General features: G+C 37.4%; 1 long non-coding RNA gene across 2 annotated transcripts; it reads left to right on the forward strand.

Moving 5' to 3' along the window:
- The first annotated feature begins 44,390 nt into the window (after window positions 1-44,390).
- On the forward strand, window positions 44,391-113,686 carry LOC148221757 (uncharacterized). Of its 2 annotated transcripts, none has more exons than XR_015807473.1 (4): window positions 44,391-44,480; window positions 108,020-108,126; window positions 110,544-110,789; window positions 112,742-113,686. It is a non-coding gene; the product is annotated as an uncharacterized LOC148221757 (long non-coding RNA). The 2 variants fall into 2 exon arrangements; XR_015807474.1 differs by lacking the exon at window positions 44,391-44,480 and adding an exon at window positions 69,114-69,193.
- Window positions 113,687-144,179: the final 30,493 nt, after the last annotated feature.

Below are 144,179 nucleotides of genomic sequence, written 5' to 3' on the forward strand. Positions count from 1 at the left end.
TGGAGGAAAACACCAAGAAAAGTAACAATGGAAGCAGAACCCAAACACCTGATGGATTATCATGAGCATTACCCATATTTAGTTTAGAGCCAGAGAATGGGATAAAAATGGTCTGACATAGATGTAACTAAATGTAGAACTGTGGCAATCACTGGCTGAGATTACAGCTTGTTGTGCAAGTTCAAAGTGACCTTTTCTGTGAGAGAAAACTGTTGCACTTAGAGGAATAAGAAGGGGTAGTAAAAAGTGCAAAGACATCACTTTTGTTGAATTTTAAGGCTCAATATTTTAGTGAATATTTAGAGGGAGATTTGTCCAGAAGATGTGACTGTCTCTTGAAGAAAATGGTACTTATTGCAGAGCTCAATATTGCCTAGCTGGCACAGTGGTTTAACTAATGCTCGTGGCCAGTTTCTGATGGCTCACTGGTTGGCAGACACTGAATTTGGATTGCAGTGATCCAACAGGCAATGACACAGACACCGAGCAGGAGGGGCTGCCAGAGAGAGGCTGGGTTATCCTCCAGTCTGTCCCTGCAGCCCACACACACCCAGCCACCCCTTGTCTGAGAGGACAAGTCAAGCTTAAACATAAAATGAGGGGTCAATATAGTCTGTAATAATGTGGTTAGGAATTGGTTAGGCGTGCCTTGTAACCAGCCTAAAATTTAAGGAAAAATTAAGTCTCTTAATTAGCTGTAGTTTGAAGGATTTTCACTTTTCTGTAAGTTCAACATATATTCTTTAAAAATACGATCCCTTAAGCTTGAACTCAAATAGGTAGACAAGGGAAAAAATGAAAGTTCACAAGGGAAATAAGTTCTAATGGGAAATTTGGTCACTACCTTTTCCAGTAATACAAATTACAGAATGTAGACGATATATGAACATAAATAGGGCAAATTAATTTGGAGAGGAAATTGAGAAGAATATAAATTAAGTCTATTTTGTATATGAGTGCTGAGATATTATGATTAAGCAATTAATTTTATTAGTAATATAATTTTGTCTGTGAGGGTAAAATGGCAAATCCATTTCAGATTTTCACTGAATTTGTAGTAGTAGACCATATTTGCACTAATGGTGAAACCTGTGGCCCAAGCATTGACCTGGGACACCGTGCAGTGACATTAAGACCAGAAATAAATCATATGAAAGGAGGTAAATATTTCAATATATACCATAGTAATTTTTCACTTTTACGTTTGACAAGACTGCTTAGATCTCTGACACTACTGTCAGCCACCATTACTGCTGTTGTCCAACAAAGAAGAAGAAGTTTGTCCAATACAAGTGGATTGGCTAAGATATATAATGGAAGGTCACACATAGAAAAAATAGTCAGTTAGGACTGAATATTTTAGTGTGATTGATGAGTTATTTTTTTCTTAATTCTGCTTTTTGTGCATAAAATTATTGTGTCCTGAAGAGCTCTTCAGATGTTTTGATACCACAGATTACCAACCCTGAGCTTGACTTTACAGCTGAAATGCTGAAAATATTGCTCACCTTTTCATTCTCCAACATTCATTGCTTCAACATTCTTTTTATATATAGCTATGTACAAGTCAAAGCATGACTAGACCTATAGGGTTTGATGCTCAAGTGAATGCTGATACAACTCTGTGCAGTGTTGGTGATAAGAATGTGATATCTAAATATTTTTCCCAGTATCCCAGATAGGTTTTGAAGCCCAGAGCAAGCATGATGCTGAACAGTTATGAATATTCACCAGCTGGTTAATTATATCTGGATATCATGCAGCCAAGGTTTGATGGAATACAGACAGAATTCTAGGATGAAAATGGCAATTATATCTCTAAATTCTTGTTTGCCAAGAGGTTGATGTGGCTGCCAGCTGAAGCCAATTTCATATGCTTACATCATTCAAATGCTCTCCATTGATGAAACTGTGGAATGAATTGCTGCCTATAAGGCAGAACTTTAGCTCCAGCTTTTGAATGTGTGGAGTAAACAGCTTCCACTGGCGTGAAACAACCCCTCCATTCTCTGCAATTCCAATGGGAATTTTGTGCAGACAAGGTGATCCTTCAATAGTGCTTCCCCTCCACTGCTACTGGCTGCTCCACTGCCAGGCCCTCCTGCATGCAAATACCAATGGTTCAGAGAGCTGGCAGAAGATTTTCAGATTTACATGCATTTGTCCCTTTTGATATTGTTGTATTCCTTTCCCCATGTCTTTCCTTGAAAGAATGTGCATGATGATCCTCTTGAAATTCCACCTTGATGTTTTCAGAGTCTAAGCTTTTTAGTATCAGAAAGTATTGTCTGACTTGTTCAGTGCATTGTGGGAATTGGGTGAGGGTTGGAATAATCTCTTCAGTTGCACTTAAAAAAAAAATCAGCATTTCATGTGAGTATTATGGACTGTTTGTTTTGAGAATTCTGAGGATTAAACTTAGTGCATAAGCCATGAATAGGCTAAATCAGTCCAGCAGAAGTGGCATGAAATAAAAAGATGCTCTGCTATTTTAGGACCAGGCTGTCCAGCAGGGATTACTATCTAACCTGTTGTAATCTTCTCAGTGATAAACACACTGCTTTTTTGCAACACAAGGGAGAAACAGTCTTAATATTGACTGAAAATTCAGCTAAAAATGGAATTAAATCATTAGCAGCAAGAAAAATAACTTACTTTCAGGAACAGACAATTTTCAGTGCCTGGAACAGGCACTAACAGCATATCCCCAAATTCTTAAAGTATTAGGGGCAGAGCATGTGCTTCATTTGTGTCATTCAACTGGTGGAAGGAAGGAGGGTTTAGTTGGATGTGCTTTGCTGTGCACCTCTTTGTCACACCACACAGTGCCTCTGAAAACCTATACTACATTAAATGAAGGTTAATAAATGCAAAAAATATCTTTGTCTCTTTTTGTATTGTATTTCCTACCTCATAGTCCTATATTCTGCCATATGAGCATCATGGAAATAACTTTTTTTTGTCCTCCTGAGTCAGTTTTCCATTGAAGTTATTGATTTGCAGTAGGTAGAATGATAATATATTATATATAGATATATATAAAATGCATATCTGCATAAAAGGTATTTTCAAGAAGGTAAAGATGTGGAATTATGTTCCTAAATGGGGCAGTAGCTCCTTTCATTATGGCAGTGCTTACTATAATAGAAAGCTTCCCAGCTTCCTGGGGAGGTCTTTCTCTGTGTTCTAATTGTGGCCACTGAGCTGCCCTGACAGCTTGCTTTTAGGTGATCTAAAATTTGCACACCGTCTGATTCAGTGGCTCCGTACTTTTGACAAATGGGTCAGAAATCCTTTCTGTGTATTTGTGTCATTTTCTCATTCTAAGTTTCAGGACACTACCTTGCTGCTTTAGAGAAATATTAAGATGTATTCATTATGGTTGGCAAAGTGTACCAAAGGCCTTCAGTGTAAAGTACAAAAGCTGCTGCTAAACTTACAAAGGTGACCAATAGGAGCATAAATGCCAGTACTTTCACAGAAAAAAAGTATCTTCACTTTCTTTTTTTATCCCTTTGGCTTCAGAGATTTCTTTTTTTTTCCCCCTTCTAAAGTTATAGAACTTGATCCAAAAATTGTTTAGAATTCTTACTGCCAAAGGCTAAGCTATAAATAATTCTTCCTTCATTAGCTATTTTAAAGTTTAATAGTTGGAATGGATCTGTGGAATGTATTTCAAAGGTTTAATAGTGGTAATGGGTCTATGGAATGTATTTAAAAGTTGCATTTGAAGTTCTTCAGTAAAGAGTGAAAAATGCACATGCAATTTAAAATTCCTAATGAGGCAATGAGTTCTTGAATTAAACTTTGAAACCTGGATAATATTATCATTTTAAAACATACTTTAGCATTTTAATCTACATTTTGAACCTATTATTGAAAGAAAGAGAAAAAATTATTGGGGAAAAATATTTTAAAAATGAGCTTTTGAAAGCAAAAGGTTCAATGTGTACAAAGGGACACTATGTTCCATCAATTATTACCCAAAATATTTGAAATGTCATATTTTCTGTCCCTTCAGAAAGAAAGAGAAGGAATGAATTTATGCTACCTCAGTAGCTGGGCTGCACTTTAAGACTGCACTTGTTCAATATAGCATCAAGGCCAGAAGATTTAGGCAGCAGCAGAACTTCTCTTACCCCTGAATCTTTAACTGACTTCATTTCTTACCAAAGCCTCTGTTCTGAATCATGGCAGATTATAAAAAATACCAATTGATATTTGCATCTGCATGGATGGTGTCCCCATAAAATTTTCAGGTTAACATCAAAACCATACGTGATCCTGATGCTAACTTTAGGGGTGGTCAATTTTTTTTCTTTTTAATATCAAGCAATATTATAAAACTTTATAAAACTTCTTTTGCTGTTTGTAGTAGACCTGTCATTTGAATGATGATCTTAAACCAGAAGTATTTCTGTCAAAAGATGATGCTGCATTGCCTGATGGAAGTTAAAATCTGAGATCAAGCACTTTCTGATTTCAACTCTTTCCTCTATAAATACAAACATTTAATCTCATTAAGTCTTTTAACTTACTGAGGAGAACATGAACTTGCAAGACACAAATTTCAACCTCCGTGGAAACCCAACAATTTTCTTCTTAAATTGGGACGGTCTTCCTATTTAATCTTGAAGGCATGCCTTTGAGAAATTTGAAATTGAAAAAGAGAAAGCATGAACACAAAAATTAGTGCCACTGGCTGGGAGAGAAGATGGACATATGCATGGCAGAGGAGGGGAAAGGACAGAAGCACTGGAAAGAGTGTTCGTAGCTTTGGGAATTTCTGGAGAGTGATTTATGCAGCCAGACTTTCAGACCTAGCATTCCAACAGATGTCGTGTTTATTTATAGATCAGGCACTGCAGACAAGGTAATTCATCAGGTGGAGTCAGAGGGAACAGTTGACTTTCAGTCCGTGCAAACAAATACCCTGAACCACTGCATTACCTGTTGGGAGGATAGGAGTTTGACAGGAAGGTGTCCCAGATATGGACGTGTAGCAGAAAGATCTTTGAATGTAGAATCTGAATAAGGAATAGAAATGAAAGCAAGTTTTGATATAGAAGAAAAGAATTGCTGAACCAGTCTTACTGGATAACTAAGAAGGCAAAGGGTTTGTTAGTATGTGAGTTGGAAGGGGTTTTTATGGCTCAGAGCAAAGGATAAATCCACCTCAAACAGAAGATGTTTTTACCAAGCAAAATGATTCTACAGGCAAACAAGATTGCTGATGTTGCAGGTAGAAAAAAATGTCTCAGAATTTTCCACTGCAAGAAAACTGAAAAACAACTTCTAGCTTAAACTGTAACACACTAACGTTTTGTGATTGGAAATAGTACCATGAATATGGCAATGCTAGTAGTTAGGACAGGCTATAGGTAACAGCATAGGTATTGATTGGTTGTCATGTATTAAAAGAAAAGTATAGAATGCATTTTAACCAGAACTAGAGATGGCTTCAGACAAACCCACAGCTGTGGCTGAAAAGGCTGCGGGCTGGGCTCGTCACCCATGACCCGTGAATTGCTGTATCACCTGGATACAATAAACAGCATTTTAAAGAGCCATCTGGACTCCCTCATCCCTCGGTTAGGCTCTTACATGTCGTGATAAGTGCAAAGCACGATCAGGAGAAAACCATGCATCCCTGCAGCCTGAGTGTGCAGGGAGAGAGGATGCTCATGTGTCTCCTCTCCTCTCTGTCTTTATGGCATTCAGCAAATACTCACTGTGTGCCCTTGCTGTGCCAGGTACAGGGGCAGAGAAGGTGGACACCTGTTAATTCCAGAAATGATTGGAGCACAGTCCTCCTGCTCTAACTCCCATTTACTTAACAAGAAATTCACAGCTGCTCTAGAAAAGGGGACACAAATGAAGTGTGTGGATAATATTTAAGTGGTGCTTCCAAGGTTGATGTTTGTGCCTTTTGCAACCTTCAGGCACCACACAAACCGTGTGGTTTGCCTACAGTCTTAGTTCCCCAGTCATTGCAGTCTTTCTGTTCTCTTGCTTAGATTTCTTTCATGGACTACAGAAAGGAGGGAAAGAAGGAGTTTCATACAGAACTTGAGATACAGAACTTGTCTTGTCTTGCCATGGTCTTGGAATGTGACTTCCAGGATTGGTGCTGTAGTGGCTGCTGTAGACATCACTACAGGGACTGAGCTACTGAGGAAGAGTGAAGACCAAATGGACAAATGTGATGCTGACTTAGAATGCTTCACCACTCTATTCTGCAATAAAAGCCCACAGAGTATTGGGTTTTATCTTTGAAAGCTTAAAATGCAAGATACTAGGCATAAGTCTTTCTGACATGTAGATGCCTTACCTCTCAATGCTCATTTAGGTTTTTTTATCATAATTTGTGTACAACATATCCAATTATCCTGTGTTAATGAACACTAAATTATATTAATTTATGCTACTTGCAGTTTTTGAAGAAGAAAGAATTTATGAATGCAAAGCAGAAGTTTGTCTCTCTTCCCTCTCCCCAGTCTCTCTGAGCCTCATATGTGTTAGCTTTGCTACCTTCAACAGGAAAAAGGCAGTGTGATAAGAGAAACTACTCTAAGATTGAAATATCTCCATTCTTCTCTGCCCACATCTGTAAGTTCTATGTACATCTGTTTATTCTATGTTAAAAGAAAAATCAGAATGTGAAATCCTCCTCTGTCTGTGACAGTGTTGACAAAGGTAGTCAGTACAAAGATAAGGAATATTTCTAATGTCTAAATGATGCCTTTATGATGCCAAATCACTATGATAGTGATGAACAAATAATTACTTAATCTCATCTTTAGATTTTTGTTTCTGAGTGTAATTTTTTGATCAATTATGTTAGATGGACAATGCTTCCTGGTCTGTTCACACAGAGTGCATTGAGTTTTCTCATCCATCTTTCCTAAAACAATAAGGAGGAGTCCAAAAATTGGCTGTAGCCATTTTGCTTCCCTTACCAGGTCATACTTTGATCTCTTTGCAGATACTTCTGAGAGAAGTCAGTAGGAGTAATACAAGTACTTTTTATGATAATTTCTCAAGAGGAATGTTCAACAATTGATCTGTCTTCAGTAATTATCAGCTAATAAAGACAGATAATATTTCCATCCATAACTTTTGTAATAAAAGATGCAATGCTCAATTTTAGAAATCAGTATTTTTCTTAATGTTTTACTTGAGGTTTTTTTCTCCTTAAATGAACTTTTTTTTTTTCCTAGCAGATTAACTGGAACTGACAGCAACCAAGTTTCTATTTTATGACTCATGAATACTAAGTTACCAACAATTTAAATGCTGTGAAATAACATTTATATGAAGTCTTTCATCCAAGGACTTCCAAATGCCTTGTACTGATCAAGGTTCTCTGCAAACATGGGAATTAAGTATGGCTGCATGAGGGAAATCCAAACCAGAACATAAAAAATGCAACTGTCTTCTCCAGGTTCAGTGCCAAATGCAGATAAAGATTTCTATCATTCTGCATCAGCTTTTTCTTATTAAAGCACATTTTCCTGTCTTGCTTTCTAAGCTGCTGAGTAAAGAAGTAAATACAGTGAGTGAACTTTGGGTTGTGTAGAAGCTGCCCCTTCCTGCCTGATGTATCATTAAACATAGATGTAATTGGCAGGAAGATATTAAATAACTATCCATGATTTAATGACTTAATCATAAGATGTTATAGCTGGATGGTTGCTGGGGTGTAAAGCACCCACCTTGAGGTTTGTATTCTCTCTATCCCTGTGGCAGCACACCTGTGCTCACACCATCGCTTCCTCTTTCAGGTGTATTACAGACATTGTGTACTTTCTGGCTGCTGGAAATGTTGTACATTCAGAAATGGATCTGTCATTTAAGAAAACATCCCCTTATTAGACAGTACTTCCTTTATCATCTTAGAACCCTCTAAAATGTGTCAGTTGTAGGTGAGCTGATAAATAGTGTGCTTACTTGCTGCTTGAAAAGGTGCACTGAGCACGTTTTATCTCTGTTGTACAAGAGAATAGAGCAGGAACAAACTCGTGCATTGAGTTTGACAGTCATCTTTTCTGACAAATAATTTGAAACTGCAGGCAATAATTTGTCATGGTAGGTTTTCTATGCATCGTATGTGCATGTGAAAGTATGAAAATAAAAATGTAATCATTAGTCAAAGGAACCTGATTTGAATAACCATCTAGGCACAAAAAATTATAATCCTTAAAAATTCTTTCTCATTTAATTTGTTTTCAGACTTTCAGTTTGTATTAGGCATCCAACTGTGAAAAAGGAATGTGCTTTCTTTTTATTTAACTGGAGTGCCTGGTTTTAATTTTCCTACAGTTTTCTGAAGGAGATTAACTAACTGCAGAATAAAAGGACTTTCTGTGGCTTCAGTTCCTATTTTAACAAAAACTGCTGAAAAGCAGTGTTTCCTGCATTTGGAAGAGCTCCTGAGTTCACTGGATTTGGGGTCAGTCCTGAGATAGCCACAGAAATGGTGACACATGGCAGCCACTACTACCTTGAGGAAACAGCAGTACCAAGGCTGAAGTGCACAGTTTCTTCTGGAGGTGATCATGAGACTCCACGGCTGTCAGACAGACACAGAGATCTTTGTGCTTCCACAGAGAGTGATCCATCACATCCCCCACTGCAATCTTCCTACTCAGCACCTGTAGGAACATTGTGTTGCCAGAATACTGCAGAAACTGCAGTGAGCTACCAGAATACTGCCTAATAGGAGTAACACAAGACCAAGATGCATTCCCTGTCAAAAGTAAATCAATTGGTGACATTAGCAGGTTATTAAAATGCTCAACCTCTCGTTCTTTTCTGGCTTATGAACATATCAGCACCATTCATATTGTTTCTTACCATGAAATACCTAGACTTCTGCAGTTGTCTTCAATAGAGTTCTTGCTCACTTTTGTAGGTAGAATATAGCTGTGATGCAAAAGTGATATCTTGATAATTTAATTTAATAATGAACTTTGAAATTGTATCTAAACTAGAAAATATTGAGAGCATTTGTATGGATAACACTTTATGATTAATTCATAGGATGGAAATGAAGGTACAAAGATAGAACATTACCTCATTAAGAAATGAAAGCCAAAAAGCCTAAATGAGTAATACTGCTTCTAAAAATGTAACTCATTAATCTTGACTCTGCCAGGAAACATATATGGTCTGGTACACATGCCTATTTCCTGTGGACCCATTCAAGTAAACAGTTACTGTAATTCAGAGAGTTGTGTTGGGTGCAGAACATTTGGGGCTGTTTAGGGAGAGAGAAGTAGAAGAATGTGCAGTAACCCAACTGACCCATCGAGCACTACATTTCCTGTCACACTGCAGGCAGAATGTTTGCATTGTGTGACACGAATGTAACTGTAAGCTCAGCTCAGCCTATGACTTTAAACCTCCTAAATGACACATTTCACTTTCATGGCTAAACAATAGAAGGTGTGTGCATTTGATTAGTGCAAATTGAGGGAGTAAATTAATTTATTTATAATAGCTACAAGTATAAAGTACAAATTTAAACTATCACAAGTCGACAAATTATAGCTCAATTCACAAATTTAGGCAGCATTTCTCCTCCCTGCTCTCTCATAATGTCATGCTCACTTCAGGACTGCTGCTGCCTAAACCATTGGTTGGAACTTTGCAGTAATTTCATTTCAGTGACTTCCTGGTTTCATAGTAGGAAAGCATCACAAAAAGGCCTGGGTTTAATTTTCCAGAACACAGCTTAAAGAAATGAAAGACTCTGTCTCCCACTATCAATCTCCATAAAATTCCTGGTTATGAAGTAAACCCTTGGTTTTCTTTACAGAGGAAGGAAACTGCATTTTAATTTTTACCTTTTTTTAGTAATTTCTTAAGCCCATTTGTGGAAAATTGTTGTGTCATCTGAGGGAAGGCAATAGTCTTAAAGTCATTCTTCCTTTGCTAGATCTTAATGCCAATAAACCCAAATATTTTGTCCTTACACTACACTGCTTTTCATGACTAGTTTTTTTGTGGATCTCTTCTTTAAATAGTCCATAGACCAGGAAAGAAGGGCTGCAAACTGAAATTCAGTAAATACAGTTTCTTAATATCAAATAGTTTCAAATGATTCTCTAAGATTATTCCATTCCAGGTTTTAATACAACAATACAAGTTTTCCTTGGCTTCATAGTATTATCTAAAATAATCTGATTTGTATTTCTATTCTAAAAAGCAAAACATATTACATAGTAATAACATATGTCCTTTGTCTCAGGAATCCAAACAAACATTGTTCTCATTTTAGGACTATGTGCATTATCAGCAGATTTATATTGAATAAAAAAATATTTGTAAGAGTGTTAAATATTCACATATGTTATTTATATACACAGAATAAAATTATAGAACTCTCTATTTGTAACCTAGAAGGACAGTTAAACATGACTCATTCTGTAATTAAACTGAAGGAATATCTGCTAAAATTTTTGATTTATTTAGTATTAACTGAGGTTTTGCCCTCTTTTTTTGTATGTTCTTCTTTCTATGACGCTTTAAGAATGACTCCCAGACATTCAGAGGAAAATGGTCATGTCCTATGTTAAGAGACTAATTTTAAAAAAAGGGGAAAATTCTCATGACTATAAATATAATAACCCTTTCATTTCATTGGAGGCAGTTCAATCTTTTTTGTCCCAACATTTTTTTGGAAGAATAGTGATAATCCAGTGGAGGGATGGAGGAGATTATCTTTTTCTTATGTAATCTAAGTTTCAGCTTTTCAATGATGAATGGATGCAGTGCTCTTGAGTGAACTGTGGAAGAAGCATTTATTCACAGAAATGACTCCTTTGGGATTCTTTGTGGTTCTAGAGGTCCAGTGCACATCCTGTTCCAAGAATAGAAAATGAAATGAGCAGAAATAAAGCAGGTGAAGCCAGCAAGCAGGAGTGAGTGGGCAGGAGAGCTGATTCAGCTTCTTCTCTGATCCACCTATGGCTGTGCTCAGGTGACTGAGAGTGGCACTGCTGCACCAGTATCAAAATAAATGTCCAATGGGTAACTTGTCAACAGAATTATATAGAACTATGCTTTGTGTCTTTTAAAATATACCTGTGTTCTGGAGTTAGCAATACCTGCTGTCAAAATGTAAGAAAAATTCTCACTTTCTCATTAAGACATTTTTGTGACTAGATCTTTATGGCTGCAGTTGATTCTAGTTAGATACAACATGTAGAATTACTGTTTTATTTTTCTCTTGGAGTAGCACACTGTAATCCCCTGGCAACCTCATTTTCAGGCTGAGGACTGCATATGCTAATGCTGAGCTTTATTTGAATGGAAATGCTCTAAATTTTCTTATATGAATAGTAGTGTTTGAAACTCTGAGACTGGAAAAATTGCAGAGAAATCTGGAAAAAATTCTGTCTGGGAAGGACTGCACAGCGTCTTAAATATGTTTAAGATATCAAAATATGTGTGCATTCTTCTAAAATAAGAATTTTCTCTTGCATCTTGCACAAAGTAACTATATTTATAGGTACTGCAAGGAATTTTTAGTTGACTTCAGTTAAGCAGTATTATTAACAGAGTGTAAAAGATGGAGAATTCTTAACCCAGAATTGAAAAACATTAAATATCTGTCAGCCTTGTTGAGCTGCAGGTATATTAGAAACCTTTTGTGTTGGGATCCTTGGATTATTTCAACCTGTGTAACAAAGCTCCTGTGATCACCAGCAGCTGCTGAAGCATCTGGTCTTCTCTGGAGTGTTTAAATTGAGACTTTGGGCTGCTGTACAAAAGGGTGCATCTTTCACCATCTGCTCTCTTTCCTCTGTGCTTTTGGTGTTGCACAAACTGTTTTGAAAGAGAAGGAGGTAGTAGGAAAAATGAATTGCTTCCCATTGAAGTATTGTGGCCCTTTATGTAATTAAGCACAATAAAATACAATAATTCATTCATGACTTTTGTCCAGACCCAGATCATGAAGGTAAACCTATTTGTATCACGTGCTTGCCAGCAAAATCATCTGTTTATAGATTTCTGGTCCTGATTTGAATGGTACAATGAATGCTTGGTCTGAATACTATGTAGGACAACTACCAGGTGAGGCTTCATCCATCTGCATGCATGCAGCCAATTATTCCTAATGGATTATGAGCTGAAGGCCTTATTGCAGTTCGTTTGCAGGAGCATTGGAGAATGGATTTATCTTTCTTTGCCTTCAAAGTGTTAGTAGCTCCCAGGGTTATATGGTGAACAGCTGTTTAAAAAAAAAAAAAAGCAAAGAGGAAAGCTGTGCTCTATGAAATCTGCCTTATTTTTAGCATTCCAGGAAATCATACAGTGATTTTGACTGAAAATAATCCTAATCCACATACGATATAGGGGATTGGTTCTGTTATTTACAAATGGCATTACATTTTACAAACACAAATTTGAAAACTAGTGCTTCATATCAAGAGTTGTACCATAGTGAAGAGGTTTTGCCCTGAGGTTGTTCTCTCTCCTTCAGCTAATTTCCACTCTTTGAGGTGACTGAGGTGTGTAGTGATACAGTTTTTAACCTGCTTTGTGCAAAATGGACAGCATCTGCAGCATGCTCTGTCTGCCTTAGAAACCTGCCACCTGAAGAAATGTCTTTGGTTACTTCTGTTTTCCACACAGTGTGCATGCTGAAGTAAAAATTCCAAAAATATGAATGCTTTATGTATAACATACTCCCTTGATTTTTTTTCTATGCAAGTGAATCTGAACTATTGCTAGAAATAGGATAAAAAAGTGGCAGGTGTGCTCTGGGGAGCAGGGGCTGAACACATGCTTTTATGCTTTTTAAAGTACAAAAAGGATATTTTTTCTGCTTAATTTTTTTCCTTTTTGCTATAATTGCTACACTGTCTAATGTAGATAATGGCATTCACTGGTCACTTTAGGGAACTGCTTTGTATTTTTGCACTTTCTGGTTCACAGCAGCAGCAGTTTAGGAATTTTTCCATAAAAACAGTGTGTCTGGATACACAAACACACACACGACACACACATACACACACATTTTTAAAAAAATTAATAATTATATATATATGTGCATAAATATATATATATGTATATGATGCCTGTCTCAGCTACTGCAGCTGCATACCACAGCACTGGTGAAAAGTGCAATTTCCATTAGAAGTATTAAATAAAATATAAATAGATACTAAACCAGCAGAAAAATTAAATGCTAGGGAAGACCCGAGGAAAGTTAATTCACTTGAAAGGGAATATTTTCTCTTCAGAATTCCAAAGAGCTTGAGGTGAGTTGTTTTCAGCAGTGAATTGGGTTGTTAACTGGTTTAATACAGCATAATCAACAGATTTGAAGCTTCTCTGGTTTATACTCTATTCAGTCTCTTCAGCCTTTAGAAATCACTCAGTAGTGAAATTGCAATTTTTATGCAATTTAGTGTCATTCTTGACTGACAAGGTAAATGCTTACTTTAGGAAGGGGCAGTCATTAAAACTCATTTCTCCTTGAGAGTATAAGTGGTTTTTTAAATGTACATTTGATGCATTTGACCCCTTCATAAGTCGATGCTAGCAGCTTTCTTTGACATAGATTTTTTGAAGGTTTCCATTTCAGTGACCATGAATTTCATTTTTTTTATTCCTCCTTTACATTTGCAAACCATTCTCATGTGGCAGTTCTTTCACAAATGAGAATAGAATCCATATGTGGCAGGATCTTAAAGTGCTTCACTGGTGGGAGGCCTTATACTTGTAGCTCAACATATTCTATAAAAGTTTCATTGGGAAGCACATGAACAGGTTTTGAATTGCAGAAATAAAGTTCCATTTGGCAGATATGAAAGAGGGCACTAATTCAAAACAAGGTAAACCTCTGCAACAACTACCTGTAAAACCATCACCATGTGGGATTTCTAAGAAACTAAACTAGAACTGCTTCTCTATTATTACCAATTTCTGTGAGTGTTTCTTGACTAGTTGAAATTGAAATTGAAAATAGAGGTGGCTTCTTTGCTTACTTTCCTCTACAAAAATTGCAATAGCGTAACAGTAATGATGTATTTTACCACATTTGGAAATCAGTAGGTAAAGAGAGATAGGACCCTATTGCAGGAGGCTGTGGGATGGAGCCCTTTGTGGTTATGAAATACCTGGGAAAACGGATCAGACTTTTAAAAGTATAAATCAGAGTCCTTGCCATGACTGTGTATGGAACTTCAACAACCCCAAGGCTTAGATGTTATAAATGGGCTATGGCTGTGCACTTCCTAGAAGAAAGAAACACTTTGTCTCTCTTTAAAACAAACCTAGACTAGGAAAAGTAATTTCACTTTTACTTCTTTTTTTTCCTTTTTTCTGAACACGTCATTCTTTTGACACCAACTGCACGCTACCTTCTGTTAACCCAGTTCTATTTTAGCAAGAAGTATCTGAACCAGGAATTCTGTCTGGTACTTGCAGAAAATGCGATACATTTAATATTCTAAAAATGAACTTAGAACCATTTGACATCCTGGATGCTGTGCCAGATCTTCCTAAATGTAACACTGGAATGAAGCATATGACCCTTAAGGTAATATACCAGTAATAGAAGAAATGTAACAAGCTGCTTGTTATGTATGGTAAGATATTTTGAAATACCCAGCAGGATGTAGATAAGAGAGATGTATTGAACTTGTAAGTCTGATCTCTATGGGAAAAAAAAAAAAAGAATTAATCCAGAAAAGCCATACTCTGAGGATTAAAAAAGTCCCCAAACCCCCAGTGTGTGACACATGAAAAATCAGCTTATTCTTTAAATGCTAATTAAGAATGCTGTCTGAGCACAGAACTGGCTGCTAGAGAACACTAGGAATGGCAGAGTTAATTTGTTTTTATACTTATTGCCATGCAGAAAATGTTGTTATGGAAACCAAATATATGTTATTTCTTAAATAAATATTCTCCCAAGGCCTCTGGAACAGAGGAAAGGAATTGAAGCTATTAGTGTTATTGTTGCTGTTGGCTCTCTGAAATCCCCAAACTGGGATTGTAATTGAAAATCCAAGGATTTTGGCTTCCTGGTTTTATAGAAAAATGTAGAAAGCCATTGTTATCTCCTTTTAAGCACTATGAAAAACTGAGAATGGCTCTCCAAGATGCCTCTGATGAAAGCATCTCAAGGTTTTTCCTGGTTTGGGAAGCCTGCAAGCCAAGAATAATTTCTGTAGAAATTCACCAAGTAAATTTTCCATTTAATTTTGATGTCTCTCAGATGTTTCCTAAATCCAGCTTGATATAGATTGATGCTGAATAGGTTTTCTGGATGGATCTGGACCCTTATGCTCATTGAAAGAATCCATGCTTGATTTGTAGGTTTTTTGCCTTTTATCCTATATAAACTCATCAATCTCCAGAATTCAGACCAAGCATGTAGGACATTTTCCAGAGAAAATTTGCTACTATAGAAATTTTTCATATGTATGTACATGAGTAATCAGTAATCATGATGGAAAGGGGAAACTTGGAGGACGTTTCTGATCTGATGTTGTAAGTAGTGGATGAGAAAGATACAGTGACAATCAAGGCTTGGCCTGGGACTTGTTTTCAGGCAGTGACACTGGTGAAGCATGAGGGATGATTGAACTTATCACAAAGACTGGACTTGTCACTTGAAATGGTCAAGGCCAAATTGGTTCTTTCAGAATTCTTTGGTTTATTCATTATGGAGATGGAGAGGCCAGTCAGGATGTATGACTTACATTAGTCCTTCATGGGAACAGATTTTATGGCCTTAAATCTGTTCCATTTTGCTTTTTTCATGAGCCATCAGCAGCAAAGAATTATTTATTTTGCTATTATGTGCTAGGAAAACTCATTTAGAGAGTGAATGCATTGGAATCTGAAGCCTTGTATGGGTATCTGTAACATCAGGAAAAAAAATCATAATATATTTTTTATGATGCATAATTTGGTTTTGGATATCCTGCATTCATGGAAACAAAACTCAGAATGAAACTGTCAGGAGCTGTCAATATGTTTTGCAGAGTTATATTAAAACCAGCAGCTGTAATCCTTAAATTATTAGAGGAATATCCTTTAGAAGCAGGGAGAAAACACTTCATCTGTATTATCCCTGCAGTGACAAAAATGTTATTGGAATTCCATCTCTAGTTCCAGATATCAAATATTAAAGCAAAGCATTACAAAGGATGCAAGAAAGAGATGTGAAAAACTCGAAAGCTGTGGAAAATATGGCTCCTAATAGATGAAATCTGTTCAGTGACTTTTGGGGGGAAAGATTAAGAGGTGAGTGGAGCTTCGTTAAAGTCTCCCTACTGAGAAGGGCTGAAATCTGTCGATGTCTGTGTATTTTATTTCATTTTTTTTTTAAATTTTACTTTTGAGCTCTAGCCTTAGCTGGGTACTTATAGCCTAGAACATTACAGCACATCACAGGAAGTAGTTGAGTCTTTTTAATCAACAATTGTCTGACTCCCATGCCAACAAAAACTCAGTGCCTTATATAAAGTTTGAGCAGTCTTTAGGTTCTTGGCAAAAAGGTAGAATATTAAGAATATTTTAAGCATAAGAAGCCTGTGTTACTTGCTTCTTTCATTAAAAGCATTTTTCTACCATATGGTAATATTTCAGAAGAATCAAAGTGCACATAGGCTGTCTCAGAATTCATTGCCAGATGTTTGGCATTATCCATGTAAACCTTTGTAGACGTTTCCTTGAAGTGCAATTGTGATGTTTGTTTGTATTAAACTTGTAGAGTAGTAGGCCAAAGCTGTACACAGAAGGGAAGTAATTTCTCTGCTTTTTTTTACACTGATCCAGTCAGTCATAACATCTTCTGCTTTAAAAGTCTCTTTGCATTTGTTCCAATTCCCTTTATATAAGTTTCTGCTGTAATTTTTAGGGACAATGAAAGTGTTGATTATAGGGATATTTTCAGGTTCAATAAACATTAATATTACTCCACATTTGAAAAGCTAATACAAAAATGAAATCCAGCAAACAAGAATGTAAGTATGAGAGTGAGTTCATGCTTCAAGAGTATATAAGCAAAACCATATCTCTGATTTGTCAAGCATAACTGAGTCCCTCAGGGTGATTATGCTTGGCCAGTCAATCTGGTGAATGTGCAGAAATACTGAGAAAAATATCTGAAATAACTGGTCTTGTTTTGGGAAGGTTTTGGGTATTTCTTTTTTCTTCGGTTTGTGCTGGTAACAATCTATCAAATCTGACTAATTTAAAGTTGTAGCTTGTATGAAAACAGCTTTCCCTTAGCTTTACATACCAGACTGCTTCTGTTCCTGCCTTAAATTTCTGCAATGATTTTTCTTTTAGGAAATTGTTTTGACTGTTACCCCATCAGCTTGCAATTTTGCAAAATGGGATGTCACATCTTCAAACAAGCTTCACTCTCTAAAATTGTTTCCAGATTCATGTTTTAGAACCTTTTATTCATCTTTAGCTCTTGAATGACCTCTGGCAGCTGCCACTGTCAACTAGGGATCATTGTTCTTGACAGTCACTGTCAGTTCTGAGGAGATGTAAATTCCTGTTCCATATTTCACAGCCTGAAAGACCCAACATGTCTTATCTGTGGAATAAATCAAGGAATAAAAACAACCACCCACATGCACAGTAAATACTATTTCTGCAGAAAATAACTTGCCCTACTTACTATCTAAAATAGTCACAAATATTTAATGTGCTGCAAGATTAAAATAGCTTGGAGTGACATTTGGATGGCATAATAAAAGGGGTGGTGAAAGGTCTCTGTAGTCTGGCCTGATGAGAGATCCTATGCACAGGAGAGGCACAAAAGCATGAGGAGATCATTGTTGAGCAGCTTTTTGAGAGGGGAGTACATTTTCAATGAACCCATCTGGTTTTTAAAAGTACTGGTGAGCAATAGAAGGGCTCCTAATACCTAAAGCCAGCCTATTGAACGAATGGTAAGATCAGGATTCATTTTAAGTTAAGAAGTAATACTAGAAAAAGCCATCTGGCTAAATAATGTATTCATATCCTAAATCATATTTTCTGATTTCTGCAGTGAAATATAACGAATAGTACTGTCTTTGTCCTATTTGCCAAGGATTTTTTCACAAATCTGTTGTAAATAAATAATTTGTAAATTTGGTATTGTAATACTAATTGGTGTTAATCGGTGGTTTTACATAGGTATCTATTGTAATGGTATTTGATCTGGAAGTTCAAAATTCAGTAAATCATCAGTGAACCAAATTATTTGAGCATAACTCTAAAATCTTCTCTAGGCTAACAAATTAAAGGACAGGACTGATTCAGAATTCCATCATTCTCAACTGTTTTTTTTTCCTCAACTGAAACTGAGGGAAAAATATTAGAATCCAAGACAATTCACTGGATTTAACATGGTCATAATTTTTGAAAACTTCTGAAACATAAGAACAGGTTGAATAAGTTAGACTGATACTTAACTGTAATAAAGGATTTGGGACCCAACTGTACATATTTATTGCTGGTCAGGAAACATCAACAACCAGATGAAATTGTTAACTCTCCTGAAGTGTGTCCATTTTTCTGTGTGCCTGCATGTCCAAGTATAAATATATATAAATATGTGGACAGAGAGAAAGAATTATATTCACATATGTTCAAGTGATTAATTTAATATATATATACCCACATATCAATATATCTATTGTTAAGGTTCCTAGGATCATTCAGCCTGTTTCAATGCTGTTAAATCCCTCTGTTGGGATGGTTTCTCAGGGATGCTGGAAGGCAGAGCAGAAACAGCTCACAGATTCTTTCTTCATCCTTTCTGTTTTACTTATCATGGAGGAGCAGAATAGGAGAGGGAATGATGACATGAGCTCTCAACACTTCTCTCTACCATTCTGATTTTCTTCTGGTTCTTTAATCTATAGGTTTACTGTGGAATCTTGGAGAATCAGGGATGCACATTGCCACTGAGAAAGTGATAAGCTTTCTTTTTCATTTACTATGTGCCTCTTGGTTTGTGTGTTTGCATAAGAATAAGGACTAATCTGGTAAAACCTCTTTTCCCATTTAGAGTCACACAAAAGAGGAAAATCAGCTATATCTGCAGCTTTTGAGGAATAAAATAAACATAAGAATTAATAAGGGAAACGTTGTTAAAATTTGATTCAAAACTGTCAGAATTTGTCAATTTGTCAAAATTTGATTTGGTTTATGAATGATACCTCCTGAAAGGAAAAAGGAGCTTAAAATTCATGACACCAGAACTGAGATGTGACAGCAGGTGGAACTACTGAGACTGGTAATGAGAAATGGCTGATACTAATAACCCAACAGGTGATAGGTGAGTGCCAACCTCTGCTTGCATTTTCATCTTCAACCATGTAGTTTCTACCCAAGATGTAATCCTAACGTCCTGACTTTCATCTCTTCAATTCTACAATATTTTAGAGATTTTTTTAAATTTACTTTTTTCACTAACTATTATCTAATTAGTAAATTAAGGTCTCTGTGTTGTATGTGGAGACAAGAGGGGCAGCCTGCTATCTGAGGGAACTACTTTTCATTTTCCTTAGAAATAAAAAACAAAACAATTTCAGTTCCAAACCTCAAGACACATGCTCTTCCTATGGAGACACAATAATTCAGTGACTGGAAGGCTTATTCTGTTTATAGAATCAGAAATACTGCAAGCTATGTACAAAACTGAAAATAAGGAGAATACTCTTTTCCTTGCATGGGATTGTTACCTGGAGGAAATTAGCCCTAAGATGTGTGGACTGAGGAAAATATTGACATTTCTTTTTCTGTTTGTTCATCATCACACTGAAATGACAATTCATTCAGCTTTTAAGGATGAAACTCTTACAGCCCTATAATCATAAAATCATTTCAGCTGGAAATCCTCCTGCCATGGTAAATAGTAAAACTTTAATAGGCTGGCATTACTGACTAATAAAATCTTATTTTACAGGCCAAGAACACTGAAATATAAGGCAGACTTAATCCCAAATGAGCAATCTTCATGCTAAAACTATTCTGCCATAAATTCACAGGTCTGTCTCTCATTGATGTCAGTGGAAATTCTCTGGCAAGCTAGAATAGTATCAGTCCCTAAAGAATTACATGATTTACATACCAAAGGACAACTAATAAAAGAAACGTGTAACAGTTGAAATAAAATAATCTTTTCACAAACATTAAGTACCTTTTGCACTGGTGAAATAGATGTAAATTGAAGATGATTCCGATTTTGAAGTAAAAATCCTGACAAGATTTGTTCTAAGAAACAATCTGAAGATATTTGTATAATTATATTAACTTAACTAGCAATTAAAGCATGGAAATTGAGCTGTGAAAGTGAAGCAAAGATTGCTAACAATATAAGATATACCCAAAAGGAAGGACACAGGCCTTTCTCTTCCCCCACTGATGTGTCTTTTCCCATTATCTATTTAAAACATCAATGACTGTGCATTACAAGCAATGTTCTATCTCCTCCTATCTTTTCCTGATCTATTTATTAGGGTGTTGGCAAATTTCCAGCCCTCTCCAGCAGTGATAATTCATTATCTGTGTATAGAGCAGAGCAATCTATCAAACTGTGAGATTAAATTGGTGATGAGAAAGTATTTTAGAATTTGTATCCAAATTTCAAATATATTTTTATTTAAAGTTCATTTTGAAATGAGATTTAGACTTAATTTTATCCATCTGCAGTTCAAAGTTGAAAGGGAAATTACCATAAGTGCATTCAAATGTCTTCTCTTTTATCAGCTCTCACAGAGAATGCTTGTTTGAATAGAACTACTTATCAATAGTGGTCAGAACAGAAAACTTTTTAATTTGTTTACAGTAAGTTTCCTATGTTTCTCAAATTTTTAAAAACAGAAAATCTAAGCAGATCTGTTAGAAAACTTTGGAATTAATAAGAAACATTCCTTTTCGATAAATTTTGACACTTTTCAAGCTTCCTGGATATATTTAGAAAAATCCAGACTAGATATTCTTGGAGATGAAAAAAAAGAGAAAAAAGGAAAAAACCTAATGTCTGAAGTGTTTTCTGGCCTTTCAACAATCTGAAAAAAAAGAAAACAAGTAGAAAATATATCAGGCTAGGAGCAATGATGCTACTTATAGCATAATTACTTTGGAAAATACTGAGCTGGAAAAGAATTTGTATTACTGGAAAATATCTGCAGTGCTGTGAAAGGCAAATAAGAAGCAAAGCTTGAAGAGGAACCCCTTATGACCTTGATTATAGTAGCAGTGTCGTAGTAGTAGTGTCACTAGAATCAGACTTCTACTACTACTTCTTGTTTGGAAGAAAAAAAAATCAGTCAGCATAAAAATCAAACCAAAAGCCCAGACAAACCAAAACAAACCAAAACAAACCAAAACATAAAAACTCCACAGCAAACTAAATGTATTTAGCAGAGTTTTATGAAAATTTCCAGATATCAAACCATGGAAAATTTTCAAGAAATCACAGGACCCATTCTTGCACAGCATTCTGAGTTACATATTTCTAAAACAAATATTTAAGTGTTTACATGCCACTTTGGAATTAACATCCTTTATTATTGTGAAAAATCCTTTTTCTACAAAAATATCAGAGAGTATTAGCAAAATTCAAGTGGCTTTTTAGTCAATGGCAATGTGGATATGATTGATTATCTCAATACCCAGTAAGTTAAGAAATACCTTTTGTAAGAGTAAAGAGCAGTTGATTTATACAAACCAGAAGAGTGGTCAGATGATACAAAGGTTAGGTCCTTGTCCCTGTTGGAGTAGAGTGTGTGAGCTCGTGGTTCCCTAGGGACTTCATAGCCTAGTTGAAGAGTCACTGACCTTTAATTTGTTTAAGTTTCCAAATATTAGCCTGAAATTTTCTAGTTGAACAGGAACTTTTTCTTGTATTTAATTTATTATATTTGTTCAGCTGTAATTGCTATCCTCAACTCTGCCACCTTCTCATGTGTAAGAGGTTAAAGCAAGCATAAAACCAAATGCTGGCTGCACAGACTCTTTTGAAACCCTCACTAATACAATATAAATCTCTTCAAGAAAAGGGTTCTGTTGAACAAAGCTTTTATTTTGTAACCTATAAAGTCCATTAGAAAAATTCCTACTGCCATCTGCAAAATTTGAGGATTTGTGGCTTAGAGTGAAAAGACAGAATGAATGTTGATACATTTCAAATTCTGTGATGAATGCCATGACATAAACCACGTGTAAATACTGTGGCACTGCCTGTTCTCTACCTTAGTACCCATATATATAATTTGAGCAATTTGAAATTACTGCAATTTCATATAGGCTCCTGTGGCTGGGAAGAAAATTCCAGTTTCAAAGAGTGATTTCTCAGCAGTGCTCTTCAGAGGTTAACACTGCCACAACTCTGTAGCAGTTCACTAAAGCAGCACTTTTTAGTGAATTACTCCAGGTGAAGATACCTCACTGTAAGAAGTGGCTCTGGAACTTGAGTAAAACAGTTGTGTCACTTGAATCAAAATCCTGGATGTGGTGATAACAGCAATGACTGAGTTTACCTGTTCAGGTTATTATCTTTGAGATAATAGCTTTCTTGAAAAGACATGCACGTTCACAGTTCCTCTCTGAACCAAGCAGCTGTGTGTGGCACAACAGGTTTTCTGCAAGGTCAACAACAGTTTCCAGCCCACTACTAAATTCAATGTACTTGAGTAGTGAAGGTGATAGTTCTAAAATTATTTGACAGTTTTGTGCAATAACACGGAAACTGAATTCTGATTCAGTCATTGAATTGCCCTTGTGTTTTCTTATATTGCATTAGATTTCTGTTGCAGAGCCTGAAGAAGCTGTCACACTTTGACAAAGCTACAAGTCTGTGGCAGATACTGATTAAAATAAATAGACCCTCATAACTAAAGCCTACACCATTTTTCATAGTAAGGGGTTCTCTGCTGATTTATTGCAGACTTAATCATGGTGTTTACAATGGCAGACTTAAGATGCTTGCAATAATGTGGTTAGTGAAAATCATCAACTGCATTAAATAACATTATTTAAAAATCAGTCTTTAGTAAGGTTGTGTATTCAAAGATCTCTTGTTCTGTTACTTACTGGAATAAATCGAGCAAACGTTTATAACAAGCTCTTATCCTTATGGCTATTTCTAAGAATGCTGGAAAGGTTCATAAAGCTTTTGAGGTAAACATTTCAGATGACTCTTTGGAGAGCTATTGTTGAATGTACATCACTTCTGCTGGTTAACCCAAGGCAACTGTCACTGTTTTTTCTTCCAGTTCAGTTGATCACAGGCTGAGGTGACTCATGTTTTTGTCCATCTTTAAAATGCTTTGAGAAAGACTTATGGAACACCAAATCACAAAAGAGAGAAATAGATTTTGAACTGTACCATTATATCTCAAAGATTTTCCTACTCTGAAATCTAAAGAGAAGGATCTAGTAATAGAAATTTATTCATGTGTAGTTTTTACCACCTGCTGAAGAAATGACAGCACATGATGAAACTAAAGAGCCACTTCTAATTTCCACGTCACCTTGTATGATGATGTGATTCCCTTGCAAAAGAAGTAATTTTTCTACAATAACTAAACTCTTCTATTTAAGTGTATTTGCTATATGCTCCAGTTATTTTATTAAACTTCAAACTGCATATTACAACTAAGTAGAATATTTGAAAATCTTATTTAGTACTTATGCAAAAACACAGTTCTATCAAATTTTTATCAGTCCTGTGGAATTACAAAAAATTCAAAAATATTTTATAGATTATATTATAGTGTATTAAGAAAAGATATCCCAACAGTTTTCTGCTTGTTGGTGGTATCTAGAACTAGATGCTTCAAATGAAGCTGACAGGTTGCTTCTGCAGGCAGATGGATAATGTGATCTACATTAGGTGACAGTGAATCCCCAATAAATTAAAATTACTTTGAGTCTAAATCTTAAAATGTGAATCTTAATTATTTACTGCAATGTTATCAAATTCATGGATGTTTACACAACTGTATAGTTTCAGCTTGATTTTTATCAAATTATTGATCTCTGCAACATCTAAATCAAAATCAGTCATTTTCAAGTTTTCTACCTTTTCTTTTTGTTCTGTCATTACAAAAAAACTCAGGCTTAAATTTTGCTTCCTCTACACCACTTATCCTTATCTGATTATTATATGTCTCCTTTGATAATTTTTATTGGTATTCTCCAAAAACATGGCAGATAATTAATGTTTTAGACCTGACTGAAAAAAATTCCTTTAGTCAGAAAATTCCTTCCAATCACAGCAGCTAAGTTTCTATTGATGTAATAAAAATATGATTATTTACTTCTCCTCTTGAAACTTGTCTTTAAAAAATATAATGCTTTACATTAACAATGAGAGGTTTTATTTCAAATTGCTTTCAGAAATTCAGCTATATCTTGATAAGGACGATAATTGACTTAGAGGTTTAGTTAAGACTTTGAATTGATGTAGATATTATTGACACGGAATTTGAGTTGTTAAAGGTCCTTCATCTGCAACTGGACTTGATCATTTATAGAAATAAGCAGTGCCTTCATTTAGTGATGTCTGTCAAAACATTCTCCTGTCCACTTGTGCCATTGATTTGTGCTTTTTCAGATAGGCCCCCTCTGAGAGAGGGGATGAGGAGCAGTTTCTTGCAGTTTGTAAAGAGCTGGCAGAATATTATTTAAAATTCAAGATATGGCTTTATACTGGATCATTGCTGGGATCATTTCAAGGTACAAAAGCAGAGTAAATCATTAGCAATGTGCACTCACAGCCCAGAAAGCCAGTGGTTTCCTGGGCTGCACCCAAAGCAGAATGAGCAGGAGAATGAGGGAGGGGACTCTGCCCCTCTGCTCTGCTCTGATCCCACCTGGAGCTCTGCATCCAGCTCTGGGCTCCCAGCACAGCAAGGACAGGGACCTGCTGGAGGGAGTGCAGAGGAATCCACCAAGATGATTACAGGGATGGAACACCTCGTGTACAAGGAAAGGCTGGGAGAATTTGGATTGCTCAGTATGGAAAAGAGAAGGCTTTGGGGTGACCTGATTTTGGCCTTCCAGTGCCTGAAGGGAGCCTGTGAGAGAGACGGAAAATAATTCTAATAGGGAGATGCAGTGACAAGACAAGGGGGAATGGCTTCACACGGAAAGACAGTAGGTTCACATTAGGTACTAGGAAGAAATTGTTCCCTGCGAGGGAGGTGAGGCACTGGCACAAAGTGCCCAGAGGAGCTGTGGCTGCCCCATCCTGGGGCCGGGCTGATGGGACTCTGAGCACCTGGTCTAATGGCAGGTGCTGCTGCTCATGGCAGAGGGCTGGAACTGGATGGTCCTTAAGGTCCTTTCCAACTGAAATGATTCTATGGTTATAGGACTGTAAGAGTTTCATCCTTAAAAGCTGAATGAATTGTCATTTCAGTGTGATGATGAACAAACAGAAAAAGAAATGTCAATATTTTCCTCAGTCCACACATCTTAGGGCTAATTTCCTCCAGGTAACAATCCCATGCAAGGAAAAGAGTATTCTCCTTATTTTCAGTTTTGTACATAGCTTGCAGTATTTCTGATTCTATAAACAGAATAAGCCTTCCAGTCACTAAATTATTGTGTCTCTATAGGAAGAGCATGTGTCTTGAGGTTTGGAACTGAAATTGTTTTGCTTTTTATTTCTAAGGAAAATGAAAAGTAGTTCCTTCAGATAGCAGGCTGCCCCTCTTGTCTCCACACACAACACAGAGACCTTAATTTACTAATTAGATAATAGTTAGTGAAAAAAGTAAATTAAAAAAATATTGTGGAATTGAAGAGATGAAATTCAGCACATTATGAAAAAGTCTTCTACAATTCGATGATTGGGAATGTTTTAACAAAATCTGAGAAATCTATGAATTAATGTCCCTCTGTTTATGAATTTGGAATATGTTGAGTGGTCTAATTTAGCAAGAATAATCTAAAACACAGAGTAGTTAATGGGTTTTGTGAGATTTGATTTCATTATGTGGTTCAGCCACAGATTTCAATGGAGTGTATTCTGTTTAAAATAAGTGCATTTCTACCTTAGAGTGTTGGAGGACTGAAGAGTGCAGAGGTATTCTCTTGATAGACACTAAAAATATCTAGTTTAGCATCCAACTCCATGTTGTCTCTGCAAAGTCACAGTTTGATTTAAATGAGATTAGTAGTGTGCATGAAGTTAAGCATGTCCATAAATGTCTGCAAGGCTTTAGTTATTCAGTGCACTCATTATCTCAATTTGTTGTTTCATGGAATTATTCCAAGTATCTCATCTAATCAGATTCTCCTGGAGGCACAACATATGCCCACAATAGTATGAGCTATATATATCTCCCTCTATATTTATGGAAGATCAATGGAACATTTTTATTGCCAGTGAATGTATGTATCTGTGAATTACCCTGCAGGAATTAAAATCCCTCAATGAGATCATGGTGTGAATTCCCATGGGTAGAAAGCTGAGGTAGAAGAGCCACTTTTTAGATTAAAGCACTCTGATGGCAATATATAAACAAAAGTATAGCAATGTATTCAAAGTAATAGAAAATAGGCATAAGTATATAATTAAAGACTGGTTTAATTAAATTTTAAAATAAACTTGACACTAATGCTTGAATACTAATCACAAGTATGATCCAGAGATATAGAAAAACACGACCATTATGCTGAATGAAAATCAGCCACACTCTTCATTGAAGATATTTTGCCCAGTAGTAAAACATGTTTGTTTCAGGTACTTCTGAATGACTAACCTTTGGTATTTAGCTTGAAATGCAGTTGGCAAACATCCCAAATAATTCTGTTCTCAGTAATGCTATTGTAAGTCTGTTGAATTACTTTATGTTATTGGGAGTAGAATGCAATGAAAGATTATGGCCTATTTCTGCTGGCTTTGTGCTTTCATCTACAAAAGCAGTCATAGGAATCAGTGAAAGAATGTCTGCAGTATTACTCCAAATGTGTAAATACAGCAGAATGGGACTCTAAAACCTGAAAATACTCTATAGCATCCCTCACCTACCCACCCGATTTGAATTTGTTTTCAAGTAACAGAGCTAAGAAAGTCAATGTTTCCCTAGAGCTGGCTGTAAAATGCCAATATGAATATGAATATTAATATTACTGTGTGTCATTATCTGCTGAAGGAATTAAGTATGAATCACTTGAAAAGGAGCTAGCTGGCATTCCAAATCCTTTAATAAATGCCTTTGTTTCTAGATATACAATTCCTTCTTGGCCTTGCCATTCAATTTATTTTCCCAGCAGTTGATAAAAAGGTGCTGTAACAATAATCATTGACTATTTTTTGTCATAATGATCATATGTCAGTTTTCAATTAAACAAGAGTCAGAGTAGTTCAGATGAAAGAATTCAAATAGTAAGATGCTCAAACAATAGAGAATATCACTGAATGGAATTTCAGATGAACTTAATGTTTCTGAAATGTCAGGTGGAATATTACTAATGATGAAGAGAACTAATATCAATTATGTTGAATTTGAACATTATATTATTTATATAATATGTGTATCATCTACCCTGATTAGATAATGTAGATAATGTTATTTTAATAGCCTTTAATGAGATTTCCATTTCTCAGCTGAAAATCAGATTTACTTCCAGATATTCTCAGGTGAAATTAAAGTAGTAGTGAAATTAGTAGTAGTTTTTAAAGCATTCAGGAAAAATATCCCACTTCAAATAAAATTTACTTCTTTACCTCCTATGTGCTTATTTGAACATATTCCTAGACTCCTAGAGTGGTTGGGAAAGCTTAGCTTTAATTTCTTGTTTGAATTTGCTACATAGAGAAGTTTTCTGTATTTTGTACTGAAGGAGCACAACAAATTATGTGGGATTGACACTATAAAATCGTGCATTTTGATATCTTGTTTTACTTCCCAAAACCCAATTCAGTATCAATGAAAGCATAATTGGTTGCCTTGACAAGTGTCAACACCTATTTATTTTTGTGCTTTCCTTTACCTTTTCATTCCTGTAGGGGTGAACATTAAACTGGAAAAAAAAGTTAAAATTGTTGCATCACCAATTATTCTGCAATCCAAATAAATCCCGGTCAATAACATTGCTCTCTAGGATTTCATACCTACTCCAGTAAAAATGTAGTATTGAACCTATAAATTGGAATGATGTCAGTGGGAGAAAGAAAAAGGTGTCCCAAATGTTGGATCTGATTCCCAATGTATAGTCAAATAATAACACCCTAAATTAGGGTTAAGAGGTTTTTTCTTTTACTGAATTTTGGTAACACCTTCACTGAGACCCCAGAACCATAAGCTGCTCACTGGCTTCCCTTTCCCCCCTCCCTTCCACCCATAGGTGGCCAAAGAGGAGAACTCAAAAGGGAAAGACCACATGCTAAGAGAAGAACAATTTACAAACAGAAATGAGGTAAGAAAACGAACAGTAACAGCAACAATATTAATAACTAAAGCATATTAAAAAAAAGTGAACACTAGTTAAAATGGAAACAGAACATGTGGAATAGCAGCCACTAGTTAATAAAACTTGAATTTGGCTTTGTAGGCCATGTAATTTTTATTAACTGTTTGAATAGGAAGGTAACTTCATCACACTGGTAGGACAAGTATATGTGCCTGCTCCTGGATTACAGGTTAACTGCAATGTCAATGCATGTTCATACTTTTCCAGCTATGTTTACCTAATCTGCAAGAAACAAGGATAAATCTCAGACTCATGCTGTTTCACTTTTCTGGAATCTGGGCATTCAGGGTTTCCCTGCAGACAGGAATGCCAGGCACAGAGATGAAAAAAGTCCATCTATGAGCAAACAGACACCATAATTTGACCTGAATATGATCAGGTAATAAAAAGCACCTTAACTTTTGTTGCAACAGAACACAGATGCAGTTGTGTTTGGGATGGAAGGCACCTTGATTGAGTTACATTGTTCTTAAAAGCACAATTTTTAATGTGTCTGAAACTAATTTTATGATGACTGCTTAAGACCTATTAGCAAGAGATGTTTGATACTAACCATTTCAAAATGTTCTGAATTGAATTCTTGTGGCTTCACTCATACAAGGAATTTTTTGAGACCTACAGCACCTGTGCTGATCTGGGGGGACAAAGATTGTGCCTAGGCTATCTATGCAGTTACATTTTATGAGCAAGAACGCCTGCACTTGCAGAAGCAGGTACAGAAATTCTGGAGGATATTCTCAATGAGAGTTGCTTTTCCCCAGAATTGCATGAGCAGGTACATGAGGAGCTTGCCCAAAAGTATACACAGACGTGTAAGTCAAACTGAAGCCTTGCTCTCTGTCTGTATTTCTTCCTCATGCTTTATGCATGTCATCACTGTGGCAGCAATGCATTTTCAAACTGTAGAGGCACTTCTTAGTGGGGCAAATTTCTCCTCACCCTTGCCAATCTTTTCAGTCACTTTCAGCAGAGAGAGTTTTGATATACAGTTGAAAATTTCACTAGTTTTTATTAGAAGCACCAATGGAATATTTAACATTTTTTATTGCTACAGAAATGACAGATATATATATATACACACATATATATGTATATACACTCTACTATTTGAAAAACTCACTGCAAAAAATCGATCTTATTTAAGTGATGAGGAAACATATTGAATTGATGACAGTATTTTCATGCACCATGTGGATTTTGCTGCCCAAATATTCATTCAGATTTGTAGAAAAATAAGAAGGAAAACCTACTGGAATAGTAGTAGAGTTTCTCTGATGGAAAATTTCAAAGAAAAAAAAAGTGACCTGGAATGTAGTAGTGGAGAGATGTACAAATGAAAGTAGTTACTCAATTGCCATCTGAGTTTGAGCCCAGAAAGATATTTAACAAGCCCATTGGCATAATTCTGATTTCTCTAGGGAGCTAATGCAGAGTTGAACAACAGGATGATGATCTTTCTACCTGCTGTTTGTCAGAGTTTTATTTTACTCCAGAGTTAGAGGTTGGCTTTTTTTTTTCCTTGTTGCCTGTGAAATTTTCCCTATTGACTTGCTAAGAAGCACTGATGACTGAGTACTTGAAATGTGGGAGGGGGAACTCTGTAACAGCGTGGAAGTTTTTCACCACTTAATTAGTGGTTTGTCTCAGTCTCTTCTGCCTTCACTCAGAGCCAGGATTTAAAAACACACGAAGGAAATGGATTTTCTCGTGTTTGGGTTTGGTTGTTTATTAAATCTTATCAAAAAGTACAGAGTGTTCAGCAACACTTCTAGCCACCTCCTAGAAGCGAGCAAAATGGAGTGAGATCCAGTTGCTACAAGGTCTCTGCAAGCTAAACAGTCCAATATAGAATTATTATTATATTATTTATAGAATTATTATTATATTATTTATACTTTTCACCCAATAACCAAATTCCTGCCACTCTCAGTGCAGCACTCACTGTCCGACCAGAAACTACTGCCTGAAACCATGAAGGAGAAGGAAGATGAACACTGCAAGAAACACCACCCAAAATTCTCCCTCTTGTCCCATACCTATTACTGTACTATAAAAACCTCAAATTCCAAACCCTTCACCATGTGAAATCACACACTACTATTTAATTACACACCTGTGATTTTAACTCCATCATTTAAATTTGGAAGCCTTCTCTAAGGCCTCAGGTGTGGACACACACATTTAGAGAGCTGGGGAATTCCAGCTTGGAAATTCCTTTCAGGCCTGGATTTCTCCTGACTCTCAGCTCCATTCCCAGGCTGACAAGCTGACTGCAGCTTCAGTTAGGGAGGAGTCTCCCAGGGTGACAACACGGTGACAAACAGAGTGGAATTCATCACCAACATTAACCCCTGGTGTCTTTCCCGTGGGACACATCCTGAGGTGCTGTCCCAAGGATGTTTTTCCCAATTGTCCAATGAGCTCCTGTCCTGTCCTGGCTGCACTAACACACTTTAAATCCGGGCTGTCTGTACAATAAATTGGCCTTTTTTCCCCCAAGAGCTCCGTGTGTATTGCTGTCCTTTCTCTCTCTTTGCAGTGCAGTCACCACACTTGGGTCAAAAGCAGTGTTCTCCAGAGGGTCAGTGACAAAAAGCACAGAAAGCTCAAAACCTCCAGGTTTCTGGGATCCAACAGAATCCCTGTAGTTTTTGGGAGTTTCTGTCAGAGAGAAGGAGACACTGAGAGATTAGAAGCAGAGCAGAGGGGCAGTTGCTCTCTCTTGCTCACTCTTGGCTTTGGAAGAAGAAGGTCACTGCTACCACCGCCATAGCCAGCCAGGAGCTGCCTCTTCTTCTGCTGCTGCCCTGCCAGGACACCCTTCCATTTCATTTTATTGTTTCTGAGCATTCTGCTGGAGCACTGGCACCAGCACTGCCCCAGGGTTCCTGAGCAAAGCCTCTCTTTTCCACCCCTGCCTGTCCGGGCCCAGCCGCCATCACCGTGAGGTGCCCGAGCCCGCGCCACAGCGCCCCCTGGCGGCGCGGGGGAATCATCGCACCTGCCCCACCCGGCTGGGAGCCAGCAGCGCTCCTGCTGGCTGTGCCTGGAACTGCACCAAAGGGGAAAGTGCCCATGGCCGAGAGAGGGCTGGGACTGCCTTGGTGCTTCTGTTTGTTGGTCATTCCAGAGTTGTTATTTCTTTGCTTTATTACACAGACTAGTAAAGAACTTTTATTCCTATCCACATATCTGCTCAAAAGCCCTTTAATTTCAAAATTATACTAATTCAGAAGGAAAGAATTTGCATTCTCCATTTCAAGAAAAAGCCCTGCTTTCCCTAGCAGACACCTGTCTTTCAAACCAAAACATCCAGGGAGTCCTTCATTTCAGTTTTGTTCAATCTAAACAGGTAAACATAAGAAATCATCTCATATTTAAATTACAAGTAACTGTGGACATGTTTTCTTCCTGTCATTCCACATTTTATATTCTCTATTTTTTTATAAGTTTTTTTTCTGACAGCTGGCTAGTGTTGAGAGCTACAGGAAAATGTATCGCAAAACATCAAACTTTTATGCACCAATCCATAAGGGTGGAGGAATTCCTATGAGAAAATTCATTAAATATTAGTGAATTTTGAGTTTAATTTAAGATACAATCATCCTCGTTATTTTTCTTCCAATCCTCCAATAACTGATTTGGACATGGTAGAGCACAAATACTTTTTTTTCCCTGTAATTCCTTTGGGAAGTATGGTCTTGGAAAGAACATATACCTTAAACAGAGGTGCTCCAATCTCTAGATAAATTAGCATTGCTTGCTACCAGTAATTTAAAATCAGTAATCTAAAAGCACTAGAGCAAGAAGTTAACTGTGTTTTCTCTCTGGTATTTCAGAAGATGCCAGACAAACTATGCACTAAGAAAAAGACTGTGCCTTCAGCTCTCACATTTAATACCTAATATGCCTGATATACCTGATATCTAATATACATTTAATACAGTGATGATTCACTTTCAGGGCCCCAGTTCTGGCATCACCAGCCGAGCTCCAATATTGAATATATCTGGAGATTGCTCCAACACTAGAGGTGCTAGGAGAGAAAGGTCTTCCTGCTGGCATTTACCTTCTCTGGCCAGCCTCTCCACTGCAACTGAAATGTTGGGCATAGGTGCTGCCCTTCCTATTGAAAAGACTTTCCAAACACTCTTAACAGCCCCACCACCAAATTTTGGATACCACCTCTGATATTGAATATGTGCAAGATTTTTATCACACTAAATATGACAAGTCATAAAACTGTTGCCCACCTTCCCATGGGCAGCCATGGGAAGTGTTTGCCATTTTTATCTCCTTCCCATGGCAGCCTATGATCTACCTCAAACACTGGAGCTAAGTACTTTCCTTCCTATGGAAAAAAACGTTCTTTCCTTTCAGAAGACCAGAAGGATACCACACAAATAAGGATATACCACCTCCAAAATTAACACATCCAGGGATTGCTTCAACAAAGAAAGGGCCAAGACAGAAAGGTCTTGCTGGCCTGTACCTGCCCTGGGCATCCTATAATCTGCAGCTGAAACACTGGCACTTGATGCCTTCTCTCCCCTGTAAAAGCACTTTATTTGTCTTTCAGAAGCACACCACCAAAATTTGGATACAACCTTCTGTCTTGAATACATCCAAGGATTGCTCCCACACAAAAGAGGCCAGAACAGGAAGGTTTTTCTGACCTTTACATCCATTGGGCAGCTGATCATACACAGCACCAGTAGAAGGACCAGGTGCTGCCTTTCTCAAGGAAAGGTAATGTCACTCACACTCAGGAACCAACTTTCAGCATCTGGAGCCAAGATCCAATATTGAATATGTCCAGGGATTGCTACAACAACCTGGTGTTCACAGAGAAGGTTCCAAGAGAGAAAAGTCTCACTGGCCTTCACTTCTCATAGGACAGGCTGTAACGTGCACTTTATAAACACCAGGGCTAGGTTAGGTATAGGGCTAGGGGTTAAGAATAAAGTTAGGATTAGGATTAGGGTTAGGCTTTGGGTTAGGATTAGATTTAGGGGTTAGGAGTGCAATTAGGAGTCACATTTAGGGTTAGGGTTTATGGTTTGTGTTAGGATTTGGGTTTAGGTTTAGAGTTGTAATTGGCATTAGAAGAAGAATAATCCCTGACGTGCTTGTTTTGAGAGGGTTCTCACCCTCATTACAGTAAAACAACCACAATATTTAAATCTAGGACAGACATTTTTTCAGGTAGGGAAACCTAGGGGGATGTTATTATTTCAGCTTTTCTACTTTCATCTTAGCATGGCTTCTGTATGCATTTTTGCCAAATAATATTCCTTAATATTAAAGCCTCTGCAAAATTAACCCTATTTTTTTTTTTTAAATCTCCTTCTAGGTTATACTGCCATTTGCAAAGTTTGGGTTCTTTTGGATGGATATTCAGTTTTATAGGGGTTATTGAGAGCACTTTAAGGGATTTTAAATGAAGTATGTAATTGTAATTTTTTCTGCTGCCTGCAGCTGGTTTTATTTTATCTAGTTTTATTACGGTTCTATAAATGTAAAAGATTGAGGGTTCAGTCCACAGGTGTAACTGGCAAATATGACCACCTTGAGCAAGCATTTTTTTCTATTTTTATGGCAAGTTATCATTCTGTGAGACATTTCAAGTACAGCTCTCATAAAAGGCAAAGGTGCAATTTTGATACCTTTTATTAAACCTACTTAACATGCTTTGCTATAAAGACAAAAACCTAGAACTTTTGACAAAACCTATTAAAATCCTTTCTTCTCTATTACATTCATCTACATTTGAGCTCATATTTCAAAAATCTGGTAAAAGGGATATAAAGTCAATGCAAAACAGATCTGTGAATTTTAACGCCTCTTTGTGATTAAATGTAAATTAGTAATTTAAATGCGTAACTGTATTAAAACAACAATAAATCACATGTACTTCTAGGTGGACTTTGTGCAGGTCCAGATGCTGAGTGTTTGGTTTTAACTCCACTGAACAATTCAGAGATGTTGGTGTTCCAGGTTAGTTTATGAAGGTGCTGTTTCTTTGTGAAAACTGACTAATTCCGTGTGTCCTGTGTGAGTACAAGATTTGCACCTTAGGTTAGGAAGTCTAGCTGAATGAACAGCACATCCAGTAGACAGTGTGACTATTTTCTAATTCACAGTGACCAGCACTGTGTTTTTACAGGCCAGTAGACAATGGGCATAGGCCATCTTCATCTGCAGTTACTGAGCAGACCCCTTGCTGAATGTCTTTCCTTTCCTTGTGGACAAATTTGGATCTGACTTGACTTGCCTGATACTGTTTCTTCTGACAGGTAATTGGAGCTTTCTGGGTGAGAACTGGGTTTTATTGTCACTTACAGTCTGTTCAGGGGCTGCATTTGTGAAAACAGCAGTCTTTAGTTTTTGTATTTGCATTGAACTAAATTAACAAAAATCAGTTTTTCACATGATTATACTTTCAGGCACATGCCCTGAATAATTTTTCTTTTTAATTTTGCTTTTCTTGTACCTTTGGGATCTCTAATTCACAAAGTTTTCTTCCACTTTAGGATATTACCTTTATTGCTCTCTATCTGCTGCTAAGAGCAGGGTAAAACAATAAAGGCACATTGGTCTTCAAATAAATATAATGAGTTTTATAATATTCCAAATGGAGATGCACACAATTGTTCTGCTGGGTGTCTGTCGTTTTAGCAGGAAATATGCTTTATAAGCATGTTATTCAAATAGTAGCTCTCCAAATTATAAGTTGTTATATCGACTTAAATGCCTGAATCATCAAATAATTTCATTATCACTGGTGCTGAAACATCATGAGAAGCATGGCATTGGGAAGGAGACTCATTTCTTTTGGCAGGGATGTGAAGGTGCTTTTCTCTAAACTGTAAAAACATAGTAGAACCACTGCAAGGCAAAAGCATGTCTGGTGCCACTACAGTTAATTTAAATTAAAAGTCAAGGGGCATTAGAGAACATAATATTTTGTGATGCTTTTCATGCTCTGTATATTACACAAAATTTTAAGCATTTAAAAACTTTCAAATAAAGTTATAATTTAATAAAAAGGATGCTAAAATTGTGCCTACTCAGTGTGGGGAGCTGAGTTTCAAGATTCTTGCTTTTCCACATTTTGTATCATTCCCCTCACCAGAAGTGTTAGTAAGGAAATGGAACTTTAGTAAAGTTTCAGAGAGTCTTTTGGCTGTAATATAGATAAGAAAACACAAATTCAATATTCAGGGGAAATAAACTACTCAAGTTTTTTTGCAGTGACTTGTTGAGATGCACAGTTTGTGCTTCTCAGAGGTGCACTCCTTTGGAAGTCTATATGTAATGTTTGCACTGTACTGTACTCCTCTGTACTGCTTATTAATCCCGTGTGGAAGGAATATAATCTAGCTTTTTATTTATGCTTTTTTTCCTTTGTGTGCTTAGCCTACTACATACTAATTCTAATTTGTCTCTAAATATGATTATAAAGGCAATATCCCACCCTGATTTTCCCCATTCTTTGTACACTTACAAAGAATCTATCTCATTATCATTGCAGTTGTTACGAGGCATTGATAAGCTTTTTCGAGACATGTAGGTAGGGTAGGCTGTCTTGTTGAGCCAGTGTTGTGGATCTTTGTGAGTGGACTGATGTCTGCATTGCTGTCCATGATGAACTGTTGTGGTTTGTTATCTTCTTTTGCTATGGCCCTGTTCCTCCAACACGTTGTAATGGTTTCCCCCTATGTTATATCCCTTTTAGTTGGCCAGATCCAGATTGCCCCTTCCCACCTTTGCCCTTGTCACTTAGCCTAAGCCCTCCCCTTATTCCAGATCCTTCCCTGTCAGTTACCCCAGTTCCAAGCCTCCCAGTTGTCAACCCCTCCTGGCCACACCTTTTATTCCAGAAAGCTCGTTGTCAGTTATTGGTTTGCAGTTACATGATTGAACGTTGTGTGTTGTAACCCGCCCATGTTTCCCTTTATTGGTGTACTGAACCCCGGATCCCTCCCATTGTAACGCCCCTAAGTTCTCCCCATTGATCTTTGCATTGTACCCTCCCATGGGGGACGGCCCCTATTTAAGTCCCTGTAAAGCAGTTCTCCTCGCCTTTTTGGGTCCCCTTAGCCACCCTGTCAATAAACCCTGTGGAACCCTAAAAGGACCCTCTCAAGCTCTTTACTCATCCTCCAGCGCTGATGACTGCAGAGAAGGCTCTGAGCCTTAGCTGTGGTCTGGGTTTTTCAAATCCTGGACACGGGCCCCTCTTGGCGTGAGCCGCCTCACGAGCTGCCTGGGTGGGCCAGACACAGGTGGACAGAGGGGGGCAGCGTCAATGAACACAACATTGGATCAGTGATCTGTGTCACTGGGGGGTTTTGGGGTCCCTTTGGGATCCCTGAGGCTGCTCCTGCAGCCCTCAGTGACAGAGCACGTTCCCCAGCCTTGCCCAGATGGAATTTTGGCCCGTGGGGAGCTCTCAGACCAGTGGGGAAAAGAAACCAGCATATGCAGAAAGGCACAAATCCATGGTTTATTCTATGAAGGCATCCTATCTACATATACCCACGGCTATTGTTTTACAGGGGGTTTATATCTTTTGAGGGTTTTACAGTTTGCACCAATTACCAAGGGAATTCTACTTTCTAACCAATCCCTGAGGGAATTTACATTCAAAGCTGGCCTATGGATACTAAAAGAGAATGAACCACTAATATTGAAGATAAATAAGAGGGTCTTCCAAGGGGGGGAAGCTAAATTCCTTTTGTATTTGTCATTTCACAAGCCATTTTTTATCTCTAAGCTCTGGTTTTCCAAGGAGCTTGTGAGGATCCCTGAGGATGCAGGGAGACTTTCTTCTGTGTTTTCTGCTCCCTCCACAGTGCTGCTGCTCACTTGCAGTCCTCTTTCTAAACTCCCCTCAACTAGTGCAAAGAGTAAAACTCCTCAAACATGGTCTCCACTCTTTGCACTGGTCTCTGTAGAGGGAGTTAGAGCAAGAAAATAATCTTTGCAGTTAGCCCTAATGTTCAGCTCTAGCTTGATTAGTGTAGGGAATGAATTCTAGTGTCTTTGTAGAAAATCATTTAGCTGAGCCAATCAGACTAATTTAAAATGTCTACTTAAGCATGTTGAGAAAGTTAACTAAGATATACAAAGATAAATTATAAATTCCAGAAGGCTGAGGAAGATCAGGCAGTCTCTCCTGTGCAGGTGTAGTATACAGAGCATGTAGAAACACTAATAATGAAATATTTGCTTTGGAGGTGCAGAAAATACTGGTTTCATATGCTTTGACAAAATGGAGTAAAGGGTGTTTAATCCTACTGATCCATAGCAGTAAAAATGCAAAATAGATGACTGACTGCCTCTTATTTAATTTGATTTACTAGGGCTTATTAGCATCATTTCAGTGCTCCTGGCATGTACAAGCAATTAGGAGTCCAGCTGTGGAAGGACACTTTAGTTTTAAAAGCTCATATACATTCCAAATAGGAAAAAAGAAGAAATAGAAATGGACTTATTATTCAATCAGGGTTATTATAATTTTCTGGTCTGTTATACAATGTTTCATTTTGGACTTTTAAAAGCAGATAACAGGGATGATTTCATTTATATAAAGTTACTGTCATATTTATTTCCTTCATTAATTAAGCACAATTCATGGTTGATATGAAAGGTTGTGACTGCCCTCCTAGTGAGGCCTGAAACTGGGGAAATATTAGCTGTCAATAAAAAAGGTAATTTAATTAAGTTGTAAAAATAAAAAAGAAATAGTACAAGAACAAAAAATGTCCTTTCACAAAGCTTAATACAGTTACATAGTACAAAAATTTTTATCAAGAAATTGTAGCTTGCCCAAAAAAAAGGGGAAAAAATCCAGTGCTTTATTATGTGAAAAGAAAATTGGTATTTATTTATTATTTATTTATTTATTTATTTATTTTCTAATATGCTGCTATGGATTTTTCATCCATACCTAGGCACCGAATTTCAGAAACTTTCATTGTGTATAGATTTTTATGTTAGGAGTAAGAATGAATGTATTATAACTTCTTAGCCCTTCACTCAGAGGAGAAATAGTTGAACATGATAATATTATGGTTTAGGTATTTTAGATGGCCATTCAATGGCGTTATGTCTGTAATAGTTTCCTCTCCTATCATTTCTACCTCGACATTTGCATTGGATGAAATTGGATCTTGTTACTCAAAAAAAAAATTGTGAAAGGTAGTAATTCTGCTACCTTTACTGTGCTGACAGATTTCTTTGTCTCTGATCAGTTCTCTTGACCTCAATTCTCCCAGCTGGGAACAAGTTCTGCTACTATTCAGTCAAACTAGTTCATTTTTCTTGCCCTCATATTTTTCCTGTGACTATACATGAAATGGTAAGCAGCTGGAACAGAAGGTGTTTGGTATATTGCCTGCTAGATTGCTGTATTTTTCTCACTATTTAGTCTTGCTGTTCGTTTTCATCTTACTGTCTCTATCTTCTCTAGGATCAGCACCATTCCTGTTTTATACAGCACATGGTGCTGCAGGGTTCTAATTTCTAAGTGATCTAAGTGATGCCTGAAGCACCATTATAATATTAATTTAGCTTTGTTTTGATGGAATAAGCATGAGCAAGAGGAAAAGCATATTAATTAATTGTTTTCTTATAGAACATATACAATTAATTGGATTAAATAATTGATAATTTTATTAAAAATAAATTCATCAAGAAGTATCCGTGTATTTCTAAGAATGGATTAATAGACAATAGTAATGGAAAAACAGTGAAACCCCTCCAATATCCAAACAATTGTCCACTGTGAGTTTTTCCTTCAGTCAGGATGTACTAATGAACTCTCTGCTGTTACAGGCTTAGCTCTGATTACACCAAATCTTTGTGTAATCTTGTCACTTAGCTTGAGTCCAACCCTGATTGACCTAATGTTAAGTAGAAAAGTAATCTTACACTGGACTACAAGTACATGCACTAACCCTTGGTGGAACATTGTCCTCCCCTGGTCCCCTCCCCGCCTTGCTCCTTGGCCACTCTACAGTCCCAGTGTGACAATTGATAAAAGATTCGTGTTAATCACAAAAGCATTGGGGTTTGTATAAACCAGAATACTAAGCTCTGAAGTGAAGCATGGACATTAAATAAAGGAAATTATATTCTATATTATGTTGTATTATGTTACATTATAATATGTTATGTTTTCCAAATAAGTTCTATCGGCTACCAGCTTGCAAAATCAGACTTCCCAAAAAGCCCTTCCTGCCTTTGTCTGATCAATACTGCTTATCTCAAGGACCAGACTTCTAGAACTTCTCTGGTGGTTATCTACAAGGATGTTTATTCAACCACCACTGCTTATGACAACAAAAAACCAAAAATTATTGATTACAAGGAGAACCCACAGTATAAGAAGAGGCTGCAAACCGAGGTTGGGTGGAGCGTGGAGTGGGCAGTGACCCCTCACGTTCCCCAGCGCGCTGCTTGCTCTTTCTATATCAAATAAAGCAATCTAAGTTTTGCTGAATATCGAGACTTTTGTCTCTCACTTATAACACCAGGGATCCAGGGATTTCCACGTTGGCCATGTCTGTTTCCCTGGGCCTTTCCTGGAACTCCTGCATGGCTGAGTCAGGCTCAGCGCTGCCATGTCAGGATTTTCCACTCTAAGCAAGGACAGCACAGGAAGTGTTTGGTGTCCCCAGTGCCCCTGGGACACTTCACCACTGTCTGAATGGACCTGGGGACTGCCAGGGGCACCCTGCAGCACTGTGACCAGGTCTGCAGTGAAGCTCTTTGACACCCCTGTCACAGGCTCAGGTTAGCTCTCTGGGAGAACACTGGCACCGTGCCAGGTGTGGGGAACTGCCCCAGGGTGAGTTTTCCTGGAGGCAGAACCTCCAGAGCTGGCAGCTCCTTGGTGTGGCCCATGTCAAGGATTGGGTAAAGGAGGCAATGAAGGCTCTCTGCTTCTGAGGGTCCAGACACTTTATTGCTGTTAGAGGGATCAGACACAAAGAGCCCAGAGCACTGTTGTGCTCCGGATTAAATCCGGGGGCAGATCAGGGGGTGGCTACAAACAATGGACCTATGAAGGGTCTTTGGGGGAGGAGGGGAGGGCAAGGTCTGACAGGGTTACAGCCAATGAGGGAAGCAGGGGGAGGAGAAAAGGTCACATGGGCCAATGGGATGTCGAGTTTCCAAAGGGGTGGAACAACTGGGGATTGGCCCAGGGTAAGACTGACACAGAAGGTGCTGGAAAAAGGGGCGGGGTTACAGTGATGGACAAGGAATGTGCTGGAACAAGGGGCAGGGTTACAATGATGGACAAGGAAGGTGCTGGAACAAGGGGCAGGGTTACAATGATGGACAAGGAATGTGCTGGAACAAGGGGCGGGGTTACAATGATAGACAAGGAATGTGCTGGAACAAGGGGCGGGGTTACAGTGATGGACAAGGAATGTGCTGGAACAAGGGGCAGGGTTACAATGATGGACAAGGAATGTGCTGGAACAAGGGGCAGGGTTACAATGATGGACAAGGAATGTGCTGGAACAAGGGGCAGGGTTACAATGATGGACAAGGAAGGTGCTGGAACAAGGGGCGGGGTTACAGTGATGGACATGGGGCGGGGAATGCCAAATAAGGTCGTTTCAGGGGCCGATATAACTTGGGGACAGACCAACTGGGGAAAACATAGGGGAATATAGGAACAGACCATTTTAACAATTAACTGAATAAAATAAGATAAACGTGGACTGCAACAACCCTTGGGGCTCCTGTGCCCCTCTGGGTGGTGCATTGCCCAGAGCTCACTTGTAAGTGTTAAATTCGTCAATTATTAAGGAGCCCTAAATCCTTTAAACATAATCAAGTCTGAGGCAAGTTTGGCAAGGGGACCCAGTCTGAACCTCATGACTCAAAGGGATGGTCTCTATTACCTTTGCACTTGTATTTTTCTGTATCTCTGGTCTCCACATGAGTTATTTTATGTTGATTGTGAAATCAATTTTCTTTTGTTGTCTTTATCTATACAGTAAATAGTAGAGTAAACGTTTCCATTGAACTCTGTTAGTTTGAGCTTTCACAAAATTATATCCAATCTCCATTTGCTAATACCTTTGATGGTGGTTCTTTAAACTGCCTAAACCACTGATTCACAACACCATTGCACTAGTTCAAAAATAGCAGCCTAAACTCCACTATTGTTGCAATCCTTTGAGCTATTGTGGTAAATCTTCATATTAGGCAGGGCATCAAATCTGTGGGATATAGCTGTATGCCTTGAATGAACTCGAGGACATTACCCCTTTCAATATAAATATAGAAACTGATTTATTTCAATGAAATGTGTGGTACATTCTGTTGAACATTATTGTACATTACAGAAAGCAAAACTCGAAGTAAATAAAAGTGGTTACTGCAAAATTACAGTTTCTACATCTTCTGATTAATATAGTTCCATTTTCCTCTAAGAGAACATTGATAGTTTCGACAGTGATTATTCCCACACTTGTCCATCTATTTTTTCTTGGAAGTAAATATTCTAGAACTGTACATTTAGAGTACATTTAGATTTGCTGAAGCTGGGAAAATGTTAATCATGTAAAAAGGAAGAGTGAAAAATCTGTAAACATTAATTTCTTTCCTGGTAATTAGTGTTGTATTTTCTTATTTTTAGAATAATCTACGTTCTTAGTCATTGCTTTTAGTCACTCCAATAGGCATGACTAATCTAACTAGAAAACAATGAAGCATCTTCAAAGAGAAGAGAAATGTGTTAATCATGAAAATGACAAAATGGGGGTGGAAATTAAGGTGAATGACATATAATTTTAAATTCCTTACAGATGATAGAGTGGTTCCCTGGGACAGCTTCCCAGGACAACAGAACCAAGTAGGTTTGTGACAGACCACGACCCTTTGGTGTAATACTGAAGCCTAGGGGGTCTTTTTTAGTTTTGTTTTACCTAGGATATATTTAGAGCTTTCCCTTGAAAATGTGTACAGGACTTTGAGGTATGTCAAATAGAATTTAAGCAGTTCAGTGCCATGAGGCTGTACTCACCTGTAGAGCCCTTTGAGGGCTTTGTAGTGGTCAGTGGTAGAAGCACCCACTGTAAGCTCCTTGGTAGAAGCACCAGGTAATCTGAGCTTTTATAACTGCAAGTTGGATCCAGGAATCTGACTCTAGGATTTGTTAAATTATGTTGTAACAGAAACTACAGTTTTATGTTTCAAAATTATTAGTGATAACAAAAAAATATTATCTCAGGTCATATAATTTGTCAGCTAAGAAAAAAACAGAAAAGCCCAAACACAATGAGTAGGGCTTTAGCAGCATGCCACTAGCCCCTAGCCAGAAACACAGTCCTGGGAGATTTGTCCTTTGGGTTTAGGTGCACAGGATGTTCTAGGAACTGCAAAGAGAGAGACAGAAGCATGCTGCCTAAAGCAAAGGGCATGTAATGTGTGATTGCAAAATGTAGTTTAACGGAGCTAAACAGTTCCAGCTCTCAGCCTTTCTTCAGGAGAGGGGCTTCAGGCCCTGAATCAGCACTGTGGCCCTTGGTTGGGTTTTCTCTGTGTCTCCACATCTCCCTGTGGCTGGGGAAGCCAGACCTGGACACAGCAGCCCCCTGGCCCCACAAGGGCTGAGGAGACCAGAAGAATCCCCCCATCTTTGTTGCCCCTGTTGGCAGCAATGCTCCTGATGCAGCCCAGTGCACTGAGCCTGCCGTGCTGCAAGAGCTCATTGATGGCTCCTGTTGAACCCAGCAGGACCCCCAAGCCTTTCCCACAAAGCCACATTCCAGCTGCTCACAAGCCAGCCCCTGCTGGTTCCTGGTGCTATGGCTGTCCAGGGACAGGACTCCACACTTCCCTTTGCTGGCCTTGGGGATGTTCCTGTCAGGCCATTCCTCCAGGTGCTCGAGGTCCTTCCTTGCTGCATGGCAGCATGACATATCCATGTCATATCCCCCACTGTGCCAGGGTTGTGTCATCACAAACCTGCCGAGGGTGCGCTCTGCCCCATCATCCAAACCATGAGAAATGGCCTCAAGTTCACCCAGAGGAGTTTAGATAGGATATTAGGAAAAGAGAATTCATTGAAAGGATTTTCATGGGTTGAAACAGGCTGTCCAGGGAGCTGGTACAGTCATGATGCCTGTAGAATAGAATAGAATAGAATAGAATAGAATAGAATAGAATAGAATAGAATAGAATATATAATTTAAAACCATGATGTGGCATTAGGGACAGGGTTTAGTGGTGGACTTGGCAGTGCTGGGTTATCAGTTGGACTCAATGATCTCAAGGATCTTTCTCCAACTTAAATGATTCTGTGATTCTGTTTTAAATAGGACTGGACCCTAGAGTACACCAGTAGTTACTGGTGTCTAACTGACTCTGGACCTGAATTTTCATCCAATTTTCAATCCACCTCACTGCTCATCCAGCATTATGCCTCATGTAATTATATAGTCCCATAATATAGAGAGAGTATTTATAGTGAGCACAGCTATCAGCACTTGTTCTCGTCTAAGGATTTTTGCATATGTGTATCCAGAAATGCACCAGGGAATCACTGCAGTCCACTGTATTTAGCTTATTATGCCATTTTTTAAAATTCAGGTGAAAGACTTCCTGTTCCCTCCATCTTTTACTTACTGATATTTTATATTTTCAATCCTGAAAAGTGGAAATGTGTCACTTGGAGTGGGAAAAAATGCTGTTTAAAGGTGATTATTTGTGATACTGTAGAGTGAGGAAAAGTTTTTCTGTACCCCACAAATAGCTGGGCCAAGGTCCCGTTTGAAAGCTGTGGCCCAAAAGCACGGATGGAAGACACATTTTAAAAACCACTCTTGATACTTCTCTTCTTCTTGCCTCCTCCAAATTTCTGATCAGGAATACTTTTGGAAATTATATCAGATAGTTTGCCTCTCTGACAGCTCTCAGTGTGCTCCTGCAAGTGAGACTAACAGAAAAAGGAGTGTTCTCTACTGAATGTCAGCTGCTGTCTGAAACAGGTAATTCCTCTGAGATCATCCACATTAACATGATTCAGTACAACCCCATTTAACCATCCTGTGCCAATTGTGGGCAAAAATCAAGTGTAGGAATTTTAATATCCTTTAAAAAGTATTTTAAAAATTATTTTTGATGGGTTGCTTTGGGTTTTTTTCTTTTCTTTGCAATTAATACCTCATCTGTGGTCTTTGTACTACTGTAGCAAAAGGTTCCTAAATATTTCTGTAAAATTATGAACTGTGTTAACTCACTGTAAACTCTTCACAGAGGAATAAAGTGGTGTATATATTGCCATAGAAATTCTGTATCAGAAGACAAGTGTGCTATTGTCAATTATAAATCAGTTCCACAAGTGAAAAAGCCTTTTTACTTCTCATGTCCAGTCAATAATAAAAAATTAAAGTACAGTCAACAGAGGGACCAGTTGTTTTTCCCCATAATAAGGCCTAACCCATGCCACATCCTGTCATTTGTAAGCTGTACATAGGGTAAAGTGATGTCTTCTCTGTACTGACACATATCTGAAGTTTAAAATGCATTACATGGGCAAAGTAATTTTTTTTCCTGTTGTAATTAATTCTTCTCTCTTAGATCTTTCTTAGATCATTTTGCAGATTATCTTCTTTTCAAGGCTGAAATTTATAATTTGTATATAGTTCTTAGTTTTAAGAAACTCCATGCAATCTGTGGATTACTCAGAACTTGTTTGTGGAGTAGTCATAAATGCTTTTACCACAATTTGATGTAGAAAATATGTTCATCTTCTGCCTTCCTCTGGCACTCCTAGGCATAGCAGTGAAAACAGAACTTGAACTCAAGCAGCAGTACAGTGGCACATCACACCAGCCAGCATTTTTGTAAGCCAACAGCTGCTTCTTGGCATGAATTAAATAGTTGTGATTCAGAAAAAGCAACTAGAGCATATCTTTTCAGCCTGGAAAAAAAAAAGGAGGGCCTTCTAGGAAAGTGATACATAGTTCTGGAAACACAGTAGATTTGATATGACATCTCTTTCTCATTAGAAGGCTCCCACTGTGATTTACTAGACTATATAAAAAAGAAAACTTTGCAATGTGGGACCTTACAGCTTTTAATTATTTCTGTTCTGGCATATAATTTTCACTCTCATTTTTCATTTTCCAAACATGATTTTAATTTTTTTTCTTTTCTTTTATAGTAGTGAGTGTCATCCTTTGCTTTCAAAGGGAAAGGAACAAAATCATCACTTACATTTTTCTTTTTTACTGAGGGGCCCTTAACCTACAGTTCACACTATTTATGTTCTGGCAAAAACTCCCAGCTGCCAAAAGTGCAGCATTTTTACACTTAGACAAAATAATGTGCTCCTAATTTCATTTTTATATGTAATTCTTAACTAATGTTTACACACTTCTTTTTTTCCCCTCATTTACATTTTGTGTGAGATATATATATATATATGAAATTAAAAGAAGAAAAAAGAGACGAGACTGGACAGATTACTGAAATAAAAGGAATAATTTTAAACATGATCAGTAACTTTTGTGCCATAAGTTAAATGGCAACTTGACTACCCTGATGAAATCATCTGTGCCTCCTTCATCCCTCTCCTCCAACAGCCTGCTCTTCTCAAATGTGTAAAATTACGAAGCAGAACATGCATGAGAATTAGAAGATTTGGTTATGTGTGTGCTAAGAGGTTCAGGGTATCTGAATCAGTATGATCAGAAATAACCCTCCCCTCTCACTGCTCCATCATGTCTGTCCACTTTGATTAACCCAGACGATTTATAAATGTAGTCGGGTTTGAACCTCCTCAGCTCCATTCTGATCTGCAGTGTATCACATTGATCACATTGCCTTTGCATGCTTGGTTTCACTGCAGCTAATAAACAGTGCTAGTGTCCTGATAATTCTGGTTTGCACAGAGTATGAGCAGCTTTGTTCTTTCTGCCATGCTTTTCAGCTACAATCAGAAACATAAAAAGGGAAGCTGTGGTTACTATTGAGAAAATGCCTAAGTACTTTGTGTGACTTAAAAGTGAAAAGGATTTTGTCTCTTTTATCTTGTTACCAGCTTGATTTAAATGATTTCATAATATGGGAAATGCAAGAGAAGTGACATTACCTGGAGCTTGTGGTCCCAAGTACCCAAGATAAGTCAGCAGCTTATCTGCTAGCCAGGAGAGCATTTCAACACATTTCACACTCTCACTCTTGTAGCACCTGCTAAAAGTGCATGACTTTGTGGGTTATCAGTATGAAATGGTATTCAATGAGAAAAATAAAGCATTTTTATTCACTCATTCATACAATATTTTTATTCACTTATTCACATGAAGAGCAAGCACTATTGGGAAATAACTGTTGCACTATATATTCTAATATATGACAAGTTCAGGAAAAGCTAAGCAGGGTCAGTATATCAGGAAAACAGAACCAAATCCACTGTTTTAATGGTTTCTCATGCGTTTTCATCTTGTCTTCCCAAGTGGCAGTGAGTGACCTCACTTAAAGATTAATCTTTTCATTAGAAACAGTAAGAGTGCTCCAATGCCTTCCTTTGCCAGAACATTTCTTTAAAACAGATGAGAGGTTTTTTTCCAGAACTGCTATTTTCTGCTTGCTACAAGTTCCTGGAGACTTTGAGATTCTGTTCTTTCTCAGATGCTGTTGATTTAAACTCAGAAAATATTCAAATTAGAAGTAGATGTGTAATATAATTATGGTATTCATTAGACCCAGGCTTTTTATAATGTCTGAAAAGAGGGGAAAAAAAAAAACCTGAACATGTTTCTATCATTTTTTCCAGAATTCATAACAGAATTTTAACCTCAAAAGTGCAGATTTTTCATGTAAAGAATTTGTGACTAAGTTGAATTCCAGGTGTAATATAGTTCCTTTTTCCCACCAAAGAAAGAAGTTGCAGCTTTTCAATTTTTTTTCTGGTTTAAGTTACTTTTTAAATGACACAGTATTTTTGAAAGTAAAACTTGCATTCAGGATGAAAGTTATAGAGTTTAAAATGATCTTTCATACATGAGTGAAAACTTTATGCACCATCACCAGGTGGAAAAGAAACAGCATGAATATAACCAGTTAATAGGTAAAATTGAGAACATGGCATGAGATGGTCCAAAGCTACATTAGTATTAACCAATGTACCAAAACTAGTGTTTTTCTAGAAAGAGGCAAGAAATATTTTGAAGAAATAAAGACCTCATCAGGTTTCTACATGGCTAAATAAAACTATTTGGAAAATAAGGGGACTTCAGTATTTCTGTTCTGAGGCACTGAACAATGTGCAGTTACCCTTCATCATTTTCAGCCTATCCATCTCCATCCTAGTGGTAAGGAAATAAATTTGCTTACTAATGTTTGACTTCATCTCATCAGCAAGAAAAGATATCTATCTCTTGTGATGAGACACTGTCCACTGATAATTTTATGGTAATGAATCATAACCATCATATTTCTTCTTCCATGTTGCTTTGCTTTAAGAAACTATAATGTTTATAGTAAATTAATCTAAAGGAAACATCAAAAAATGCCTGTCTTTTCATTTTGAAATGCATAATTTATGTTACTTCTGTGACAGCTTGAATAGTGCTGCAATTATCAGTCTATAATGCTTTGCATGATAAATCTGCTTTTCAGCTATTCATCATTCAGATGTAAATATTTACTCCACATTCAAATGAGCTACATTGATTGGGAGCAACTATTTATCATTCACTAGTCTAGAGGCAACAAAATCATATTCATGCTTCAGTTACTTCAAAATAGCAAATTTTTAAACATTGTTCACTACTAGCTTTTAGATATATATTTAATTAATTATAAAATGATAGCAAAGAAGGGCTTGGACTCTATTTTCACTCACGAGCTTAAACTAAGTTTAAAAGCAACTCTATTCTGTATGTGGCAAAGTCAAATTAAGATATCAATGTTTACACCTGATATTTCCTTATTTTACCGATTTCTTTAAAGTGCATGCTCTTTTGGGCCTTTTTTATTGGTTTTGGTTTTGTTTTGTTTTTTTTAACGTGTTTTCTTCTCTTGTATGAACTACATTTTTCTCCACCAATTCGTGCTTGTCCAGGTTTTTCTGTTTGTTTCAGTCCAGGCACAGATACTGTGAATTTCAGTGAATGAGGAGTGACAGGCAAGGGCAGATAAGTGTGTCAGGGGTTTTTTGGTTGTCTCATATCAAAGCAGCACCGAGTTTCTGAAGGTTGTGTTTACTTGTGCAGCAGGTCACTCCAGGGAGACAGGCAAGGGGAAAGCCTCTCATCTGTGCCACATCCTTGTCTCCTCTTTGGCCCAGAAGTGGCAGCTGCAGTTCCATGAACAAGGCTGCACTCTCTCCTTTTCCTTGCCCCACCTCCAGCATCTGCTGCTCTTCAACTCTGCCTCACACAGAAGCAGAAAACTCCAATTTCATGCATGTCTCATGCTGCTCTGTGGGGTTTTTTTTGCAGTTCTCTCCCATCAGCCACTCTTCTACTCCACTTCTACCTCCTCAATTACCTCTACCAGATTGGATCTGCTGGAGCTTTTTTTTTAATGTATCTCAGCTTTTCTTCTGCTGATGATTATTCTAATCACTGGTACCTGCACAGCAGTGGAAGATACAAACAAGTCTCCTATGTTCCAGGGGCAACACTAGTAGTTCAGACAATATAAGACAAAGCAAAAGTCATTAAAAATGAGTTCTTCTAATAGACAGTTAAAAGAATTTCACTATGGATGAGATTATTTATGCTTCCAGTAGATGCATGCTGAGAAACAGAGGGAAGAAAACTTTCTGTCTTCTCACTGAAATAAAATTACTGAATTAAATATAACCCACAAAAAAGAGGTTTAGCTCAAATAAACGACATAGGTCAAGGTTTGTTTTTGTTGGTTTTTTGGGTTTTTTTTAAAGGTGTGTTACAGAAAACATTTATTTTGGGGGGAATAAACTCTACTATTCAACAAAGTGAATTTGCTCAACAGTTTCAAAATGTCTCCCTAATTCCTAAATTTTTTTGACAAAGATTGACCAAAAACTTTTTCTTTGATAAGGATTGTGAGCTAGGAAGGCATCATGATATAAAGCCAAGATTTCAATTGTTTGTATTCTTAACTATACTTTAGCCTGCCCGCTCTTATTTTATGAGATTAGGAACAGAGACTTAGTTTTTAAACAAGTATTTTCCTTCGTGGCCAGTTAAGGTGATGCATCACAAAACTCAGGGGCTATTTCCATGAAGAAACGTTCCAGCACGAGCTGCATATCACCTCAATTAAGCACATGCAGCTCTGAAGCTCTTATCTTAATCCCTGTACTGATAAAACAGTAATTGTTCTGTTAGACTACAAGGGGAACCGTGACTCAAGAAAGGACATCATGTTCCAATTGATCTCAATTACTCTGATGTACTAATTCTTTTGTCCACCATCTAAATTTAATGTTTCTGTCTCCCTAAGGATTTGTCACAAGATCTCCTATATTATCAGGTTTGTGCTGCCCTGTCACTATCTAGTCTCCATTCTCAACCAAACCAAAAGAATTGCCTTAATTTACCTGACAAGTCTTTTGAGACCTCAATTCATCACGGTGTTTTAAGTGTTTGAATTAGTTATACATGAATCATTAGTTCAGTGTCTCTTCAAAAGATCAGATTTTACCTTCTACCTTCTTTGGGGGCATTTTTGCATAGAGACATGAAGAAACTTCTGCTTTAAGTGAACACTATTGACTCATACTTCGTGAAGACTTTATATTGGCATGAGATTACAGCCTTCAGTAGAGTTACTCCAGATGTATATCATGAAGAAAATAAAACTTTGCCCATCAGTTTAAATCCTCCTAGTACAGTGAAAATTTGCCTAATGGCAACCAGTTTGTTCTTTTGTGTTTGCAGTGCATCAGACAGTGTCTCTCAACATGCATAAAACTCTACATTTTTGTTTCTCTGGGAACAACATTTAGGCATGAGCATGCCTTTCTGGGCTCCTTGTGCCATTCTGTCACGTTAAGTCTTCATCTCTTTGCCTCTGCCTAAGGGGTAACTGTGTACAGTATTAAGTATACAAATTAGGATAGGAAATATTACCTCTTAAAATCTGAAAGTACAGTATGTTCTACTTTAAGAATCTCATGTTTCATCAGTTGATGTGCATTTTTTGCATTGCTTCTCATCCTTCTCAGAAGTACCATGAAAGTAGAACTTACAAGCCAAGTCACATCTCAGTCACTTAAAAGGATGAGTGATTTTGTCCCAGTTTTTATTGCAAAAGAAATCTCAAAAAGCAGTCTGGTGAAAGCATTTCCTGAGTATGGTCACCAACTTCCTCACTCCTAGTACAAGTAAAAATAACAGAGAAAGACAAAAAAGATAATCCTGGAAAATGGTCTTGAAGAAGAGACTATATAAAATGTTGTTTAAAAACAACAGTAGGAAGGAAGGTAGACAGGCTGAAAGTATACAGGGCAAAAAAGGGGACAGAAGAGCTCTCTTTCAAAGGACTACCAAATACAGTAGCTCACATGAAATCTTGATTTGGGAATTCCCTTGACAACAATTTGCCATTCCATCTTCTGGAGCAATAAGTATGGGTTTATTTTAGTCTGCATCATCTCTATTGTCTTGTCTATCCTAAGAAAATATTTGTGTTAAATTGTTAGACAATTTAAGGGCTTTTAAATCTTGAGTTGTTATTTTTTTGTGAATTAAATTCATGACATTATAAATAACAAATAGAAACTGTTATTTACTCACAAACTGCTATTTTTTTTTATCTGCCACAGTGTGTCTTTTCTAATGGTAATCCCCAAATGAAGAATGCAACACCCTCCAAACCCTTTTCCAGTTTTACTGCTAGTGCTGTCTCCATCACATTCTCCTGCTGTCTGTGGGGTCTATGGCCTGATCTTATCTAAGGCCTAACTTATCTACCCTAAATTCTGACTGCAAGCCAGCAATATGTGGTTCTGAGCCCAAACCTCAGCTTAGACACTCTTAGTTCTGATGTTTTTTGATTTTCAGTGGGCCACCACTTACCTAACAGTGGGATTGAATATTTTGACTATCTAGGTCAGAAAAGTAGATAGGATTTTTCCAGAGTCATGAAAGGCACTCATAGAGCCACAATCTTATCCCTGCTTTCACTGGGGCAGTCTTGGTTCTTCATAACCTGTGCATGAAAGCAGGATACACCCAGCAGTAAGCAGCACATCCCAAGAGAAAGGCAGAGAAACGAAAAGAAAGGAAGTCCCACATCAAAGGTTTTCATTTAGCTGGACTACTCTGACTTCTGTAAACCAGTCCAGTCACTAGAAATAATAATGCAGAAACCCTCTCCCCACATTTGCCTCATAAAGTTTTCCATTGGGCTGCAGTTTGCAGAGCCCAGAAGAAAGCACGGGCACTGGGAGAATCTCACAGACCAAGCCAGATTACATTTCAGTCCCAGGGGCCCAAAAGAGTGAGCAAATTAATTCATTTTTAAAGCCATTTGCAGTAATTTGCTCGTGGCTGTTTTGTTTCCTCCAAAGGGGCCAAATTAGCAGGAGCAGAGCTGAGCTTAGAGCTTTTACTTTAGATTAAAAAGTTTTTCTAAGGATGGCTTCTTCACTGGATGTGGAGCAATAGTATAAAGACAGAACTTCCCCAAAAGTGTGGCTGCAGCCAGCACTTTCCTCATAGCACATTGGAAGAGCTGTATATTCAGATCAGAAAGGCAAATTTTGTGCCTTATTCTGAGCTAGCATTGCCCTTATTCATATGAGCAATGGAATTCCTCTGGACTCCAGGCTTACAAGCCTACTTGGACACTTGCAAGAATAAAAACTTGTGTGTAAGGACAGAGAGCCATGATGGCATAGCCCTGGGCACTCTCTCATGGCACGACACCAGGCTTAAGGCTTTGTTCAGCTGGTTTTTAAACAGCCTTTGGGTGGACTAGTGTTTATATTCTATGTATTCAAGCATAGACAATAAATTTTGGCTCATATTTTGTTAATTGTCCTTAGGTCTAGGCCTCTAGGAAATTGATAACAAGATAAATAATAACTAAATGACAGATTTTAAATTATGGGATACAACTGGATAAATATTATTTAAATAAACTTATGACAGGCTCTCCTTATCCCTCAGGTAGGAATTTCAGAAACCTTGAAAAAAAAGTTTTCCTCATTAGTCTTTTCAGTTTTAGCCTTGTATATACAATTCAGTTCTTAATTGATTATAACATAAGCACCTGAGATTCTTTTCCATCACCCCAGGAAACAGATTAATCATTTAGACCCAAGTTGTTTGAGAGTGAGGAGTGTAGCATTCAGAAGAAAGAAAGAGAACTGAGGGAGTTTTATTAAAAGACACATTTTCTGTACCTTTGCAGCTGCTTTCATGTATTTGCATGAACAAGCCCAAAGTCCCAGGATTTGTTTGTCTAACGACAATTTCAGGAGATTAGTTTTACTGTAGGAAGTTTCAGACTAGGATATAGCTTCCTATCCTTGGAATGTCCCTGAAATGTACAGCAGTGAGACAGCAGTGTCTAATTCTGAGCTTTTTGAACAGCTAGCTTGTCAAACCTGCCTGTCTTTATCATAAAGGTGATTCCCATCTGAGTTTGTCATACTTTGATTTTTTCAGTTTGGTCTGAGCTCTCCTCCCCAGGGTGGGCTCTGCACTGGAGTGGCAGCACCAGTGCCTGGAGCCCTCCCAGGTTTGGCTAAGTGGTCAGTTGGCAAACAGCCAGACTCTGTGGGTCACAACTAAGGAATGCAAAGATTGCAAAATATTAACTCCTTTCTTTCCTGAAACTCTGGAGAAATTCCCTGCTGGGGGTTAGCTGTGGGCCATAGAGTGTGTGTAGCCACAGCCCAGTTTGAGCAGCCCCTCTGCATGGTGCTTCAGCTCAAAGGTTTCCATAGTTCCCAGAGCTGAATCCCATCAGATTTGGGAAGCCCTTGCCTGTTTTTCAACCACCTCTGATCATTGAATGGAAATGGCCAGACAGCCCCAGGAAACACTGCATGAAATATGGGCTCACACCTAGGATGGTTAGGAAGAAGAATGGAAATATATTTGTTTCCTCAGGGAAAGAAGGGGAAGTACTTTTTTAGATTTGATTAGCCAAAATCATTTGTTTATCTCACCATTTTTGCATGGTGTGGTCTGACTGAGGAAAGAAAAGGAATGCCTGTTACAAGTTAAGGCAAGGTAAGAAGCCAAGATCCAAGCCTCTTTAGACCTTTAGAGTTTACTACCTTACAATCAAATATAGAAAAAGGTCTGAAGAGTTATTTTCTTTGTTATATGTTTTATCTAGGCAGAAGTTTGCCTAGGAATATTGAACACCTGCTGCTTCTCTGTATGTTGGTAAAGTTGTTATTTTATGTTGAGGGTACAGTGTATTTTGTCCAGCCCCTCTTTGCTGTATTTCAGGGTAGGTCTTCTGTATCAGAGTTCAGATTTTGTGTCAGCTTTTCTGATGGAATTGGTAGGTAACTAACAAGATATGCTGTGATACATTTTTCTTGGACATAACTGAAAAGAATGAGTCTCACTCAGACTACAAAATTATTTCTGTAATCTTTCAACTATAAACCCAGAACTCCAGATAGCAATTTTAAATATTTTAGAAACATTCTTTCTGTCTTGTGTTTAGAGAAATCTTTCTTAAGCTGGCTAGAAGTATGAAGAAGTACTTGTCACACTCAGTGTGAAAATGCAGTGTGTTTATCTGTAGGGCTCCCTTCAAACCAAGCCAGACCAGTCTCAGTGCAGCTGTTAAGGATTTAACCCTTTGAAAGCGGCAGAAATAAGACACAGTACACGGTCATCCTCCAAGAGAGGAGAGAGACGTTTATTGAGAGCACGATTTGTACTTTTCTAGCATGTTCTGCAGAGCTAAGACAAGGCAGTAACTCACTGGATAATTGAGAGAATGCCCGTGGGACCGTGGTTCAGGAAGAGTCCCAGGCTGGTACCAGGTGTTAATCTACTGTTGTTAATTCCATTCTATTTGACCAAGTTATCATCCTGGGAGAAAGTCTCCCTAACTGAAGCTGAACAAGCTGTCAGCCTGGGCAGGGCTGAGAGAGAAGCAGAAGCTCTAGGCTGTAATTTTCCTAGCTCTCTAACAGTGTGTCCACATTTCTTCATGCTCTGTACCACAGAAATTGTGTGAGTAGAGGGATGTGATCCATTTGTCCTAGTATTTGCTTTCCTTGAACTCTGTACGCTGTTTCTTGGGAATTATTTCTGCTTACAAGGGAAGTGGTGAGACAGATAAGGAGCTACAGCTGAGGCTGGTGAACATTTCACTGGTAAATGAGCAACATATGTTGGATCCCCTCCAGCACCACTGTTCACAATGCTTTTTTATCAAGGTATTTCCTTTGAAGAGTATGAGGTTGTTAATGTAAAGTATTAAGACTGAGTGAACCTGAAGTGGATAGATTAAATAAGTGCTGCCTGCTCTCTTTTCCTCTTTTCTGTTTATTTTATTGCACATAGGCTTGATCCATGAGTTAGGAGGAGTCCTGTGTTTTCTGTCAAGCTTGAACCTCAGCCTTAGTGACAGAAATGGCATGAAACTTTGTTATATACTGGAGATAACTAATTTGTCAGTTTATTTGATGGAGTTCTTGTTATAGTTTCCACCCTTCCCTTTTTTTAGTCTCCTCTGATTTTGCAAGTGTACCATCTTTTTGTCCAGATTCTAATCTATCTAATCTCTAACACCTGATTTATTTTTTTCCATTAGTCTAGTTTGTCAAGCTTGTGTCTAAAGGCAAATGAGAGAAGAGTGCTGTCACTTTGAATGAATGAGAGAATTAATCTGGTCTTAATATAAATTAATGTTATGAAATTGAAAGAATTATTGTTGTATTAAGAGTTACACCTGGTATAAATTCAATTATCTACCACCTCTAGCTGTAACCTGTATAACAGCAAGATATGACATGACAAGTTGTGAAGGCCCCAGAACAGCTGTGGGAATATATCTGATTTTAACACAAGGGGAAAATGGCACCCAGTAAATGAATGAAAGAAGTTACTCCTGCAAATTAAGTAGTTAAATGCTCAATCATGAAGCTATTAAACTGAGCAATATTTTATAATCTGCATTTCCTAATAAATAGCTATTAATAATTATTGCAAAGGAAAAAGCTATGGTAGTCAAAGTACCTGAATGTAGAGGAAATATTCTTTCAGTCTTAGTGAATATTGATTTCTCAAGTAACACTTGTGTGGCAGTACATGCAATATTTTTGTGTAAATTCTTTAGACATTAGCCAATATAAGTTTGTTTATAAACTGATTATGGCATACAGACAGTTTGGATGCAGTTTTCTTGTGTTAAAGGTTATTTTCTGCTCTAAGTTAAATTCCTGAATAAGAATCATATTCCATGGATTTTGAGGCATCCCTCTTAAAAAGCTTCTCCAGCAGGGAAATCAATATGTTATTTATGTTCTCTTATCTGTGTGATCCTGCTGTGCTGAGCCCAGTGTGAGCAGCACGTCACTCCGTGGGACATTCTGGACAACAGTGCTGCTCGTGGTGAGGGCTGATGCTGCTCACTGCTGCCCTGTGCTGGGCCATGAAAAACAGCTTATAAAGGCTGTGCAGAAAGAGATCATGAAGCTGGCACATTCTGCCTTTACTTCGACATTTTAGTACTTTACTGAAGATTATTACTAGATTTTGGCAAGCTAAATTTGAGAGATATATATATATATAAAGTGATATCTATATATGGATGCAAACATCCCAGCTCTAATTTTCTATCATGTAGTTACACTTGAAAATTGTTGGTCCTTCAACAACAATTCCAGCATATTCTTATTTCAGTTCTGTGTTCTGGGGTTCTTGGCACTATAATGTGCTTATATTATTTTATTTTTTTTTAACTGTACAGGTATTACAAAATACTTTTTGAAGGCACTTTAGTCCATACAAATCATTATTATTTGACAACTGTTTTTTTCCAAAATGACTAAGTTCTTAAAAATAATAAGAAATGTGTAATATATTAAAATTTTGTGGTAATTTTCTTTCAAATTATGTCAGTTGGTAAAAAAAGAGAAGATTTCTACTTCTTGAGTCATTCTTTGTCTTTTCACACTTTATCCTCTGGATGTCTGACAACAGTACTGCAGTTGAAGTTTTTAATGCTGAAAGGCAAATACATTCTTGCAGCACCCAGGGAAGAGGACGAGCACACAGACCCAGGGAATGACAAGTGGAAAGGAGCTGCTGCCTTGTCTGATTGGTTTCTTGAGTCTTGTGCATGGGCTGAAAGCCTGGCAGCATTGCAGTCCTGTGCAAACTCTGCATTGCAATGATAGCTGTCTTCTGCTTGCTCTGGGTTTGTCTGGCCCCCCCGTGCAGACAAGGGGCTTGAGGAAGAGCAGTGAAGCCCTGTGCTGAGGAGAGCATCTTTACCACTTGTGCCACTCAGTGGTGGCCCAGCCCCAGCCCCACAGTCCTTCCACGGAGTCCTCAAGCACTGGCACATTTTCTGTGGGGTCACCACAAACAGACAAATATTCAGGGGCTTATCTGCCCCCTGTTTCAATAACCTTGAGTCAGTGCTTGTCTTGGTTGTAAGAAGAATGTTTTAAAAGGAAAGTAAGGCTTTCAAGTTTGAGGGATTTCATTGAATAATTATTTTTCTTATTCCTGTCCACATGATGGCAGTATAAGTTAATCCAAACGAAGAAAATAATAAAAAAATTATAGCTTTACAACAACAGAGTTCTGTTGCACTCCCTCAAAATCTAAAAAGCTCTGAGAAGTTTCCAAAAGCCATTATGACCAGTTATGAAAGGATAACTCTTCTTATTGTAAAAGCCCCACAGACTTAAGAAGTGGTAAAGCATTGCTTCATGCAAGAACCACATGTAGCTAATTCTGAATGGGTATGGAATGGTGCTGCGTTAAAAATAAAAGTGGTCAGTAAAGCTTTGTCAGTCATGCTTGTCTTAATCATTTGTAGTCAATAAAGTCATTGAAGTATAATTGCCACTCCCTGGCATCGGTTTTGCAAATGCAGAACTGGAGGTTTGAGGCTGCACAGGCAGCTGGATGCTGAGTGTTTCATCTCTGGTAAAAGCACAGAAAGTCTAAACAGACAGACCATTGAGATACCAGCTGCAAAAAAAGTAAGGCATTCCTTCAGAAGGATTATAACGGGAACAAAATCTATTGAATTTTTCAAGCTCTTCATCTAATTGTAAGTTGAATCAAAAGAGTTTGAGTGTGTGGGGGGACTCTGAGTGTGTTTACTGGGTGGAACCAGAGAATTTTGTCAGTAGTCACAGATTAAAGCTTATAATGTTTAAAAAAAGAAAAGTGAAAAAACCCAAACCCCTACATCCAACCCAACTGAAAACATTTTCTGAGCTTTGACATATTTGTAAGCATATGCTATTTTTCAAAATTTTCTGTGCATAGTAATTTAAAAATCTAGGACAATTAATTTTAAACTTCAACCTTCTTTTTCACATCAGCTTCAGGTAAGAAAATGTCAATAGCTGAACTTTTGTGCTTTTGACTGCAAAAAGATTAAACAGATACTCAGGTCAGTCCAAATGCAAGAATAAAAGGCATCTATGAAGTCTGTCATGTTCCTTTGGGTAAGGTCTCAGATGAGTGATACCTGTAACCAATTTACCTCCTGATCAGTTACAGAAGATGTGAGCACAAGCAACACTTTTTTCATTTTCCTTGGTTTTTTGAACTTGGAGTTCACTCTTAACAGATGTGATTTTTCTCACTTTTTCCTGATGTTGTATAAATGAGGAATTGCAGCAGTACTGTTTTATTTGTGCAGCTTTGGTTCTTGAAAAACTTGGACTTCTTGATGTCTGGAGACTTGCGTGGCATGTACATGCAGATATGAAGTTTAAAAAGTGGGAACTGAAGCAGCTAAAGTACCAGAGTGAGTAATCCTTTGCTATTTTTGTTTAGCATAGCTGAAGTTTATGTTTCTCAGGTTGTAGAATATTGCACAATGCTAGTTCTTTCTGGCTTCTTGTATGACCATGGCTAATGAATCTTCTTACAATCTCTTTTACTTGCTACTATCTATAACATAAGTCCTTGCTCTCATTATTTATACTTTATATAGGTACATAGGAACTTATTGTGGCATGCTACATTCCCATATGTTTGGAGTTAAGACTCAAGTGATACCTGAAAATAAACCCCCAGAAGTACTGTGGTAACTCATTCCTATGTCTGCATATGACTGGTACTACTAATGGGAGAAGTCCTGACATCTTCAGTGTCTAGGGAGTTTTCTGACCACATAATACCTATAAATTTGATCAAGTGTTCATTTTGTTTTAACCTTACTTACCTCTGTAATATTCTTCTTTTGGAACATCTCACTTTCTTCTCAGTAGGTAGCCTACAAATAATATTCTAGAAATTGCCTCTCAAAACTTCATAAATGTCTTTTTCCTCTGTTCCCTCACCCCACCTCTTGTATAAAAAAAAAAATCTCAATTTCTCACTGTATACTATTCTGCATAGGGCCAGGCCGGGACTATTTAATGACATTGCTGTCAAACATTTTACTATACTGAGCTATTATTCCATCAGGAAGTTTTCCCGTTAATTCCACAGAATCACAGAATCACAGACTAGGTCAGGTTAGAAGGCATCACAGTAGGTTTTGTCTAACCTCCCTACTCAGACAGGGTCATTCCAGAGCACATTGCCAGGATTGTGTCCAGCTGGTTCTCAAATACCTTCAGTGAGGAGACTCCACACCGTCTCTGGACAATCTGTTCCAATGCATGGCCACCTGCACAGCAAAGTTCTTCCTTATATTCTGGTGGAACTTGCTGTGCATCACTTTGTGCCCTTGGCTTTGTGCCAATTGCTTGGCATCACCGAGCAGAGCCTGACTCCATCCCTGACACTGCCTTCAAATGCTGGCAGGCACTGGCAGGGTCTCCTCTCAGTCATCTCTTCTGGAGCTGAGCAGAGCCAGCTCCCTCAGTCCATGCAGAGCTGCTCCAGCCCCTTCATCATCTCTGTTATTGTGCCCTGGATCTGCTGCAGGAGCTCCTTGTCTCTCTGGTACCGAGGAGCCCAGAGCAGGGCACAGCACTCCAGATGTGCCTCCCCAGGGCTGAGCAGAGGGGCACAGTCACCAGCCTGCACCTGCTGGCAATGTTCTCCCTGATGCCCCACAGGATACATTGGCCTTCTTGTCCACAGGGCACACTGCTGGCTCCTGGACACTTTGTCACCCACCAGGACCCCAGTGCATTGTCCACAAAGCTGCTTTCCAGCAGGTCAGTCCTCAGCCTGTACTGTGTGAGTAACCCTGGCACATGGGGTTATTCCTCCCAGGTGCAGGACCCTGCATTTCCCTGGGTTCAGTTGGAGACACTTCTTCTCTGTCCATCTCTCCAGCCTGCCAGGGTGCCTCTGAAGGGATCCACAGCACTCTGGGGTTCTGGCCATTTCTCCCCTCTTGGAGTCATCAGCAAACTTGGTGAGGGTGTCTGCCCCTTTGTGCAGGTCACTGATGAGTCAGTTAAACAACCCTGGAGCAGCACTGAACCTTGGAGGAGCCACCAGTGGCCTCCAGCCAGCCCCTGTGCCCCTGCTCAGAGCTCTCTGGGATCTGCCTTCAGCCACTTCTCCATCCACTGAAATGTCCTTGTCCAGTGCACACCCCCAGAGTGCCTGTGAGGATATTGTGAGGGAGTGTTGAAAGCTTTGATCAACTCCAGTTAGACAGTATCCACTGCTCTCTCCTCATCCAAATGCAACTCATTTAAAAAGTGCCATTTAGTAGAGCACAGAGATAATTCAAGACTAGAGTCTCCTGTGCTAGGCCCCATTCACACGAAGAGCAGGAAAAAATGTCTTCTTTAACGTGATTAACATGAAAAAAAAGAAAATTCAGATACAGCTGCCACAAAAAGCTAGGTAAGAAAGTAAGACTGTTGCAAATTAGGATAATGCCACATCAGGGACAATGAGGGAAAAGTGTTCCAAAAGATAAATATGACAGAAAAAGGGATATATTAGACTGGAGGGGAGACTGAGGAGGGCATGCTGTCTGTTTCCTACACATTCAAAATACAGTTGAATTTAATTTTTAAAAATATATAATGTTTTCAGAATGTCCAGGGTTCTTTATTTATGATTATTCCTACTGCTTGATTTCTTTCTATGCCTAGACTCCAAAATGATCTAGAATTTGGATATTAATAACAATATGAGAAAGCATAAGGAGCCCCTGTACCTGTTTGAGTTTGGATTGCTGCCCTCTTGTTTTTTCAGCACTGGCAAGCAGAAATATGTGGGGGAAAATGACTTACCAAGCTTCTCTTGGATGTTTTGCAGACAGCCATCAGGGTTGCTCAGAGGAAGCAGATTGGTACAGGCCTGGCACAGAAAGCACCTGTGCTACCTGAAAGTCCTGGGAAGAAGCAGCAGCAGCAGGATGAGAATTGTATCACACACAATTGTGTGCTGTGAAAAAGAAGGGCTGGATAGATCTGGGTACAAACCTCCACAAGCTTTGTCATTGCTACATCTTCTTCTGTGATTTGCAATTCTGTGTTTTCCAAACTAATGAGAGCCAGATTCTTATGGTAGCTTTGTATTAATGAGTGTGGGGAAAGTGTGCTTCATGAGGCTAATTCAAGAAAAAAAATTAAAGCTTTAAAAGATTTCTCTATCTTACTGGTGTGTAACAGGGAGTGTTCCTAGAGAATAGAGTTAAGTATTTGAGCATCTGTATCATACGATACATGTAGTCTGATACCTAAGTTGCAGTCTTGTTTCCTTACAACATTTGTTTAGGCTGAAGCAGTGCAAGATGCTGAAGTCTAAGAAAATTGTTTCTTCCTTTGTATCAAGCTGTATTTCGTGTTCCTTCTTAGTTGTTTCGCTGTATATATGCACTCTTACCATTAATAGTATTTGAGCAAGTGCATTCTATGTCATGTCTAAAATACCTTTTGTCATCTCACTCTCTGTTAAACTGTCTGAAAAATTCCTAGAGTGCTATAACTTGCTGTAAGAAAACACAGCGATTACTGGCTGTCCCATGACTTTGACAGTGCTTAGAGAACCTTTTAACTGCAAGCTGCTGTTAAAAATTCTATGCAGTACATTGAAATTAAGACTCTAACAGCTCTTAGATTTGTTTGGTGTCCTTTCAGGCCCTAGTGGGTGAAATCCTTGGCTATTGCTACAGCTGGTGTCAAGGGGTAGCCCGAGGCTCTCTGGCATCCACTGGGATTTCTTTTGTGCAGATTTCAGCCCTGCCCCCAGCCACTAGCCCAGCCACAGGATGTTTCTGGAACTAAGGAGTAGCTTGGACATTGCCTTTTCTCCTGTTATCCAGTGCATGGGTGTGTCTGGAAAAGACTATTAATTTGGCTGTTCTTCTGCACAAGGCATTCTCAGCTGCAGAAATATCCTTTTATAGGCCTCTACTTGCTTATGTAGTTCAGAGAGGCCTTGGGGCTTCTTTGACCTAGTTCCCTGTAAGGATTAATGGGACTACAGCTCTCAGGCTCACAGAGTGCCTTTGTTTCTAGTTTCCACTAGCACAGTGGGGAGATTTGGCTTTGGTGGGCTTGGCATGGAGAGTGATAGCTCTGACCATCTTGCTAAAAGTGGTGACACCTTTCAGACAGAAGTGGCCAGTGCTGGAGCTGGTGGCACAGATTTCATTATGGCATCAGCTAACTCTCTTTAAATTGTGTACAAGTGCAGGATGTCTACAGCCCTGAAGATCTTTATCCCCATGTCAATTCAGAATTTGAGTTGTTTTCTGCAAGACAAAAGCTCCTTATGGTTAGTTAATACACAGGTCAACAAAGAGCAATCAGTCAGTCAAGTAACGTGTCCATTTATTAATTGATAAAGAACTCTCAAACATTTGATAGAAATTAAAAGTATCTTTATCCAGTGCTGATAATAATGAGAAAGCCTGACTTTTCCTAACTGGTTGTGCTGGCTCTAGGCATGCTACTTGGTTGAGGTGTCCAGGGTATGATGACAGCTTCAGCATTCTATATGAAAACAGTTGGTATTTCCATGCAGAAATAATGATGCAGAACTGTAAATTAGTAGAAGCTGAAGCTCCTCTTCATTTGTCTGGATTAAACTGTGGCATGGACACAGAGTATGTAGCATTTTCTCATACAAAGCTCATTATGTTGTGGGTGGATCATGATAATTTTAACATCTAATATCTATTTGTTGTTTTCTTTGGGATTTCTAAATTTTTACAACATCTTAAAAGTAGCTTGTGTGATGGCCTTTCGAAAACGGGCATCCCTTGTAAATAATACATTACTATTGTTGTCATTGTCTTAGATTGGCCTAAGAATATAGTTTGGTAATGATTCTAGAGTTTAAAAAGTCAACATTTCTTTAAATATTTTTTGCAAATAATCTTTATGCCTCAAAGGACAGAGAAATCTAAGCTACAAATGTTTGAGACAGGAAGTTACTTTGGTCATTAATGGACAAGTATACCTTTCTGGGCTAGCAGTTCCAGAAATTACAGATAAAAAGTAGTTGGACTTGCTCAGGCCATGTATGAAGCCTTAATTTCACTCCATTGATGTTCCCAGAATTGCAATGTTGTAAGTTTTTTTTCCCTTTGATATGGAACAGGAATACAGGCCGACTCCAGGACACCAGTCTCCTGAACAGCCAACACAGTTTTATTGCCAAGCAGAATTACACTGTCGTTAATATTTTGATACTCTGTTTATTATGAAGGGTGTGATGGTCTTGACTGCATTATACCCTTGGCTACCTTTTTCCCTTTACTTTGACACTTTTCAATATAACCTGTTACAGAACAGACAAATGTGATCAAAAAAGTAGTTTAGAGATTGGCATTGATTTTTAGTGTTTAACTAGTCTCTTCGTGGGTGGAAAATCAATTATATTAAGCATAAAGTATTTCAATGTTGTCAGTTTGGTCTAAGAGAATAAACTATTCTTTTTCTCCCACATTGATGTTAAAACTTGCAAAACAAAACAATCCGTGTCACTCTGTGTCACTCAGCTACCTAACCATCACATCAGGATCATTTGTTTAAAATGTGGTGCCTCATGGCTGCAGTAGGGCCATGACATCTCTATGTCCTTGGAGTGATACTGCACAAAGCAATGATGTGCAATTGATTTTTCCCATGAAACAGATTTAAATGTCACATGAGTTCATGGCCATGCTGGCCCGTGTTCGTTCTCTTAGCAGCATAAATCTGGTATCATTAGAAAGTCCAGAGTGTCACGTCAATTTACACTGCTGATTGTGTGGTCTCCAAACATGAATTTAATTGGATTAAAACAGTTGCAATCAGAAACGACATATTGCTCTTGGCACCTCAGGTTGATAAGGGGTAGGCTGGGGCTGACATGTGTGCCTTGGTGAAAGCTTTAATAACAGCATCCTGTGGACAAAATAAGGAGAGCTATCTCCCTGGCACTGCAGTGGAGTTGCTGTCTGGCAGTTCGTGTGTGTATAATAAAATATCAGCATCTCTCCATATAGCAGCTGCACTGCATGAGAAGTAGTTCACTGAATTTACTTTTAACAGTGTTTTGGTTTCAGTGTGAAATGCTCCCACACACAGTTTTACGGGAATGTCTGTCTTCCAGTTAGGCAGAGTAGTAACTAAAGAATTCCCTTCTCCCATTACCCCTGCCCAGTGGGGGAGGACAGCTTATACACAGCAGGATCTTTTTTATGTCGATCTGTAGGTGGAAGTGCCCTGCAGCCAGACACTGGTTCTATGAGGAAACTTGAGCAATAAAAATATTTTATGCTTTTAACCACCCCATCATTCAAGAAAGATATTTCTGCAGGTGTGAAGTGGCTTCTCCAGCAAAGCTTCCTTCAGAGGCAGAGTAACAGGAGGGATGTTTGGCACTGCTAAAGAAGAGGTCTGATGGCTTATGCTGCCTGTTCAGATTTGATATGTTTTCTGTGCTACAAGGCCAATATATCACCCTGCTCTTGTTTCAAGATAAGAGGATAATTGCACATTATAAACATTGGAGTTGTGGCAATGAGAATTTACTTGGGTAGTAGGACCTGTAAATTTGGGGCTCTCACTTAGAAAATGAAGCTAAGAGCATGGAATATAAGCAACCAAACAATTTGTTACTCGAAGGAGTGAATGCTCTGGAGATGTTCTGTGTCTTACCTGTCAAGTATTAAACAGTTATTTCTTATAGTCAACTGGAATGAAATTCAATCCAATGCAGGAGTTAGTCCCTGTGCTTAGGAACAGGACTACCCAGTGGCAATTGGTTCATGGACTCGCCAGTGAGCCAGGGTTTAGGACTTGATCATGTCAGTTGAATCTATGTCTGTCAAAAGCAAAAATTTTTAGACATAAACTCAGTCTACTTTTGAATTAAAAGATCCTGAAATTTGTCTCTGAAGCAAGGTAGTTGTGAAGGTGGCTTAAGCCTGGTTGTCACAAACTCACATCCTACACTTACTATCCAAACTGTCCTGTTGTTGCTTTTGTAAAGAAGGTAAAAAATGGCAAATAAAGAATAATTTTTTCATGCAGCTGTGTGCATAGTGTACAGTCATAACTACTCCTCAGCTTTATGTAATGACTGCAGCATAGCAAAAAACCCCTCTGTGTAAATGAGTCAGTCTTGGAGAACTTGCTTAGTTATTGACCCCTCACACCTTGTTTGTTCCATTTTAATCAGCTCTAGCAGTAACAATGTTTCACCACAGACATGCAAGTCCTTTTCTTAAAGCACCAAAGCTCAAATGTTTATTTCTAGCGCGGCTTAAAAGTGGCAAGCTGTTCAAAAGTTTTTGGGGTGTTTAGCGTTTTGTGAGGAGCTGCAGGCTGTGATGTTTCATCTCAACGCTCCTCTGAACTGCTACTTGCAGAAGGCTACAGTTGACTGAGAAAGGAGAAAAAGAAATCAGGCATCTTCCATGCCTTAACTTGTGACCAGGGATGATGTCCTATACCAGCTGCAGGCAGTGAATGTCAGTGAGCCATGGCATGAGCTTGCCTTGCACTGCAGACGATCCATTAGCCAGGTGTTAATGGAGAAATGCCTGAACTGCCCTGCCTTTGTCATGGGCACTGCAAACCAAGACTGTCTGGCTTCCTCAGGAAACTCCTTGGCACAAGGACCCCATGGTGTGTCTACTCACTTTTAAGAAGGCTGAAATGACAGCTTGATATTTTTATCTTTTTTGTTGTTTCTTTTTTCCCACTAAATATACAAAATGGTACTTTCTCTGCATTTCCTTCCCTTACTCTTTCCTCCACCCAAGCTGCCTCTTTCATTATAGAAGTATTTGAGGGGAAATGTTATCTTCAGCTCTGTTGGGTTCTCCACCAATTTCCTGAGTAAATGCTTGGAGCAAAGAGAAGCCACTTGACAGTTTCTTCCTAAGAGTGCAGTCTGGGATGTTCTGTGTCTGCTGCTGCTGCAGTGGTGATAGCCTCACACTCACCTGCAGGGTTTTTGACAGGCCTGTGCTGGCCCCAAAGGCCTCACCAGGAGGTAAATTTCTGGACCCTTTCACACACCATGTAGCCTCAGTAACCTTCTACAGCTGTGCCGTGCCTGGGAGATGCTGCCAAGCCACACTGCTGAGATGTGGTGATTCACCCCTTGACTAAATGCTCTGTAGGTGGAGAAAGAATGATGTGGGGTACACAGCTCTAAGACACTGGATTTCTTGGGCACAAACAATTCATCAGAAACCAGACTGGTTTAGTGCTGGGACCTGGTGTGACTGCTGCACACAGCTGAGGGAACAGACATTCTTCAGGCGTGGGGGAACAAAATGGATTGTCAGGGCATGGCAGCCTCGCAGGAGAAGCAGAACATGCAGCTGTTTATACTATCACACGGGGGAATAAACACCCAGTACCTGACTACTGAGCTATGACAAATTTGGCATGCTTTACTTTTGGACTAGGTCTTTAAATGGAAAAAAAAAAAATCCTACCCTGCTTGTGGGAAACTTCATGTTATTTTAATTCCCCCTTTCTTTAAAATAATTCATCTTGCTGATTATACAGCCTTACTAAACTTCAGACAGTATGAGTCTTTCCTTTGGTGCTTATTCTCAAGCTTGTCAAATCGAGAACTATGCTGTTAAAACTTCTAAACAGTAACATTCCTCAATAAACAATTTCTAAATGATACAGAGAACACAAAAAAATTTGGAACACTAACAAAATATTTCCTGCCATGTTAAGGCATTTGAATAAAATTAAGTTGATTTTTTGAAACTGAGAATCACTTCTACCTGCTTCTTTTTAGTTAAGGCTAACTTAAATAAAAAGCCAATTTTGTGTTTTAATTTGAACAGAATTTATATAATGAAATTTTATCCTCATATGAAACTGATACATAAAACACAGAAATAGTTTATAAAGGTAGGGGGAAGAACCCAACACTTATTTCAAGAGCAATTTTCTACTTCTCTGAATAAAGTCAAATCAAAACAAACCTTAAAATAAACAGTTAATTTTGCCTGCAATGCTTCCTTTTACCATTTTTCTCTGTATTATCTCCAGACTTCTAATCTAGGCAGAGAGAGAATATGATCTCATTACTTTAAACTACATTTATATTTACTTTTTGATATTTATTTTAATATAAATATTTCTTGAAAAGTTGAAAAGAATCCTTCTCGTGACTTAGTGCTTTCAGTGTCTGACTGGGACATGAGAATGCAGAAATCAAGATTTGGGATTTTATTACAATAGTCCTACTGAGCTCTGGGTCATAATTTGTAAAGTGCTGTTATGACTTCTGTATTTATTCTCCACCTCCAAAGTGTTGTCTTGGGGAAATGGGCCACCTGTGGAATAAATGCTGTTAAAGGGAGGTAGTAACACTGGTTTTGCTTCCATTCTTTTAGGTGCTCACATAATTTGTTTGACATTTTACTGTTTTTTTCCCCTGGCTAATGAGATGTATCACACTGTTATGCCTTCCACCAAAATATTTGGTCCTTCTGGAACTTTCAAGTCTCTATTAAACTATTATTTTACCAATTTACAACCTTGTATGTGCCTTAAATCTTTTTAAAATCTCACAGTTTTTCTTTGCCAAGCTTGGGGATTTCTTCCAATCTCAACCTTAATCCCAGCCTCTGTCAGCATTAAGTCTTGTCCTAGACCTGTGGCCACTTCAGCACTGTGATATAAATCTAGCTCTAAATCACTGAATTTCACAATATTATCTCTATTCCCACCCTAAACCATGCAACCTAGGAACTTCTGCCCACATAGGACATAATCCAATTCCCAAGTGATTCATAGCCTTCATCCTCATCTATTGGCACTTCCAAAATTTGCAGCTATATTCTTAGTGCCCTGACTTAACCTGTGGGATTGAGTAATAAGAATTGTTCTTGTCAATGCATTTGGATTTTTGTTAATTTTAAGCTTACAGAATCCTGGGCCTAGCCTTAAAAATCTGCATCAGTTCTAGTGTTCAATCTGCTTTAAGATCCCTGTAGGATGAAGAAATTACTTTAATTTGGGGGATCAAGATGCTTTATCCTCTAATTGAGCCTGGATCTGGTTTTAACACCTCAGAATGCCAGGGTCTACCATGAACTGTGTTTTATTTCCAGTATTTAAGCTTCTCAGAGCCTCCTCCAAACAGCTCAGCTCTCCTCTCAGCCTGGGCTGTTTTAAACAGCAAATCTTAGCCCTATTTCTTTTCTGTCTATATATTAAACCAATTGTCTGCTGCACATGGCCTTTGCAGTGATTCAAAAGGCCTTGCTATAAACAGTCCTCCATCTGATCCCAGTCCTGCTGTTACCTCTAGCTTCAGCTTCTGACAGGACCAGATCTTTCTCTCCTAAATTTAAATTGAGGGTGACAGGCTTAATCCAACTGCTGTTAGAAATGCAGGTATGTTCTGGTTCACCTGTCCCTCACTGCAGATTTTCTAGGTCCTGACCCCCCTTCAGTGCATCTCCAAATGTTTGCTGCCTTGAACCCTTTAATTACACAAAGAAAACATGCATAATAGGAAATTGCTGGATTTGAAATGAGCTCAAAATTTGAATTCTAACTCTGAGAACAGAATGGGCATTTCTGCCAAACTACTTTTGGTGGGTAAATTTCCATTGCTTATCCAACTTTACGGGTAATTTTCAGTAACCTCTTGGGTTTTTAATTTGTTCCATATTCTTTTGTTATCCTTGATCTCTTGAAACAGACAAACAACATCCACGAGTATCCCTGAGTAGAGGTCTTAAACATTGGTGCAAAAGACATTATCATTCAGAGATTTGCTTTTCCTCTTTGTGTAAAAGGTTATAATTATGGACCATTTGAACCTTCAAAGAAAGATTTATATGCCAGAAAAGTTATATGCAGTATTTTGGCATGGTAGCAAACTATTTTGCAAAGAAACAGACCAACCAGATTTTTTTTTTTTTTTTTCTATTGGCTGCACTTTTTCTGCTGAGAGCAATGACATTATGGGTCTCATAATGCTGAAGTTCTAAACTGGCTCTTGCTTTCTGAGGCAGCTGACTTTTTTTTTTCTTTTTTTCTTTTCCTTTGGTTTTCTGAGGATGGGTTCTATGGAAGATGACAACTAAAAGGCAGCTTATGTCTTGGAAGTTCAGAAGACAGCTGTATGGTCAGGAGTGCATCCATCACTTCTTTGACAAAAAAAGATTCAGCTTATTTTCTGCATGACAGGTATTGTGCTTTCTCAACTTAGAGCACAATCTTTGTTCAAAAATAAATTTCATAGCAAGTCCTTGGATTATAGTTTATGAGTTGAAATCATTTGACAATAGATCCTCCAGGCATTGCAATGAACCTCTTCTGATCTTGAGGGACTGAGGAGAGGGCTTCTCTGAAGGGAGGGTGGTTGTAGTTTTTTCTAAAACTCTAGATATATATATGTAGCTATTGGCCAGACATTAAAAACCTTGGGCCCTTGAAAAAAACTCAGCTGTCTTGTTCTGCCTGGTGCACAGGCAGACTGCAGCATCTAGGTGCTGACAGAATCCCCAAAAGGAAAAATATTTAGGGCTGGGTGGTTTCCTCCTACATGAAGAAAAAGTATTTTGTGGATCCAATTGCTAAGTATCCACTAAGCTCCCGAGGACTTCAGTGTTATTTAAGGTTGGATTTGATTATTTATGTGTCTGTTTGGGTTTTTGGTGATGTTATTTGGTGGTTTATTTTCCCTCCTCAAAACAAATGAGATATCTTGTATGTGTTAGTTAGACACGCCTACCAATTATTTAAAAATATTCTTCTTAATATCAAATGTATGTGCTTCTTAATATCAAATGTAGTGTAGGACAAAAAAAGTCTCACTTAAAGAGCAAACTTAAAGACTACCTTTTCCTACATACTGTTAAAAATTATAAGTATGGCCCTTCATCCTGTGAGAACAGAAGCTTAGGTGGTTCTTATAGTACATGATCTTTTTCTTGCCTTGTTCCCTTAAGGAAAAAAAGAATCTTGTTCAAGAAAGGATGGCTGAAGTTTGAAGTAGCAAGACGAAGCTGAAGGGAGAAGCTTAATGCACAGGAGATGTGTGTAGAAGTGCAATTTAAGAGGAAAGAACATCAGTAACAAGAACAAGATCATGGATGATACATTTGTAGAGGGAAATAGAAACTACAGAGAAGTTGGATAGATAGGGATGAAGGAATATGGAAAGGCAGGGAAGAAAGTAGTGAAGAAAAGTGAAGATTTCTAGGAAATTTGAAATATTATAACAGATGGGAAACTCATGGAACCTCAGAAGAGGTTACTTTAACAGAGGAGTGGGATTTGTTAAATACAGTGTTTCAACTGCTCTTTTGCAGCTAAAATTATCTGAGATGTCCAAATGGAGAGGGACATCTATATTTGAAAAATGAGGATTTGTGTTGGGCTTGTTTTTGGTTTTTTATATTGTTATTCTTCCATGGTGTTTCCCAGCAAATAATTCAACTTCATTATTTTTCTGAAGTATGTCTTTATCTGGATTATAAAGTGTTGAGGCTCTTGCAAGTCTAAAAAAGGGAATGCTTTAATTTCCAGTGCTCTAAGATATTATCTGAGCAGAAAGTTGTGCCCAAGTACACAAATCTGTATATACTTGCTTCTCTTTTGCCTAGCCTCAGATGATTCACTCTATTTCTCCTGTGTTTTTACCCCTTAAAAATCTGTAACAAAGCTGTAGTGTTTGTGTCTCAGAGCTGCTTGCTCTAACCCAGCTAGCCAATCTAGAAAGCACCTTCTCCTCTCTTTTTATTCCTCTCCACCTCCCTTGGCAGGGAACTGTTACTAGTTGAATTTTTTTTATTTGATCCCTAGATCTCCCCCCAGTTTGCCACTTTTTCTGTCAGCAAAGAAACAGCAGACTTTTTTATTTTGTTTGACTTTCATCTGTTCTCTGTTCTCTAAGCTATGACCTAGAAGAAAAAACAGTCATCACTTAAATTCACATTCAGGTGAAAGATCAGACATTACCTGTGCTAGCAGTCCATCTTTGATACAAGCTCACCTGAGAGCATGAGAGTACAGCCTTCAGTGATGGTGCTGAGAGGGCTGGCATTAGGGAAAGCAAATAGAAGTTACAGGAACTTCTTTGCTGGAAGTATGGTTTGTTAACAAGAATTTGAAAAATGAACGGGAAAATATTGAGTGATTCAAAGCTGCTACCTGGGATTCTTCTGCTATTCAACCATAAACTCTTTAATATTACCCTGATAAACTGAAGAGTATGTTGTGACAGTACAACAATATAAAAGGATGCAGTTTAATTTTTTTTTCAGGTAGTAATGGACATTAAAAGGACCCAATCCTGAGAAGTGCTGCAAACATTGGTAAACCTCAGTTCTACCTCTCTGCAGCATCAGTGAGGTAGCTCCTTTGCTGGAATCCCAGAATATCAGAGCTTTAAAGTTTCTGCTTCTGCTTGGGATCAAAATATTAAAATTCCTCTCTTGCTCTCATCCAAATTTTCTCCAGCCACCTCAACAAGTTGTTCCCCAAGGTTTAATTAGTACTTAGAGAACAACTGCCTTTGCTGTGTAATGAAGCCATCCAGAGCAGTTACAGCCCTCCCCTCCCAAAACAAAAACTCTTTGCTATCCCATGCAGTCATGCATGTTACCCTTCTCCTCTACAGTGGACCTGTACACATCTGTCAAACACAAAAGTCTAACTTTGTCATCTATGTGTAATAATTAATCACTAAATGTACTTTATTTATTTTAGTGTAGGGTTTTTCTAAACCATCCTTCATTCTAGGATTTGACAACATCTGAATGAAGGATTTTACGTGTCTCCCATATCCTATAATTTTAGCAAATAATGTTTTGTCATTAACCTCCTATTAACAGTGGCTTAATCTGTAGTCCTCATTCAGAGCATGCAATGAGCTAAGAGTGGAAATAGTGAATCAGCATCAGAGCAGGAAATCAAGTTACTTGGAGAAAAGGTATTTCATTAAAAAAGTGAGCAAAATATTAGGGAGGTTTCCTTGTGAACAAAAATTGGAAATGCTGCATTGTTTTGTCAACTCAAAGATGCACAGAATCATCCAACAGAAGTTACATTGCCTTTCATCAATTTTAATGCAGCTTGTAGCTGTAAAACTCTGCAGCATACAGATGAAGGAGTCTGGGCATATTAGTATGCTAAATCATAAGCAGTCTATTCACATTCTGCATCATTTGTTTAAACTTTAGGTTCCAGATCAACCTGCAGAAACTGAATGATGTGTGAAATTTGTTGCTCTTTGAAAAATTTTATGATGTTTTTACTTATACGTTTGCATTCTGTTAATAAATTTTCTAGTAGCTGGTTCTGTGTTGAAAAATATTTCTGAAAACAGCACTTGGCCAATTATTGGCTGCTTTGGACCAGTTCTACCTGTTAACTCTCAGGAAAGAAGAAACACACACAGTAATGCATTCTTTCATTATGTTTTTAGAAACTTCATGAGAAATAACAATACAGTAGAATTCTGCTTCTTTTAATAGCAAAATAGTTTTCTAATTTCTGGTTATGGAATTAAAGGCTAGCGTTGTTGACTGCCTCAGATAAGAGTTTCAAACCAAAAGCACACTCTTAAGTTTTACCTTCCCTAGACAGGAGTTCTTTGACACAAATAAATGACTACAGTTACTGGATCTCTGCAGATTTGCTGCAAAATTTGTATCAAGGGATGAGTCAACTGATGCAAATGCACATCCCGTAAAGAATCTATTTATTTGAAATGTTCATATTAGCATTTCTTTTCTCTGCCTGCTTTGTGAAATAAAATCTGGTCTTGCCAAAAAACAAGATCAGGTTCTTGTAGAGAAACGAATACACATGGACTTCAGAGCAGCCTGACTAGGTTGCTGTGTCATCACACATGCTCTAACAGTCAACTTCTAAATTCAGTTGACTTCAAGGAGATGAAATTTAAGCAATAGTGGACATTTGTGCTTTTGGAAGTTGAAGAAAAATGCCAAGAGATTTGAAGCCTTAAGAAAGCAATAGTAGACTGCATGTACATCTGTAAATGGACTGTATATTATAAATATTTTTGAAAGATGAAGTTTGACACAGAAAAGCTGCCTGTTAAAACAGAGCAGTCACTTAACAGATTTTTTCCTGTATTTTGCTTGTGGTTTTTTTTTTTTTTAACACTGTAGGTGTTACTGTCAGCTAAGTGTGTGCCAATGGCAACTGTTTATCTGAACTAATAAATATAAAGAACCTGAAGAATGCTAATTTTAATTTAGCCTACAGGAACATGATGACCAAAATATCAGGATACAAATTCTGATGAAATGATTCTTAACACTTTAAAAAAGCAAACAAAAAATAGTAATAAAAAAACATAACAGCTGTTCTACTTCACCCTACCCCCACCTAACAAAAAAAAAAAAAGGTGACTAATATTGTGTATTGCTAATTTCAGTTCTGGTTGTCCATATATACTTTTTTCCCCTTTTCTTCAGTTCAGAAACCAATGTACAAAGTTCCTGTTTGCTAGTGACCTCAGTACTACTTGAAAGTTCTTCCTTCCTTAGTTATTTTTAAAGTGTGCAGTAAGAGTAAGTCACCAAAAGTAAAATCGATCCTTTAAGTGAGTTTTTCCTGTAAGTAAACAGAAGATTTTTAACACAAAGAATGGATCTGTGCATCTGCAATGTCACCTTGGATTCGTTAACTTGGTTAGTCTGCACTTGAATAAGTGACTGGGAGTAAATACCTGTTATAGCAGCACACATTGTCTTATTATTTCAATGTTTATGTGCCCATGTCCCAAGGTCAAAAAGTCCAGCCCCCATCCATAAGTCAGTAGCAGGTTTTCTGGGTGCTTCCACGTTTTACAGTTTTTCCTAAATTGCTTTTCCCACATGACAGAGCTGAAACCTCGCTGGCCCCTTTGGGCACCACGCTGGGGGACAGGCAGAGGAGCCTGAGCCACCTGAGCCACCTGAGCCACCTGAGGCACCTGAGGCACCTGAGGCACAGCCCATCCCCTCATCCCTGCCAGCAGCCCTGGCCTCTCTACCTCAGGCCTGATCCCATGGGCTCCACTAAAACTGTCCTCCAATTCCTAAAGACAGGGAAATGTCAGTGACAGTGGAAAAGCAGCTTGGCTTGGATGGCTGGAGGGGTTTGGATGGACAGTGTTACAGTCGGTCCAAGCCTGGTGTATTTTGGAAAGGAGCCATAGTGCCAAACCACAGAGCCTTGATTGCTATTGTAATGCTTAATTGAAACAGACTGTGAGTCTTCTGTTCTGTGAAAGCATCTCACTGCAGAGCTGCTGTTTCAACAGTAATGAGTTAAATGAGCCTGCAAATGAGGTCTGCTAACAAATTGTACCTGTCAAGTCTCCATCATTCTCTACCAGGTCATTGTGCAGAATTTGGTGTCTCAATAGTCCAGCCTTGTGATTATTACTAAAATTAATTTTTTCCCCTTGGTCTTTGCAGCTTCTCAAAGCATTGAATTAAATTCTGCATCACGCTTGAAAGAAAGTAAAGTAATATACTCTCAAATCCCAAAATAATGCTCTGACTTTCACTTTTTTTGCTGTGTTTTTTGTGGCCGTGTTCATTCTTTGTTCATACTGGAGGTGTTTATAGTGTTTGGGAAGGAACAAAGTAGGATCAGTTGGTAAAGGCATCATGATTTATGTCAGTGGGTAGCATTTGGGCAAGCATGAGTCTTTATTTTTAAGTTAGCTTTGAACCAAATGTTGACTGCTTCAGGTTTAAAAATGGTAAAATTATAGCTTTGCTTTGGTAAAATTGCAGTGTTACTTCAGTGAATCTGCTGATCATGACTGGTATTGTCAGGAGTATTGTCAGACTTGTATCTGTTTCTCTGGTGTTTAGCATTCTTTGAAAATATAGACTTGTGTTTTTTAACTGGAGTTCCTTATCATTTGCTGCTTTTTCAGTGCAAGTTGTGGCAGTGTGGGCAGAGGGTGGTCGGTGAATTGGAGACACAATCTACTCTCAAAAGTTAGTGCAGACTGGAAAGATAAGAATATCAGCAGGAGAGTTTGCTCCTACCTCAGCCATGCTGTCTGTGTGAAGTGCTAGCCCATAAAGAGTTAAAAGTGTTTGTTTCACAGGAAATTGGAAGAAATTTATGTGCGCAAGTGAAACTGAAAGGTCGAATGTGTGACTCATATCTATTGACAGATGGAATGAGCATAACATAAGAAGACAGTGACTAGAAAACAAGCAGGTTGTGTGAAAGTATTTTTAGAGACTAATTTCTACCCAGCTGTGTCTTCTATGAACAGAGTAAGTTTGTCAAAGTTACCTAGAAGTTGCCTAATAGCTACCCAGTGGCAATTAATTACATTGATATGGTTTGAATGGACACTTCATCCCTTGGGATGGAAACAGTTAACATTTCATAACCGTTCTACCTGAGACTTAAAAGAATGTAGGTAAACAAGAATTAAGAGAACATATAAGCTCCTAATAGTGCTCATAAACTTTTACATACCCACTTACTTTACCTCAGTTCCCCTGTTGACTCCCACTTCTGTGCTCTCTTCCCCTCTCAACCTATCTCTTTTCCAGCTTAAAATATATCCAACTTGCTTGTTATATAATAATGACTCATACTTTCATTGGCTTAAACTTTACCCAATCTTTCTTTCGTGTCATTTTTGGTCTTTAAATTGAGATTTAGCCTCTTCAGTTTTGGCTACTACATTGTGGGTTTTTTAGTAAATTCCACTGATATAGCTGGAAAAAATGATGCTGCAACTAAGTGTATAAAAATTGTTTAGTAATAGGAGGAGAAAGACTTGGCAATATTTTACATGATAATGCATCTTGCTGGACAATGTATAGAAACCCATAAATCCTATATGGTGCTTAATAGCCTTCAGCAAATTTGGAGCCAAGTGCAGATATAAGCCACACAAGGAGGTACATGGCAGGAGTGTTTAATTCCTTGTTGCCTGGAAAAGCACCTTGGGCACATAATGCAATATATAATATATATTATTGGGCTTGTGTATTTTGTAGACTATGATGTTAAGTTCTGAGGCAATAAACTCCAAAGCTAACAACTGCAAATTTTTTTCTATTTTTGGTTTCATATACATTTTGGCCAGATGATCACTATCAAATATATTACATACTCCTGGACAATTACAATAAGGAGTGAGAACCTTATGGCATAATGTGCTACTTCTACCTCTGCTCTCATCATGTGAAAGGAAGGAGGACAGAATTTGTATTTCCATGTGCCACAAAGAACACCAGGGGATAGGGTAGGGACTTTTCATCCAGCTTGTGGAGTTCACTCTCCCTCTTCCCAAGCTGCTGGTCTAGTTGTAATTTTTTAATATTACCTTTATTTATTTATTTATTTAAAGGCAACTCCAATTCCTAGGCTATTAGAAGCTTTCCCTGGTGTCCTGACTATGAGCTGGGCTCCAGTTTGCAGACCTCCTGCTCTCTATCCAAGTGGAATAGTGAAAATAACATACAATGCTAGCTGATTAATTATTTTTGTTAAAGAGGGGAAAGGAAAAGAGGAGAGATAGCCATTTACCTCAAACCAGGATATTTTAACAATGACAAAATCTAGATTTATTTTTCAATCCTTTTATTTTGTTTTTTTTTGATTGGGGTTTGGTTTTGGTTTGGTTTGGTTTTTTTGGTATGGGATCTCTATAGATACAAGCTACTGGTAGTACAATATATGTTGTTAACAAGGTTCTCACAGGAGCTCGCAGGACAAGTGGAGCCTGTTGGAATGAAGCAAACATCTGATGTTTTCTTTTATGAGAAATGAAATCCACAGTACGTTAATTCTACAAGTTTACTGTCATGCTAAATCACTGAGAAACAGTGTAAATAGAATGGATAAATCCTTCTGTTAGTGAGGATGCTGCTGCAATTAACATTTTCCCTGCACAGTTATGTTAGAAGATAAGATCTCTAAAAGTGAAGAGCATAAATTGTTCATTAGAGTGGGCAGCAGGGAGTGACAGTAAAAATACATGTATTGCAAGTGCTTTTTTGAGGCAAGTGTAGCATATGTTGATTCCATTGTCTAAACTCCTTTCTTATCCAGATATTCGTCTATTCCTCTTCTGGAGCTCATCCAAATATTAGCAGCATATTGTCCTGCTTAGAATAGAAAATCCAAATATTCTTTTTCAAATAATATAATATTCCTACAGGAATAATATTTTAGTGGATATCTTTTATATGAAAATAAAGTATTGATTGACAAAAAATAAATCATGCCATTTGTGGGGCAATTTTTTTTTATTCCAGCTGATAAAAATACATTAGTAAGTTTATGAATGAAATTGTCTCTTTTCAAGAATTACTCATGATCATCTCTATTTTAAATTATTATTCTCCCAAAACTGAGGGGAAAAAAAAACTGAAAAGATTTTCTATTTTCCATCTCTTTTACTTGTATTCTTAAAAAATAGTGTTTTCTCAGCTTTCTTTGAAAAATCTGTAGGAGAATACTGTTTCATATCTCCAATTTAAACTGAGACCTAAAATCCCATATACAATTAGGACTTACTTTAAATAAAAGTAGAAACTGGCAGGTTACTATAAATGTAAAGATTACAGTAGTGGGTGCCTGAGATCTTTTTTAATATGAAAGGAATGTTCCAACTGCTGCCAGTATCTGGTAGAATTCAGACTCTAACCTCCTCTCTTGACAGGGGATGAATGGTCCAATATGAGAGAGATTGATCCAGATTGGATTTGCTGTTGATCAGTGCTCTTCCTCTGCTGTAGGGAGGTTTATGCTGATTTTTGCAATTGATGGGAGGCAGATTATTAGCACTAACATTCTTTTCCCTCCACAATTGTGTAATCATTATTAGAGAATACAGAAAAGAGCCCCTACCTGGAGTATTCTTTTCTGTGTTCCACCAAGGTTTTCACAGTTCTCTTTGTTTTGAAATCTTGTGTGCACGAAGTTTTATGAAATTTAAAATCTTCCATTTGTTTTAATTTCATTGGGCACTAAGTGACTTTGCAAAACACTTGGGATAGGTTTTGGAATTGTGATTCCACAGTCAATGGAAAAGTTGCAGGTGGTTAATGAGCAGTTTTTACACATTACTAAGAATATGTATGATATTTCTTAGGTGAACAAAAAGAAAATACAATTATTATTTTGCAGATCTCTGATTTTAGGAGTATTTATAGCTGGGAGAAGGTCTTGCCTATTTCTTCAGCAATAAAACCACTTAACTGCTTTAGATTTTAATTTTCTTCACTTTTACAAAATTTGGAAAACTGTTCTTGATGCTACTATCTGTATCTCTAATATGTCATTAAGATCTGTGCCAGAGCAAATCCTGCCCTAAACTAAACCCACCACTAATAAGATGATTAAAACTAATCTGCATGTCTGTATAAAAACAGCACAAGATCTGATCTGCAGCATTTATGTTTTGATTCTGCTTTTACTATGACTACCGAATACCTTCGTATTGCATTTTATCTGAAAATCAAGTATGCTCTTACTATGATTGTGCAATTCATGTGTATACTTCTGAGTGGAATCACCAAACTCTGCTCCATGCCTGAATTGTGATAGGACAGTTGAAATGGAAAAGGAGTAAAGTGAGATGAACAAAGTTAACCTCCATCTGAAGAGAATAAAACCTAATGATCAGAAAGAGGTAGACATGTTCATGCATCCATGTGCATGCTTGTTGCTGAAAATGTCAATCTCATCTGTAGAGTTCTTCTTTCCCCTTTTCACTTGTTTCTCCCATATGTGATACATTCAAATAAATAAAAATTTTTACCCTTTTAGCTAAGAGTTTGTTAGTAGTCTTGCATACAAGGCAGGAAATGTAAGCATTGCAATTTTTTGAAATCAACAGTAGAAATACTGTAATTAAATTTGACTGGGTGCTCTTGCTTTATACAATGACTTGTCCTCAGTATTCTGTTATATGTATTTAAAACTTCACTGTGACAGTATTATTTCACAGGTGACAAGCATCCCCACACACTCCTTTGGGAATTTTTAGGCTGTTACAACTCTCATGAATAAAAAGAAATGCTGCAGAAGAATTGATAGAGTATGTATGTCATTAATTGAGTATCCAAACATGTTTGTGTACATCATCTCATATGTAAAGGTACCCAGCTACGTAGGTAAAGGTTACTGGTGACTGGGTCATATGCCTGAAAGTGAAATGTGTTGATTTCCTTTTCTCCTTGCTTATCAAAGAGGATGGTGCAGTGTGTGGTTTGGCATCATTATACTAAAGATTTTTCTATCTCTAATTAGTTTATTTATGTTTTTCTGAGGGCTTACCAGCTGTTGGTGTAGGAGTAGCACTGTATATTAATAGTATTTCTCTTCTAACCTCTGTTGTTGCTTTCAGAGGGTTTAAGCTGTGTTTACTTACCTGTACATACAGAAATATTCAGAAATTTTATTGGGCAGTGAAGAGAAGGGCCTTCAGGTCCCTACAGGTCCTTCACAAAAATTACAGATTTGAATGCACATGGTGCTGAAGAGGACTGCAGACCTCTCACAGCTTTGCTCAGGATCATCTGTTCTTACTCTGCTGTGCTTGTTAGAACAGTAACTGCCAGTCCTCCACCCTTTGTAGGTGCACCAAAGCAAAAAATAAAGTAAAAATATGTCAGAAGAACCTCCCCAGATGTGTTGAACTCTAGTAAGTCAATTTAGACATTGATCCTGTATTTCTTTGGTAGGCTGGAATTTACACACTTGACAAAATAATCACATGATAAAACTCAGAATATTCAGAGAAGAATATTTTGAAAAAGTAGCAGGAGATGAGAAACAGAGAGCAAGCAAAGAAGGAAGGGGTGGTAGTCGATTTGGCTAAGCCTGGACCAGGATTTAACCCAAGTTCCCTACAGAGGGGGCATAAATCTGAGACCCTGGGGGCAGGCTGGCAAAAAGCCAGGCCTTAGACATTAGGTCTGGCCCCTGCCCTGCAGATGCAGAGGCTGTAGCCCAAAACTGGGACTAAGGACATGTAAGGACATGCCCAGCCATGTCCCTGGTTCTCATTTGTGACTGGACCTTTGCCCTCAGGTATCCCTATGGATTGTTAACCTGACACCTCCCCCTGGTGCTGCCTCTCAGACCATGTGGTCACAGATGGATTAAAAGATGTCTCTGGCACATTATTGTACCCATCCTCTTTAGTATTAGCATTATTGTTGTTGTTGTTGTTATTATTATTATCATTATTATTATTGCCACGCTGTGACCTAGTCAAGCTGGTGAGGTTGTCACTAAGGGAAATGCCCCCACTTGTGACAGGAAGGCATCTCGTTGCTCTCTGTAGAGTGAGCTTCATCTATAGTGAGGAAGCTCCTGGAGATATATTCTTTCTCTTTCCATTCATTGTCCATGGCTTTTTCATTTACAGCAATAATTTTGCTCTCCTTCCTGCAGCAAGAATGATGATTTGAACAAGACCAAGTGGAAGAACTGTAAGGAATACTGAAATAAGTGTTGAAAGAAGCAGCCTTCCTTAAAGAAATTATTCAAAATGTTAGTTTTTCCACTGTATATACTTTGTGGTTATGTTTTAATTCTCCCAGTTCTTCCAGGCATTTCGTATGGTTTCTATGAAGTTTGTTCCACCTTCAAAATGTGGCAGTGTTGGTGGATGACATTCGTGAGGAAAGTTTTTGGGATTTAGAGTATCACCCAGTGTACTCTGAATATGTTCCTCTTTTCAACTTCATGGCAGCAACCATTGGCAAGTGAGCAGCATGCACTTCATATCTTCAGGAAAAGTGTATGGACTGGTGTTACTAGTCTCAACTGGAGTTGAATTTACTCCAAAGCTGGGATACTGCAACTGGGGATACCTTGATGGGTGATTGGCATGGTGGATTTACATTGGCTATCTGCTGAGTGCCCCTCCAAGCCACAGTTACTCCCCTTTTCAGCAAAACAAGGAGCAGAAAATATGACAAAAGGCTTGTGGGTCAAGATGAAGACAGAGAAATCACTCAGCAATTATCTTCATAGGCAAAACAGACTTGATTGGAGAAAATGAATTTGATTTATTACCTATAAAATTGGAGTAGGATGATGAGAAATAAGATCAAATCTTTAAAAAGTGCACCCAGCCTCTCCTTCCCAGGATTAATTTCATTTCAGACTTCTCTACCTGCTCCCCACAAAGCAGTGCAGGGTTGTGGTCATTCCATCACATGTTGTCCCTGCTGCTTCTTCCTCCTTACACACTGTGGACACACACATTCACAGAGCTGGGGAATTACAGCTTGGAAATTCCTTTCAGGCCTGGATTTCTCCTGACTCTCAGCTCCATTCCCAGGCTGACAAGCTGACTGCAGCTTCAGTTAGGGAGGAGTCTCCCAGGGTGAGAACATGGTGACAAACAGAGTGGAATTCATCACCAACATTAACCCCTGGTGTCTTTCCCGTGGGACACATCCTGAGGTGCTGTCCCAAGGATGTTTTTCCCAATTGTCCAATGAGCTCCTGTCCTGTCCTGGCTGCACTAACACACTTTAAATCCGGGCTGTCTGTACAATAAATTGGCCTTTTTTCCCCAAAGAGCTCCGTGTGTGTTGCTGTCCTTTCTCTTTGCAGCACAGTAACCTCATCACACTTTTCCTGCTCCATGGTGGGGTCTCTCTGACAGGAGACAGTTCTCTATGAATTTCTCCAGTGTGTGTCCTTGTCACTGGCTGCAGTTCTTCAAGAACCTCTCCAGCATGGGGCCCTTCTGTGGGGTGCAGTCCCTCAGGAACAGGCTGCTCCAGTGTGGATCCTTCAGGGGATCACAAATCCTGCCAAAAAACCTGTTCCAGTACGGGCTCCTGTCCACAGCCCTGTCCTGTCCTCAGGAGCCTGCTCCAGCATGGGGTCTCCATAGGGCCCCATGTTCATTTATCTCCCCCTTGCTCCAGAGTGGGTCTCTCCAGAGCTGCAGCTGGGTCTCTGCACCCCATGGACATCCCTGGGCTCAGTTGCCTCCCCCTGGGCTGCTCCAGGGCAATCTCAGCTCCAGGAGGAGCAGCTCCTGCCCCTCCCTCTGCACTGCCCTTGCTCTCACATACCCTCACTCATCTCTCCAGCTGCTGCTGCACAGGCTGGGGTTTTCCCCCCCAGCCCTTTACAGTTTTATCCCTGAGGCACTTGCACAGTTGCTGATGGGCCCAGCCTTGGCCAGCAGTGGGTCCATCTGGGAGATAGCTGGAATTGGCTCCATTGGACATGCGGAAAGATTCTGCCAACTTCTCGGAGAAGCCACCCCTGTAGACCCTCTGCCACCACAAGCTTGCCATGCAAACCCAGTACAACGATAAATTTTGTTTTACAAGTATGTCCAAATACTCAACAGAAAGGGAAAAGATTACTTTGTACTGTGAAGTCAATATTTAGAAACAGAAACAATTGTTATCACCATGTACACAAAAATGCTTGTTCTGAACTATCCTAGCAGTAGTTTCTTGATGCGTCAACACCTTTTAGGCAGAAAAAGATGTGTGAAGAAACTGAAAGACTTTCCTTCTTGTCACAGTTTAGAACATGTGTGAGAAAGGCACGATACAATAGCAGTAAATGACTGAATATAAACATTGCTGTGCTTCACAATCCAGTTGAAAGGTTCAGGTCTAGCTGGTAATAAATAGATGCATCATGTAACTGTATGACCTGACTGCAGAAATGTGTAACTCCCCTGCTAACTTGTAGTTGTGCAGTAGCCTGCATTGTACTGCTCTCCACTGGTGCTTCTGGTAGCCCATGAATAAATAGGTGAATAAAAAAATGGGAATTATTTTCACATAACCATAAAAGAGAACATTCAGATCGGTTCTTTTCTGTGAATGAAACTGGCAGAAATAGGCACTTGATGCAGTGAAACCAATTTTCATTATTAGTCCATTCTGCTGGGCCATTCTCAGTTGAAGATGCACTAAATATATAATCAGGCAGAAAAAAAACCCCAAAATTACATGTTTTCTGTGAAGGATGGGAATAGACTGGAAATCAGAAAAATGAGGTTGATAGTCTAGCAGCTTGCAAACAGAGGGGTTAAACCCTCTCACCTGTGCTTTTGCAAACCTGCTATTTCCTGCTCCCTTCCTTCCACCTCCAGCCTTGGGAATGCCATCTTTCCCACCTTCCCTCTGCAGACAAACATCTCTGCTCTACCACACTCTAGAGCAGTGCTAGCCTGAAAGAAAAGCCATTCCTGACCATGACCAGAGATGGGAAGAAGAGGAATAATTTTCCTGTAAACAGCTTTTCTTGTTGTGGTGGATGATTGTATTGGTTTTCCACCTTTGCCAAAGTGACCCCCACGCTCAGCCCAGTGCTGCACATCTCATCATGTGCAGCCCCCAGGCTGCATGCTCAGCAGCATCCACAGCTCCTCTGAGAAAGCTTTCAGACTCCATCTCTTGAGATGCAGCACTTATTTCAATGACTCTGCTCTGAAAAACCATTGTCATTGGGCAAGCTGAGACTTTCAAGGGGCAGGAGCAAGACTCCACAGTGGCTTTTGCAAATGGTTTGGAGAAAGGCTGAAAACAAAGCTTGAGCAGTCTGCATTGCTGGGTTCCCTGCTATGAAGAAACATGAAATCCAGGTACACACATGAAATATTTACTGAAAACAGCTGAAATGCTAAGTCACAGCTTATTAATCTGTGAACTGGAACCTTCCTTTGTTTTTAATAAAAGACACTTAGAGAAACTAGCTCTGACTCAAACCACCGTGTGTGCTGTGTGCATGAAAGCAGGCATCAGTGTGTTCTTATAACATCAGGAGTCCCTTAGTGATGGTTACATGCAGGCTATGTGGCTATTAAACCTCCTTTCCTGCTATTGTTTTTTCCTTACTCTTTATTTTAAGTGAGCATATTCATTTAACTGAAAATGCCAAGTGAGTAATGTGTAACTAGATTGAGAAATACAAAAACTGATCATTCTGTTAGAGGAATCATGTATTCTTTGTGCATAAATTCTAATGTTTGAGTGCAGCTAAGATATAAACATGACTTATTGCTGATAATGATGAGTGCTTCAGAGACACAGAGATTGTCAGAATGTCAGCTGTCATCTTGGTATTAATGAAAAACAAAATATATAAGGCTGCATTTATTAATAGACCATACAGAGAGTCTAAGTGGCTTGGAAAAGTACTACATTGTTTATAGTAATAAAGGTGAAGAAACACTGGAGGAAACATCCCTGGGGCTTAATCAATGATCAGCATATGAACGTAAGGCAAAGATTGTTTAAAATTGTTCCAAATGAGGAATAACTGACGTCAAGAGCTTGCTTGACTTCTTACCTGCTTCACACTCTGGTTGCCTGCAGTGACAAAAGTACAAACAGAACAAGCTGGGTTAGGCTTGGGGTGGGGTGGAGAGGGGGGCGTTTATTTGCATTTAATTTAATTTATTTACAGGATAGCCTTAGATATCAAGGGCAGAGCTGTCATATACTGGTGAATCCATATTTTGTTAGCATCAACAGGTAATGAAGCCAGGAACAAGCAATTGTGTATTGTTAACACAGAATTGCACTCGAGCACTGCAAGCCACAAATGACATTTTGTTCACTAACAGTGGCTTTTTGTGTTAGCAGCATGACGCAGGTACAGGGCCAAACTTATTGTGACCCCACGGCCAGAAATGTTCCACAGAATTCCTTCTGCCATTCAGCCTTTCACAGAAGGAGTTGTTGAGGTAGGAGAGAAAAGGAATTCTCGGAACATTGCAGCAAATATGCATAATACATTCACATAGGTGCTGTGTAGCTGCTGTAACTGAACTTGCTTCCATGGACACATTAATTTCAACTCTTGGTCAGGAAGCAGTTCGAATAATGAAATTTTCCTGGATATTTTTAATCAGGTGACTAAGCTTCTCTGACGTTCAAAAGTGTCTCTTCACTGATCTCTTCCGAGATCCTGAAAGCAAGTCTGAAGTTCATCTTCTAGAAAGTTTATGCACACCAGGGAAGGAATTTGTCTTGGGGGGAAAAATAAAAGTGATGTGCCTGTGACTGTTTAAAAGTATTGTTTATGCAAGACTTATGTAGTTTTCTATTTAATCTATTAAAGGGAAAAGGAATGCATTTAGCAAAGCTAATCTAAGAAAAGGAAGAGTGGATTGTATCACCTGTGAGAAGAGTGGAAGTGTTATTGGTCTTGTTCCAACACCTGGCCTATTTTCATAACTGATTTTTCCCATTATCAGTGTGGAAGCCCAGGGCAGAGCAGTGAGTCCACAGCACTGCACAAACCAAAAAATGACCTGTAAGGGCAACCCAAATGTACAATATAATATAAAAATATTCCTTATACTACATGGATGGATAATTTCCTTACTGCCTGTGGTTCAGTGATTGAGTCTTCTACCTGCACTAGAAACTTGTTGCATGAAACCTTGAATGAAAAATATTGCATGAAATGTTACCTACCTGTTCTGTCCATCAGTTCTCCACTTTTCAAGAGTTTCAGTTTTCCCACAAACCCTATTTGTTTCAGATAAAGCATTATCTCAATGAACAACAGCCTTGCTCCCTGTACAGACTAATACATATCCTGAAAGCTGCCCAGTCTTTGTCAGGAACATGCATGGCAGACTCGTCTGAAAAATAGCTTGTGATCCTGCTGAAGTGCTTGGTTTTTTTCTTCTTTTAATGCAGTTACTTGTTACTTCAGTGGGATTCAAAATTGTTTCAGAAATATTAAACGTAAATACATAGGCCCACCTGTGGTATTTTCTTCAAAAGATGTTGAACATATGGAAGAATAATCTGCTTCAAAACTAGGTTCTGGATAGTTCAAGTAACCTTTCCATGTGTCTGTGTCACTGATTTGAAATGGAGCACTATTGGGAATAATGAGCTAGCATTTGGGCTTGCACAGGCATCAAATGAGTAAATACCTAAAAAAATTGCACAGAGGGTTTTTAGTTGACTTAATTTTGCTTTCATTAGGTCAGCCTTTATTATTGTGATAGCAAGAATCACAGTTAAGAGTAGACTAAATACTGTAGTCCAAATATTGTCAGCTAGAAACCTCCAGCAAATTATCAAGTGAAATTCTGTCTTCCAGGGTTTCAGTTGTACGTGTTCTGGTCACTCTACAACACACACCCTTCTTCCTTTCTTGGAATGGAGCTGAGCCCATTAGTTCCTCAAATGTTTGAATTTCTCCCAAATTAGTTTTCCATTTGTCCCTCTGTTCTTCATTCTTTCCATCATATTAACTCTATTAGATATAGAGAATTGTCTAAATTCTTGTGATCTGGGATTATAACAAGTCGGTTAAGATTTTTAGCATATTTTTAATAGTTTGGGAATATTGAAGAGTTGAGTTTGGGTAATTTTCTTCGTTTTTTTGCCTATCATTGACAGGATATATCACTTAAGTAAAACTGCAGTGGCTGGCATTCCAAATTAGACATACCTGAGCACTGCTAAAATTCAACTGTATTCAATTTTGTTCACAGATGAATTACAGGACCTAAATAACCCAAGCATGTTCAATTGAATGTCTTCGTTGTTTTACTGTGTGATTAATCAAGATTTCATAATGATCAGTAACCCCTTGGAAGTGATGACATTAACTGTGTTTATTCCCTCTAAAAGTGAGGCTCCTTTGCCTTTCAGTCACTACAGTTTGTTTTAATATTTAATAGAAAACACTCTACAGACAGGAAGGATGAACTGTATTCTGTGAATATTCTTTATCCATGGAACAAAACAGAATTATGGTTTTTGTATGATGGTATGAGGGGGATATATGAATGACTCTCTTTTCTATTCAGCAGAAGGCCATGTAGTTTTGAAATGTCCCTGAAACTTTATTTATAGAGAAATGTTGGTTCTGGAGGCTGTCTTTGAGAGGAGATGGTGGAGAATGCTCGTGACAATGAGTCCTCACATTTATCAGGAGATATTAGGTAGGATTGCAATCTGCCTCTGTCGCCTCTTGCCTTCTTTAGACAAGCAGAGATGAGTGGTTTAAGAAGTCATTTGATTTGTTTATGTGTCCACTGCAGTAGGAAAAATGTTTTCAATTTTTTATTCATTACAGTTACCTCATAAGATCACAAGAACCATATTCTTATGGTAATAAAAACATTTACAAAAACTCTGTCTTTAATAAAAAACACAGTAGGTAAAGGGGAGCATGGGAGCAAGGATCAGCTGAAGAAGCCTGTATTGTATCTATTGTGCTGAGGGTTGATGGTACCAAAACTTGGCTTATAATTTGAGATAAATCAGAAAGCATTTCTAACAGTAGAAATCTAAAAGTATCCCTGAAGAGCTGCAATACTTCCTGTGTCTGTTAATCTGTGTGTAGACTGTTCTAATCATGGGTCAAAATTTTGGATTTATTTGGAGCAAGTAACTGAAATGATGAAATAACTTTCTAGCTGAGTTGTCCATGTGTTGCTTAGTTGCCAATAAGTGAAAAATGAAAGCATCACTTTTATTGACCAATATATTTTTCTTGTTGGTTTAATGATAATACTGCAAACTTCTCTGTTTGGAGAAGAAGTCTTGATTTCTCATCCTGAGTCATGAGTGCACCCTGGAATCATACAAATAGAATCATTCTGCAGGTTTTGGACAAACTATTTTTTCTTTTCCTACATATAGCTTTAATTGGTTCTTGAAAATTTGTTCTCTTTGCTAGCATAAGCTTCTTCCTACAAAAATGCATTTGAATGTAAGCTAGTAATATAAAAACTATTTCAAAATAATCCCTACAGCATAGGACATTAATCCCCAATGAACTTCTACTTGATAAAGTAATTTCTACAGCAATTGATTAAATATTAGAGAATCACAGAATGGCTGTGGTTGGAGGGGACTTCTGGAGATCATCCAGAAGTCTGACCCCATGCTCTTGACAGCTACCCTTAAAATATTTGAATGCACACTTGCATCTGTGATACTAAGATACTAGTATATCTTTATTTTTTCATTTCACACATGAAGAATATGGTTAAGGGGAAAAATACCTGGAAGAGGGCAGAGTATATTTCCAAAAGCAGACTTTTATGGGTTCTTTTTTCAGTTTGATATGAATTGCAAGATTCTCAGAAATCTCATTGTGTGCCTAGATCAGAACTTAGGACTGAACTCTTATTCCCTTAAGCTCAGGACTCTTTCTTCCTTTGAATCTTCATTTAAATTATTTTTGTTATACATTTTAATGCAGGGCAATAGCATATAAACAATCATCTTCAAAGTGCTTTGAGAAGAGAGGGCTTGCAGTGGTGAGGAGTCCTGGAAGAGTTTCTATGATGAAAATGTCTCTTTCCTGTTTTGTCCTTTGCACAATACCTACCCACAGCATCTCTGCAGATACTCCAGCATGTGTGTCAAACGAGTAATTAAAAGTGAAATTTCACCCCACTGATAGCAGACAAAACTCCCTCTGACTTTGGTGGAGCAGCATGTATCTCCCCATGACTTGTAAACTCACAGAATGCAGTACCAGGGCTGAAAAGAGAGTTAATACTGGTGTAAGGATTCTTTTGCTTAGTAAAATATGCTTCAAAAAGTTACTGTGGCCAAAGGCATCTGGTTTTAAATTTTTAGCTTTCCTCTAACACATCAAAATCAAGCACTGAATTTTATGATCTATTGCTAAAAAGTGTGTAAAAATTCCAAACTAAAAAGGAGAAGGTTTGTAGACACAGCTTATGATTTAACCAAGTAATACACTGAGGCAGTGAAAACTATTAGCAGTCTGTCTCACACTGTATGTTGCTTGGGTTAGGGGAGTTAACAGCAAAGATGGTGTATCCTTACAGGCTGACGAGGGAAAATTACAGAATTCCTTCTCAGTAAACAACATTAGAAATGCTCCCCCCTCCCCCTCCCCCCCATATACTCTTTTGTTCTTACTCAAAAGATTAAGTTAATCAAAACCTTGTAGATTAAATAATTAAACCTGTAGATAACCACAATTTTTTATTGTTAATTAGACATAGAGAGGTGCAATTTTCATAGGATGCAGAGTCCCTAAATTTAGCTGTGGAATATTACATTGATCACACGAAAAAACATCATTGATTCTCAGGGGAAGGGTTGGACGTCAGTGTGTGCGTTTTGGCTCAGACCACCTTTCACCTATTAAAGGGGGTTCCAGCAGATCTTTATCCCTGCTGCACATAGCAACAAAATGTGATTTGCCATTCTTAACCCTTTGAACATTCTCAGCATCTTAGCAGGATGATTCACACTTACTCAGTTACTCTGCTTTCATGCTCTGTATTGTATCTGAAATCTTTATACCAAAAGTGCTGTGTTTTTATCTGCTGCTCCTCTGTCAAATTTTTAATGTATATTTGTTTAAATATTTAATATACACTGAAGCCATTAGAACAAGGCTGTAAAAAATCTGTAATATTACACCTTCCTACTACCACAATTAGTCCTTTCTTTAAATGACTTGCAACCTTTATAAATACAACTCTGAAATTAAACCCTGACCTGATGCAAAATGCATTTTACTTCACCTGTTTAAGCTTATCAAAGGCAGTGAATCTTATTAAAATACTATGCAGAATATTTTTATTGCTATGTAGAGCTTTGTCATTATGCAGTATGATAATTCTCAGATCCTTTTTCCAGCAATCACTAATTAAGTGTAACAGGCATGCATCCAGACACTCCTGAATTTTAATCCTCATGTTTCTTAATGAGTTGATCAAATATTACACAGAATGTAATAAAAATATGGGACTCATTTAAAATACAAATATGCAATTTGTATAATTGTCCAGCTAATAAATTATGTCTAAATATTATGATTGATTGTGCAAACACTTAGAGATGTGTCCATGCAAATAGTATATGCACATGCAATTAAATATTCTATGCACACAATTGTCCATAAGGGTTTTCAGGAGCATGCATGGGACTACATTTGCAGAATACTTTTGAATCTAGACATAGGTCATGCTTAAAAAGAACAAAATCTATTTATATTAAAAAATAATGATATATAATTAAATTCTTGGAAGGGTAATGGTAGTTTAGATAAAACAATACCCAGTACCCCTAGCTTGTCACCTGACTGTAGCACTGGCCTTTCCTACATTCTGAAATTATGGAAGAGCTTCTTTCCATCCTTTTTTGCTGATGGGAAATTCCTGTCAGCTGAAGTGCCTGATATTTTACCTGCTTTTAAATGTTTTGCATGATTTTTCAGAGTCAAGGAGCTTCCAGTAGCTCAGATAAGCTTTCAGCAAAGATCTAAACATCCTGCTGCTTAGCTGAAGTGATGTTTTGATGTTCAGAGCCACTTAATTTTGTTTAATTCTTCTTCATCTTAAAAAGCATCTACACAAACTCAATATTATTTATTGGAAGAAAAATGAGAGTAAAAATTGTCAGTTGTGAGAAGCATTTCTTTTTCTATGTTATCAGTGGTATAAGCATAGTAACTCTGAAGGGTGAGGGCCAGCCAGAGCTGTCTCTGCTTTATTCAGATTTAGTTGGGTTCAGTTGTTTTTTTTTTTTTATTTTCCAAATCCCTGGGCCCATAAAGGCTGGGAAGACCACAGAGACAGATTGCTCAGGCAGCAAAGAGAATGTTTTGTGCTGTTCAGCAGCGAGCTCTGTGCCTGGCTGTGAGAGAGGCACAGGCGATGAGCATATGCAGGAAAAGCTTCCTGGGGCACACAGGCAGTGCCTCCTCCTCCTCCCTGTGCAGGGGCTGCAGGGGGAAATTGCAGCTGCTGGGGCCCTGATCTCCCCATGGCACGGTGGAAAGGCTTCTTGTCACTGCAGCTCCACTCCTGGGCTGCTGGAGCTGGCCAGAGAGCTCCTGCAGTGCCTGCTCAGACTAAACCCACTGGTGCTCAGTGGGATCCCCCTCAAAGCACAGGAGCAGCACTGGGCAGCCTCTCCTCAGCAGGGCTCTTCTGTGCTGGGACACCAGGAAACTCTGATTTTCTCTATATGGGACACAGCCCGTGAGCCTGGACAGACCAGAAAGAGTTTTTAGGGAAAGAATGTTTAAACCTGAATTGATCTTGGCTCTCACATACAACTTTGAAAGTGAAAGAGCACAGAAGAATATCCATGCTGGGATAGCACCCTTCCCTTCTTACAAATTCCTCTCCAAATCTCCATTGAGATATTTAGCTACTTACTGTGATATACTTTCCAGTAATGATTATGGACATATTCTGAAACTTTGATTTTATTATCTATTTTTGACATATTTTTGATCCTCTCCTGAATAAATTCAACTTTTTATATGATGAAAATGGATGTGTTCTATTAACTGACAATTTATTTAACAGTCTAATTTAAAGTAATAACATAAATTTAAATGGGACCATCAGTTCCTTTTGCAACTGGACCACACCAAAACCAAAAATATCCAGCAAAGAATATTCACTGAGAAGAGGGAGAGTTTGAGAAGTTAGGAGATGGATCAGGCAAAACCAAAAATACCTCATTTTGACCACTGTCTCTTTTGTAGGCATGAAATGGGTATCTTGGGAGACTGACAAATCTTCCCCTCCTGCTCTTCTCTTCCATCCTGGTGCATGCCAGCCCTCCAATATTTTCCACAAGCTTTCAAATATTCATTGTACCTTTATGCTCCAAGCAAGATAAAGGATGTAAGAGCTTTTTGAAACTACAAATGCTGTAGCTACATGTTGTAACCACTGAGAAGGGTGTCACTCCCACTTGTTGCATCTCTCCCTGTGAATATGACATGTTGCTCTACATTCTGGCAAAGTTTCCTAGCAAGAGTCTTAAAGGATATCCCATTCAGCCTATCATTGTCCATGAGAGAATTAGCCTGGGAATCAGGACCTGTGAATTCAAACTCCCTTATTTTACAGAAGGGGCTAAACTAGTCAGTAAGAAAAACATGATTCATGCTTTAGATGCAAAGCTCTTCCCTCAATTATCAATAGTACTTTCATGTGAACTAGAAAGCAGCTGTTACAAATAAAATTCAGTGTAAAGCAAAAAGGGTAGACTAAACATTCATTCCACAGAGTTGTTTTTATCTGGAGATTGGGTATCCATCCATTATATGTGGCTGCAAAGGCTAAACTGCCCTTTTTAAAGCACTCCATCTGCAGTGTGTCAAAAATAGTGCTGTCCTGCACATGCTTAAATTTTTGGCAGCAAAGTGACACCTTAATTTCTTTTACAGTAAATATATAGATACATTCCACAGTGATATGTAGAGCAGACGTTTCTAAAAATGCAAAGAAATTCCAGTCTGTTCATGTTGATGTTGTAGTTTCAGTACTTCAAAAAAGAGATGGTTAGGCAATGTAGTCATGGTGCAAACATGAATATTTGAAGAGCCTGTATACAAACACCTTGTATCAATAGGTATGGCCATGACATCTATGAATAAAAAGAAAACTTTTTCAAATTTACCTATAGAAAAAATAAAGAGTTCCTTTTAAAAGTTTTCAAAGTGAGGGACAATTCTTGTATTCAGAGTTCCAGCATAACAGGCTTGACTCATCGATAGATGACACATCAAGCACAGGGAATTTGAAAAAGCACTGCTTAACCTCACTAAAAAAATCATGGTTTTGAGAACAGGAAAGAAGGAAAATTGCTTTCTGATCCTTGACTCCACTATGTTCAAAAAGGGTAATGAATGTTCTGATAAAATACACTTCATTGGACAAATAAATCTGGTTCAAACTGACAATGTTATGTAAAGGGTTGTTCAAGTCTGTTTCAAAATCATCTTGAAGCAGAAAAAAACCCCAAACAAACCAGAAGTCCACTATGAGACAAGAAATTAAGTTTACCAGTGCATTCATTTTTTGGTTGTTTCTCTTGTAAAACCTTTTTAGTGACCTCCTTCACTTAACAGACTCACCCAACAGTATAAAAGTATAGGACATGAGGAAGGATATCAAAACCAAGCCCCTAAATTGCAAAGTAGCCAAACAAACAGACTTTTTAAAAAGAACATCACCACACACATCCTCCCAAGGCCCAAATACTACACTTGGCCATTCACAGGTGGACAGCCCCAAGAATGAGAATTTCTTTTGTCTCTCATACCAAATGGTTCAACGTGGTACCTTGAATCTCATTTACAGCTTTAATTAATTAGAAGATCATAGCCACACCGGGTCACTCTTACTGGCTTAATTCAGTTGTTTAAAAAGAAGCATCTCTTGCCATGTGAGATGCAATGGAGTATCTGAGACAGTTGGATGGGATTTGGAGATTATGATCTATGGAAACACATAACCTTCTAGCTTAGCAGCTAGAGGCCAGCAGGAATATCTTAGGCCTTGTCAAAAAGTGCTAGATATCTGTTAAATACATTGAACTTTCAATGTTTTAATGTTCCTCAAACATCTTTTGAAATCAAGGGGACAGTAAACTTCAGGATTGCTTCTTTAAGCCCTAAAATTGTGCCACTGTGCATAGTACAAATTGTGTATATCAGCTTTTCCCAAGGCTAACCACGTTTGTTAAAGGTAGTATAACTTATTGCAACTGGATAATATATCTGTTATTAATGATTTATGGGACACATCCCATATTTTGCAAAGCATGTTGTTCACATATAATTTTTGATTTCCCTCATGATAAAGGACTAATTACATGAAGTGATGAAAGATATAAATATTTATGAAAAATTAAGGTAGTGAAAAGCATATCTAACTGAGTAGATAATGTGCAGATTTGCACATCAAAGCATAATATAAAGCATGTGTATAGAGATTATGCATAGGAATATCTAGGAAGCCATTCACAGAACTGAAAGTAAGGCTAGCCATTCTGGGAAGCAAGCCTGTCATAGCTAAAAAATAAATCCTATGAGCTTTAAGTGAAGAAAAATGTTTGTTTGTTCCAAGTAGAAAAAAAAAAGATTTAATAACCAGATACTGGCTGCTTTAAGAATCACATGAGTGTCAACTCTTAATTTTTAGCAAACGATCTAAATGCAGCATACAATGCCATCCATTTGGGAGATCTCCTCAACTTAGTGCAGTCTGACAGCATGAAAAAGTGTTTGCATTTTCTTCACACTTGCTGAGCAAACTGACAAAACATTAAGCATCACAAGTGTTAACACTATTTGTTTACGATGAAATAGTAGGTTTTGCTGCAAGAGCAGAAAACAGCAGTAGTGAAATATCACATGGTGCAGCTAAAGAAACTCTTGGGAGACTTACAAAAACCTAACAAGGCAGGAATCATCAGAGGAAAGATTTGTCAGCCAGCTGCTTACCTCGACATTTGTGACGTATGGTTAATATTTCAATTTCCCTTTTGTAAAACTGGGGCTTGCACACGTCGGATTAATGCGCTCTGATGTTGTTGTCCAAAACATCATTGCATATAAGAAAAAGAGTTTAACATAAAAATTGAGAGCATTGCTTCCAGTTGTCTGGGTGATATTTCATCCATGGATCCACATGGATGGAAACAAAATTGTAAAATGGGAATATCTACTTTCTGTAGAACTAAGGAAGAAAAAAATTCTTTAAACCTTTTGCAATTGGTGTAAGAAAAGATGTTTTGAAACATTTTTTGTATATGTTAAGCATACTATTCCTAGTATGTTAGTCACCATTGGCAAAACTGAACTTTCTATCTCTTTAAAATATTTTTTTTCTCAGCAATTTTCAGCCACTTGTTTCCTCTGTTGTGAAGAACAGAAGGATGTAATCTGGTATGAAGATAGCTGAGATTTATTTAGAGTCTATGGTCAAGCAGGGAATTTATCCAAAGACGTGTTTTTTTGGAATCCTTCCCTTCAAAACCTAAAGCCTCTCAAAATCTTGACATTATATATACATGCAATATAAAGATAAACTTGTTGGAACTGATAAGATTTTCACAGAATAGTTAAAATTACACAGATGTACGGTTGAAAATTATGTCTCATTTAATTGTGTGCCTGGAGATGGATTTTTGGGTACTGACATTTGAAAATGTTGGCCTTTGCATAGAAATTATTCCATGATAAATCTGTTCAATTAATGAAATTTTATGTCCAAATATCTGTCATAGCTAACAGAACCAACATTGATGCTATGTCTTAAATTCAAGTGATTTTCTAATATTTTGTGAGTTTCTTAGCGTTTAGTTTTTCTTTGCCCGTAATCAAGGTGGGTACAAGAGGTTCTTTTTCCAATACACTTAATCAAAAGAATAAGTCAAAGTCCAAAGAATTCCAAGAAATTCTGCAGATGCAATAAATTTCTTGACTAATGAAGGCTAAACATAGTAGACTAGAACTTAAAACTTTTTCTCCTATATATGTTGGATAATGATGAAGGGTTTGAGCTATTTTGGAAAGCAATGAAGATACAAAAGATGTTCTGAAGTTGTTTGAATTTTTTGAATGAAAATTCTGTACTTTTGAAATATTTTTATTTACTTTTATTTTTAATTTTTCTTCACTCCCCATTTGATTTTTCTTTCAGTGAGAGGGTTGTAAGGCTAGAAAAACACTTATGAGAGGTTGGAATGGAAACAGTGAACAAAGGAAAGTGGATTAGTTAATTTTTCGATTGGTTTTATTAAATGAACTGCTAATGAAACTACTTGCAAAAAATCTCCATTTTGCAGAAATAAGCCATGAAAAAGCATATTTTTTGTTCTTTCACTGGAAGTATTTAACTTCAGTACAACTATAATGTCAGTGTTGGAAAACTGAGTAAGGTAAGTAAGTATCCTACTTACCTATTTATACAGTTGAACATGAGGGAAGACATCTATGACCTTGGAGGGCAAGAAACAGCAGGTACAAATTGAAACATGAGATATTCAAACTTTGGTTCAGAGACAGACCTTCTCCTCTTAGGGCACTGGAATAGCTGTTGCCCAAAAGAATTGTATATGCTCCATCTTTAGAGATTTTTCAAGACATGACTGCTTCAAGTCTGGAGCAACCATGTCTCATCATCTGGCGACCCTGCTCTGAGCAGAACTTTGATGAACTGCCAAAATCCCTTCCAAACAGGGTTTTCCCAAGTTTTAAAGATCCTGCATTCAAGCTTTTGTTGTCTGAATATGTGAAGTTCCTTAAAGATTTTTTTTCTCTCAAATTATCAATACACAACTTAGAGTGTGTATCCTCAAGAACTGAAAACTGAATGGATGTGGCTGCTGGCCACAAACCCAGCATTTAATGCAGGTCCTAGAGCACAGTAATGTTTTTTACGTTCAGTAAAGGACTGAATCTCTGAGCCTGCACTCTGGCACTCTGGTGGTCGATGTGCATGGAGCTGTTGCCTAAATCATAGAGGGACACTAAATTCTGTACAGGAAAGCTTTAGCTGAAGGATGGTCATTTCTGCTTCCTTTTGTTGTCAGTAGGAAGAAAGAGTTCTGCTTTCTGGCAGAGGCTGGAGAGTACTGAAGGCAGCTGTGCTAAGCTAAACTAGTTTTTATGATTATGTCTCAAGTCTCTACCTCTTAATTTCTTGTTCCTAACACCTATAAGGTCCTTGCCTCTTTAATCTCATTCGTTGTTTTTTTTACAGACCAAGTTCTCCACAGAATGGCACTATGTGAAGGTATCCACAGATATAAATAATTTACACTGAAGTGAGATTAATTGATTATTAAATTGATACTTCATGAATGGTGATAAAACTTGTCAGATTAATGCAACTCAGGTGTCAGAGTTGAAAAAAAATATTTTTAACTCTCTGTGAAAAAAGCATACATTGATTTTGTCCAGCTATGAAACTGACTCCTAATAAAATGCAGAGATATTTTCGAGAAATCCCAGAAGAAACTTCCAGAAACAAAATATACTAAGATGATACGTCATTGAAAACAATTCTGTTTTCACAGATAAAGTTACAATTTTGGCTGTCACAACTATGAAATGTCTCTGTGGCTGTGTGTGCACAAAAGTTAAGATGAGCAAAGAAAGTTAAGTCCATACATTTCTGACAAATCCTTGTACTTTCAGTATTCTATAAACAAAACTCCTGCAGAAGATACATTCAAGAGAGTAGCTGATTTCACACCAACATTTTTAATTTCTTTCTTCTGTGAACTTTAGTGGAGTTGTTGCAGTTATTGTCTTTTAAATGAGAAAGGGATACCATATTTAATTTCCTTCTGTTTACAGATCAATAATTTGATATTCTTCTTGACATTGAGTAGGGTGGATTTTTTTATGACTCCCACACTTAAATTTAAGTCACTTTTATTGTAATAAAAGAAAATTTAAAAGCATAAAGCAGTGCATTTTGAACATGAATGAATAATATGATTAAATGGTTAACCACCTCTTCTGGCCAAGTATAGAAGCACTCAAAGGTGAAACTGAGCTCATTAAATTTTTTTCTTATTTCAAAGTTCAGTTCTGTATCCCAAAACCAAAGTAAGCCACCTACACTTGGACGTATTTACATTGCACTACACAACATTAAAAATAACAAGAATTTTATTATCTAGGTATTTGTTATGGAAATGTGGATTTCATTCTTATCTCTTGGCTCTCTATATCCTTTGGGAAATATTCATTCCATTTGGTGATAGATAGGGGAATTATCTTAATAGAAATAAGATTTAGCCAAGTTTTTAAAATTCTCTGAATTTTAAGTTAGGACTACAAATATTGCAGCAAGGCCTCTTTCCATTTTCAGTCCATAGCAATTTCCCAAACTTTGATGTAGAGCAAAATATTTACCTAGTGAGTTAGGGAACAGCTGAGGGTTAAACATTCTATTCAAATATATTGAACTCTTTATTTGGGTTTGGAATATTTTATCAGTTCAAGAAAGAACTATTGGTCTCTGGTTGGTTGAGGATTTTCCCTCCTCCCAGTTACTCCTATCTTTTAAGTTCCATTATACTTATCATTTAGTAGAAGAGATGTCTTACTCAGGTTTGCTCCAATTCTGTTTAATTTAGTAATTCCACTGTAGGGTGGACTTTACAGACAGGACACAATTTTCCCCTAAACCTGTTCTTGTATTGCCAAAACCAAAAACTGCTGAAGAAATCGAGTTTGCATAGTCAGAGTTGTAGAACACACATCTTAATTTTCCTCTTATTCAGTGCTTTTCACTGCACTGGCTGCTCCTTGCATTGAGAATGTTTCTCATCTTGATGTATGAAGAAGTCTGTAGTTCTTTTCAGGGTCTGAATCATGAGCCTTTCCAAACAAATGACCTCAGGTGCTGAGTAGGCAGGGGTGCTGCTCTGCAAATCTTCTGCATCAAGTGCACTGGCCCTACCTCAGTCTTTCCCCCCCTCGATTTCCCTATGGCCAGATCTGTACTTGTTGATCACCCTGCAAAGCTGAATGGAGCTGAAGAGGAAGTGTTGGGAAAGAACATTGATTTATGCATAGACCATCAGAAGGATTTGTTTTCTTAGCCTTCTATTTCTATCCCATATGAAGACATTCTGTTTTAGCTGTTTATAGAAACATTTTATTTTGCTAGGTTTGAATGTGCTTCACCTAGTTTTCTTACTTCCCCAACATCCTAATGTTTTCAAAATAAATTTAGATGAAACCAGAGACAGTAAATTGCTTGCAATCATGCTGTGCAGATAGAAGTATGGTGTGTCTTTTGCAAGAAATTTTTGATACTGTGATCTCATATTTGACATTTCCAGAGACAGAAGTAATATCCATTCTGTCCTTGCATGTAGAGGATTCTACAAGAAATTGAAGTCAGATTCCATAACTAAGGGAACTGAGGTCTGGGGATCTTCCCTACTCTCTTCTTTCCTGATGGGAGGAAAAATATGGCTAAAATGAATCAGACATAAAAGGAAACTTCACTGTCTATTTATTCTTCCCACTTTCACCCCCTAAGTGAGTGGAAATGATGAAAATCTATGACCTCTTGTCAGTCTGAAATTGGAGAAGTTAATTCTTCTCTGAATCACATCTGTCATAGCTTGACATTTGTTTATTTAAACCCAAGCTTTGATGTCATACCTGTGTAATGAAATATCTTTGTGGTGGACACCAACTTCTCACCTAAACAAAGGTAACCTGCATGAGATGGAGCCAAGGCCAGAACTGGAACACAGTATATTGAAAGAGCTAGACCAACAAATTTAAATCCTTCTAATTGCAAATTCTTGCATAATCTGCCTTCATTAAATTAATGAAACCCCATCTTAAAATCAATTTTTTTGTTCCCACTGTGGATCTCTTCCAGATCCTTATTCCTTTCATGCATAGGAGGCTTCTTTTAAACTTATTTATGGACATGTTATGCATATTTATCCTGTTGACACAATGACCTTTCACATAGCCTTTTCCCTGACTGCTTTCTTCCTCTGGTATGTTTCCAGGGAACAAATTTATTTATTTCCCTAGCTTCTCCCTCTTCTCAAAGTCTTTATTCTGTTTGGAAAAATAAACTATTTTGGTCTAATTTTTCCTTTAATTAGTCTATCAATTCTTCTGTTTCTTTGCTCTGTTATTCATATTAATGACGGATAAATGCCAGGGATATTCCAGGTAAGACTTTATCTTTTGAGAATCTCATTTTAAAAATTCAACCAGTACTAGTCTGATAATAATTTCCTTTCTATTTTCAGAAAGAGTAAAGATACCATCAGTGGATATTTAGCAAATATAAGGTCTGCTTTTGCAAACACTGACACTTAAGGTGCCATACATAATTATATCCTCTGCTGTGAGTCAAAATTATTTTTACTCCCTAAAACAAAATATAGAATCCTTGTTGGGGAGGAATGTTTTGATCCTGGTATTTGGCCATCTTTAGCAGCTTTTATACAAATAGATATTTTATCTGTATATGAATGGATATTAATGATTTCAAGTCCAAAATTCTGGGCCTGATTCTCCCTAGAAACCAACTGCAAAATCATATGTATTTTTATCATAAAACTCCATATTGGTTGCTTAATGTAAATCTATGTAATGTAATCAGACTTTTTATGAGATGTCCCATCCTAAAAGTCAATTTTTAAAAGAATTATAATATTAATTTTACTCATTGGACATCACAGGCTTAAGTCATATGAAAATATAGGGCAGGTGCACTGTATTTCCTATTTGCTCTGTTTCTTCATTCTTCTTTCCCCAATTGCCATTAAGATATTCAGTTGATTATAAATTCCTAGAACTATATTGGAATAATTTTGGTCTCCTAGTGACCCTTTGTTTAATAGAAATATATTATTTAGACCTAGGAAAGATCCACCAGGACCCAAAGAATACCTGCAATACAGCCACTTCATTCCACCATAGCAGGAAGTAAATTATTTAGTCAGTTATCTTGGATATTTGTTATGAAAGGATTCATTGTTCAGGTATATCAGTGTGATTGAAATATGCTGTGGTTACTGCACTGCAAAGAGAGAGAAAGGACAGCAACACACACGGAGCTCTTGGGGGAAAAAAGGCCAATTTATTGTACAGACAGCCCGGATTTAAAGTGTGTTAGTGCAGCCAGGACAGGACAGGAGCTCATTGGACAATTGGGAAAAACATCCTTGGGACAGCACCTCAGGATGTGTCCCACGGGAAAGACACCAGGGGTTAATGTTGGTGATGAATTCCACTCTGTTTGTCACCATGTTCTCACCCTGGGAGACTCCTCCCTAACTGAAGCTGCAGTCAGCTTGTCAGCCTGGGAATGGAGCTGAGAGTCAGGAGAAATCCAGGCCTGAAAGGAATTTCCAAGCTCTAATTCCCCAGCTCTGTGAATGTGTGTGTCCACAATGTGCCAGCTGGCTGGCAGCAGAGATGTGGACCAGACAGGAGAAGGAAGAAGCTCTGTGGGTTTTGTCTTTCTGAGCTGAGGGCAGAGGTTTTTTCATGACAGCTCTCTAAAGGCAGGCACCCTGTGGCCTCTTCTCAGCAGGAAAGGCTTGGGTCCAGCCTGCCTGAGATCTGTGTCCTGTGGCAGCTTTAATAGCCCAAATCACAGGACCTCTGAGGCTGGAACAGACCCCAGAGATCATCAACCGAACACCAACTTGTGAACCAGAGCATGGCACTGAGTGATTCCATTCCATTCTATTCCATCCCATCCCATCCCATCCCATCCCATCCCATCCCATCCCATCCCATCCCATCCCATCCCATCCCATCCCATCCCATCCCATCCCATCCCATCCCATCCCATCCCATCCCATCCCATCCCATCCCATTCCATTCCATTCCATTCGATTCCAATGCCCAGTCACCCCTTCTGTGAGAAATTCCTCCTTATGTCCCACCTGAACCTCCCCTGGCACATCTTCAGGCTGTGTCTTCTCGTCCTGTTGTTGGTTGCCTGGGAGACAGTCTGACACTTTGGTTCTTAAAAAAAATAAGCAACAAAAGCTCCATGACAGAAAAATATAAGGTGAATTTCTTGGGGAACAGAATAAAATAACCTAGATCTTGCTTATTTCATTTATTTGAGACAAATCTTTCTCTCACATCCAGAAATCTACATCTAGAATGTTCATATTGCCTGGAAATGGTTGTTCTGGGTGTGAGGTTATGTTGTTTGAAAGTGTTAATTTTGCAGAAATTAGCTCTGTGAAAATGTAGATGCTTTGCAAGATGTGTATTGGGTAAATAATTAGTTTGACTTCCATTAAATTGGATGTTCAGCAAGAAGTTTAGGCAAGATTTCTGTCGGGGTGTCCAGGATGTGCCAAGTGAGGGTTTTTTTCTTGAGTATCGCCTAAGATGAGTCAAGATTCTTGATTTATAATGTGCGGAGTGCTAAAACTAAAACAGTCCAGGGCCGTCCTTACTTTGGGTGTTTGTGTGACGTTTGTTAGCTCAGAACAAGAAAGTTTCACTTTCTTTCATAGTTTTTTCCCCCCCTCATTAGAGGAATGTGTTCATATGCAAATGAGTATCTTTCAATTTCACCTACATTCTCGTATCAAAAGGCAGATGCACTATGGAGTATTGTATTTCCTTTTTTTTCTGTAGCTTACACCTACATTAATCCTCTTCTACAATACTATCTCCCTGAAATGTTTCTTAAAAACATCCTATTAGCAATGCTTTAAATTGTATTTGATCTCTCGCTAGAGGGCTATTAGAAAATTACAAGTTTAATTTTCCACAATTAAAATTTGTTGTCCTTACACAATCTGCTGCTCCTCTGTCAGGAATGATAACTTTAATACAGCAAGACACCTTGGAAATCCTGTTTATTGGAGTTGTTCTTCCTTCTTGAAATGCCTGTTCTGCTAAGCTCCTTCTCCAAGACAGTTAAGATGGAAATACTGGTTCTGCATCAGTCTTCAATAGAAGCCTTCTTTTGAATACTAGAAAGATCAAAACATTGTCAGAGTATCCAATTTTATCAAACTTCAAAGATCATATTGGTTTTATGACAGACTATTTTGACCACAGAGTAAGATTTGTATTAAATAAATTGATCCATTTTCAATTTAATTCAATTATTTTGTTTTGAAAAACTAAGAGGATTTTCTGTTTAACCTTTGTTCAGCAAATAAATTAATTCTTAAGTTAATATATTTTTCATTAATTTTAAAAAATATTAGTCAATTCATTCATTTATTCACTTATTCATTCCTTCATAAGGCAAAGTAAAAAAATCCTACTACCCGTAGCAGAATCTTCAGAAAAAAAGTCTAAAACATTGCTAGTATGTGTTACTTTTGAGATTATTTCTCTTTATTTTTTTCCAGTATGTCAAATTTGACTGTATAGTGTTCCTTTCTGGGGACTTCCATTTTAATTTTTTATAATTATCCATTTCTTCTTTGCTGCAGTGATATTGTATACAGGCATGTTATTTTTAGGAGATTTTGTCCTTAAATCAAATCTGATGCCTGTTCCCTTTATGACCCCTTTTTGAGATCTTTTTTCAGCAGCACCAGTCATTCTGCAGTCTGTTGTACATGTGCTGATATTTAGCAAAGAAATATGAGCAATGCCTCCTCTGAATGCCTAAAAGAGCCTTTCCTCAAAGTATATATTGATACATTAAAAAACTCTGACTAGATTCTCTATGTGAATTTAACTAGTTTCTCTGACTGAGATCTACATGTGTTCAATTTATTTACATTTTAAATACATTTTAAGTTGTAAAAAAATGCATCTTTGTTCAAATTTGTGAGAGGGTACTTTTTAGGGGGGAGGTATTCCATGTAATCAGAAAATTATAATTGGTCTTCTTCAACAGCATGCTATGAAATCTTACTGTTCTGAGAACAATGTTGTACTCCTTCAAAACTGAAGCATACAAAGCAGCTTTATTTCCTTCAGTGGAATTAATTAAGTTCTTAATTATACATGTGTTCAAGGACTTTGCAAGAATATGTGCAAATCATCCTGGCACCGTAGAATCTTGAATAAAGGTTTTTCTATTGTGTCAGTTCAGTCTGGTTTTCCTGTCTCCTGAACTTTTCTGTGACACCTGGCAAGGATTTCTTTATGAGAAAGTTAAGGAAGTCAGTGCACAAGCTGTGTCATGAGCAGTTCCTAAACCAGATTATAGTGATTCCTCAGATGATGCAATGAAGTGGAAACATCCCTAGTCCCAGGTGTGACATTTTTGGAGTGATGGAAGCCATAAGGGAGTCATCCAGGCCACCAAAGCCCCATTTCCACACGAGCCTTGTGCTGCCTTGTGCTGCACTGGCAGTGGCACAGGTAATTGAGCTTCACTGACACTTCCCTGCCAGACCCTTTTCATTGGCTTTTTGTACTTCATTCCTAAAGATGGTGTTTTTAACCTGAGATGAGTTGCCTGAAGCTGACTTTGTTGGCCAATTTAAGATAAAATATTTCAGCTATACCTGGGAGCAAATACTGGCATAAACCTGACTATTTTTTCTTAAAATAAGAGTCCTCCTGGACATTTTATTGACATCAGCTCCCTACTTAGGAACAAAGATTAAAAATTAATTATAAGGCTCTGAAATCCCTATTCAGCATTCTTTGACATGGGTCTTTGAAAGCAATTTTTTTGAGTAAGTCTGCACGGCACTGAAGTGCTACAGTAATAAAATTCAGGAGTTTTCTCTGAAACTGCAGTAATGGATTCTTACTTTGTTTAGAGGTAACAGTTCATTTTAATATAAATTAATTTTAATACAGTTAGTGCCATGAAAGAGTAGGAAGCTGCAAGCGACATCTAAAACAAAATTCTGTAAATTGAAGAATGATAATATTTAATATTTACACAATCTTGTAAAATAATTTTCTTGGCCAACCAGTATAAGGAGAGAGAGAGAGAGAGAGAGAGAGAGAGACATAATAGTGATGTGCATCTTTTTGTATGTTTAACAATTTTGCATAACTACTTTCTATGAGTAGTTTTCCAACATGGAATGCAGCTGATCAAATATAGTATCACAGACAGAAGCTTGTCTTCAGCTGAGACATGTATCTCCTTGGCAACTTTAACTCTCTAGTTGTCTTTCCTGGCATTTTTTGGTAAGTGAAGTACATTACTGAAGTCCATCCATGCCAAAAGCACAGAATTAGGAGGAAGGACTTTTCAGCAGTTTTTAACATTGTTGAAAAAACACAACTTGGTCTAGACAATGTAGTAGGTGATTGAGATATAACAGGAAAGTCCAGTGTAATAGTTATCTGCAACAATCACAGAAGAACTCATGTTGCAGTTCTTGGTGCAAATAAAGTACAACGAAAACTTAAGAAATAGTCAGACTGGGCTTCGTTGTCTATAACTTAATTATTTAGAGTTAAATTCTATGGTGGTAGCTCCTTATTTTTGCAATGGGCAATAGACAAAGATATTCAATATCTGTAATTTTGTTTCTGTCTGATCTGGGTTATCTCTGGGAAAAAGAACTTGCAAGAGTTGCAAAGTTCCAATTGGAAATGTATTGTGCACTCTGTGAAAGAAGGTATTGCACAAGCTAAGGAGGGGACAGAAGATGAGGACAAAAACCTTTTTTCTTGATCTTGACCTTGAGTAGTCTTTATTATAAGAACGAGGGAGTATATTCCTTTCTTTTCTGTTTTGGGGGGCTGGTCGTGGGGTTTTTTTTAAAGGGTAGAAAAATAAGAACATTTGCTGCTGACCTGAACAAATGTGTAAAAAGATTCCTTGTGCTGAGAGGTATTACAGATAAGTGTGGTTTGTGAAATGTCAGTGTGGGTGGACCTGAGATGATTGAAAGGAGGGATGTCATGAATTCTTTATAAAGATAAACTTGCCCCAAACTCCATAACATTTGTGAGAGTTGTTCATCGATGGTATGAATAATCTTTTGGATTGGTATCTCGACTATTGTAGCTCTGCAAACTGAGAGAGAAATGGATGCTCCATATCTCTTGGAGAGATATTTCTTTGTTAAACATTGGCATTGCTGTTGAGCTCTGAAGTTCTCTCATTCTTGCAGGTTTTTCTTGGTGTAGGGGAAAGAAGTTCTTGTTGAAATGCTTTTTAACTGAAATTGAGACATAATGAAATATTAAAAGTAGGGAAATGAAGGAATCTGCAGTCCTAAGAATATTGCCAGGAAAAGAAAGATTCTGTGCAAGAATCACCTCTCACTAAATAGACACAAGAAATGTGTGTTTTGTGCTTTCTAGCATCTTCAAAATGCTGCCCCATGTGACAGAGGTGAGTTGACTTCCATCTTTCTTGTGCTACACCTTCTGCTCACTGAAAGTTTCATATTTGGCAGCCTAATGGATGTGTATCTCTGGATTTCTACACAGCCCTGACAACCAACAAAGCATGCACTTTTATAAGCATTCTAGGAGAGAAACATGGGGAAATACTATTTCAGGAATGAGGATCCTGGTGGTTCTGGAATATGAAAATAAGCATGATGGAAAGATTCTGCCAAGGGTAGGGCTGGCAGCATTCTGAAAGTACAGCTGCAGGACTACAGCAGTGTTAGGAGTGTCCTTCCTCACACAGGAAAGAGGAAGACAATCCTAGTGCAGTTCACCAAGCTGAACCCTGACATGAGTTATTACCTGCTTTAACCTGGGATAGCTAACTGAAACAAACCAACACAGAAACAGGGAACAGTCTGAGAATTAAGAGTGAATGCTTTATAATAAACATATCTTAAAATAGGGTTCAAGAAAAAAACCAAGTTTTGCACATACAATATTCCAGACTGGGTTAAAAATGGTAGCTGGGAACAGTATCTGTGATAGTGAGTTAAGTTTCACTTATCATGATGTATTGCATATTTCTGTCAGCATCACTATGGAAATATGACTTTCAGAAGCAACCAAAAATACTTGCTCTTTTAGTGAGTAACAATTTAAAGCATAACTATATATGGGACAAAAGTCTCCTTAAAAAAAGTAAAACTCATATTACCTGTCCTAGGAGATGGTATATGTCAGAAAGGAGATCAGAGTTAACTTTGAATTCACTAGCTTTGGGATCAGTTAAGGACCTGAGTTAAAGCCATGTTTTTAAGTTACCAGAATGTTTTATTTGCAAAGATAGGGTATGCTAGTGTAAGGTATAATAGTGTGCATAAGGGATGTATGCTGAAGCATGATAGAGATCAGTGACTTCAGGAGCCAATAGAACAGATAAATGTTACTGTGGGTTTTGTCTAGGCCTCAGGGTCCAGCTTTTAGCACCAGTTGGCTGAGTCCTTCAGGTTTCTATAGAAACCTTTTGTATGAGACTTTAAATAGAGGCTCTGTGTGTACCATAAAAGTAAGAATTCTCTGGTGTCTTTGGTTACATGGTTCTTCCTTCACCCCAGAGTCAAGTCTGATAATATTGAGATTAGAGATACTCTGGAAGGAACAGTGCTATAGCAATAACAAATATCTGTATGATTTACATAATTTTGTGATCTTATGTTCTATATACAGAAACTGTCCAAAGCATATAATGCCCCCAAAAGTTTATATGCTTCATTCAATAATACATTAATATTAACTAATTTGTAATTTCTTTAGGAAAGGTAACTATTTCTTACAGTTCTGAATGCTCGTTAATTAATGTCTTCTATAAAAGATCAACGTTATTGGTAGAATTATGCTTAGAGAAAAATTCTTCATCTGGGAGATCAGACTCACAGTGAAGACAGACTTGTGTTTGTTATATGGAATAAGAGAATCATGGAATATGCTGAGTTGTAAGGGATCCACCAGGATCATCGAGTGCTGGCCCTGCACAGGACACCTCCTGGAATGACACCACGTGCCTGAGAGCATTGTCCAAACACTTCTTGAACTCAGGCAGTCCATGCCATCTTTGTCTTTAAAAAATAATTCTCTGTCTCTTCCAAGATGTATTTTGTATAGCAATTTGGTCAGAAGGATGTAACTGTACTAAACACAACCTTGCCAAAGAAGCTCATTCTATTAAAATCTAATTAAATCAAAATACTGAGCCATGGTTCTTTGATGCCAGACAGTTTTCTTTTTTATGTCTGTCCGTCCAAGTAAGTCCAGCCACCTCCAGATGAGCAAAATATTTTGTCTCAAAAATAGATAAATGTCTTCCTATAGTATTTTTCCTTAGTGAGACTTTTATCTTGGGATGTTTTTTGCGTGGATGGTTCTGTTTTCATGCAAAATGAGCTGAGGACACTTTTTTTCCCTTAACATGATAATTTTGCTAGAAAGTAAGTTCAATTAATGTTTTTCTTTCCCCAACAGGTACTTTGACGATTCACTTAAAATAATTTTTTTTTAAAAATGGAATTTCTATTTTCTGATTTCCACTTCACATTTCCACTGCTTTCTAGGAAAAAGAAGTCATCCAAACTTCTTTTGAGAAACAGAATAGCTAGAGACAGTGAAAAGTTATTATCTTCAGTTCATTAACTCACTACACCAGCTCTTGATGACAAAATTGCTGCCTTCTAGAAATTGGTTTTGAAAGGACTAGTTCTTTACCAATCAATAAAATCATCCTCTTTCTGCTATTTCCTGTGAAATATTGGGAATTTATTGTGAAATTATTGTTTTGGGGGTATGTTTCATTATTTTTCTGTGGTAAATTCTTTATCAATATGAGTGACAGGTAAAATGCACAATTATGATAGCAGGATTTAGATTTCATACAAATGTTATGCTATTAGCTGTCCTGTAAACTAAGCAGGCTCTCCATTCACTTTGGTATTCTTCCAGGAAATCCAATGTGTTCACACAGGCAGATGTTGCTGCATGGGAAGTCCTCAGTGGTGGAGATGAATGCAGATGTTGCACTTGGAGCTGGGTAAATTCATGTACTGCTGGTAGGTAAGACCCCATCTATGGAAAACTTTTTTGGACACTACAATTCTAGTATCAACTGAACTGGCCAAAACGGTAACATTTTAGATATGGACCTGCCAGTTATTTCCTACAACTCCATAAGTTATTTAAAGAACAGAATGGAATGGAATAGACTTCAGTAATTCCAGTTGGAAGGGACCTTCAACAGTCATGTGGTCCAATTGCAAGTAGTGGTGAGCAGGTAAATTTCTAGGGATTTCTGGATTAAATGTTAACTCTATGCTTCCATAAGAGTTGTAGCTGCAATAGAGGAAAAAAAATCATTAAAATCTGCTTAGTGGAAAAGCAGACTCAAAACAAAAATAGCTGCTGTCAGACAGCTTGGTAGCTATCTCAGCTGAGCTCTCTGGAGCAAATTTAGAACTACTTGTACACTAGAACTGCTTGTAAACTCTGATCGGTTAATAATAAGTATGCTACTTATAATATATATAAAGTATATAAATACATATATATTTTCTATCTGTCTATCTATCTATCTATCTATCTATCTATCATCTCTCTCTATATATAATATTATTATATAACTCATGATGATTTACAGATGCAAAATCACAATGACTCTACAGGTGAGAGACCTCCTACTGGAACCATTCCATAGACCATGGAATTATAGTTCATGATTCCATCGATAAAGTCTGTTTAAAATAAAAGCAATATAATGTTAATCCACTTAATGTTAATTCACTTAATAACCATGTGTATTAGAGAAATATTGTCATGTTCATCAAAGGAAAAAAAATTCTTTCATAGTCAGTTATTTAATTTTGGTGTTCGCAGAATTTCAGAATATGCTAAATTGGAAGGCCCCCATCAAGATTATTAAGTCCAACCCCTAGGCTGGTGCAGGACACCCCAAGAGTGACACCATGTGCCTGAGAGCATTGTCCAAACACTTCCTGAGCTCTGCCAGGCTTTGGTGCAGTGACCATTCCCTGGGGAGCTGTTCCAGTGCCCAAACACCCTTGGGGTAAATCAACTTTTCCTGATACCCAACCTAAACCTGTCCTGACACAACTTCATGCTCTTTCCTGGGGTCCTGTCACTGGGCACCAGAGAGCAGAAATCAGAGCCTGCCCCTCCTCTTCCCCTCCTGAGGATGTTGAAGACCACATTGAGGTGTGACCTCAGACTCCTTCAGGCTGAACAGAGCCAGTGCCCTCAGCTGATCCTCACACAGCTTCTCCTCAAGGCTTTCACCTTCCTCGTGGCCTCCTTTGGATGTTCTCTAATGGCCTCATGTCTTTTTTATATTGTGGCACCCAAAACTGCACATAGGACACGAAGTGAGGCCACCCAAGCTCAGAGCAGAGTGGGACAATCCCCTCCCTTGCCCAGCTGCTGATGCTGTCCCTGATGACCCCTGGGGTTTTTTTAAAAATCCTGTGAATTCCAGTATTTTGTAGTTGTGTATTGAAACAGTTAATAAAATACTACTAAACCACTAACATTTTCAAATACTAATTACTTGATCAGTCTTGTGCATGACTTGTTATGCTTCTCAGTCAAAGATCCATGAGGATGAATGTTTCAAACTTTGCTTAAGTCATTTAAAGACAAGATTGTATCCTGTTGAAATGCAGAGATACTGTAGATGAAACGTCCATCAGTGTCAAAGAAAGGGGCAAGTTAATTTAGATAGAGGTTCAACAATATGTTCTGAGACAGGACAGAGAAGTAATATCACTCTGTTGAATTACTCTACTTAATTTCTATGTCATCTTTTGTTCAAAATTATTTTCAGCTCTAAGATTTAGGTGTTTCTGTTGCTGTACAACTGTGCCTCTTTTTTCAGATGTATCTCAGTAAGATTTTTGCCTTAATGTGGTATTTGCCACATTTCTCACCCATCATTTGATAGATCTTTCTCTTGTTCTTTGTGTAAGTTGATCAGTGCTCAGGTAGAGGAATATGTGTGTACACTAGAAAATGTAAAATGCCTCAGCTCCAGCATTCACAGGCTCCTCCATGTGGGGTCCTTTCTTGGGGGCTGATTGCCTAGATGGGGGATGGATGTCCCAGATTTTAAAAAAAGACTTCACCACATTTCACAAAAAAACCCCAAGTAAACCATTCTGATTACAGCTCTGATAACTTCTTAGCTAGTGTAACAGTCACTTCCCAGAAAACTGATTTCCCTTTATTAAGTCCCATGTGGCATATTTTAGATGAATCTGCTGAACTAAGCTCAATGTTCAGAATAAAACCTTACCAGCAATAGTTGCTTTCTATTTAAGCTCCTTTGGTCTTGGTTAAGAAGGGATTTTTAAACTTTATATATTCTCCTTTTCAACAGTAGTGGAATGTTTGTCTCTAAATGTTCAGAATTTGTTTAAAAGATGCATACAGTGAGTGAAAATTTCTTTTTTACCTTCAGGTTACAACTTTGCAGTGACTGGAAAAAATGTCAAGCTTTGAAAGAGCATTTGCTGTGTCTGAAACAGGTGCTTTTGTCCATGAGAGAGAACTACCTGCAATTTGGATGAAAAAGGTCTAGAGCCCATCCCGTGCTAAGAATTTGTCTGTCATTCACATCTCCTAATTAGTAAGCATTATATTCCCAGTGAACTCTGAGTTATGAAGCAGTTCTCTGCAGAATTGGAGTACAGGATAAGAGAGCCAGGTAATTACAAGTTTTTCCAGACATGTCAAACACGAACCTGTCAGCAAGGGCTCCACAAATAAGAAATCTTAGGTCTTGAAGGAAATTTTTCATTACAGCTCTCTCTACATAGAGTCATATTCCAGGGTGTTTTCTGCATCTTTTATGACACAGATTAACTTTCTGCAGTCACTAGAGAGAGTAGATTGGATATGACTCAAATCATTACATATTCCTTCTAAAAATGGTGTTAATAGTTCATATAAGAATAATACAGACTGAAACTTTTAATTGAGTTGGCTTTGCAGTGCTAATGTTTTTTTGGGTTTTTTTTTAGCTATAATGGTCTATTTGCTACCTACTGACTTGGCATCTATTGAGATGATTCAGAATAATATTTTATTTATTGCTGATTGCCTAGTGGTTTGTAATACTGAGTAATTCATAGAAAGAATAATCTTATCACTGTGACCTTAATAACTTTGTCCACCAGGGAAAGAAGTACATTCAGGAAAGCAGTTATGGAACTAATTTTTCAGTAAATTGTTTTTTTACCTGCATCCTATTTGAATTTACTTTTTGAAAAAGGGAAATGAAATTTGTTTCAAATTTCTGTTTAAATTCTGTTATAAGCAGTACCCTTTATTAGCACTACTTTTGGGTTAGATGATTATTTTTCAAACTGGATGCAGAGATGGGCCCAGCACCAACGCTATGTAATACATGCCTGTATTGAAAGATTCATAATTCTAAACTCTGCAAAGAGCTGGAAATTGTATTATATTCCTCTTAGGCATTAGAAGGATTATTTTGCAAACATGCAGGTGTTACACATGCATGACCAGTGGCACATGTGATGATGCAATATAATAATGCGACAGTTTAGATTAAAAAGTAATGAAAATAAATAAAAGTTCAATTAATGAGATCTCAGACTACGTATTACTTTAAAATTGCATAACCAGGTGGCCTATAACAAGCCATGCTTTTAATCAAATTAATGAGTCTACAGTTCAGCATGACTCAGAATAGTCTTTCCCTACAGCACAACTTCCTAACAACCCTTCATGTATCATTCATTAAACTCAGACTAGTAACATTATGTAAAGCATAAGGATATACAGGACAAGAGATTTTGAAAATGTAACCATACACAGCTTTGGAAAAACCCAGCTTTATATCAAAACCTTTAAGAACAATTTCTTAGTATTGATACAAAAAATCAACTCCTTATCTTCACCCATTCTGTGAACATTGCATGTATCTTCAAGTTTCTTTTATGAAATACTGATCTTGTCACACAGTGACATATTCTTAATACTTGTTTGAAACACGAGAATTTTGAAAATATTATTGCACAACGTTATTATTTTTCTTTTTTTTTTAAACTAAGTTCAATATTGACACAAATTAACAAAACCGTCAGAAATCTGAGGCAGCATCTGCCCCAATAATAAAGCCTGAACTGAAACAGCAGTGATAGCACCATCAATATGAAGAAAGCTTCCCTGAAGGGTAATAATATCTGGAGAAAGAAGTAAATGATTTATGCTGAATTCAGATTTATTTAACTTTTTTATTGCCACCTCCTGCTTCTGATAAGAGTTTAATTACTGAAGTTACCATGAGTCCTATCACATGGTTAGACTTCCAAATACAAGGAAGTTACAGTAGTGCAGGCTCCTCAAAGGTGGAAGAGCTGAGTAGGTCTTTAAGCTTAAAGAGGTTGCAGAAATATCATCTGAATGCTGAAATAAATCTGTTTATTGTTGGTGCTTCTCCAGTAAACAGGCTGGTGTTTGATTTTGAATAACCAATATTTAATATAAAACTATCTTGGATCGAAGAAAGCAAACTAGCCTTGGATCCAGATCCATTTTTAAATCATTAAGTGAGGCACTATCAGTTTCACGTATTTGGTTTTTGCAACCCTTGTTTTATTTACCAATCTAAATAGCTGCTTCTCTTCAAAGCTGGCAGGACAACATAGAGCAATGGCTTTGAAAGCATCACCATGCTACAGGTGCCTCAGCAAGATGAAAACTTCATTTTCCCACAGGAACCTCAGCAAGCTGGAGTTTGAGTTTGTATCTGGCACTGGATGAGTTTCCTCCACGAGGCGTCCGTGGGAATGGTAACCAACATTTCCAACCTTGCAACATTATTCCCCAAAGTGCTGCCTGACTCATGTTCATTTGAAAGAGTTTTCAGCTCTGGAGAAAATTACAGAATGTAGACTATTGTAAAGGACTCTGATAACAGTGTCAGTGTACAGCCAAAGACAATTATCTTATGGAATATTACAGAAATTTCCCGTTTTCTGTACAGGAAGACTGAAAAATGTGTATGTGATATTTACACAGGCCTGTAACATGCCATGGTCTCCAGAAATCTTCAGGTATGAAAAAAAATTAATGAAACTTTATTATATAATTCTCATGGCACAATTTACAAGATAAGTAGATTTTTAAGGTGGTATAAATAATGTGTTCCTCTTATTCATCCTCTGCAAGCACGAAATGTGCTCTGATTTTTAATAGCATTGCAGTGGTATTAAAATGATACTTTTAATGTTTTGTTGTGTCTGCATTTTTTTTTTAACTAGTGAAAATTTATGTTATTTAAATTTGTAAGTAACACTAGTTTAAATTTGAAGAAAAAGAATATTCCTTAAATGTGAATGGAATGGTCTTCACATGGACAAAACTGTCAGCTTGTAATTCTTAGTGGTTTTGTGTTGCTTAACTTTTTGCTCTGACAGAATACTCTCATTATATATGTGTTTTAAACTTCAGATTAGAAGTGTAAGAGTCTAGTTCCTGAATTTCATTTCCAGCTTTTATACCACATAAAGGAAAATGCATTTGTTTGTTTTTAAAAAATAATAATAAAAAGAAAAGTTTTTTTCCTTTTCAGCAGTACTTGTCTGTTAAAGGTTTTGTCATTTTAAACCCAAGTTAACTGAATTAATGAGCTACACAATATTAGACTTTGAATTCTGAATGCATATGTTAAATAATTTTTTACTTTCCTAGTAAGTTAAGAGATACCTTCATTAATATGGAAATTTCTGAGAATTGGATCTCCCCTTTTCTATGGCAAGGAAGAAAAATGCTCTGAAATTTTCAGTCTTTTTAAATTTTTTTCTGTTTCTGAATGAAGGAGAGTTTGTGATTGTAAGCTTCACACCATTGTGCTGCTATGTTGTGGTGTTGTGGGTTCATTTCTCTTTTTTTACTTTTTTTAAATAGTATAACTTACATTATGTTCCTCTATTTCTTATTATCAATAATCTTTTCTGAATGGAACTTCATCATCATTCAAGTGCCACTAAAATAAAGGTTAGATTCTCTGTACATAAAAAAAAAAAAGGAAAAGCTTTTATAAATTACTTTATTGTTTCACAGGCCTTGGAGAGTGCTGTTGTGGATGGCAATGAGTGTGACTCATCTGGCTATAGAGCTGGAAGTGTAATATTAAAGAAAATAAATAACAAGACTGAAAAGAGCATTAAATGAGGAAATGAGGCATGGATGCATGAGACAGAGGTTAGTCCACTGCATGGAAGCAGAGACCACCTAATTACTTGGGGAACAACTCAGGGAGGAGAGTGCAGGATCATGAATGCTCCAAAGCACACGAGGATGTGTTTGGCTTCTCCAGTGCAGTAACTTTCCCCCCAGCCTTCCTCCCTTCCTGCCATTCTGCAGCTGTGGAGGAAGAGCTTGGAAATTCCAGTCTTGAAAGGAAATGCATGAGGATTGTTGGAGAAGAGATTTATACAATCTTTTTTATTATTGATTTTACTGCTTATATATATGTGTTATTATAAGGAGGGTTTTGCATTGCTCATAAACAGCTCATCATGCTCAGTGTCAAAAAGCAGGGGGGTTTTACTACTAAAAAAAGGAAAAAACTGCCCAAAACATGCCCTTAGTTTAAGATTTTACTATGGAAATCTTTAACAAACTACAGCTGGGAGCTACAATGTGAATTTTATTGCATGAAAATCTGATCTGAGAGTCACTAATGCCGATAGGGCAGTGCCCACTGTCACTCACTTTAGCAGGAAAGGCATCACTATTTGTATTTTAACCCCAAAACTGTGCAATACTTTTGAGGAGTCCTTGCTCTTACCATGCTCTTTTGTTTTCTCTTCTCCCCCTAGAACTTTTATTCTGTTATAGGAGAGGAGAATAATCCTTCCTGCTCTACAAAGGCACATTCAGTGCACAAACTTGCTTTTTATTTTTTTATCAGTTGACTATTGACTGTGGACAAAAATACTTTTCCTATATCACTCAAATGGGTTTATGCCATTAGGTTAAGGACCACCAACACTGCCACCCTATTTTATGCAGAAATTGCTTGGAAGGTCTGAATGTATTAAACTCTACCTCCAGTAAGTTTATTTTAGTTAAAAAAAACCAAGGTATTTGGGCATTCTGTTGATGTGTAGTTGTACTTGTATTGATGAAAGCATTGACCTGTAAGAGGTGTTACAGAAAGAAGACTTAAATGAGTGGTGTTCAGCTCTTACCTGAAACTGCTTAATAATCTTCATGCAAAACCTTGTGAACCTTTGTGTCTGCAGAAGACAGAGACTGAGAAGGGTGAGCTCATGAACATTTTGCTGTTTGAGTAAACAGTTTTTACTCATGCAACCATATGAAATCTTTTGCAGTTCTTCATTTTTTGAGACTGTGAAATAGTTATCAGCAAAGCCTGCTGGGAAAACCAAGAATAAAAACTACATGATAATTTAATTGATTGAACATATTAATGTATTAGATATTTTTTTAATTGAATCTAATTATTTCTCATCAAAAGGAATTAGAGGGAGAGATTTTCATTCCACAAATTGCACTTTAGATTTTGAAATAAGCAGGAATAATATGTCTAAGTCTTTGTTATCGAAATATTATATCTCTGATTTTTTTTTTAAAGATGAGCTATGTGGAGAATAATGCATTTTCCAAAGCTCCTTCATACGAGCTACTGGAGTATAACTAAATCTGGAGGTTTGACAGATAAAAAGACTAATGTCTTATAGTGTTTGTTATTTGTCTTATAAATGATGGATAATTTCCTATATGTGTAAATATAAATAAAACAAAATAATGGTTTGATTCTATCCTTTTTAAAGGAAGTGGACCATTTCTAAAGAACTAAATAAATCAACAATATTTATCAAGAACTGTAAGTTGGAAAGAAAATTTAGCGACATCAAAGGAAAATATGTTTAATGTTGATAGTGGTTTAAGAAAAAATTTTGTTCATAAAGAAGTGGCACATTTACAGTAAAGATTTGGATATTCCCAGGGGGAATAAAAAAAATGACTTTCTATTTAGTTTAGATCATCTGGGGCTTGGATAGAGCAAGAATGTGGTGGCTGTCATTTTAGATATGTCCAGTGCTCAAACTCAGGTAGTATGTGAATGCAGAAATACAGAAGTTTTTGCAGCCACAGATGCAGAGGATGATTCAAGTTTTGGGCTTCCTACTGCATTTTATGGTGACTGGTGGCAGTTCTACCAGCTCAAGAAACATTATTGTGTATATTACATTATATTACAGTATGTACACGTATGTATCTCTATTATTGGATAGGGATATTCCATGGTTTAAGCCAAGCACTCGTATTAAGGAGGATTCTTCCCTGTTCTGGCATATTCACTTCTCTCCCATGAGCATTTTCCATCATCTTGCACTTCCATGTGGGAATTTATTGCATGCTGGGAAGGAAGAACTGATGTAGTGCAGTGTATGTACTATAAATCCTTTTAATACATGATGCAAATATACAAGTTTTTTTCTACTTTTTTTTGACTCCCACTGAGGTGCTGGCATCAAACTACAGAGGCCGACAGGTAATGTGCTGTTCATCTTCAGCAAAAGACTGACAGTCTCATCCAGATTTAGGAGTACTGATTTGACCAATTACAAAAGTTATAGAAAGAACTCGAAAGACTATTATAACAAGGAAAAATTTTTTAAAAAGATAAAAAATAATAGATCTGACATGTCTTTACACTTAAGAAAATGAAGAATTGATAGCCATTCTAAAAAACCAGAACTGTCAGCTTTGAAAGGCAATATGAAATTTCACTGGGCTATTTCTTAAAAACTTCTTTGCTTATAAAGCACCAGTCCCTGCTAAACCACCATCATACACAATCAGTAAAATCAGAGATGAAAAATTTTCTGTGTTTTTATGTTCTTTACCTGCTGTTTTTCCCTTTACTCTTTTCTCCCTGAGCTACACAACAGACAGCAAAGACCTTCTGACCACCCTCGATTTGATCTCTCTTCTCAGAAAAGTGTGATTCAGCAGCAGTAAATGTTACTTTTTCCCCTTTTTTAGAAACATCAGTTACACTAAACTCAAATGCATTGTCTTTTTTGTAAAAAAGACATAACCTATTATGGATTTGACCTGAATATTTTCATTTCTAGAAGGATATCTGTCTATTATAATGGTAGGTCCTGACATTTGCTTGTAACAATGTTCATTCTAGAAGTCTTCTCCCTCAGCAAGCAAAATTCACCAAATACAGGAAATGTCCTTTCTTGTCTTTAGTAAGAAAAAAAGGGTGTCCTATTAGTTATTTAAAAAAAAACTGACTGAAATTTGTGTGCTCAAATCAAAACTGATCCAAATATTGACACTTGAGAGCTGCAGTTAGATTCTTCCAACAAAAGATGGCACTGCTCAATTTTCTTCAAAACTAATTCATTGAAATTAAATACCCCTAAAAAAGTTCCCTTGTCTTTGTCTAGATTCTGCACACTTAGATCAGTATTTGTTATTACTGATGAAGTAATAAATTGGCCTCAGATATTTCTAAAAATATGTATTTTTCCACAAGAAGTCCCAAGTGGAAAAAAGCTAAGTGCCAATAATCCACAAAATACTCTTGCAACTTCAATTTGCAAGTTCAATTTGGAGTCAAAAATTATTTTATGGAAGCAGTTTTTCTACAAGCAGGAAATGAAAGGAAAATAGTTTCCAAGATTGTCTCAGATCTATCTTTTGTATGCAAAATACATTAATAATTTAGATATTAATTTATATGCCTATTGATTAAAATATACCTTTTGCCTGAAAGTTTCTGCTCACATTACAACTGTACCCAAAAGCAGAGATTTTACATGAATTTGAACTTCTCCAATGCCTTGTATAAAATTAGACAGCTCTGTACTTTAGAGCTTTGCTAAATTTAGGTATCAGAAATAATGCAATGATTATCATAAATTAAAAATTAGGAAGACAAGAAGAAACACATGGAATTTATTTAGGGTAAAAAACAATATAGTCCCCACAGATAAATTGTAAAACAAATTTGTTACAGGTCTGTCATACCTGTTACCATGACAAATATGTAAAAAGCAAACAAAAGCCAAATCCAAAATGTTAAGAATCATTGTAATAATAATACACAAATTTCAGAAAATAATCCAATTAATTCAGGGGAAAAAACTTGAAATACCTCAGCATAATATCAAAATACATAAAATCATGCATGTTTTTGTTGTTGTCTTCTTTCAATACAATCTGAAGTGTCAAAGATATAAAGAGAACAGAAATTTCTGAATGTACCCAGAGTGCTCTGTATTAAGTGACACCAAAGAGGTTCTGAAGGATTTGGACAAAGAGTAAAATTTTCTTCTTGTTTTTCTGTTTTGTTTTGTTTTTGTTTGTTTGTTTGTTTGTTTGTTTGTTTATTTTATTTTTAATCAGTTGTGGGGAAATTTCTCTATTTCAGAAGCTGCATTTCACATATTTTTCAGTCGTTTATCTAGGTTTATTTTCTAAAATTACTATGATGCTGTGCTTTGAGAAACACTCTGCCTGCTCTTTTTCAATCCTTTCCATGCTTCCCTCAAAAGAAAAGGATATTTTTATTAATTATTATTTTGCTATTATTTTTTAGAAATAAAATTGCTAAGTGAGAGATTCTATATTTCCTAAAAAGCTTCTTCAGCATGACAGAATGGTCTTTTATAAAGAGTCAGATTTTGTTCCAACCATGAGAAATTATTAAGAGCACAGTAACCCCCCCCAAAAAAATGCCCCCCAGTTCTGCTGGGTATTGCTTTGAGTGGGACCAGCAACAATAGCTGGGAAACCTAAATTAAAAAAACAAACAAAAAAAGAAACATGAGAAAACTGTGATCTCTAATTCAAACAAGATTGTGGAAATTTATGGTAATGGCTTTATAGCGATTCAAACAATGAAACAATTCAATTTGAGAAGGGCAATAATGAATTTTTTATTGGCAGAGGAGTCCCTAGCTCTTATATGTAGCTCACTAGGTCAGTCTTAGCAGCAAATAGGACAATGATGCATTGATAGAAACTCATCATTATCCTCATTGGGTGGAAAGAAAACGGTGTTTTTAAAGGTCTAGGCCCATTTTCACAGCAAGAAATCACCTTACCTCATTAAAAATACATTAGCATTTTGTTTATCTGCTCAGGAAGAAGGGATTTAATGAGATTCATCTTAAATTACTGTTTTGAGAGAAACAGCATATTAGATAGTACACACATATTTCAGTATATATGCAGTAAATTTCAAAAAAAGCTTCAACCAAAGGAAAAAAAACACATAATACATTAAAATTAAGATGCAGAAATCACTTCCTTGTGGTTTTTTATTCCCCACTGTGCATGTAGAACTTGTTCTAATATGCCAGTCTTGGAGCTGGGAATTTTTCCAAACGTATACACTTAAATAAATTTGACTTTTTTTGCCCCATATCTTTTGGCTTGTCTGAAGCTCCACGGTGAATTACACAATAACTTTCTCCCAGTCCTGTCTCTGAGCTCTGCCTGCATCACTGAAGGGCTTTTCTCTCTTCAAACGCTCTGGTTGTGTTCATTAGGGCTGGGAATGGAAAGTGTCAGCTCTCCCCAGGGAGCTGCAGGAAGGATTCTTCCCAAGGAATTGGAGTTTCTGCTCCCTCCTCGCTCATGGAGAACTCTGCTGGCTCCTGTCCCTGCCAAGTCTTCCCCAGAAGTGACCAAACAGGGGCTCGAGTCAGGAAATTCCTATCATTTCATCATGTTTGAGGTGCTGAAAACGTTCAATTTACTGCTAAAGTTCTTTTGGAAGAAAACCCAAAGTAATACAGAGTTACAGAAGAGAGCATGAGGAAGAGATTGAATGTGATGATCAAGATTAATGCAAAGCTTTGACAAGAGGTCAATCCTGTACTGAGTGTGAATAGCTGTAAACTGGATTGCAAGCTTTCCCACAATGACTTAAAAATGCATTTGGTTCTTTATAGGAGGGATGTGATTTTTTTTGGTGTGCTGCTCTTTCATGATTCTGCATCAGCAAGTGAAATGGTAGAGAAATTTTATGAGGGTCATGGTTTGCAGATGTCTTCTCAAAAGTTTACATTCTTTCATAAATAGCATCACAAAAATATGCCATTAAAGAAGCCAAAATTTCACATAAGACATCTTTTTTTTAAATATGCTAATTTAGATATACTGGAAATAAAAAACTACTCTTAAATTTTTATTCATGAAGTGACCATTTTTAACACAATGTGGAAATCATGAAGGTATTTCAGGTAAAAGTTTCTTTTATTTCACACAATCCAGAAAAATAACATGAATTAGATTTTGCAAAAATTTTTGAGACCACCTTAATTTCAAAATATCCAATCACCAATGAAGTTACCTCACCATATACCTAAAACTGTAATTCTGTGTTCCTTAAGATGTCAGCAAAATCCATATGCTGAAGGGAGAAGCACAATCAAATGTAATAGAAAGCAGATTGGAGAGTATAGTATCGCTGTTTTGCAGCCAAATTCCTTAAATAAAGTATGATCTCCTATCTTCAGCCTCAGTCACATGCTGTGGTGCTGTTTACAGAACCGAGTGTAGATAATTAACAATGTTGAAGAAGTGATAGAAACTCTCATTTGGGCAGTTCAAAGACTGCTGCTGCTTGTCACAAGATTCACAACTAAACCAAAAATTACAGACTTGAACATGAGCTATACCTTCCTTTATGCCAAAATAGCATCAAGCACGGGGTCAGAATAGGAAAAAAGATAATTATTCTTAAGAAACGCTGAGCACTGTGTTCTTCCAATAAAACATTTTCCTCTGAGAAGGATCTATCACAAATATTTGTTAAATTAGTAGAGGAAAAGTCATTTTAGTTCTTATCCCATCTACTGCTGCCCCTTACATTCAGGAGCAGTGCCTCTTTATACTTGGCTGGCCAGAAGCACCTCCTCTTCCTCACACCATATGTTTTGGCTTGAATACAATAGTTTTTTATTTTAACAGGAAAGATCTTGGTACAGTCTGCCCTGCCCCTGATGCTTCCTGACTCTGGAATAAATTTCTATTTGTTTTCCTCTGCCCTGTCTTCCAGCCCTGTTAAATTCAAACTTTACCCACATTATTTAGCTATTTAGGGCAAATTTGGTAAAGGCCTTACCTGTCTAGGACATAAGTGAGAGTTTAGATGCCCATGTCTAAACTCATTGCTGATGTGCTGATAAAAACTGCAGGAAGTCCTTAAACTCCTAAGGATCAAAGATCACAAGATGTCCATTGTATCCCAGCAAATCAGGAAGGAAATCAAGTCTGAGTGTGCTGTGTATTGCTGTCTGTGTATGCATTTTGCATACACTTAGAGTCATTGGAAAAAATATGAAAGCAAGGATAAAAATCCAAGACTCCCACTATCAGGGGTATGACCTAACCACTAGCTATTGTAACATTGTTAAATAAATGAGTAAAATTCACGCCCTCTCTCTGACACTTGAAAATTGAAAGCACTTGACTACACCAGAAAATGTAGGGTTTGGGCCATAATTAAATCTAGTAAGTACCAGAAGGTTTTCCTAATTCAAGGAAAAAACAGTAATTTGATTTGCACAATATGAGATATTCTAACTGTGTTCTATAAGAATATTTGACTTGTAGAATAGGAAGAATACAGTAGGAATTCTCTATTCCTACTAGAAACAGTATAAAGGAATATTAGAAAATTTCTGAGGCAAAAGGTGTTCCTCGTCTTTTCAACTTATATAATGAAAACAAAATTTACCTGGCTTGTTAAAAATCAAAGTCAACTCTGTTTAGTTTAGATATCAGTATCTTATAAAGGCTTTTTATCACTAGAAGCTTCCTGAGCACTTAAAAATATTCATTTATAGAGCATAGAATGTTCTTTCAAGTTTAGGTTAATTTAATGGAGCTTGGAGTTCCTTTGATGAAACAATTATAATTGCTTCAGTATTTATTTAAAACATCATTCTTGGACACAAACCAGAAATATTAATAGTATAATACTATTAGAATTGGATTTAAAAAATAGTCTTCTTCTACACTTTAAAATTTTTAAAATAAATTCTATCAAAAGGAATATAGAAGTACAGTATTTAGAATGCAAAATGCAAAAAAAGTTCAATTTCTAGTGTTCACTTCTAACAGGTGATTAGGAGTCCATCTCTATTTCTGTTAAATGCTATTTCCACATGGTAAATTCATAACTTTTTCTTGTAAAATAAGACAAATTTAGGAGTTTGGAAGCCTCAAAAAATTATGTGATTCTGATTTCTATGTGGTCAAAAATAATTGCAACTTTAATTTTTACATTTTCTAAAGATTTACATCACTATAATTAAAAATGCGTTATAATTTTCAAATATTTTAAAATCTGTCTGCATTTATTTAGTTCTATGTTATGACTTCTCTTATATTCCTGAATTTAGAGTGTTGGCTTCTATTATCTGAATAGAAGGCCTTGAAAAAAAAGGATAGATAGATAGATTGATAGATAGATAGATAGATAGATAGATAGATAGATAGATAGATAGATAGAGGGTGAGAGATGAGATACATATATAAAGGAGATACATAGGAAAGGGCTAGAAAGTTTATAAAATATATTAAGTTCATATGTTGGGGTTTCACAAAATTATTCTTGTCGTTTTGAAGACATTTGAAGCCTGGCTGTGACTTTCAGGCTGTATGAATGTAAAGAATTCATTGGAAAGCCAAGAAATATCAAAAGCTCTATTTGTTATTTCTGCTTTGACAGTACCATTCTTCCTATCATTATGGCTATAAAACTGCCTCTTTCCCTAGTGTAAAAAAAAATTAAGGTTTTATCATTCCAGCATAACCTGAAAATGAATGACATGTTATGTAGATTGTCTCCTACCCAATCTGCCATTTTTAGGTAAAAGGAATTGGATGGTCCTTCTTTCAGGTTTTAATGTGTAGGGATGTCATCATGTCAAAGGTACTGTCTTAAATGCATGTTTTTTTTTTTTTAACTTGAATTCTTTGATTCTCTGACCAGATGACTTGAAATAACCTTTTTCTTCTCTTTTTTACACTTCACTCATCATATGGAAAACATACAGTGCAGGGGTTTTTTCATGTTGCCTCTCATTTAACTGGCACCTGTTTCTAATTTCAGTAGTGGGGATAATAAACTGCTAAAAAAACTTAAGCAGATGTGAATTTCATTTTCAAGGTGAAAAGGCAAACCTGGTCCAGACATGCAATAAAATTCCAAGTGTGGCAATGGCTGTTCTTTTCTTTCTGGTCTGTCTGATCTTTGGAAGGGACATTTTGCAGTGGATTTTGTACATTCTCTTACAAACCCCTTCAAAGTACACATTTTTGAAGACTAATTTTTTCAAATCCATATTAAGATGATTCTTTGTATAAGGATAGGTAATGAATAAAATTCAAGAAAACACTTTAGTTTATGACATAAAAGGGATATTTGGACTTTTTTGTGTGTGTGACCACAGTGAAATAACTAAAGAGGAATAAAAATTCCATGCATTTGAAGACAAAGAATTAAATACCATGTTCAATAATGCACATTTCATCTAATAAACTTAAAAGTCCTGTTTGTAAAGAAAATCAGGCCAAGTAGTTTAGTGAGGTTTCAATTTTATGATTGTGTCCTTAGGGTTGTCCTATGGATGCTCTGGGAATTAAAACAACTGTCCAATAACTATCTGATCTAGACTCAGTTGCAAATCGTGTCTTTTCCATAGACTTCCCATGACTGAAAAATCTCAGACAAACCTTTCTATCTAGTTTGGAACTCTACATCTAAAAATAAAAAAAAAATATTTTTTGGCATATCTGGTTTTGGGTCATTTTTTTGCAGTGCCATACTCATCAGAGACCACACTAGGAATATTTTGTACTGGGATGGTGGCAAATTTCTGTCTGGGTGATTTGTCTTTAATGGTAGGACACATTTCCATATATTTTGGGATAAATAACATGAAAGCATGTGTTTAATGTTTGTTTGCCTCCCTTATCATCCACAGCTTCAAGAAAAAAATTCCAAGAGAAACCAGCTGGAAAATATGGAGTTACTCAGCTTCATAATTCCACATTCTACCATTTTTCTTGTTCTCCTGTCTACCTTGCCATTATTCATCTGCACACACATCAAAATGCTGAAGGGTCCTCACTGTACAGATTTTCTTTCTGCCTTTAAGCATTATGCTGGCTCACATCTCCAATGCTGGCAAAATCACTCAGTAGGATTAAGAATTCTCAATGGGTGAAACTCCTTTTCATGAACAAAATACAAATGCCAGTGTAGGAATTCTGCCTATCTCAAGATGAGTTGTACTCAAACTCATGATTTAAAGCAAAAGAAGTGCCTTTTTATAATTCATAAGGGTTTTTTTTCAAAGTATATTCTTATTTCACAAACAGTCTAATTCTGATTTCGGTTTTCTCTTCTGGGGCACGAGAGTGGGCATATAACCCTAAAGATGAGCACTTGCTTCAGATGAAAACTGGGACCAAGCCTGTACCTGTGTGCAGTTCCCTGTGTGCAGGGCTTGAAGGATTGCAGCTTTGGCTAATGAGGAACGTGGCTGATCCCATGGTGGGATACAGCATGTAGTGGTGAGCAGCCCCATTTTCTGTCAGTGAACAATTCCAGGAGACAAAATCATGTGGAACTAGGTGAAAACAGAAACTAACTCACTCTGGACTTTCTTGCCTGCTTTGTTTCATGGAGGTGATTAATGGCATTTAATGATAGTTTTGTGAACCACAGTGAAATACCTCTGGGCACGCTGCCAGGGTAAAGGTGGTGTGTGAGTTGAATAAAATGCTCTGGTGGTTTAAAACCCAGCTGGAAAATTACACCCCACTCAAGCTGCTCCCTTCACCCCCTCCCCTTCTGATAATGAAGGAACAATAAGGAGAGATCATAAATCGGAATAACAATTTACTAAATCACAAAACCCACAGCACTACCCATAGCAAAAAGCACACAAAAGAGAGAGGGCATTCACCATGGAAAACCAAATAATATATAATTATTTTTTATTACCAGAAATAGGGGTGGTGTCCAGACTAAAGGCAAGAGTGTGAGGTGAACCCTTGTGGCCTGATACTTCTTCCCCCAAATCTGGAAAACAGCAAAGAACGAGGAAACAACAACAACAACAACAACAACAACAACAACAACAACAACAACAACAACAACAACAACAACAACCCCTTTGGGGCGGGCTGGCTTTGGGCACCTTGGCTCCTCTCCCATTTCTGCTTCTGGCCTTTTCCTCCCAAAACCAAGCCCCCACTGATGACGTGGATGGTTTGGAATGAAACAGTGCTAGAAACTCCACATCTCTTTTTCTCTGCTCCCGGAACAATTGCCCCATGAAAAATTGAGTTAACTCTTTTTACTTGATTTCAACAATCTGTAGAGATTCATTCGGTGCAATACCTCACAAGGAATACACATTGCTATTGAAAAGACTCGTCTAGAGCTCACAATATTAATTGAATCGTATGACTAAAATTATAAATAAAATTCCACAAAATAATTTCCTCTGTCACAAGTAAAATTTTTTTCTCTTATTACAAACAACATTGTTGCTAGTAAGAAAAGAGGAGGAACAAAGAGACACATTGAATTGCTCCCCATCATAATTGTACATGTCAAACAAACGTCCATGACAAATTTTACTTGAGGATAGTCTATACATCTTCATAGCTGTTTGAGCTGAAGGTAATTGGCAAAAATGAAAAATATCTGCGTCTGCTTATTTACAAGTCCCTTTCTGTCTCTCCTATTCAGACCATGCATTCACAGTCTGTTCCAGGAGCATTCCTGATAGTTCATTCCTTTGTTCTCTTTCATAACTCTCTGCTCCAAGGGGTTGTTATGTTAATGGCATATACTGATAAGCCTCTAAACTAGAAACAAATTGCTCCAGTCCCTCCCTAAGGCTGCCAAAAGAACAGAGCCAAAGCAGAGCAAGAGGCAGTTTGCTTCTCAACCACTTTCCTTGGGAAGCTTGCAGTTCATGCCATGGTCCTGTGCCTCAAATCTGTAGTTTACCCAAGAGTGTAAAGGTGTTTCTTAAACCCTTCCATATAAAGCTGAAATGTACTAGAGCCCTCTGATTTTCTTGAGCATAACTCACTGCAGACTATACATAAAATAGAAAATGTTCATATAATACTAATGTATCTTTTTATTAATGATGCCTTATTAGAGATCTATAAAAGTCAAAAATCAGTGGTAACATCTTGCTAGCCAGTAACTTTTAGCAACAGCAGAAGTCACTGTTTACAAAATAGAAAAATTTTAGCTCTATTAATAATTAGTAAATCTGAGTGTAGCAAAAAAAAGTATGTGTCTGAAGAAATGTGGGGTTAGGTCCTTTCTCCTGTAACAGGGCAAAGGAATATAAGGCAATAAAATCTCTGAATCTTTTTAAAGGGCTTGTATCACTGTAAAATACACTGCAAAGTAACTTACTGATAAATCCCCAAACTTGTCAGTATTTACTCACATACTTTCAAGGTCTTGTACAGACAATGTACTGTCAACAGTGGATTTCAACAACATTGAAGAAACGCTGTCAGAAATCAAATACGGCTTTGAAAAACTCTTTTTCTGAAGTAATCTCAATGACATATTATCTTGCTTTGCTTGTCCAGCTGAAGAACAACTGTCTATTTGATCTCGAGTGAACTTTTTTGTGAGAGAAAATTGAATTTAATCTACTAGGTAAATAGTTAAGAATCTCTGAAAGATGGCAGTTTATTTGCTTATATTAAGAGTCACCATGGTTTTGATTCACCTTTATCCTTTTTTTCTTATATGTATGCTTTTTTTTTTTTCTAGGAAAGCACTGGACTAGTCTGTGACTAGTTTATGATTGATCAATAAACCTCTATATTGGAGATGACTCAGGGGATATTGAAGAATGTGATATGCTCATGTAGCTCAGGGAAAAGCAGGAGTGACTGCCCCTAGCAGTCAGGAAATGGAACTCTACACTAAGGGAACCAGAGGGTGGCCTTATTTCAGTGCACTGGAACAGGTTGTGTGAACATTTCTGAATTAACCAAGAGTGTGAGTTAGCACACTCACAAGGGAAGGGATATAACATCTCACACCACTTGTATTGTGCTTCAACTGTCTGGTGCAAATTTCTGTGTTCTATGAAGAATAATTTCCTGATACATTATGATTCTGGTATGTTGTGGTGTCACTCTGCTAAGTCAAAATCCTGTATAATGTCAAGCATCTACAAACAAGAAAATCCTTAATTAAACATCCAAGCATCCATGTGTGACATGACTAGAAGAACCCAGTTAGAGAATCTTGGAGACTGATGGAGTTAGAAAAGCTATTTACCTCCTTGATACCAAGACTTAGACTTTTTTATTATCTGAAAATTAGGGGGAATTTTGCTTCAGCATGATTAATTCTACAGAGAACTTTCTTGTCCTCCTTTTTGGTTAAAGGCTACCATCCTGATCTCTGCCTAGCTGGAATTAGCCTTCAAGTTGTGTGTAGAAGATAGGCAGACCATGCTAAGTGCCACATGAATCACAGTCCTTCATTTGATTGCAACATTTTTAGGCATACTATTAAAAAATGTCAGAATTGGAAACCTTTCATTTGACATTTATCTGAAAAACCATAATGTAACTGTATTTAAATGTCAAATGAGAATAAAGCTGTATTCTTATCTGTATAAATATCAAATGAATGGTTGTTTCCTCTGATATTTGGGGTTCTGAAAGGGTAAAGATCAAGTGAGGTGCATGCCCTGACAAAGGTTGGTATTTCAGTGTTCTAAAGCAATACCTCACACCTATATTCTGAGATTTGTTACTGTGAGTGCTCAAGATGGTGATGTAGGAACAGAATCTGAGGCAGCTGTACCCATAGCCAACACAGCACTTTATTCTTATTTCCTTCCCCATAATCTGCTTGTACATGACATGATTTGGAGAAGGGAGATGAACTCAGGTATGCCACTTTCCAGGTGAGCACTCAAATCACTGAATCATTTTATGTTTTATACTTTATCTCATTTTCATACTTGCTGAAATAGTATTGCAAAACAGAGTCAAAAATGAATTATATTTGAATAGGGCCACTAAAGATACAAATTAATGTACCTAAATTGTGTATGGCCCTCAAACTAACAGGTCTGCTTTTCTCAGGTACCAGCAGAACAGAATTACTAACAAGTAAATTTTTGTTTCACCACTCCATATTGAAGAACATTGACTTCATTATGAGTCATCTAAATTTATTATATTAATAACTAAATGAACTAAAAAAATGCAAATTTGTTTTTCAATACCTAAATAGGTCCAAAAGTCAGTTTGCCCATGTATAACAGAATCACCAAATCATAGAATCCATTAGGGTGGAAAAGACTTCTGAGATCATCAAGTCCAAATTTTGACTGATCACTACCATGCCAACTAACACCATGGCATTAAATTCCACATCCAGTCTTTTCCTGAACTCCTCCAGGGATGGTGTCTCCAGTGCCTTCCTGGGCAGCCCATTCCAATGTTCAACAGCTCTTTCTGGGAAGAAATTCCTTCTAATGTCCAGCCTGAGCCTCTCCTGGTGCAGCTTGAGACTATGTCCTCTTGTCCTGCCCCTGGCTGTCTGGGGAGGTCAAACCCCATCATGCTGCAGCCTCCTCTCAGGCAATAGCAGAGAAAGTTAAAGTCAACCCTGAGCCTCCTCCAAGTTAAACACCTCCAGCTCCCTCAGCTGCTCCTCACAGGTCTGACTCCCTGGCCCCTTTCCCAGCTCTGCTGCCCTTCTCTGCACTTGCTCCAGCTCTTTGAAGACTCAAGGTGAGGCCTCACCAGTGCCAAGTACAGAGGGACAATCACTTTTGTAGTCCTGCTGGCCACACATTCTATCCACAACATTAATACATCTATAACTAAATTGCTAAGAAGAAAATAAATCAAAAGGACCATTGTCCACAAATGCATGTAATATTCCCAGGTAAGATCCTGAAGATATTGGTAGAATTCCTAATGTTGTTATAAATCTGGAATTGTTGAGATTTACAACTCTGATTGCTGATTCTCTTATGCATTCTAAGTGCAGACTCTAAAATTTAAACATTATAAGAATTGCTTTTTGCAACACCTGTTTCAAGCACATTAACCTGCTGTAGTTATATAGTGAAGTCATTCAAAGAAAGCAGAGTTCAGGGAAAAGGCTGCTATATTATCTCATTTCTACTGGTGGAAAAAAAAGATAAACAAACCAACAAAAATTGCCTCCTTGCCTACCTGCCATGTAAATCACAGCGTTCCCTTCCCACACACCCCCACCTTAAGCATTTCCTTTCTGTACTATCTTCTTTGCCACTCACTCATCAGGAAACAAGATTCCTCTCCTATTGCTGGGACTACATTGCCTGGCAATATGTGATGCACTATTTGGAGTCTACAACATATGTCCAAGTCCCTTGTCTTGAGACCCAGAGCTGAAGCAGGGCTCTCCCTGCAGCTTGCATGCAGCAAGTTGCATCTTCACTCTAGGTTGTGCCAGGAAGCTGGTCCTGAGAATCCCAGCCCAGGGATCCTTACATGTCCCCAAGACAACAGGAGCATTGAATCACACAAGGTATTCCACTAGGTGACAGGGAGCCTAAAATTCAAATATGTGATGCTGTCTAGAACTACCCAAAACTGCTTAAAAAAATTTCTTCATCTCGAGGCTTTACCAAAAAAAAAAAAAAAAAAAAAAAAAAAAAAAAAAAAAAAGAAAAAAAAGTTAATTCTTAATTTCACTGTAATTCTACTCCTGCACAAGTTTAGATTGGCTTTATAGTCAATAAATACCTTATGCTATACTTTCAAGTAAGTGGTGAGTAAGAATGACATAGAAGGGCCTATGTATGATCTGGAGTCTCTTCTTTCCCTGAAGATATATAGTCAAATCAACTTCTTCCTGTATTCCACTCTGCAAACATAGGAAGATGTGTGAAATGAACAAAGTATGTGTATATAAGCATGATGGGTAAAGAGTGTTGATGTTGAACCTGAAATGAAACTAAGGAAAGCATATGAAGTGTGAAACATATGGCAATGCATATGTATGAAGTTTGGATCAGGATATGCATCACAAAATAGTAATAGGTTTTTATTCTGGGAGAAGAGAGTGATAAATCAAAGGGGAATGAGAACCTCACACTAAAAACAAGAGAAGCTGGAATCTCCTTCCTCTTAGCTGTTTGGCATTTCCTCTTGAAAGAAGCGGAGGAAGTATTTAAATATTTTATAACCTTCATTATTGGAACATACATCTCTTTATTACATTTTTGGAAGCATGTGTTCTATTTGAAATCAGTATGGATATATAAATATTTTTAGGAGATGATTATTCTCTCTATGTAGGTGGAGAAGAACATCGAATTAGTGAGATCTTGCTTTCATGAGTAACAGAGCAGCTGGCATTACCCCTCCTTTCCCTCCGCCTCCCTGGCCAAGGGAAAAGACCTCATATCCTCAACTTTAATTCCCAAAATAAAATAAGAAATGGCTTTGGCTTTCCCCTTTCCATCTTTTTCTCCAGGTAATATTGAAATTGCATCTGTTATGTTTGCAATTCCTTTACCAGGTCATTGTTGAAGTGGAAAGTGAAAAAATAGCATTGGGCTATCAGAGAACTGTAGAAAACAGAAATTTTAGTCTACTTTCCTGGCTAAATATTTGTTATCAAAGACATTTAGTCATAGGGACTCCAAAGTGTTTCCTAATCTTCTGTGCCCTTTACACAAAAGCATCCAGGTTCAGATGCCTGACAGGAGGAGCAGGTCCCCTTTACCCAGCATGTGCAGCACAGACCACACATCCATAAAGACTGGGTACAAATCCCAGTCTGTGGTACCTCAGTGCCCTCTGATCTTCCCCCTGTGTATTCAGAGCGTGCAGGTGGAAATAAAAACGTCCATTGCTGGTGCTGAAAAAAGAATATTCTCCTCAGTACAGGTATGTTGTAAACTTCTTTGAAAGGGCTCAAGTCCAAGAAAGCTATTGAAGAACATTATCTGGAAAAGTCTTCCAAGACTTCTTTATCCCTTCTCCATATTGAGATGTGGCAACAGAACAGCACAGGAGATACTATGGCTCTAATTTAGCCAGCTGAAGCCTTACTGCCTCTAAATCACTTTTTTCCCATATATTTATTTTTTTGGCATTCAAGAAAGTTCAGAGTTCATGAGACTCAGTGACCTATTCTGTTCAACTTGCCTGTGTATCATCTTCCTGGCTGCATATTTTGTTTGCTTATGTTAAAAGACCCAGATTTGATTGAACAGCACTGAACTATTGCACCTGAAAATCTGGCCCAACGTCTTCTCTAAGAAACCACTGCAGAAACATATAAACTTCATCTTTTTGCAAAATTATGGACTCCTTCTCTCATTCTTGCTCATGTATAGCAGAAAAGGACAATTGCTTAAATATACCAGGAAAAAAAAAGAAATATTCAAGAGACAAAAAAGGTTTGAGGATGAATTTGAAAAAAGAATATAATCAAGCAATAAAAATAATATCATTCTATTCTGTTTGGCGAATTAATTGTACTCAAAGTCTGCGACTTCTGGAGTGAAGTATCCATACTAAAACTGATCATGTTTGAAACTGCAGTGTGTTTTCTAATTGCTTATGTTATCACATAATTCAAAACATTTGAATTTTTTTTACAAAGGCTAACTGAACATAATTCAGGCAAATAGAGATAGCCATGAAGTCCTCAAGGTAGTTGAGTACTCCATTTGCAAGCAGATAAATAGATTTATCTGCAATTTAACAGACTGAGAACAATTTTGCTATTTTCTTACTTGTTTGACATAAAAGCCTTAACATTAAATATAATCATAAATTAAATTTAAAACTGGATCAAACCATTAGACAAATGTGTAATATAAAATTTCTACTTTACTCATCTAATTTGTTTTTAGAAAGATCAGCTTCCTTCAGAATGATGAATTGCAATTATGAATGACCTGTATGCTTTGGAGTTCTGATGCAGTTTTTGCATTGGCTCCTTGTAAAGACTGGGGTAATATATAAATTTTTAATGAACAATGTTAGGAATTTTCAATGCTATCATATTCACTGCTCTTTGAAGTACATGCTTGGATAGTAGCCATGGAAATCTGCAGAGAGTGAACTGCTTCAATATGTGTTCTGAAAAGTCCCTAACACTTCTGTGCCTGCTTCTTCGCAGTTAACAAACAACGAAATGGCAGGATTGGGTTTAAATAATCATTTCAGACTTGCTTTACTCTTTGCAGTAACTTACTGGTTAAATATGTAGTCCTCACTTGTTATGCCTTCCAGGATTTTCACAGCAGCTAATCTGGCCATACCTACTGTCTCCACTTTCTGGTGTGTTGCCTCCCAGGCAAAAAAAAGAAAAGAAAAAAAAAAACCAACCCAAGCAGACAAAATTCAAAACCTCAGCTACAATACATAATGAACATTAATTTTACTTTTTTTTTCCTCATTTGCACTTTGGCAAGCCTTTTACTTTAATTTGTAGTTTCAAGACATCTGGAGGTAAGGTACATGACTTCCATATTTGTACAGCTCAGAAAGAAATAGCAATTAGACACTGATTAAGCCCTAATGCCATATAAGTACTTTATCATTGTCATCCATCCTAAACAAATACATTTGCTTGAAACTAAGCATGTTGATTGAGCAACAACATTTAATAGAACATTTTACTTCACTGATAACTGGCATGTTAAACAAAATGACACTGATATAAATCTGGAATGATCCTATTATTCTGAGTGGAATTAATCCTGACTGATATAAATATTAACTGAAAACAGCAAAGTCCAGAAGCCACAGGGAAAACAATATCATAAATGTATTTTAGATATGCATTTTTACTTTGCCCAGTTTGTGGAACAGACTCAAGGCAATTCTCTAGAATGTGAAGCCCCTGATAACCCTGTACCACAATTTACTTCAGTTTTAGAATAGTTATTTATTGCCTTCCTGCAGATGCACGTTAATTAAGTTGATTTTGATGAATATATTATTTATAAACCCACAATACTAAAAGGTCATGAACTACAAATTTCTTGCAATTTTCATTCCAAACTATTTATTAGATATGGTACAAAAAAGACCTGGCTGCTTGTGGGAGAAGTGTCACTTTCTGATCATTTGAATCCAATTATGAAGCATGTACATGCAGAACATTCCAAAATAGTGTTGCTGTCGCTATGACTGCCTTTCATTTTTGTCTCCATATCATTGGATTTAGTATTACACAGAATGAATTGCATCAAACTTTTGTTCCTTTTTCTATCTTTTTATCAGGCAGCCTAGGAATTTCCTGCTGAAGTTGAGTTGGAGCAGTAAGTACAGATTTTCCTGAGTGTCCCACAGACACGTAAGTCATTTGGTTCATGTGTGGGTGGTCTTTGACTTATTCAGCTAGCTCTGTTATAGACTCACAAACACATCCAACACAATTAAATAGATGCACAGTATGGTCTTTACAAAATATCATTCAGCCATGTATCCTGCAACAAGCAATTACAAGTCATCTTCAGGGCATTGATTTATTTCTCATTGCCCTAGCAATTTAATGACCTTATGATTTATACTGATTATGGAAGTCTCTCCTTGGCAAGCAAAGTAATTATCCATCAATCTCAAATTCTTTAAGGGAAGAAAAATGTTTATTTTCTGTCTGCATAATAAGTTTTATGTCATTTTTAATGTCATGACTCCCACATGCACTAAAGATATATGTAGTAACTTCCAATGTCTCACGGAATGTCAATTGTGAATGCAATCTGACAACAGGCTTAGCTTCCATTGTCTGATAGTTTGGCATTATATAATGAAGGTGGTTAAGTCGTCTGCTTGGAAATGCATGCATTATCCTGGGATAAAACAACGAAAAATATCTCTGGGTCATTCATGAGGCCCTGCAGAAAATCCCTAGTAAGAAAAATAGCAAGATTTTAAGTATATTTAAATAGCAACTGTACAAATGGAGCTTGAGGAGCAACAGGACAGATCATGCCTCAGCACAAAGGGGTGAAGCACAACCTGTCAATGCCCCTTCTGCAACTGTTTTTCTGTAATTGTTTGATTTAGAGTAAGGATTACAGTTTACCATGTGTGAGTTTATTTTGTAAGAAAATAGGGTTTATTTGAGTTTTAATAGGAAAAACTTAGGTAGCATTGCATTAGTTGCCACACTAAAATGTCATAAGTGGTCTTCTGGAGAGCTCATATATTTAGTTATTTGTGGTTTGCTTGTTTGTTTTTTCTACTTGCAAATTGAAAAGTTCTTAAAACCTGAAGACCAAGGAGAGGCTAACATCCAAGGAAACTGAGTTTTACAGATATACCACTGAGTTCCCCAAATTTTACCCTTTCTCAGCCTTGCTCTTCAAATATTATTCACACAGAGTAGTCCAAATCACTGCTGATGTCACCTTCCTGTTTATTTTCATCTTTTTCATTATCTTCTCCCAGTCTTTAGATATTGACTGACACATGTCCTCTATTAATAACTTTGGTATTTTAAGAGCCACAGCAGAGCAGCTGTGCAAAATGATGAAGTCCCTTCCCCACATTTTGAGTTGGATGGGAAGACTCACTCTCCACAAGAGTTTGAATAGACAGAAGTGAAAGTTCAAGTTGGGCACAAAAATGGAGACAGAGAGATTCCTAAATGTCCAACATGCAGCCTCAGTGATCCAAGCAAGAGTCTAAAATTACTCTTGCCCATGAATTCAATTTACTTGAAAGAAAACTTCTCCACTATATGACAAGAGATTTTAGATTTTACAGCCTCTGTTCTTTACCCATTTGATTCTCGTGTTGAAGCAAAGAAAGAAATCTAGACAAACCACCAAACTCTCTTTCTCTCTAAAATCTGCAATTGCACATTTTTCTTACGTTAATGTCACCAAAAATGAACCAACATATACAACTCTGAAGTCTTGAAAAGGAAAATCTTCATGCCATCTTAATGCAGCACTATGTGCCATTTAACTTGCCTGCCACAAAGATGGCACAAGTGGCTCCTACCACACCTTTCATTGCAGAAAACAAACACTCTTTTTTCTTCCTATGAGCTTAGCATAGGATTTTATAAAAAAAAAAATAAAAAAATTAAAAATAAAAAATAAAAAAAATTTTGTTCTTAACTAGGAATGAAAGCAAAACAAAATTTCTGAATCAAACCATAGATTGGCTTTGGATTTCACCATCCTCTAGTCCCCAAGTTCTGTTCTGCTGCCCTAATTCACTATTATTATTATTATTTATTATTATTATTATTATTGCACAGTTCTACAATTTCAGAGCATCTGTGATAACACAATGGCTCCGTGGCAGCATTCCAGAGAGATTGATTACATTGCACAAAACTGAGGCGACAGAAAGGACTGAGGGACTGGCACGAGGGGACATTTGAGGGTGCTAAACACTCTGAGATTGGGTTTTTTTAAGGATTATGTAGGTAGAAGAAGCTAAATTTGATGCATTGATTTGATTCATCCTGCTTTTTTTGGGAGCACTCCAATTCTACCTCTTGAAAACCAAGGACCTGAGGCAGTGATCAGGATCCAGTGCTTGGGGGTGATTCTGGGCCAGCAGCAGCAGCCTCGATAACCTGCATGGAACAGGACCCAGAACATAAATAGGATATATCTCAATTCAGAATATCCTTAGCATCTGCTGTGACAAAATGTCTAGCTCCAGGAAAATATTGCAATATTAAGAACATCTTTGAATCAGGCCCAAAGAAAGCCTAGAAACAGATACTATAGAATAGAAAATATAAAAAGTAGGCATGTTGCAAATCATTTCCAATTTTATTAAATTAAATGTCATCAACCAAACTATATATAAATTTTGAGTAGATTAGTTTGTTGTTCACGTAAAATTTCACAGTTTTAAGCATTTAGCATTGAAGAATACGTATGGATAAAATCTGTACTGAACAGAAAATGCAGGCAGATTGTAAGCCACTGTGTCAGTTGGAGTTTTTCCAGCGGAGTCAGGTGACTTCATTTCAACATTTATCTCACTGGACCATTTTAAAACTGAAAGCTTCCATGGCTGTTTAACAAACTTGAATTTTAATACAGCTAAATGCAAAAGGATGTCTGCAGGAACTACAACTATACACCTTATTCACAGAATGAAGATAGATGTCTTTTTAAGACATGGATCTGTTTATATAACATTGCTGGGGTTATCATTACTCACAACATGAGGCTTTGCTAAGATATTTAATTTCATTTTGACATTCATACTATGAAGATAACTGATTAGGATCAGTGATGGGTTGTCTTGTGGGCTTAGCAGATTACTGCATTTAATTTTGATGGCCACTTTTCAAATGAAGCACAAATTAAAATAAAGCTACAAGAATGATGCTACAGTTTGAAGTATAGCTTTCCATCACAGATTTCATCACTGAGAAGAAAGACTGGAGAACTTAATCCAAGTTCATAAGTATCCCTATGCTTGAGATGTCAAATCTGACAGAAAAGAAACTGAGAAAAGAACTCACAAATTTTGTTATGGGAATTTACTTTTGTCACACCTGTGTTCTGGTTTGGGTTATTTCCCTGCAGTGTAGACTGAAGAACACAGTGTCTGCTGTTTTCTTTGCAGCTTCAATTCATAATTCAGAACCTTTGCTTAGTATCTACCTTTATGAGTCAGTCAAGCTAAAATGTCAGTTTGGACTGCACTGGCTTAGATGGGATGCACATTGCATTAACTGACTCTATAGCTGGGAGCAAAGCCTTCCAAAGAAAAAAAAAAAAAGAAGGGATCAGGGTGAATAAATGGCACTGGGAGCAGCTTGAAAGTCTGAGGCAAGATTTGCCAGTTATCTGGGGTGATACCTGATGTGTCTCATGGAAGCAGCTAGCAAGTAAAAGTATTTTATAGTGTACTGGTTTATAAGCAAAATCAGTTGTGGGTTTCTGAAAACAACTTCTAGGTAGACTGAAAGTAGATGGAATTACCCATTTTTGCATGCAAGACAGCACAGCCTTCTTGAAAAACAAATATTATGTCATGCAAAGATTTCTGAAGTTGTTTTTTTAGATGCCAAATATTTTTTACTCCTTTTAAATTAAATTGAGGCACATTTTTTAACAAAGCATGAAGTTATTATTTTTGAATATATGCAAAAATATTTCAAATGCCTTTTTTTATTTTTTGAATTAAAACGTTTTTGGAATGTAATATATTTGCAAATATTTTTTGACAATATGAAATCAGTTATTTTCCAAATATTTTAATAAATCTTTGACAATTAGTATATGTTAATTTGATACTTAAAATAATGAAATGTTTTCTAAGTGTGTTGTTAATCCATTATCAGAGTTGGAGGGTCAGGTCATATAGCTAATTGTGAATCTCCACTTCCTAGAGATTTATAAAATTTTACAGATAAAGCTAATCACATATGTACCATGCATATGTTGTATAAATATAAGTTTAAAATGTTTCATTAATTACTAAAATGCATTTTACATCTGAATTCCATCTTTAATACATACCACACCTTGACATACATGAATATAATGCCATCTACAGCCTCCTGAAATAGTTATCCCTGTCTACATTTTTGCATTTGTAATCATCCTTCAAGATTTATTTCCTACACCATAGATAAATTCCACTGAACTTAAATGAATCTGTGGTTTTGGGTACATTTTTCTGAAAGACAAACATGACTCTATTTGCAAGACTTTCCCACCTGCATACTTTTCCCGCTTCCCACCTCTCTCACAGCAGGTATTTCCAGGAACCTGTCACTTTATTTGTAGAATCAAACACCATTTTTCAGGGCACTGAATTTGACTATAAAACACTTTTTTGCCCTGTAGGATTTTTTTTTCCTTTTTCTGCAATTCATTCTGGCCTTTCTTATCGCATATGGACTTATACAGATTCTATCACCCTTTACCTCAGCAGTACTTCATACCCCAAGCATACATGACCTAAAAATTGATTGGTTTTGTAAATGCACAAAAGAGAGAAAGAAAAGTACAACAAGATTTTAAAAGATGCTTCAGATATGAACAGGGATTCATTAGTTATTTTTGTATAGGAAATAATTTACAAGTTAAGCAGGTGTCATAGATCACAGGTACGTGTTCTTTGCAAACATTCATTAAGACAGTAGAAAAGAAGGAAAAAACCCCAAAATCCTAATCTACCTTTCCCCCATGTTTTACCACTGCATTTTATAGCATATAATACAGAAAAATGATGTCAACAACTGAAAGAAAACTATGCTTTTCTTGTGGATCTTGGTCTTGAGTTTGGTTGCAGTTTCTGTGTGATTTTTGGTTTTTGGTAGTGGTGGTGGTAGTTTTGGGGTTTGAGTGTTCTTTTAATACTAATAACATTCCTACTATTGACTGCCTCAAACTATTTTATCATGAAAAAATATAAAAAGGTTTGGTTATGCTGTAAATGTCAGGGAGAAAACATGGAAAACAGATGTTTGTTGTTTAAGTTTACAGTGTAAGTAAACCAATGGGACTAATATTACTTATGTGTCATTGCTTAAGAAGCAGCTGTTCCTCCCACCTCCAGCTTCACTGATTGGAGAGTGCCCGTTTTCCACCCCCAGAACCATTGCCCCCCTCTTAGCATGAGTTTCCTCTTTCTAGTAAATGGGAAAGAAAAGTTAATATACATTTAAAGGGGCCACCCTCAAAATTTTAATGCACAGAAATTGCTAAATGCATTGTTGTTCTTCACACTTGCAAGCAATATTAGGAAATTGCCTGTATTCCATTCATTTACCTGATCAGAAATGTAAACCCATCTTTCAATTAGAATGAAAACATATTTGTGCATAACAGGTTCATACTGTTTTACAGGAACTCACAATACTTCCTTGAAAAAGTGGGATTTAGCACCAGTGGAATAGAAGCTTAGCAACACGCTCACAATTCCAGAAAATTCATGAGGAACAAATACAGATGCCATGCCTTGAGAAGAACTGGAGGAGACAGAGTTATGTAGGTGCCAGTAACATCAGCAAAACAGCAGTGGCCTGTCAATGTTTGTGCTTCCTGGGCAAGGCCAGCTTGGAGAACATAAATATCACCTAACTGTAAGAGCTTATCATCTCCCAGGTTCATATTCATAATTGATATAATCACCAACAGATGATAAATATAAATCTCACACTAGAAGATATTCATATTGTCTTTTCGGGTTTTTTTCTCCCCATGAATTCCAAGACTTGTTTCTACAGGGGAATTAATGTCGAGCAAGCTATAGAAGAATTCTTGAGGAGCCTTCTTTATTAATATATCACTCTTAGATAATACCATGATATTAAAAGATTTACCAATATCTTACTTTATAAAGCAAGTTAGTAACTTGCTACTAGCTCCTAACCTTCTGTGAATCAGCTTGTTTTTGTAGAGCAGTCCCAAACCTGTCCTACTGTTAAATAGAAAAAATAGGTTGTCTCATTATCCACTAAGGAGCTGGTCATTTTGTGTTGCCATGAAGTTAATGATCTGTGTAAATCCCCCATATAGAGGGTGTTTAGCCTCTATATAAACCTTTAGAAGGTTTGTTAGTTAAGATACAAGACATTTTCCTCACCTTAAAATTCTAATCATGTGACACGAGTCCTTCAGCTTGAGTTGAAAAATGGGTTGAACAGAAGTTGTGAATCTGTGTGTCCTTCACTGTTTTGTATACCATTACTCGGCCCATTCTTAGTCATCATCTATCAAAGACACTCAACACTTTCTGTTTCTCTGCATGTTGAATATTTGATATTTGTCCTTGCCTTTATTGTTAATGTATGAACCACACTTCTTTTACCTCAGTGCCATTATTGAACCCAATTTGAATGCACCTCTGCAAATAAGTATCTAAACACTGTGTCTTAAATTTTCTTTTAATGAATTTTTCTATAGTTAAGCTTATATGCATTTAGCAAGTTAATCAACTCAGCTATATACCTCACTAATCCAAACAGAGAGTTTAGAAAACTTAGTTGAAAAATTAAATTAATGCATGTAAGGTTTTTCTACAAAGAAAAGGCAAGAAAACAAACTGGTATAATTGTTTGTAGTTATAGTAGTATGAAAACTTCTTATCAGAAAAGTTTGGTATTTTATTTTAGTATCTATATGGTCACTTTTCAGCAGTGAAGTAAAATAATTCACTGTTATTACAACAGTAATTGACACTGCTAAACATATTCCAAAACAAACAAAAGTGTTTTTCCATGGTGACAGAATTTTATAAATTACTAAGGAGATGTACATTTATATAATACTTTTTAGGGACATTCCAAACAATCTAAATTGCTGAACTTCTAAATTATAGATAGCATTGGTTCATGTTTAAAAACAAATGTTTTGATATTGATGCATGGAAAGGCTGACCTGGAACAGACACTAGACAGAGTGGATAAAATAGGTATTTATTGAAAGGATACACCTTGGGCAGTGCAGCAGGGCCACACCCAAATCAAATCCAAGATGGAGCCCAGTCACAAATAGAAATGCTTAGATGGTAACACGTGTCTTTGTGGAGGGAGGAGTATTAAACAACATGACACAAATCCTGCAGTGCTATCATCCATCATGGCATTACTAGGCAAAGTACTTGAAGCACCTGAATCCAAATTCTAAAATATATTTAGGCACTGTTGTAGCTTTGACCTTTAAAATTTGATCCCTGATTTTCAAAGGCATTTAAGTCATATGAAATTCAGGTTTTGTAAAGGAAATTCAGATTTTTTTCTTCAGAAAATGGATTTTAATTTTTTATAGAATTTTTACAAAAATATATAGCTTATAAGAAGTGGGATGGGCTGCAATATTCTTTTGCATATTTTCTGTGGATTTTTAGAGCAGGTAATATGTGTCCTAGCTTCCTACCAAATTAGCCTACCAGCTTATAAAGATGTGGTGAGTTAGAACCCCTTTTTACCTTGGTTATAAAACCAGTCTATTATAAAATTAAATTCATTTTAAATGCAATTAAACCTTATTATTAGCATTGACCATCCCTTTATGTGTATGAGTAAAGTCACTCTATAAGGGCTGATTTTTCCACCTCTTTGATGACTCTGGAGTAGAATAGTAAAAATGTCTTAACAGAGATTTTGTAAACTGAAGAGATGCCACAATTATTATAGCAGAGTTTTGATACCTGGTCTGGAAATTAAGAAGAGGTTTATAATCATCTGAATTTTCATTTGAGAAGTCCTGGGACCTGAAAATGCCTGCTTCTGCTGAAGCTTGAGCAGGGTACACAACAGACTGCATGGCAGAGCTGCTGGCTGCTCCAAGGGGACTGGGCACAGGGATCTCACAGAAATGCATTCATTTGCTGCTATGGAGACAAACGAAGCTAGGACTGCTTCTTTACTTCAAATGTGAACAAGGAACAATTCAGAGGTATTTGATTAATTTAAATACAAAAGCTACTCATGTTCCTATAGGTTTGATTTCCATGGTATGAAGTATATATAGACAATACATAATACTATAGAAAAAGTTAGAGGTACAGCCTCTACCAGGTACAGCCAAAATTTCCCTTATGATTTAAAAGAGAGTTCTCCTTTTTAGTATAAGGAACATACTTATAGAATCACAGAATCATTAGGCTGAAAAAGACCTTTAAGATCATGCAACCACAAACCCAGCCCTAAATCATGTCCCTAAGTGCCATATCTACACAGCTTTTCAATATCCCCATGGATGATGACTCAGCCACTCCCCTGGGCAGGCTGTTCCAGTGCTTGACCAGTCTTCCAGTGTAGAAAGTTTCCCTCACATCCAATCCAAACCTCCCCTGGCACAGCTTGAGGCCCTTTCCTTGGGAGACAAGGCAAAGTCCCAGTGGCTCCACTGGCCTTTCAGGGAGTGGCAAGGTCCCTCCTGAGCCTCCTTTTCTCCAGGCCAAACACCCGGAGTTCCCTCAGCTGCTCTCCATCAGACTCATGCTCCAGACCCTTACCCAGCCCCCCTGCTCATTTGACTTGATGCCTTTTAGCTCTTACATTGCTCTTCATGCTCACAAAACCCAAATAGCTGGATACAAGGCAAGTTTCCAGCGGGTGAATGAAGTCCAGTACCTGTGAAGCAGGTACAGTGTTCTCCAGCAGTCCTCCATGGAGAAGTAAGCCAAAAGCAACAGTCTTGGACCTTTTTGAAAATATCTTCAGTAGTTTTGAATGTACAAAAGTCAGATAAGGCAGTAAAGGGGCATGCTTGCCTTTACCTTCTCACCTTCATCAGTGATGAAAAAATTACAGAGCAAAAGTTACTTTAAGGCTGTGTTTTAGTTACATGCTAAAAATATGAGATAATTCTTTACACAAGGGAAACTATCAGAAAATGTTACTCATCATGAATACAGGGTAATGGAGTTGCAAGTGAGGTCAGTAGCTGATATTCAGAATACAAATTTCTGAAGAAATTGCAGATACATCCAGTTTGGGTTGAAGGAGGTAATGAGTCAGAAGATTTGGGTTATCCATTTTGGTACCAATTTTTTTGGTTTAGTGTAATTTTTAGCTTGTATTGGTTCTAGTACCATAAACCAGAGTTATTTTGATGGATGTATTGGAGGTTATGTGAAAGGCACTCGTGTTCCATTTATGGGACTCCAATTTTTCTCATCAGCCTGAGGCACTTAACACACATTTTACAAAGATGCTGAGGACCCTTGATTTCCCATGGTTTCGATGAAAGCACCAAGTTTCTGCATTTCTTTTGTACCTTTTTCAGATCAACAAGAAACTGAGTATGTACCCTTGTATCTCATTAGAGTAGAACTGAAGACACATTGCACGATTTGAAACTAGACTCTGAAAAATAAACAGTCACAGAACTCCTGGGCTATCTCATTTTTCATTAAACTGCAAAACACTTACTGATCTCAGTATTCATTTGTCTGCTTAATCCTGGATTTAGGTTTTATTAAAAATAAGGAAAATGCTACAGCAGTTTTGAAACGTTAAAAAATATATGTATTTTCCATTCACAAGAAACAGTCCTTTGTTACATGGACTACTATAGTGCTTGACAAGAATTTGTTCGATGTGTACTTTGTAAGCATTAATTTCAATCCATTTTTGTTCATTCTTGTACAGAGGCTTACAATCTCATCAAAACACAATTAAACCACTTCAGCTGCAAAATTCCACTCAAGTTAGCATAGCTGGGTGTATCTGTACTTCCAGCCTAAGGACTTGTGCCAATGAGGTCTGATGCAATGCCCAGTGAAGACAGTGAGGTGACCAGAAGAAAATACCTGGAATGCATAATTACTCAAAATACAACAAAGAGGGGAAAAAAAGGATATTTTTCTTTCCGAGTCTCAGAAAAACACTAGATGAGATATTCCTAGTGGTGTGAAAAGGTTTGGAGAAATTTCTCCTTAACACACACCACTGAATCACCCTTATGTCATATTCCATCTGTGGAATTCTTACTCATGTAAATAATATAGGGCTTCATGTTTTCCCCAGTGATTTTTAAACTTTTTCATTTCACTTGAAAAAGAAGAGAAAAAGGTAATCTCAGAAGCTTGATTTTGCCATTTTTAGCAGTGTGGAAAGGGTCAGACATAGAAGGACAGTATTTTTTAATTCAAAGAATATGTAAGGTTGTGAGATGACATGAATTTCAGACTTTTTCAGTAAAATTAAATGTGTACTATTGAACATGTGTGAAGTCATGCTTCCCATAACAATATTGGATAGCCAAGAGATTTGTCAATTTTACAATACTTTAACTGCCATAAATGAGACCATAATTAAAACCTTATATTGAAAATTATCAGTTTCTAAATCAATAAGTTTTGGAATAAAAGATCAGTCTCTTAAAAAATTTCTCATATCTGGAGCAAAGCATCTTGTCTGCTCATTTGTGCAGACAGATAAACTACGGAATGTTGTAACTGATGCCATATAAGCAAGTAGGGAAGAAACAGACACTGAAATTGAGAAAAAATTATTTGTCTTGCACTCATCTCATGTTCATGCTATCAAAGAATCTGAACAATCACTGTACATACACAG

The sequence above is a fragment of the Sturnus vulgaris genome, chromosome 18 (assembly GCF_052056855.1).
Source record: "Sturnus vulgaris isolate bStuVul1 chromosome 18, bStuVul1.hap1, whole genome shotgun sequence".
In the NCBI taxonomy this organism is placed as follows: domain Eukaryota; kingdom Metazoa; phylum Chordata; class Aves; order Passeriformes; family Sturnidae; genus Sturnus; species Sturnus vulgaris.